Here is a 144,179-nt window from a genome sequence, read left to right as displayed (position 1 = left end):
ACCCCATCTGTATGTCACCATCATCAAGGACCAAAGGAAGATAAAACCACAGAGATGGGAAAAAACAGAGCAGAAAAACTGTAAACTCTAAAAATCAGAGTGCCTCTCCTCCTGCAAAGGAATGCAGCTCCTCACCAGCAATGGAACAAAGCTGGACGGAGTATGACTTTGACAAGTTGAGAGAGAAAGTCTTCAGAAGATCAAAGTACTCCGAGCTAAAGGAGGAAGTTCGAACCAGTGGCAAAGAAGTTAAAAGCTTTGAAAAAAAATTAGACGAATGGATAACTAGAATAACAAATGCAGAGAAGTCCTTAAAGGACCTGATGGAGCTGAAAACCATGGCACAAGAACTACATGACAAATGCATAAGCCTCAGTAACTGACGTGATCAACTGGAAGAAAGAGTATCAGCGATGGAAAACAAAATGAATGAAATAAAGCATGAAGAGAAGTTTAGAGAAAAAGGAATAGAAGAAATGAACAAAGCCTCCAAGAAATATGGGACTATGTGAAAAGACCAAATGTATGTCTAATTGGTGTACCTGAAAGTGACGGGGAGAATGGAACCAAGTTGGAAAACACTCTGCAGGGTATTATCCAGGAGAACTTCCCCAATCTAGTAAGGCAGGCCAACATACAAATTCAGGAAATACAGAGAATACCACAAAGATACTCCTCGAGAAGAGCAACTCCAAGACACATAATTGCCAGATTCACCAAAGTTGAAATGATTGAAAAAATTTTAAAGGCAGCCAAGAGAAAGGTCAGGTTACACACAAAAGGAAGCCCATCAGACAATCTGCTGATCTGTCCTCAGAAACTCTACAAGCCAGAAGAGAGTGGGGGCCAATATTCAACATTCTTAAAGAAAAAAATTTTCAACCCAGAATTTCATATTCAGCTAAACTAAGCTTCATAAGTGAAGGAGAAATAATATACTCCACAGACAAGCAAATGCTGAGAGATTCTGTCACCACAAGGCCTGCCCTGAAAGAGCTCCTGAAGGAAACACTAAACATGGAAAGGAACAACTGGTACAAGCCACTGCAAAAACATGTCAAATTGTAAAGACCATCAAGGCTAGGAAGAAACTGCATCAACTAACGAGGAAAATAACCAGCTAACATCATAATGGCAGGATCAAATTCACACATAACAATACTAACCTTAAATGTAAATGGGTTAAATGCTCCAATTAAAAGGCAAAGACTGGCAAATTGGATAAAGAGTCAAGACCCATCAGTGTGCTGTATTCAGGAAACCCTTCTCACCTGCAGAGACACACATAGGCTCAAAATAAAGGGATGGAGGAAGATCTACCAAGCAAATGGAAAACAAAAAAAGGCAGGGGTTGCAATCCTAGTCTCTGATAAAACAGACTTTAAACCACCAAAGATCAAAAGAGACAAATAAGGCCATCACATAATGGTAAAGGGATCAATTCAACAAGAACTAACTATCCTAAATATATATGCACACAATACAGAAGCACTCAGATTCATAAAGCAAGTCCTTAGTGATCTACAAAGTGACTTAGACGCCCACAAAATAATAATGGGAGACTTTAACACCACACTGTCAACATTAGACAGATCAACGAGACAGAAAGTTAACAAGGATATACAGGAATTGAACTCAGCTCTGCACCAAGCAGACCTAATAGACATCTACAGAACTCTCTATCCCAAATCAATGGAATATGTATTCTTTTCAGCACCACACCACACCTATTCCAAAATTGACCACATAGTTGGAAGTAAAGCACTCCTCAGCAAATGTAAAAGAACAGAAAGTATAACAAACTGTCTCTCAGACCACAGTGCAATTAAACTACAACTCAGGATTAAGAAACTCACTCGAAACTACTCAACTACATGGAAACTGAACAACCTGCTCCTGAATGACTACTGGGTACATAAGGAAATGAAGGCAGGAATAAAGATGTTCTTCGAAACCAACAAGAACAAAGACACAACATACCGGAATCTCTGGGACACATTCAAAGCAGTGTGAAGAGGGAAATTTACAGCACTAAATGCCCACAAGAGAAAGCAGGAAAGAAATAAAATTGACATCTTAACATCACAATTAAAAGAATTAGAGAAGCAAGTGCAAACACATTCAAAAGCTAGCAGAAGACAAGAAGTAACTAAGATCAGAGCAGAACTGAAGGAAATAGAGACACAAAAAACCCTTCAAAAAATCAATGAATACAGAAGCTGTTTTTTGAAAAGATCAACAAAATCGACAGACCACTAGCAAGACCAATAAAGAAGAAAAGAGAGAAGAATCAAATAGATGCAATAAAAATTGACAAAGGGGATATCACCACCGATCCCACAGAAATACAAACTACAATCAGAGAATACTATAAACACCTCTACACAAATAAACTAGAAAATCTAGAAGAAATGGATAAATTCCTTGACACATATACTCTCCCAAGACTAAACCAGGAAGAAGTTGAACCTCTGAATAGACAAATAACACGCTCCAAAATTGAGGCAATAATTAATAGCTTACCAACCAAAAAAAGTCCTGGACCAGATGGATTCACAGCCGAATTCTACCAGTGGTACAAGCAGGAACTGGTACCATTCGTTCTGAAACTATTCCAATCAATAGAAAAAGAGGGAATCCTCCCTAACTCATTTTATGAGGACAGCATCATCCTGATACCAAAGCCTGGCAGAGACAAAACAAAAAAAAGAGAATTTTAGACCAATATCCTTGATGAACATTGATGAAAAATCCTCAATAAAATACTGGCAAACCGAATCCAGCAACACATAAAAAAGCTTATCCACCATGATCAAGCGGGTTTCATCCCTGGGATGCAAGGCTGGTTCAACATATGAAAATCAATAAACGTAATCCAGTGTATAAACAGGACCAAAGACAAAAACCACATGATTATCTCAATAGATGCAGAAAAGGCCTTTGACAAAATTCAGCAAACCTTCATGCTAAAAACTTTCAATAAATTAGGGATTGATAGGACGTATCTCAAAATAACAAGAGCTATCTATGACAAATCCACAGCCAATATCATGCTGAATGGACAAAAACTGGAAGCATTCCCTTTGAAAACTGGCACAAGACAGGGATGCCCTCTCTCACCACTCCTATTCAACATAGTGTTGGAAGTTCTGGCCAGGGCAATCAGGAAGGAGAAGGAAATAAAGGGCATTCAATTAGGAAAAGAGGAAGTCAAATTGTCCCTGTTTGCAGATGACATGACTGTGTATGTGGAAAACCCCACTGTCTCAGCCCAAAATCTCCTTAAGCTAATAAGCAACTTCAGCAAAGTCTCAGGATACAAAATCAATGTGCAAAAATCACAAGCATTCTTATACACCAATAACAGACAAACAGAGAGCCAAATCATGAGTGAACTCACATTCACAATTGCTTCAAAGAAAATAAAATACCTAGGAATACCACTTACAAGGGAAGTGAAGGACCTCTTCAAGGAGAACTACAAACTACTGCTCAATGAAATAAAAAAGGATACAAACAAATGGAAGAACATGCCATGCTCATGGGTAGGAAGAATCAATATCGTGAAAATGGCCATACTGCCCAAGGTAATTTATAGATTCAATTCCATCTCCATCAAGCTACCAATGACTTTCTTCACAGAATTGGAAAAAACTACTTTAAAGTTCATATGGAACCAAAAAAGAGCCCACATTGCCAAGTCAATCCTAAGCAAAAGAACAAAGGTGGAGGCATCATGCTACCTGACTTCAAACTATACTACAAGGCTACAGTAACCAAAACAGCATAGTACTAGTACCAAAACAGAGATATAGACCAATGGAACAGGGCAGAGCCCTCAGAAATAATGCCACATATCTACAACTATCTGATCTTTGACAAACCTGACAAAAACAAGAACTAGGGAAAGGATACCCTATTTAATAAATGGTGCTGGGAAAACTGGCTAGCCATAGGTAGAAAGCTGAAACTGGATCCCTTCCTTACACCTTACACAGAAATTAATTCACGATGGATTAAAGACTTACATGTTAGACCTAAAACCATAAAAACCCTAGAAGAAAAACCAGGCAATACCATTCAGGACATAGGCATGGACAGAGACTTCATGTCTAAAACACCAAAAGCAATGGCAACAAAAGCCAAAATTGACAAATGGGATCTAATTAAACTAAGGAGGTTCTGCACAGCAAAAGAAACCACTATCAGAGTGAACAGGCATCCTACAGTATGGGAGAAAAGTTTTGCGACCTCCTCATCTGACAAAGGGCTAATATCCAGAATCTACAATGAACTCAAACAAATTCACAAGATAAAAACAAACAACCCCATCAAAATGTGGGCAAAGGAAATGAACAGACACTTCTCAAAAGAAGACATTTTGCAGCCAAAAGACACATGAAAAAATGCTCATCATCACTGGCCATCAGAGAAATGCATATCAAAACCACAATGAGATACCATCTCACACCAGTTAGAATGGCGATCTTTAAAAAGTCAGGAAACAACAGGTGCTGGAGAGGATGTGGAGAAATAGGAACACTTTTACACTGTTGGTGGGACTGTAAACTAGTTCAACCATTGTGGAACTCGGTGTGTTGATTCCTCAGGGATCTAGAACTAGAAATACCGTTTGACCCAGCCATCCCAATGCTGGGTATATACCCAAAGGATTATAAATCATGCTGCTATAAAGACACAAGCACATGTATGTTTATCGTGGCACTATTCACAATAGCAAAGACTTGGAGCCAACACAAATGTCCAACAATGATAGACTGGATGAAGAAAACGTGGCACATATACACCATGGAATACCATGCAGCCATAAAAAATGTTGAGTTCATGTCCTTTGTAGGGACATGGATGAAGCTAGAAACCATCATTCTCAGCAAACTATTGCAAGGAAAAAAACCAAACACCACATGTTCTCACTCATAGGTGGGAATTCAACAATGAGAAAACATGGATGCAGGAAGGGGAACATCACACACTGGGGACAGCTGTGGGGTGGGGGGAGGGGGGAAGGATAGCATTAGGAGATATACCTAATGTTAAATGACGAGTTAATGGGTGCAGCACACCAACATGGCCCATGTATACATATCTAACAAACCTGCACGTTGTGCACATGTACCCTAAAACTTAAAATATAATAATAAAAAATAAATTAACAGGAGACTTTTATACAGATAAATTTGCTTTGCATCGTGATCAGCACTAAAGAGCATCATAGATTTAAACCATATTTACACAGTTAAAACAATGTAACCAAATATGCAATATATTATGTAACATTCTACAAGATGCTTTCAAACATGCAAACTGACCTTTAAAACAATTTTGCATAAAATAACATTTCTAGGTAAGAGAAAATACAGACATGTGGTTAGGGCAAAATATTTCTGTTCAAATTACAAAATACTGAATGACAAATCACAGGATAGAAAAGAATTATATTGTGCCTGGAATTTGAAATCTTCAAATTTATTTAGATGTATGTATCTATATGTATTAATAGAGACATATTTAACTGATTATAAGTTTAGAACATTTATATTTTAAAGATGTCATTCTTTAGAAATTATTAATATCTACAGGATTGCTGCAGATATTTTAATTTTAAACAAATATTTTTCACTAATGTGACCAGTATTTATGTCCTATTTCATTAAACAGACATTTCAAGATTTTTTAGAGTTAATTTTTAAAAATTAAGTATCGCAAATATTTCTGATAGTACCTAAATACTAGGCAGTATTTAAGTACTACCTTAAAAAATAAAACTCTTTCCTAGCTTTTCATATAGTTAAACATTTTCATAATGACTAAAAAGATAAAAATAAATTAACAACCATAATTAAATTAGAATTCTACTTTTTATATCAGATGAAATACTATATAAAATGTCCAGAAAATCTAGTGTTAATGAGGCTGTGCAGCCTGGACATTTGATGTCTCATCTGTGGGAATGTGAACTAACCCAACAATTCTGAATAATTATTGGCTCGGTGTGTTAACAGTCTAGAGTCCTGAAACAAGGATCTTAATTCTAAAATACAATCCTATTCTAAGAATATACCAAGGGTTGATAATCAAGGAAGTTTCAAAGTTATAGAGAAGAACCTTCATCTTAGCATTATATATGTAATCATCCATATAAACCAGATAGTGTTGAATGAAACTACAGAAAAACAAAGAGCCTACAGAATATGTTTCTCTTTGTGTACAACAGTAAATGTACACATCTATCCATGTAAAATTTTACATCTCAGGAGGATAGGTACCAACATGTTAACATGCTATATCTATAAGATAAGAAATTTTACTTTCCTACAATTTCACACACACACACACACACACACACACTCTTTCAAACACACATACACACACACCGAGGATATATACGCACACAAATATATATATAAACATACATGTTTATATAGGTACACACACACATACATATACACAGATGGTCAACAACTTATAATGGTTCAATTTATGATTTTTTTTACTTACTTTATCATGAAGCAAAAGTGATAGCTTTGAATAGAATATAACCATTCTGCTTTTCACTTTCAGTACAATATTCAACAAATTACATAAAATATCCAATACTTTATTATAAAGTGGGTTTTGTATTCAATGATTTTGCCCAATTGTCAGCTGATGTAAGTGTTCTGAGCACATTAAAGGTATGCCTGGATAAGCTGTGATATTCAGTAAGTTAGGTATTAAATACATTTTTAACTTACTGTATTTTCAATTTAAAATCAGCTTATCAAGACTTAACCCCATTGTACATTGAAAAGCATTTGTATTGCATTAAACATGTTATATAATATTTTTAATTGAAATTACTGGCAACTTTTGAAAAAATGTAATGAAATAATGTGCTTTGCTATTGGTTAAAATGTTTTTGGGCAGGGTCAGTGGCTTACACCTGTAATCCCAGCACTTTGGTAGGCTGAGGTGGGCAGATCGCTTGAGGTCAGGAGTTTGAGACCAGCCTGCAAACAGGGTGAAACCCCGTCTCTACTAAAAATACAAAAATCATCTGAGTGTGGTGGCATGTGCCTGTAATCCCAGCTACTAGGGAGGCTGAGGTGTGAGAATTGCTTGAACTAGGCAAGCAGAGGTTGCAGTGAGCCAAGATCATGCCACTGCACTGCAGCCTGGGCAACAGAGTAAGATTCTTTAAAAAAAAAAAAAGAAGGAAAGAAAAGAAAAAAAAGTTTTTAGCTTCAAGTAACAGAATAGTCAACTAATTGAAGAAAAAAACAAGGAGCAACTTTGACCAAATCGCACAACAAATAGATGGTATCAATGCTTAGTTAATTCAACATGATCCACTTCTTTGTGATTCCCTTATCTTTCTACCTATGTTTTCAAGATGGCTATGGCATTCCCAGCCTTACAACTTCATGTGACAAAATCCAATGGCAGGAAATAATAAGTGACGGTATTTTGGAACTTTAAGGAAAAACTTTAAGGATTGGAAAACAGGGATGCCATATGTCCAGTAACATGGGATAGCCGTTCCTAATTAAGGATTGCTGTATGTCCTGAATGACTTTCTAATGTAATGAAGGTGAATAACCTGCTTTGTTTAATTATACAATCCCAAATGTAACTGCCTAAGTGCCAAGTACTTTTGCATGGTTTTAATATGCCATGAATTTTGCAAGAATGAAACTACTATGTATATGAGAAAAGATGGTAGATTTTTTCATTTAGATACTCATTTCAGAGTCTCAATAGGAAAAACAGAACACACACAAACTAAGATAATTTAACATGGGTTTATTTCCAAAGAGACTACTTACGAAAATGTCAGGGGAGAAGGGTGAAGGAATCACAGAAATCACACCCCACAATAACTCTGGGTTAGTAGCAGCAGGCAGAGTTCTGGGGAGTAAACTGCCCTGATCACACAAGGAAACACTAATTTTCTTATGAAAAAGATTGGTCAAGGAGACCTAGCAGAGAGGGAGTTTAGGCAATAACCCCCAATCCCATTTCCTCCTTCCCTTTAATCTCTTGAACATGCATAGAAGGCAATGAACAAGGGAACAGATTGAGATATTCAATATGGACCATTCCACTTGGACAAAAGCCAGTAAATAGGGGAGTATAACAGGGGACAAGGGCCAAACAGAAAGTATCTATTACATTTACCAATGCAGATCAATCATGTCAAAAACAGAAATGGCAGTTTTGGCATTTGGTTATTCAATGAAACTATATTTGTAGCTTTTTATTTACAATGTTTCAAGGTATGGGCGAAGAGATGAAAATTTCATTAAGTTCTATTGTATTTGATATGTAAATGTTCTGGCACAATTATATACATTTTGGATCATATATTGACAGAAAATTATTTCTCCTTTGTTAGCTTCAGCATAACATTAATATTTTCAACAACTTGAATGCATACATTGTGTTCTCACTAATAGTTTAGAATAGTGAAGGGGTCTTTGAAGAATTTCTTATGAAGTAGAGGCCTTGGGTCAGACAGAGCCGAAAACCATTGGCTTAGATTAATCACTATTTATCCTAGGGCTGAAGAGGGCCAATTGAAGACACAAATGTCCAATCCCTCTATGACCTTGGAGTTCTATGAACCAGAGAAATAGAGACTGGTTCTTAAGGAGGTAATAAGTGTGCCTTCTATGGTTTATAATAATATGCATTGTCTTAACAATTGAATACTTAAAAGTTAATGCCCTTATAATATGCAAAATTTTTAATAAGCACATTGATCCCTGTGTTCAAGTAGTTGGTAATCAAATTAGCGAAGTATGGTAAGTCTTTTGAAGAGCATTAAACAGCAGAGAATGTAAGAAACTTGTCTCTATAATAGTGTGGGCCTTCTGTGTTTCCTAAGGGCACAGTCATATGATCTAATTACTGAGCAGAGACAAGCCTAAAGGATAGTTTATGGTTTCATTTGTTTGTTTTTACCAATTAACATACATTTCTAGATTAAAAGTCAACTATCTTTTCCTTGGGAGTCAACTATAGGAGAAGATAGTGAAGAGGCAAGGAAAATTACAGCAGCTCAACAGCTCTACCCTGGAAATATCTGTATTGTGTACCGCTATAGCCTACCTTTATCAGTCAGATAACAATGTCAAAGAGGCAAGCTTGGCACCATTGCTCTTAGTGAATCCCTGCTGCCAGCCTTTTATCCTAAGTGCTCTCCAAAGACCCATTTAATGGACCTTCCTGAAATTGTACTCAGGATCAATATGAGGCTCATTGATACAGCAATTTTGGAACTCACCATTTGCTTATTTGTTAAACCTGGGATAGTTGCCCGACTTCTATCATCTGAAATCCTCTCCATGACTTTCAAAATTACCAACATTGGTTCCAACATCATTCCTAGAAAACATTTCAGTGGAGCATATTTATCTGACATTTGACTGTATTTATAGCAGTAAGAATCTATGATGATTCCTCCCAAAATAATCCCACAATTACCCATTTTGGGTCACCTTTGAGGGTCTTACCCTTAATATCAGAGATCTGTTCTATACATTGGAGTCTTAGAAATAATTACTAGCTTCTCTCTGAATTTAACTGAAGTTCCTTACTTTTATTCAGCCTGTTACCCAAATTACATAATGTATTGAAGGCTAAAAACTGTCCAAATTTCTGATTACATTTAGTTAAAAATGGGAATATGACTTTCTTTTTCTAACTTGGCAAAGATTATGTTTTTTTCATGAAGAAATATAGGCATATTTAAACACTCAGGATTTGAGAATTTGAAATACATGAAACTTAGCAAGTGGTCTTTAAGTAGTTTTCATTTCTAAATTATAGTACATACCATTGAATGCTACAGAAGGAAAGACAATGAGGGATTACTCATAAACATTGCCTTTATGATATCCTTCCAAAGAAAACCAAGTGTCCCTGTGCTTGGACTCATAAAGCAGAAATGCTTACCTTGCTTTTATGTCACTAACAAACAATTGTGCCTAGTCATTTAATTCTAACGCATTTAAGCCATCTAGAGAGTGGAGCCCCTAGGGAAAACTACAAATGGAAAATTCGTTGATTTTTGATTTTGCTTTCCTATGGATTAAATTTAACACTTTCTTGTAAATCTCTCCCTTTACAGATCATATGTGATCAATAGTTATCCAACTTTCTAGATGTCCACCCAGAGCTGCTTCCATATGAAGAGGTGGAAACGGATTCTCTGCATGATACTGGTTAGGATCAGGAACTGTTTTTTTTAAAGGAGATTTTAAAAATTTGTTTTCCTTCTACACATAGCCTTAATATTGTGTTGCTAACTGCCCTCTGGGAACAAAGTCATACCAATCACAAATACATTGCCTAAAGCGGGAGGGTTATTACTCTGCTGTGAATTCCATCTCCTATTATGTTTTAAAGATGCTACAAACTTGAGACATTACTATGTAGATGACATTCCCAGCAAATCCCCAAACAACACTTAATGAGATTTCAAATACCAGGATCATGCAACAGTAAAAGATATAAGGAAATAAAGAAAAGCACAGTATATGTGTAGAAGGCATTAAAACACAAATTTTATAATTATGAATGCATATAATAAGGAACAAGTTTTATTCTAAATAGCAATTAAATCAGAACTACAATACAGGGAATAAAAGTGAATATTAAACCATTGTACCAACAATAACAGAGCCCTTTTTCTGCTGCGCGATGGAATTTAGTGTTTACTAAGGAAGAAAAAAATGCAAGATATCTTAAATTTGGTACTTTCCAACAAATTTAAGAAATGTGTACACACTTGAGGACACTTAAGAAGTCTCTGACTAAAACACTAGAAAAGAAAAGCAGTGAAAAGCCAAATAAGTATTACTCAACAATAACAACATTTGTTACTATTATATTAATATTAAACACACTATTAAGCAACAACATTTCAGTTACTCACTGAGCCCAGAGTCATTTTTCATGAACCATTCACAACACTGATAACCTATTGAAAAATGATTGAAAACAAAAAAGCTTATTGCTTTCCAAGTCCTTTTAAAGCCTTCTCATGTGTCATTTCATATAATCCTTATAACGAATCTATGGAGTATATACTGACTTTATCTCTGTACAGAAAAGAAAACTGAATCACATTCAGAATAAGTTGCAAAGTTCCCCAGATAATCAGTGTCATAGGTGAAATATGATGTCACAGTGTACTCAAGAGTAATTTACGGAAGCAGTAAAAATGATGGTTGAAAGCACAAGTTCTGGGGTAAATAGCCTGAAGTCAAAATCTAGTTCATATCCTCAGTGACTGTGTGATCTTGGGAAATTTCCCTTAACTCTCTGTGTCTTGATTTTATAGTTTCATCCATTTTTGCCTCTCATATGAGCTGGTGAGCATTACACTAGTTTATGCTTCTAGGACACTGAAAACAGTACCTGGCTCTTGATAAATATTAACAATTTTGTTTCATTTTCTTCACCTTGAGTATTTCATGGCCAGATGGAAATCAATGTCAATATGAAAAAATGTTCATAATTCAGCAGGAAGAAATAAAAAACCATATAAACAACTTTGTTTTACTGGCAAGTGTATTTGGAAGCTATGTTAAATTGAGAAGGGGAAGGGAAAGCCTCTAAGGATATCGATTAATCAATGACCGAAAGCTGATGAGACTTGTCTGGAATTTTTTTTGGAGACTCTGAGACTTAAAATTTTGACAAAATAAGGAGATGAATTGAGTAGTGTGGAAGAGACATTTTCTGAAGTCAGCAGAAAAAGGAGAGACAAATATGGTAAGGGGAAAATGGTATGAAGTAATAATATGAATGAAGTGCTTTCTAAAGTATAACATATGTAAGTTGTGTTAAATGTAAACTATCATGATTATATCATTACTGTCTGACTGATACAACTATATCCACCTCAGTTAGCCACATAAGATCAATTTTCCTATACCTTAGAGAATACCAGTAACCTCCAGTTCAGAAACAGCATAAATATCTATCCACAGCTGAGCAGACACATACAGCTAGCTACCAGATGAAATGGGCTATATCTTCAAATACTATTGTTTTCCGTTTTTTAACTGTGGCAAAACACACTCAACAATTTGCATCTTAACCACTGTTAAGTATACAATTCAGTGTCATTAAATGTATTCACAATGTTGTGCAAGCATCGCCACCACCCATCTCCATAATTCTTTTTGTCTTGTAAAATTGAAATCCTGTACCCATTAAAAAGTGACTCCCCATTCCCCGCCCTCCCAGGGCAACTACCGTTTTACTTTCTGTCTTGATGAATCATACAATATCAAATGGAATTTTTAAGATATTTAAAATCTTTTGTCTGGAAGCGAAGTGGAAGTTAATATCAATGGCTATGCCTTCAGTGAGTTCTCAGACCACATTGCAATGTAGTTAACTATTTATCTTTTATTACGTTCTAGACCTATTATTTCTTTCTGGCACAAAAATATCTTCTTTGTAGATTATGGCATTTACCTCTATCTCCACACCTTTCTGCATCTGTCATCCACAGATCATCCGCCTCTTGCTTAGTCTCCATTTAATGACAATTTCTATTTAGTATACAAGAGTCCTTCCCCCTGCAATGCAATTTCTTCACTCTGAAAAGCTCTGACTCTGGCTACTGGTCTCTGTTATGTACTCATCCCTAGAGCCATGTCTTCAAATATTTCTCAGAACTTCTTCACGTCTAAAAATCTAGGATTAATTTATTGCTCTCTGATTATATTCTTCTGGTATTTCAAGTATCCCCTATAACTTCTTCATCTGCCCTTGCTTTTCTTCTACATCAAGATGTCAAGTTCATGGACTTCCCAATTAATCATTTTAAAAATTTATTTCAAGCGTTTATGAGTCATTACAATGTACATATGTTCTCAGGAATTATGGCCCTACAATTTGTATATGAGAATAGTTCCTGTGTCAGGCATTATGGACATAAGAGTAAATAAATTCTAGCCCCTGCCAACAAGGAGCTAATTCCCAGCCTAAGACAGATTGCAAGCCAATAATATGAAGAATTGTAAGTCTAAGGAAACTGATTGGGATGTACCTAATTCAAGCTGGGAATATCAGAAGAAAAACTTTTTGAAAGTCATGAGACGTGAGCTGTGCCTAAAAGAATAAAAAATAGAGTGAGAAATAAGAATAAATAAATTAGGGAATGAGATGGGTATAATAGTAGAAAAAGGAAATCTCTTTAGATAAAACAGGTTATGAGAGTATATAGGAGGCTAATTAACTCAGTGTGGTTGGAGAAAACAGGTTGAAAGGAGAAATAGGGGAGAAAGTTACAAAGGGAATAAAATGTGTTAGTAGTTGAGGGAAAAGCAAATATTGAATACAACCCATAGATCTTGGATAACCCAGTGTTTGGTAGTAGCTTACATAAAATGTTGTGACAAAATAACCAGAGATATGCGGAGAAAATAATAACTCAGTGTTATATTTCCTCTCAGTAGAAACCTAAAAAAAAAAAATGTAATAACACCCTGATCTTTTAACTGACCTCCACTTATCTTGCTGCCTGGATTGGTATACATATTCCTCTGCCTGAAAAATTGCTCAACACTTTTGAAAGGTTGTTTCTCACTGTTACACCCAGGCATTTCTGCTAACACCAGCTGAGTTGTAAGGGGCCCCCCAGGAGGCCTAGGTTGTTCTCCTTATCACATATATTATTTTCATTTATCAATTTACCCAGAACATCTAATGAAATATTATGGGCACCAGTAACATGAATACAAATATAGCTATAGACCATAAAATGTAAATTGATGTTTCTTGAAAGGCTGTCATGTCTTAGATGATAAATTTGGAGTATGTGTTTCTAATAAATAAATAGCTTGCTTTAATGATTCTGATTTATGAATGTAATATAGGGGAGCAGCTTTTATTTCGCCCTTAATCTTAAAAAACATTTAGCCGGGTGTGGTGGCGGGCACCTGTAGTCCCAGCTACTCAGGAGGCTGAAGCAGAAGGATGGTGTGCACCTGGGAGGCGGAGCTTGCCGTAAGCCAAAATTGTGCCACTGCACTCCAGCCTGAGTGACAGTGTGAGACTCTGTCTCAAAAAAAAAAAAAAAAAGATCATACAAGGAGTAAATGATGATTTAGCATAAAACACAACTTTAGCCTAAAACACAGATCATAGGGCTCAAACTTTGTTATTTTATGGTATTATACTAACCAGCTAATATTCAAAATTTACCATTTCAAAAGAAGAAATATTGGTCTGGGAAAATTCCCATTGCTTATACAGAAGAATGGAGGAATCTTTTTGAGAACAACAATTCTAATGATCTTCCTCATCACTGGTTCCAAAACCAAGCCCATGGAAGGCCTGCATAGGGATAATGTGGAGAACATGCAAAAGAAATACACATCACCAGCTCCTCAACTCAGAGCTCCAAGGGAATGGCCAAGGAAGCTGTATTGTCCTAAGAAATTTGAGACTGTTTTGACTTACAATAAATCCTGCTCAATCATATGTATGTATACACACACACACCCACACCCACACACACAGACGGTGTTGTCAGTGAAGCCTCTAACATTGCATCTTGACTGGACAGATTTGACAATTAAAATGGTTGGAAGAAAATAGGCTTCATAAGTGTCACTTACTATTCACATTACACATTAAAAGGACATCTCCTAAATTAAATCTTGTCTATGATAAAAAGGCAGAAAATCATGACCCAAGGCTCATTTATAACTGCAGAAATGTTCAAGATAGACAAATGCTTGCTATGTTTAGGAACTGACAAGAAAGTACAGGTCTTTATAATCTACCATTTTGCCCCTTTTGATACCAGGTGACCTTCATAATGCAGGCTATAGAGAATTGCAAGATTTGTCAGAGATTTCAGGTCTTTGGAAAGCTATGCTCTTTCACAAGAACAGCCATGGAAACAGGAAGAAAGTCAATTCCCGCTTAAGGTAATCAGAATTTACAAATATTCCTTTCTTCATTGAAATCTCAATAGGCACTTCGATATTATATTTAATTAATTCTTTTGTTACAATCATGCATCACATAACAACATTTTGGTCAAGGATAGTGCACTTGTATGACAGTGGTGCAATAAAATCATAACACTGTATTTGTACTGTACCTCTTGTATGTTTAGACATGTATAGATACACTTACAGTATAGATATAAGTAAGTATAGATATACTTACCTGTTGTGTTACAATTGCCTACAGTATTCAGTACAGTAACATGCTGCACAGGTTTGTAGCCTAGGAGGAATAGGCTATACCACCTAACCTAGATATGTAATCAGCTATAGCATCTAGGTTTGTGTAAGTAAACTCTGTGACGTTCATACAATAATAAAATTGTCCAGCAATGCATTTCTCAGACACACCCCTGTCATTAAGTGACACATGACTGTATTAATTAACATTATGGGAACTTCATGGGAAATGGACACTCTAGCTCCACCATAAATAGAAACGGTTTATGTCAAAAAACACATAAAAGCATGGTTGCAAGATTACAATTCCTTCCAGATATTTCATTTAGTACCTCCACAGATCACTAACTTCCTGAATAGCATTCTTGTGTCTCCACTGCCTCACATTTGATTTCAGGTCATTCCATCAATTGTCAAAGACGCATCCAACATTAACTTTCCAACTACTGGTTTGGATTGTGTCAACATTGTCATTCTGGGCCACAACAACACAAAAGGCTAACTCAGTGAGGTAACATAGACACTGATCAGTGAGATTTTGCTGATGGGTGGTACCATTTTTTACCAAGATCAAGGGTATTCATACATTCAGGCATCTAGATAACATTGAAAAGGGCAGGTTCATAGATAAAAAGGGAAAGAGGAAGGGTTTTTGCAGTATACATGAGCTACTGTGTATCCTGTTTAACCTGAGTCTGAAGAGATTCAAAGTGCAGGTGCCATGAATGCCTCTTTAATAGCTCCATGTTGATTGATTTTCTGGGCTCCACTTCCCAGCATTCAAATTGCTAAATGCATATAAACTACTACTGAATATTTATTACCTGGATTTGTGCTTTTGAGTGACCTTATCTATAGTTATGTGCTTCAGTGATCCAACTTGGGGTGGACTCCAAACTTTGATAAATTAAAGACCCTGCTTATTCCTTCAGTATTGCTACACTGACAGCTGATTTAGTGAATGCCACTGTGAAAATAATAAACCTCTTGGTGAATATATTTAGACATGTCTTGTAACCTGTACACATCTTAACCAGAGATGTTACTTGGTCTTTTTATGTTCAGGAGTGTGTGGAGATAGAAAAACATACAGGATTGTAATTGTTGCCTGTGAGACTAACAGAAAATTCAAGCTAGTGAAGTATGCTTATGCATGGCACACTTCTCACCAGCAATTTTAGGAAGTTCTACCCACAACCCATATGTCTTTTGATATGTGGGTTACCTTGAAGAGAGAAAAAGAAACTCTGAACACAAGCATGAAATACTTTTGAATTTTATCTAGAGTTGGATTTGTCCAAAAACTTTTGTATAAATTTGCTTGATGAGCAACTGTTGTCCACTGGTACCTTCACTGTACAATCCACACACAACAAAACTTCACAACTGGACACCTAAATTTGCACTTTGTTTGGTAAAGTTGAATGAAAAATGTTGTCTTTTAAGCTTATGCTCTCTTATGAAAGCTGTTATTAGATTAATTTTACTCCAAGATATGCCAGTTAGGAAATAACTTCCCATTTAATTTCACCAGCTCCCTGTGGGTGGACTAATTACTCACACATCACACTTACTCTGGTGGTGAAATGCCTCAAGAGGAGGTCTCCAGAGTGTTGCTCTACCTAGAAGGACAACAATGAAGAGACATAAAAATCATTCATTAAGAAGGAAGAAGATTTTCCTTGCCTAGATTTTCACTTGTAGGATCCAATTAATTTTATCACTTAATATTTTGTCCTGGTGGGCATTCACTTTACAAATTTGTAAGGTCAGTAGAAATTGAAACTTTTGGAAATCAAACTGTAAATGTTCTGTAGACGTTGACAGAAATAGCTATTTGGAGCTGTGCTTTTGCCAACTAGACACTCTGAGAAAATCTGTGAGAGGATATTTTCAGGAAGTCATTGAACCCCCTAAAAATCAAGTTTGTTGCTTTTACCATAAATATAAATAATTTATTTATTATCAACCACTTTCAATATTCCAATAAGTAACTTTATTGTTTATTTCATTGACATGATCTACATAGACATGCAATTTATCTTCTTTTGCGATACATTCAGAAAATTTGCTGCCTGGAAAAGCCATGTTTTGAAATTACCACCTGTTTGATGATTTTTTTTTATACTTTAAGTTTTAGGGCACATGTGCACAACGTGCAGTTTAGTTACATATGTATACATGTGCCATGTTGGTGTGCTGCACCCATTAACTTGTCATTTAGCATTAGGTATATCTCCTAATGCTATCCCTACCACCTACCCCCACCCCACAACAGGCCCTGGTGTGTGATGTTCCCCTTCCTGTGTGCATGTGTTCTCATTGTTCAATTCCCAACTATGAGTGAGAACATGCAGTGTTTCATTTCCACTTAAGTATCTATCTCTATTTGTCCTTTATTTTCACTTCCATCCTAGCTCTATCCCTTGTCTCCTTCGTGTGTCTCAGGATAAGTGCCCTACAACATTTTATATTTCTGGAAACCCTTCAATATAAACTTATTACATGTAAAAATAAAAAGTCTGTTTTAGCAAACTCTTTCTTCACAAATTATCTTTTCCTAGTTCCCTATTAGACAATTTTTGTAGGCTCCATATGCTATTAATTTATATTCACTTTTAGAAGAATTTTCATCAAAAGCAAAAGTCTTATGTAAATTGTTTATATGCTATTTGTACTTCTATGTATATATACACGCATAGCCACATACATATATGTAACTCCGGAGGCCTGCCTGGACTGTTAAATAACTGTATTGAACAAGAGCAAGAAAAAGCTGTTCAAATTTCAAACAACAAGTTGAACTGAAGAGCTCACATCTTTGAATGAAATAGACACTAGTAGCCTTTAAAAATTAAACTTTTCTACTGTTTTAAAAAATTATAGCCATCATAGTATAAGGAAAAAATGTAATAATCCTTTTTAATTCTTGCCATTTTATTAACCACGGAGTCCTTATGCCCTGACTTCATTGGTACCCCGTTTGAGATTAAACAGAACAATTAATTTAAAATTCTGATAAATAAATTAATTACACCATTTACTTGAGGTACTCTTTCACCTTTCAAGAAATATTTTGAGAATTCATTAGCTAAATATTGCTATAATGCAGGCTAGTAATAAATGGAAATAATGATTTCATTGTAAAGTTTAAACTAATGATGGTATGATCTGGAATTTTTGTTAATCTAGAAGACGTAATTAGCTCTAGAGGTGAAATGAAAGACAAAATCACTTCACATATTAGTAAAAAACAAATAATATAACTTTATAAGCTACTGCTGTTCTTTTGCTGTTAAGAACCAATGACATCTGTAATTAGGGAAGATTATGGAAAGGTTAAAGGTGAGAATACCTGCAGTCTATATACAGGAAACCCAAACTGTTTGGGTTAAGGAAATGTCTGCAAAAGTCATATTAATTAGCATGTTCACAGGAAACTAACATTTATTGTATAAATTCCATAGTCAAATGTATTAGGGCTCCACGCACACAACTGTGCGCCATCTATGTTACCACACAGTGCTTACTTCTTTCAGTCTTTATTCATTTCTCTCCTAATGTTCTGTATGGTATTATTACATAGTTCTAAAAACCTTCCATGAGGCAGAAATTTCATTTAATGATACAGCTTCAAAAATAATGAAAACCAGTAGAAACTTTCTATTTTTTTATGAAGCAGAATTATTGAATTTTCAGTTTCATTTATTTAATGTTACAAGAGGACAAACATATTTAATTCTTTCTTGTTATTTTTGTCTGACATCAACCAAAGCCATTTCTTTTATTTGAAGGTGAAAACTGCTCATCAAAATTCAGTTTAAGCTGAGAAAGAAAGAACTAAATTTTGCATGAGACATTATACACTGCATAAATATAAAACAGTACCAGAAACAATGGTGGATTAGCAATTTTTAAAAAGACAAAAGCAGGTTATCATCAAATCAATTGTTACCAACACACCAATGCCACCTCTAGGCCAGAAAATTAGCCACTTACCCACGGGAAAACAATGATTGGAGACAAAGTTCACCAGTGAAAGTTGGTCATTTTTTTCCATCCTTGCATCAACTAAAATGATATCTACAGTTCCTCTTAACACTTTTCTTACTTTCAAATATGTGGGTATGCTTCATTAGCTGAGGCCATGTTCCATATGTACATCGGGCTACAAGGGAAACTGGGAATGTGAGCCCTGATCCTAATGTTTGTAGAGTATTTAGAAATTTGAGAATTCCCTCCAAATAAAGAGTTTTCTAAAACATTGTTAGACAAAAAGTTTGAATTACAAAATATGGTAGTAGCTCAGGTCTAACTCAAATGCAGGGAAAAAACTATTAACTCTAAAAAAATTAAATACACATTTGATGGTAATGAGAAACAGAAAACAGGCAGAAATAGTAGAATACTCCACTAATGATGAAGTATTTGACCATTGAATAAAGAAAATTGCAATGATTTAAATTTGCATCAATGCAACTTCACACCTGATGACGCTTCCCAGTCTGTGCAAAATTAGATGTCTACGAGTAAAGCGGTGAGTTTTACTAGCTTGAGGAATAAGAGCACAGAGTTCCAGGCTGACAGAAAAGAGGAAATGGGAAATTTGAATGACATGGGAGGAAATCTCACACAACTGAAAGTCACAGAGGAGAATATCACAGAGTAAAAATCTAAAATCAGCACTTCAACTTCATTCAGATATATGATGGCTGCTACATTTCACATTCATAAAAGGAGACTCCATAGAATCCAGCAGAAAACAACAGCTAAATTGCTAGTACAGAGCAGAGATTTCAACCATTGCATATAGCTCAGGAGTGAAAGTTTGGTGTTTGACTACGGAAAGAAGACTAATGTTAGAAAAGTCATTCTTCAAAGGAAAATAAACGAACCTATCTCTACAAAATATCATACACATAATCTAACATATAATTTAACCTGCCTAGACATAGAACCAGGAAAATATGACACATAACAAAAAAAGTAAACAATGGATTAAGACATTGAAATGGCCCACATGCTGGAATTAGAATGTAAGAAATTTAAAATAAGCTATTATAAGCATATTCAAGGATTTAAGGAATAGATGGTCATAAGAGGGAATATATGGAGAATCTCAACAGAGAAGTAAAAATGATAAAGAGATAATAGGACAAATTTTAGAACTGAGAGACAGAATATCTTGTATAAAAATGTCATTTTATGCACATACCAGTAAATTAAAGATGGCAGAAAATATTATCAGTGCACTTAAAAACAGATCAAGAACAATTTCCCAATACAGTTAATACAAACGAAGAAAAATAATAAAAATAGGGCCAGTCTAGCACTAATATAATTGGAGTCCTAGAAAGAGTAGAGAAGTACATGAGACAGAAAAAACTATTTGAAAAAGTAAAAACCAAAAGTTTTCCTAATTGTCAGCATATATCAACTTACACGTTTAAGAAACCCAAAGAACAGAATAAAAATAAAGAGAACCAAATGTAGACATACCATAGTCAAACCACTGGGCAAAAAAATAGAGTAAATCTTGAAAGTAGCTCAAGGGAGGGAGAAAATAATTTACATACGTGGAAACAAATAGACAGATGACCTGTCATCAGAAATGACACTTTAAAAAGCAATGAAACTACATCTTCAAAATAAAAGAAAACTGTCAACTCCAAATTCTATAACTAGATAAAGTAATTCTTGAGAAAAGAAAGATTTATTCAGATAAAAGAAAGCTTCAAACAATTGTCATTAGCAGACCTAGATACAAGAAATGCAAACGGAAATTTTTTAGGCTAAAGAAAGATAATAACAGATGGAAATTCTGACCTACAGGAAGCAAGGAGAAGCTCTAGGAATGGCATGTGCATAAACGTGAAAAACTAAGGCTTTTTTCTTTTAGTTTTATAACAAACAACTGATGCTTTGAATAAAAAATTAAGTGTACTATTGATAATGTGTGTAAAATATTCTAAATTAATAGCTCTGACAGGAGACTAAACGCAACAATTTTGCCGCAACTTTTCTTTATGTTACATGAAAACGCTGACTGTTAACACTAAGTGGACTGCGATAAGCCCAGGATGTTTATTATAATCCCTACAGAACCACCACATTATATGAAGATATTCTTCTAAAATGTCAATAAAGGAATTAAAATGGAACGCTGAATATTGTTCAGTTAATATAAAAAGGCATGAAAGAAAGAACAGAGGAGCAAAAAATGATGGAACAAATAGAACATAAGAGCAAAATAGGCTGGGCGCAGTGGCTCAGCCTGTAATCCCAGCACTTTGGGAGGCCGAGGCGGGTGGATCACGAGGTCAGGAGATCGAGACCATCCTGGCTAACACGGTGAAACGCCGTCTCTACTAAAAATACAAAAATTAGCCGGGCGTGGCGGCGGGCGCCTGTAGTACCAGCTACTCCGGATGCTGAGGCAGGAAAATGGCGTGAATCCGGGAGGCGGAGCTTGCAGTGAGGCGAGATCCCGCCACTGCACTCCAGCCTGGGTGACAGGACCAGACTCTGTCTCAAAAAAAAAAAAAAAAAAAAAAAAAGCAAAAATAGTAGGCTTAAATCCAAACTTTTCAATAATTATTTCAAATATAATTTAAATACTCCAAATAAAACACAGATTGTCCAGCTGGATAATAAAAGTACCTATAAGAGATGCATGCCAAATATTGTGGTATAGATAAGTTGAGAGTAAAATAATTTCCAAGTATACCAAGGAAACAACAAGCACAAGAAATCTTATGCGGCTATATTAATATAAGAAAAAGTAGACCTCCAAACAAGCAATATTACAACAGAAAGCTATTTCACAATGATAAAATGTCAAGTAATTATGAAGACATAATGCTGTATTGCTGACAGAAAAACTAAAGAAAATTAAGATAAAATAATTTTGACAACAGCTTGACCTAATCGATATTGACCAAGACAATAGAATATATGTTCTATTATGCTACACATGAAACATTTATCAATAGGCTATAGAACACAAAATATCTCTCAAGAAGTTTCAAAACACTGTAATCATAGAAAGTATTCTTTCTGACCATAATGAAAATGAATTGAAATGGGTAAAAACAAGCTACCCAGGAAAGTCTACACTATTGGAAGTTTTAAATACACCTTAAAATGCCCTTTAGCTCAATGAAGAAATCATAAGAAACACCTTTAAATACATTGAACTGAATACAAATAAAAATATACTATATCAAAATGTATGGGATAAAGTTAAGCAGACCCAGAGTAAATTTTTTTGTATAAATGCTTATTCTAGAAAAGAGAAGTTCAAAACAAGTGAACTAATTTTCTACCTTAAAAAGAAAATCTAAAACAAGAGAGCAAATTAAGTCCAAACAAGTAGAAGAAAGGAAATAAAACAGAAATTAGAAATCAATGAGACAGAAAACAGAAACAGGAGAAAATCAACATGGCCAAAAGTTAGTTCTGTGAGAAAGAAAGAAAACGCAAATTATAAATATCAGGGATTAATGAGATTGTACAGTTGTAGACACAAGAGACATTAACAAGATAATGGAATATTGTGAAACATTTTATACAAATTTTCATTACTTGGATGAAAGGGTGAATTCCTTGAAAAAACTTATTAAAAAATTCACAAGATTAAATGGAACATATGAAGTAATTGACATTTATTAAAGTAATTAAATTAATTGTAAAATACCTGCACATAAAAACATAAAATTAAAGAAATAAAAAAATAAGCAAACCCCAGATCCAAAGAATTTCACTGGTGAATTCTTTCAAACGTTTTTAAAAAATAAATTTTTAAAATTATTTCAGAAATAAAGAAGGGGGAAATTCCAAACTTGTTTTATGAGTCAGAATCCTGATACCAAAATTACAAAACCTAGGAATGCAAAATTGACTTCAACTTAAAGTGCTATCACCATTTTAATCTGTGATTCTAATGAATTTGGCTATCTTAGATATTTTATACAAGTGGAATCATACAGTTTGTCCTTCTGTGACTGATTTACTTTACTTAGCTTTAATGTCCTCTAGGTTCATCCATGTTGCATATTGACGGGCTTTCTTGTTTTAAAGCTGAATAATATTCCGTTGTATGAATATACCACATTTTCTTTATCTATTCATCTGCCAATAGACATTAACCTTATTTCCACATTTTGATTAATGTAAATAATGCTGCAATGAGCCTGAGAATCATCCCAATCTCAATTCTTTCAGATAAATAACCTGAAGTGAGACTACTAGATCATGTGGTAGTTCTACTTTCTTAATTTTTTTGAGGAACCACCGTACTGTTTTCCATAGAGGCTGCACAGTTTTACTTTCCCAGAAACACTGTAGAAGTGTTCCAATTTCTCCCCATTGTTAACACTCGTTATCTTTTTCTTTTAATAAGGCCATTCTAACGGGCTTGAGGCAGTATCTCTTTGTGGTTTTGATTTGCATTTCCCTGATTAGTGATGCTGAGCATTTTTTTCATGTATCTGTTGGTCATTTGGATATTTTCTTTGGAGAAATATCTACTGCTGATTTAAAAAAAAACTCTCAGCAAGCTAGAAAAAGAAATTTTCTCGAAGTGATAGAAAGCATCCACAACAAAACATATAAACAATACTATATTTAATGGTGAAAGCGTAAATGTTTAAACCACATAGATTAGGACAAGAAAGGGATGTGTGTGTTCATCACCTCTATTCAACATTGTACTGGTGATCCTAGATTTTGAGTATAAATATTTAGGGGACAACTATTGTCACTGAAGCCCAAATCTTGGTCATCCTCAGAAAAAAAAAAAAAGTTGATTAGGTTGTATATAATCTAATTCTACTTGCTAATTTAATTTCTCTAAAATTACAGCTTGTATCAACTCTAGAATTTATTGGGCACCTCCTAGGACATAAACACTGGAATTTGGTGAGAAACATCAAATAGGAAAGAACCTGGCTCTGACATAAACTCAACACACGGAGGGGGACACACGTTATGAGACTGACCTGGCCTCTTCATCTCATAAAAGGGGTTCTTGTTGCTGGTAACACAGATTAAAACTATTTCAATTACATTCAAGGTAAAAAGATTAGCAATGATATGTAAGATGAAAAAATCACCCCGCAGGAAGACAAAAGTCTCACAAAAGGGTATTTAAACTAGCCAACACTTTGAAATTCAGGCAGAGATCGTGCTTTCTGGGTGAACTAAAGTAGCAAGAACAAACTAGAGGCTCCAAATCTAGGAAAAATGGACCCTAATAAGGTTTACAATCCAGAAACTCAAGATATCCAGACAGAAGGATGCAGTCTCCGCTTTCAAGGCAGTAGCAGTACCTGGATTACTATGCCAATCCCCAACACAATCATAAACACAAATTTGATTGAGGAAGAAGCTTGCCCACCAGAAGATTTAGGTTATTACAAGGTAGAATGTGATAGAGAAAACGAGCATGGGACTGGAAACAAGAGGAGGTAGCCCCATGATTACAACTGGCATATATCTGTCAGAGATGGTGCAGAAATAAGACTGAAGAGAGAGATCCTTAAACCCCACATGCCTTATATCAGGACTAATCCTGGACACAGGCTGGAAAGCATAGCCTACAGGTGGTGAGGGAGGAGGAGTGGGCTCAGCTGTGAGAAGGAGAAGGAAATATGGCTGAAAACCAGATAGGGGTCTTGAAATCACACAGAGGATTTGGCCCTTTGCTGCTGTCTGCCAGCAGCTGCCAGTAGTTCTCACACTTTGGCTGGCGTCAAAATCACCTGGGGCAGTGGTGGGGAAGCGGGGGGAGTGTTGTAAAACCACAAGTGACCAGGCAAAAAACACCTGTATGTTTTCCAATTCAGTAAGTACAGAAATATTAATTGGAAAAAGGTGGACGTCAGACATTGACAGTGCTGTGGACTGCTCCAGGGACGTAAGCATGATCTTTAGAGAGGTGTCTCTCATCAGTTGAGGGCAACCACTGGACAGAAAGAGGTCCAGACCTACCGTAAACAGAGACATCATACAAATACACTTTAGCAACCTCTCCAAATAACATGTCTCTTAGTGAAACTTAGGAGGTTGAAAGTTAAAAACATAAAATCCAGTGGCATTTATGTATCCTAGGCACTTACATTTGTCTGATTCTTCCAACTTGCCTTTGCTTGGTTAGAGTTTTGGGTAGACAAGAGGTGGATTTACATGTGCCATTGTGAGAACTTTGATACACTCATTTAGACATTGACCTACTATCTTGATGTTTGAAAGCTAAAACCCAAAGAAATTTGTCTATTTACATAAAACAAATTCAGCCCTTACCTTCCTTGTCGATTACATCTTCCACTAGCAGTAATAAAAAAGTAACAATATGCATAAGTCAAAGTATCTTCTTAGATCCTCTGTAGTGTTTTATTATTTTGTTGTGTTAATTAAAGTAACTGTCTCAAAATTTCAAGGAATGCCTGAGAAGCAATTCATGTTCAAAGGCTGCCCTCTTGTGACAATGTGTTGTATGTTTTACTGTAAAAGTAATCTTATTTTACCTTATAACCTCTACAATCCAATTCATAACAACATAAAAAGGAAATAAAACCTTACATAATTTTGAATTTTAAAAAGTACCTTGTTTATATGGCTCCTTTAGCTAATGAATACTCAATTTGGTAAATATTACAGTGAGTTGAAGGTTTGAATCCATCTCACTTAACTAGCTTGATGGATGTATTTCTAAACCTATACAACCCACTCCTCTGCTTTTAAAAAATTAAAGTTAGCTGTAGATTGAGATGTCAGTGACACAGTTTATAGAACATAACTTAGATTGTCATCTACATTACTGTAACTACAAATACCACCCTCAGATGGAAGAATCAGTTTTATCAGTGAACATCTCTAATTGAACTATAAATGGTGTATGTCTTCTGGCTTTTACAAGCTCTTGGTCTAACACAGGGGATATATGATGTAAAAATTACAAAGCAGGGTCACTCACAGTGGCTCATGCCTGTAATCCCAGCACTTTGGGAGGCCAAGGCAGGCGGATCACAGATTCAGGAGATCGAGATCATCCTGGCTAACACGGTGAAACCCCATCTCTACTAAAAATACAAAAATTAGCTGGGTGTGGTGGCACACGCCTGTAGTCCCAGCTACTCAGTAGGCTGAGGCAGGAGAATCACTTGAACCCAGGACGCGGAGGTTGCAGTGAGCCGAGATCGCACCACTGCACTCCAGCCTGGTGGCAGAACAAGACTCCAAATCAAAAGTAAATGAATAAATAAATAAATAAATAATAAAATAGCAGTGACTATAATGTTTTGTGATGTTAAACTTTGGGAGCCTGTTTTTTTCTTTCTTTTCCCAAGTCCCTTTCCCAGTTCCAGGAGCAGAGTTATTCTAAGCTCACTGATGTAAAGGAATAGAAAGAAAAGGTTTGGTGGAAAACCTAATAACCTGCTATCTTTCTGTCTTTTGTTTTTTAAAAGCTTGAGCATTTGGGAGAATTTGGAAAGATTGTGGAGTAAGTGCAAAGAAGGAATTTGCTAACAAAAATTATATAGGGTAAAATGAGTTTTTTCCAGGTTAGAAAATATCCACTCCCTACACTCCTACATTCCTTTCCCATGGTTAAGAAGAGGAAAAAACAAAGGCCTCTTGGTGAGCAGTGGTGACTTAGGCAGTTTCTTAGAAATATTCTAGAAGGCATAGTCATCTTTAAAAAAAAATAGCTACAAGGATATGTCTAAGCAGAAGGGTCCACGGGCCAAATTACGTGTAGATTTTTGCATTCCAAATATGGTAAAGAAGAAGCAGGAAGCTGGGGGGCCTAAACAGGCCACACAGAAATGGACAAGGAAGAGGCCAGCAGCAGCTTGTGGGGACAAGATGTCAAGCCCCAAATGTAAAACCCACCAACCATCCTCCAAATTCTGGCTCTGTTTAACAAGGCTGTGGTCTGACACTAGATGCCGCCTCAGTGACTAAAGCATAATTTCCCGTCTCCTGGGAGTGTTGACAGCTGACTCCTGGCAACAATACTCACAGCACAAAAATGTTCCTTCATCCAAATTCATGTCCCTTCTCAAGGCATCCCACATCCGAGAACTGCTTGGTACAGAAATATAATGGCCTGGTTTTCTTGCTCCAATTCGAGGTCATTAGGTAAACTCACCAAGATCCCTGTAGAGTGCACTGCGGCCATGATAGTGATTGCATTCCAGCCGACTTCCTGCTCCTCCCAATCCTATTGCTTTCACTCTTCCACAGGTGTTGGGAATATCATTTCAACCTCCTTGCATGCAAATCTCCAACTCGGAGTCGGCTTCCTAGGACACCTGACTGGTGACTTCTCTATCACTATCACAATACTTAGAGGGGAGATCTTAAAATGATTGAAGGCTAACTGCCCTAACTGCACAGACAGATGGTGGCTTAAAATAGAATTTAAGTGGATTTAAAAAAACATGAAAAAAGTTGACATTGCACGCTCATATGAGCTTATGGATCAAACCATGCATATGATTTCTAAGATCCCTCGTGCAGGATTTATTTGCACTGTTTATAAGTGACATCCCCTTGAATTGAATTCAGTGCAACTCAAAGCAGTAATTTGTGGGAAAAATTAGATATGCAGGTATCCTGGACTCTAGAGAGGCACACATCATTTGGAGAATAATAGTGAACCGGCTGGTCTATGAGGGAAGAAAACAGAGTGAATATAGACTATTAGTGAACAAGGATATTTTCCCATGTATATTCAAATTAAGGTGAACTTCTTTACAGAATTGTGCCTTAGAAAGAAAAAGAATTTCCCTATATTTGAGTCCTCACAAGTTTTCCTACGATGAGTGATTTTGTGATTATTTTGAGTAACAAAGTAACATTTAAAGAAACCCTCTTGCCCTGAATGTACTTTATGTGAATTGATATTGCATATAGAGATCATCAGAGTCAAGCCACATGAAAAGGAGGAACATAACTTAGCAAAGACTTAGAGGATTAGTCCTAATAGTGTGAAATCAAAAGTTCAAGTGAGGGAATAAATGCAGCTTTTAATGATTACTTAAATGAAGTTTAACTCTAGCAGGATCTACAAGAAATTGGCAACCTTTGGCTTCAGTAACAGAAACTCAGGATATATGCCCTTCAGTGCTTTTGGATTCTGCATCATATTGAGAGAGACTCCTTTAAACAAGCAATAAGAAACTTCCTGTGACAACATAATAAATTCAAAAGTTTCTGTAACTCAGACAATTTAGATAGATGTGAGGACTTTGGCCTAGACAGCCCTGTTCACTCTAAAGGTGGATTAAACAAGGAAAAAGATATTGATATCAAAAATTCAATCAGGAATTTGATTAAAACATTTCATTAAATGTGATAATTTCTTAGTATATTATCTTACATATGCAATATTCATGTGTAACAAATTAAATACCAGTAAACATTTGACCATATTATCTGCAGCATAATTTACATATCAATTTACATATTCAGTTTTCCTCACATGAAAACTTTGATCTTCTCAATAAGAAAATTTGTGAAATCTTTAATTCCTCATCCCCAGGAATGTAAATAAATAAATATAAATACTGTAAGTCAGTGATTTTTTCCTAGGAAGACAGTAAAAATACTTCACACGCCTTCTCATTGTAAACCTCAATAACAAACAGAGAAAGGCTCTCTAAAGGAAGAAGACACATCTTAGGGAGGAGGGCACTGCAATGGGAATATGCATGACAAAGCAAACTGTGTAGATTCAAATGGTAAAGGAAGACAAGGTCTTTAAAAGAAAAGCGATCAACCTGGAAGTATGGGGGAGTAGAAAAAAATAAATAAAGGAAAAATGAAGAGGCTTATATAATTGTTTTGTTATAGTTATCTTTGACTATAAAGAGCAACAACAAGGTCGATGTCAGTTGAAGTTTGGGCAGGTGGTTGCTGGATAGATGTCCTCACAGAAGTGTATTTTGTGTAAGGTTGCTATGGCCTTTGTGCAAGGTTGTGGATTTTGTGGTATTTTGTGATAGTTTTTATCAGGCCTAGAAGCATGAGAACCCTCTCTTCAAGGCCTTCTCTGAATCTATTTGTCCAGGTTTTTTCTTTTCTTTTTAAACATTAGTGACAGTTTTGATTCTGATAACTTTTATATAATGATCCTTAATTTCAAAAAAAATTAAACGTGTAACTTATTTATGATGTATTTGATAGGCTTGGATTTATGAATCACCTCTACTATCTATAGTGGTAGATATATCTGAGCCTACGTACACAGCACTTCCATCAGATTTTCTCTTCAGTGGAATTGGAAGAGGGGGGTTTTGGAGAAGGGGATGAAGGAATTGTGCTGCATCAGAGGTCCCCACCTAACAGCACAGGGACTTTTTCTGTGCTCTTGCCAGGCCGTTGTATTAGTCTGATACAAAAGTAATTTTGGTTTTGTCATTGAAAGTAATGAGACCATCTGACTTACAATGTCTGTGCCGTAACCAGCTCCTAATAGCCTCCTAGGACAGCTTTGCCCTGACATACACTGTCCTGGAACCACGTCTGCTTTGTAACTCCTGAGGTAGCTGCCACCATGACCAATGCCTTCTCATCTTTACTCTACATGCAGGTAACAGTTATAATTATATCTCTGTGTATTCACAGAACATTTAGTACATCTGGGACTTCTACAAAATTTCCCTAGCTGATTTTGGTGTTCTGGTGTCCTAGCAGCTCTAGCCATGAAGGGATGATGCTTTATTAGCATTTCTGTTGAGTTTTTTGCTTTTTCTCACAAACTGATTCCACTTTTCCCACATACATTTGACAATTCATTTGAACTCATTTATTCTAAACCCATTATTTTTTGTCTATTATTTAATAGGGAGGGGGGTGAGGGATAAAAGATAACAAATAAGGTGCAGTGTACACTGTTCGGGTGATGGGTGCACCCAAATCTCACAAATAACCAGTAAAGAAGTTATTCATGGAACCACATACCACCCTACCCCAATAACCTATGGGAAAAAAATAAAAAATAAAGTAAAAAAGAGTCAGAAAAAAAGAAAATAATCACTGTACTTACCATGACACTTAGAAATGGTGGCTAGCATTATTTGTGTTACCTAATAATATTATTATTTTTTCTTTATGCTACAAACTAGCTCTGCTATTACAATCACTACTATTTGAAGTGTTACTAAATTAAATTAAATTTATGGTATCCTTCTGGACTCAGAAATGGGGGTAAATGCTAAGACAATTTCAGAATATTATCACATATTAAAAGCATATTATATGGGGAAAATGTGATTTTTAAAAAATAGAAATTGGTAGAGAAACAGTTTTTGGGTCTCTTTAATTTCCGCACATTTTGCAAGTATGGACGCTGACTTTCTTGTTCCAAATGATTGTTTTCAAGCATGTTTGTATAGAAAACAGCCTTGGAATAGAAAACCAGTACCTCCTTCTGGAACAAAGGAAAAGTTTATTTACTGTCTAGTATAATGCAGATAATTTCTCCCTCTTGGGAAGGGTGCAGCCAAGTGAACTTCCCATAATACAAGTTGGGGTTTCTTGAGCTTGAGTTTTTCTTCCACAGTGTAATGTGCAGGTGTCACTTGGCTCTCTTTGTGTTATCCTGGGAAAGCTGATGGCTGTAGGTGCATGTTTATTTTGGGGTTCTCTATTCTGTTTCATTGGCCTTTGTGTCTGTTTTCATATCGCTACCATGCTATTTTGTCTATTGTGGCCTTAGGGTATAGTATGAAGTCAAGTAATGTGATGTCTCCAGCTTTGTTCTTCTTGCTTAGGTTTCCTTTGGTTGTCTGGGCTCTTTAAAAATCCATATGAAATTTAGAATATTTTTTTTTCTAATTCTGTGAAAAACGACATTGGTTGTTTCATAGGAATAGTGTTGAATGTGTAGACTGCTTTTGGCAGTATAGCCATTTTAACAATATTGATCTTTCTAATCCATGAGCATGGAATAGTTTTCCATTTGCTTTGTCATCTATGATTTCTTTCTGCAGTGTTTTGTAGTTCTCCTTTTAGGTATCTTTACCTCCTTGCTTTGACATATTCTTATTTTATTTTATTTTATTTTGGGGGTTGCTGTTGTAAACAGGATTGCACTCTTGATTTACCTCTCAGTTTAAACATTTTTGGTGTACAGAAATGCTACTTCTTTCTATATGTTGATTTTTTTATCCTGAAAGTTTGCTGAAGTCTTTTTTTTATCAGTTCTAGGAGCCTTTTGGCACAGTCTTTAGGGATTTCTAGGTGTAGAATCATATCATCAGTGAAGAGAGATAATTTGACTTCATTTCCTATTTGGATGCCTTTTATCGCTTTCTCTTGCCTGATTCCTCTGGCTAGGACTTGTTAAACAGGAGTGGTAACAGGCATCCCTATTTTATTCCTGTTCATAAGGGGAATGTGTTGGGAGAAAAGCTGAGTGTTGTAAGAGAAGCTGAGTCAGGGCCATATGTTTCTCATTCACTTGATACACCGTTTCCTTTCAACCTCTAAATCCTCACCACCTGTTTGTTTGAGCACCAACAAATAGCGTGGGCTCCCAGAGCTTGGGGACTTTGCAGACTCCACACTCGTGATGGTCTCCTGGTCCCACTTTCTCTCTCAAACTGTCTTTTTCTCATTCCTTTGACTCTGCCGGACTTCATCACCCCCATGACCTAGTGTTGGGCCTGATCACCCCAACATTCCTGGCGCCCAACATGGGGTGACAAAGACCCGGTGAAGGAAGGCTGGAGCGTGTGAAAGCAGAGGACACAACATCAAAAGACACCCGAGGACATACAAAGATGGGGAATGAAATTTAGTACTTAGAATTTATTATCACTCTTTAGTACAGTAAAGCAGTTTTGTCCATGGTTTCCAGAACAAAGGACTATGAAGTTGGATGAATGGGAGAGAATTGGAAGAGATTTTTTAAAAGGCATATAAAGATGGAGCAGAAATTCCAGTCTCTATATGGTCAGTGTGGGCACTAATAAAGGCAGCCCTTGAGCCATTTCAAACAGATGATGAGGCAGACTCAGATGAGGAAGAGGAGGATGAGTGTAAAAAACTAACTTCAAATTCTGAGTGTGGGGAGCAGCTACCAGAGGAGATTAAAGAAAAGAAAGAAAAACTTTAAAAAGTATGTTTTACTAGCCCGTTGGCTCCACCTGCTGAATTAAGTGAATGGCCACCTCCTCTCTCTCCTCTAAATGGGCGAAAAAATAAATTAGCTGAAAAACTTACTGCTCCTGTAGTTACAACATTAAAATCTGGAGCAATTGGTGGTGGTAGACAAAATTCTATTCAAAAAGCTAAAGCCAAGGGAGACCCTGAAGCATGGCAATTTCCCGTTACTATAATCCAGCAAGTAGGACAGAATATAGCTAATTAGGCTGCTTTCTCTTTTAAGTTACTAAAGAATTTAAGCAAGCCATTAGTCAATATGGACTGAACTCTCTTTTTGTGCAAACTTTATTTAAAAATATGGCTCTTGATAATAGATTACTACCATATAATTAGGATACTTTGACAAAACCTGTTCTCACTCCATCTCAGTCCTTGCAGTTTAAAACTTGGTAGGTTGGTGAAGCTCAAACTCAGGCAAAAGAAAACACACAAGTGCAGCCACCTGTGCCTGTTTTCTTTGATCAGTTAATATGAGTTGGCCCTAACTGGGGTTGATTAGAGAATCAAGCACTAATGGAAGATGTTGCCATTGTTCAGCTGTGCTTCATGTGCTTACATGCATAGAAAAGGATAAATGTTACAGGGGAAAAGTATCCTTATTTCAGTTCTGTCTGACAAGGACCTAAAGAATCATATATTAATTTTATTGCTCAGCTCCAAGAGGCTGTGTATAAAGCTGTAAATGATCAAAACAGCTCAGGATGTTGTAATACAGCTTCTTGCATACAATAATGCTAATGCAGAGTGTCAAACTGCTATTAGATCCCAGACAGAGAGGGCCCATTTAACTAAATATATTAAGGCTTGCGATGGCATTGGAGATAACTTACATAAGGTTATTCTTTTAGCTCAGGCTGTGGCTAGATTAAGAGTAAGAAAAAATATGCTTCATTTCTCAGGCTCTTGCCTTAATTGTGGGCAAATTGGACACAAGAAAGGAATGTAGAAAGGAATTCAAAAGACGAAAACTACTACCATCAATCAACAGAAAAGTCCCAATGTACGTCCCTGGTGTAAGAAGGGCAATCACTAGGCAAGTCCGTGTCATTCTAAATTTAGCAAAGATGGACAACCTCTTTCAGGAAATAGGAAGAGGGACCCGCCTCAAGCCCCTCAACAAACTGAGGCATACCCAGCACAGCCATTGCCCTTACAAATGTACAGCAATTGTCCCCCGCCTCAGCAAGCAGTGCTGCTGTAGACCTCTACAGCACAATTCCCATCTCCTTACTTCCTGGGGAGCCACCAAAGAAGGTCCCCACAGGAGTTAGGGCACCCTTACCCTGAGGAACTATTGGGAACAAGCCTCCCCAAATCCGGCCATAAATTGGCCCCCAAACTGGCCATAAACAAAATCTCTGCAGCACTGTGACATGTTCATGATGGCCATAACACCCACGCTGGAAGATTGTGGGTTTACTGGAATGAGGACAAGGAATACCTGGCCCGTCCAGGGTGGAAAACCACTTAAAGTCATTCTTAAGCCACAAACAATAGCATGAGTGATCTGTGCCTTAAGAATAAGGGATACTTTTAGTTAATCTAATATCTATAGAAACAATGCTAATGACTGGCTTGCTGTTAATAAATACGTGGGTAAATCTCTGTTCAGGGCTCTGCTCTGAAGGCTGTAAGACGCCCCCCCCCCCGATTTCCCACTTCACATCTCTATATTTCTCTGTGTGTGTCTTTAATTCCTCTAGTGCTGCTGGGTTAGGGTCTCTCCCACCGACCTGGTCTCAGCAAGTGGTGCCCATTCATGGGGGCTCAAATACAGGTCAAAGGATCGCTGGAGCAACGATTGGAGAATGTGGAACTAGCTGGAGGACACCCGAGTACTCTTAAAGCAATCCCCGTGTTGAGTAAGAAGGGGAGCTCGGAAGCATCAGGGTAGCAATAGGACAAGTGTGGGCTGTGGTTCGTTCTACCTTGGAACTTTTCCACACTGATGATGAGGAGGAAGGAGAGTATAACAAAGTAAGAGTAGAGGTTACAGACCAGGTTTATTTGTCACCTAAAACTAAAGCAGAAAAGGAGGGAGAGGTTCATCCCTATCCTTCTGCACACCCTCATTATTATTTTGAAGAAAATAACCCTCCAGATCTTTCTTTTCTGGAGGACACTGGGTAAAAAGTAGTTGCCCTGGTGACTGTTCGAGCAGCGCCTTGAGCGACTGCTCTTAGTTCAATTCAGGCAGGAATACAGCAAGCTAGACAAAAGTGGGATTTAGAGGCTTGGCAGTTCCCTGCTTGAATACACCCCCCAGATCAACAGGGAAATATGATAGCTACATTTGAGCCTTTTTCTTTTAAATTACTCAAAAAAATTAAACAAGCTATAAATCAGTATGGACCAGGTTCTTCTTTTGAAATGGGACTGTTAAAGAATGTTGCTGTTTCCAGTCGGATGATTCCTACTGACTGGGACACTTTTACTCTAGCTTGTCTAACTCCTGCTCAGTTCTTACAATTTAAAACTTAGTGGGCAGATGAAGCTTCCATTCAGGCTGCTCGCAATGCCTGGGCCCAACCTCAAATTAATATAACTGCAGACCAACTTTTGGGGGTTGGTGGCTGGGCTGGTTTACATGCACAAGTGGTCATGCAGGATGATGCCATAGAGCAGCTTAGAGGAGTGTGCATTAGAGCTTGGAAAAAATCACTTCATGTGGAGAACAATACCCTTCCTTTAGTGCTATAAAACAGGGACCAAGAGAACCATATGTGGATTTTATAGCTTGGTTACAGGAGTCTCTTAAAAAGATGATTGCAGATTTGGCTGCTTAGGATATAGTGTTGCAGTTACTGGTTTTGACAATGCTAATCCTTATTGCCAGGCTGCTCTGCGACCTATCAGACGGAAAGCACATTTAGTTGATTATAACAAGGCCTGTGATGATATCAGAGATAATCTACATAAAGCTACTTTGTTGGTACTGGCGATGGCAGGACTGAGAGTGGATAAAGGAAATACTCTATTTCCTGGAGCTTGTTTCAACTGTGGGAAACATGGTCATACTAAAAAGAATGTAAAAAAAAAATCACCGAGTCAGGCCACCAGATAGGGGAAAAAACAAAACTGCTGATCCTGAAATATGTCCCAAATGTAAAAAAGGAAAACTTTGGGCTAATCAGTGTCACTCTAAGTTTGATAAAGAAGGGAACCCGATTTTGGGAAACTCCCTGAGGGGCCCATCCCAGGCCCTGTTCTAAACCAGGGCATTTCCAGCTCAGGCCATTCCCTCACCCCCATACGTTATCTGTCCCCCACCACAGCCCATAGTGCTGCAGTAGATTTATGCTGCACAAAAGCTGTGAGCCTTCTGCCTGGGGAACCCCCGCAAAAGGTCCCAACAGGAGTCTGTGGACCGTTGCCAGCAGGGACAATGGGATTACTTTTAGGAACGTCTAGTTTAAGTTTAAAAGGGGTACAAATACACACTGGAGTCATTGATTCAGATTACAATGAGGAAATTCAAATTGTGATATTTAGTTCCGTTCCCTGGAAAGCACAGCCAGGAGTGCGCATAGCACAGCTCCTGAGTGAGCCGTATGTGGGAACGGGAAAAAGTGAAATTAAATGAACTGGAGGATTTGGAAGCACAAATAAAAAAGGCAAGGCAGCTTATTGGGTAAATCAAATTACTGATAAACATCCTACCTGTGAAATAACTATCCAGGGAAAGAACTTTAAAGGTTTGGTAGATACTATTTTTTTTTTTTTTTTTTTTTGGTAGGAGTGGACATTTCAATTATTTCTCTACAGCACTGGCCGTCCATGTGGCCAATTCAGCTCACTCAATTTAACACGGTGGAAACTGCTAAAGCTCCAGAAGTGTATCAAAGTAGCTATACTTTGCATTGTGAAGGGCCCGATGGACAACCTGGGACTCTTCAACCAATTGCAACTTCTGTACCTATAAATTTATGGGGGAGAGATTTATTATGACAATGGGGAGCACAAGTTCTAATTCCACAACAATTATACAGCCCTCAAAGTCAACATATGATGCACGAAATGGGGCATGTCCCTGGTATAGGAGTAGAAAAAAAATTGCAAGATTTGAAAGAACTGCTTCAAACGGAAAGACAAAGTTCCTGCCAAAGATAAGGATACCATTTTTGATGGTGGCCATAGTTAAGCCTCCAGAACATATACCTTTAAAATGGTTAACAGATAAGCCAATTTGGATAGAATAATGGCTGTTAAGCAAAGAGAAACTGAATGCTTTAGAGAAATTAGTTACTGAACAATTAGAAAATGGGCACATAGCTCCAAGATTTTCCCCTTGGAATTCTCCAGTTTTCATAATTAAGAAAAAATCAGGTAAATGGAGAATGTTAACTGACTTAAGAGCCATCAATTCAGTTATACAACCAATGGAAATATAACAGCCAGGATTGCCTTCTCCTACTATAATTCCAAAAAATTGGCCTTTAATAGTCACAGATTTAAAAGACTGTTTCTTTACTACCCTTTTAGCTGAGCAAGACTGTGAACGGTTTGCATTTACAATTCCTGCAGTAAACAACCTGCAGCCTGCTAAGCGTTTTCATTGTTTCACAGATGGGTCTAGTAATGGTAAAGCTTCTTATTCTGGATCAAAAGGTAAAGTTTTCCAGACACCCTATACTTCAGCTCAAAAGGCGGAGATTGTAGCTGTAACTGAGGTGTTGACTGCTTTTGATATGCCTGTTAATGTGATTTCTGATTCTTCATACATGGGTCATTCCACACAGTTAATTGAAAATGCTCAGTTAAGATTTCATACAGATGAACAACTGATAATAAAAACAAAAAAGGGGGAGAAACAGGGATTATGGGATAGCCCATACACAATTGAATCTTGCATTATTAACTTTCAAATTTTTGAGCCTGCCCAAAGGCCAGATGTTACCAGCAGCTGAACAGCATCTACAGAAACCAGCTGCAAAGACAGAAGCAGAACAACTGGTTTGGTGGAGAGATCCAATAACAAAAACTTGGGAAATAGGTAAAATTATAACTTGGCATAGAGGTTATGCTTGTGTTTCTCCAGGACCGAATCAACAACTGATTTAGATACCATCAAGACACCTGAAATTTTATCATGAGCCAGATGCTGAGGAAGAGATAAAAAGCACAACCATCATTGAAATTAGAGCTTCTGGCTGGGCGCGGTGGCTCACGCCTGTAACCCCAGCACTCTGGGATGCTGAGGTGGGCGCATCACAAGGTCAGGAGATCGAGACCATCCTGGCTAACACGGTGAAACCCCGTCTCTACTAAAAATACAAAAAATTAGCTGGGTGAGTTGGCGGGCGCCTATAGTCCCAGCTACTCAGAAGGCTGAGGCAGGAGAATGGCATGAACCCGGGAGGCAAAACTTCAGGTTTTGCCAAGAATGACACTGTAAATGTAACAAAGCTTCTGTGCTTGTTAGTGAACACCAAATCAGCTACTCTCCTGTATTCGGAGATCAGGATGAAATGAAAAGAACAAGCAGGCCGGGCGCAGTGGCTCATGACTGTAATGCCAACACTTTGAGAGGCTTAGGTGTGCGGATCACCCGAGGTTGGGAGTTCAAGAGCAGCCTGACCAACATGGAGAAACCCCGTCTCTACTAAAAGTGCAAAATGAGCTGGGCGTGGTGGCACAAGCCTGTAATCCCAACTTGGAAGGCTGAGGCAGGATAAGTGCTTAAACCTGAGAGGCGGAGGTTGTGGTGAGGCAATATTGCACCACTGCACTCCAGCCTGGGCAACAAGAGTGAAACCCCATCTCAAAAAAATAAAAAATAAAAAATAAAAAATGACCCCCAACCTTGTCTAGACTGTGGGGTTTCAGTTTCACCCCAGGGGGGTCCTGGTTGGGGTTAGAACCCTGAATCTGGTTTGAGTTCATATCCTAAAGAATAAAGGGAATAAAGGCTGTAGCCACTGAGCTACTCAATCTGGTCTGGTTCTGGCTTTTGTGTGTCTGTCTGTATTTTTGGTCTAAATATTTGGCCCAACAGAGGTTAAAGGCTTTGATGTTCTCAGCAAAAGCCTTGTGAGATCTCTAGTTTATCTGTGTGCTCAACTGGAACAAACAGACTCCATAAACTAGAAAAACCTAAAGAAAATGGCACGCGTGAAAAAATGAGAGCCAACTCCTGTTTCTTGTTCTGTCCACCTCCCTCTCTCACTCCTCCTTCTGCCTTTGCTGTGGTCCCTTGGTGTTTCTGTCTTTCTGGGGACCTGATATTCAGTGTAGGAGTGAAGTCCATGATTTTAAAGCCTTCATGTCTCTGCTTTTTAACTCTGCCTGCTTTGCTGAGCTCTTATAATGAGAAATAAACCATTCACAACAGAAACAACAAGGCATCAGAAAACCAACTTCAGGCAGCGCTCCGGCAAGTACCTCCCTAGAGGAGAAGGGCCTACTAAAGGAGATTTCATCTTGAAAAGGCCAAAATGAGAAGTTTTAACCTTAAGCTTGCTAGGTTTTCTGGGACTCGAGCTGGCTATATATTATGGACCATTCTAGCCACACACACACACACACACACACACACACACACACACACACACACACACACTTTTTTGAGACAGAGTCTTGCTCTGTTGCCCATGCTGGAGTGCAGTGGTGTGATCTTGGCTCACTGCAACTTCCACTTCCCAGGTTCGAGCAATTCTCCTGTCTCAGCCTCCTGAGTAGCTGCGATTACAGGTGTGCGCCACCATACCCGGCTAATTTTTGTGGTTTTAGTAGAGATGAGGTTTCACCATGTTGGCCAGGCTGGTCTCAAACTCCTGATCTCAAGTGATCCACTGGCCTTGGTCTCCTAAACTGCTGGGATTACAGGCATGAGCCACTCTGCCCAGCCTACACACACACACACACACACACACACACACACACACACACATATATATATACTTTTTTTCTTTTTCTTTTTGACACAGTGTCTTGCTCTGTTGCCCAGGATGGAGTATGGTGGTACAATCGTGGCTCACTGCAACCTCCGCCTCCCAGGTTTGAGCAATTATCCTGCCTCAGCCTCCTGAATAGTTGGGACTGCAGGTGCACACCACCACACCCAGTTAATTTTTGTATTTTCAGTAGAGATGGGGTTTTGTCACGTTGGCCAGGCTGGTCTCAAACTCCTGGCCTCAAGTGATCCACCTGCCTCAGCCTCCCATAGTGTTGGGATTACACGCACACTTTAAACCTGATGGCCAAATTACATGAAAGAAAATTCAGAACTCAAATAGTTACTATTTTTAAAAACCCTAAAACGAAAAATTCTCAGTTCTTTTGCCTATCTATTTTTTTTCCCTGCCTACTTTGAATCTGCTGATTTGTCTACTGGTGTTGAGATAAGGCTTACTGTCTGTGGTGTTACCAATTCAAGGTTACTTGGCTGAAGAAAAACAAAAGAATGAAACAATTCTTTATTTTTTTTCTCTTTTTGAGACAAGGTCTCACTCTAAGGTCTCACTCTGTTCCCCAGACTGGAGTGCAGTAGTGGGATCATAGCTCACTGTTATCTCAACCTCCCAGGCTCAAGCAATCCTCCTGCTTCATCCTCTCTAGTAGCTGGGACAATAGGCATGCACTACCATGCCTGGCAATTTTTTATCTTATTCTTAGTAGAGATTGGGTCTCACTATGTTGCCCAGGCTGGTCTCAAACTCCTGAGCTCAAGTGATCCTCTTGCCTCAGCCTCTCAAAGTGCTGGGATACAGGCACGAACCACTGTGCCCAGATAAAAGAGAGTTCTTTTATAAATACAAATAATTTAAAAAGTATTGATAAAATAAAAATAGAAATGTCTTCAGAATTGTCAGCATACATTTTTGACTGTGTTTTATATTTACATTTGCTAGATATTTTAAGGTGCTAGGGTTTGGCATGAAGGTTATAAAACTATAAGCACAGGAAAAAAAGAATATTTGTTTATGTGATTTTTTAAATACATAAGACCAATTTAATACGGTTTGTTGAACAAAAATAATGGAATTTTCTGTGTTATTGGTAAAATACCCATGTATTTAATTTTGAAGTCCTCACTTACGTGATCACCTGATACTCACAGGCTATAACATGGTTAACAAGAAGAAAACCTAGAAATGATGACTAGCTTTGTCTAATACCTCAGTTCTCACAAATACTCTAGATAAACTGTCAAAAATAAGTAAATGTAAATGGATAAATGTCTATACAAGACATCTTAATGTATTTTTGAAACTTTTTTGAGACAGTGTCTCTGTCTGTCACCCAGGCTGAAGTGCAGTGGCATGATCACAGCTCACTGCAATCTTGAACTCCTGCGCTCAAGGGATCCTCCCAACTCAGCCTCCCAAGTAGCTGTTAATTACAGGTATGCACCACCATGGTCAGCTAACTTTTTTTTTTTTTTTTTGTAGAGTCAGCATCTCACTATTTTGCTCAGGCTGGTCTCATGATACTCCTGCCTTGGCCTCCTAAAGTGTTGGGATTACAGGTATGAGCCACCATGCCCAGCCTATTTTTGAAATTTTAGTTATGTTAAATTAAATAATAGGTATTCATTAAATATCTGGGTTATTTCCAATTTAAAACTTATGTTTTAGCCCAGGCACTGTGGCTCATGCCTGTAATCCCTGCACTTTGGGAGGCCAAGGCGGGCGGCTCACCCGAGGTCAGGAGCTCAATAGTGAAACCCCATCTCTACTAAAAAATACAAAAAATTAGCCAGGTGTAGTGATGGGTTCCTGTAATCCCAGCTACTTGGGAGGCTGAGGCAGGAGAATTGCCTGAACCTGGGGGACGGAGGTTGCAGTGAGATGAGATCACACCATTGCACTCCAGCCTGGGCAACAAGAGTGAAAATCCATCTTAAAAAATATGTTTTAGGAACACATAATTCTAAATTATAAAATTATTCTCATATGTAAGATACTGCTATATGACAATTCAAGATTTCTTGCTTCCTAGGTTTTTTATTAAAATAAGGGTTACTAAGTGTTAATATCTTGGTAGATATATGTGATTAAGACTACTAGATACAAGAGAAACAATTCTGTATGCAAAATATATACCGGTTTTTGTTTCAGAAAAAGTAAATTCGCTTAGAGATTTTTAAGGATTATTTTAAATTGAAGGAATAAAAAAGATAGATTAAATGTGTATAAAAAGTTGGGAAAGATGAAAAATTATACAAGGTTATTAAAAGTTTATGTAAATCTTACATCGAGGTCAAAACTGATTGAGATCAGATAGATTGTTTATAAAGTTTATTTAAATTAGCTGTAATATTAAAAACATAGTGATAAAAAACTAAAAATTTTGGTTAAAACAACAAGATTTTCTTAAGGTATTTATTTGCTCATAATAAGAGGTAAAAAATATTGACTTTAAATCCTGAAATCTGTTACTATAAAAACTTTTCAGATTTGTATATCAGAAGTTCAACTTTTCCTGTACTTTCATGTTACACATGACTCACAGATCACGTCATTGTCTCCTGTTCCTTCTTAAGAAGGAATAAAAGGCTTTGGTTTCCTGCTTGGCTGTGATGATAACTCCTTCAGGTTTTTCATCAGGTCTAATTTTGTACTCTTGGCTTTTAAATATGTCTTAATTACTTCATGTAACCAGGAAACTTCCATGCCATCATTGTGAGCTATGGATCCCCACTGCTCTATGCTCTGGTTTTCCTGTTTACATTCCTTTGTAATATTATGCTCACTCATGACCCTGGACACACTCTTTCTATGTCGAATTAAATTCAAGTCTCCTTATCATCGGAATTGACTTCCAAGTGATTTAAATTAGCTCCCTGTAAGAAGACACAGTTATGCCACAGGAGTTTTACCCTTTAAATGACTGGCCTGTAATAAAGATTTTAGGTTTTATCAAGATAATCCATGTGTTGCCTTTATTTTTTTTTAATTACTTGGGAAAACTGAGGGTTTTCAGTTTTCACGTCCATGTAACCTTCTATGTTGCTTTTGATGTCTTTTGGTTGTCATGCTAATTAAATGAGTGACTGTTACTTAAAAATGACATGTGGCTGTGTGCAGCGGCTCATGTCTGTAATTCCAGCCCTTTGGGAGGCCAAGGTGGGTGGATCACTTGAGCCCAGGAGTTCAAGTCCAGCCTGGGCAAAATGGCAAAACCCCATCTCTACTAAAAATACAAAAGCTAGCTAGGTGTGGTAGCACGTGCTCATAGTCCTGGCTACTTGGGAGACTAAGGTGGAGGATCACCTGAGCCTGGGAGGTTGAGGCTGCATTGAGCCATGATTTCACCACTGCACTCCAGCCTGGGCAACAGGGTGAGACCCTGTCTCAAAAAAATAATAAAATAAAAAACAATAAACTGTCATTCTGTTTTGGTCAAATGTTTTCAATTTTTTTACATCTTTGCTAAAACTTAGTTGATAACATTGTATGGGAAGCATTGCCAAAAGATAAGTCTAAATCTTCTTTTTTTTTTCTCTGAGACAGAATCTTGCTTTGTCACCCAGGCTGGAGTGCAGTGGCGTGATCTAGGTTCACTGGAACTCTGCCCCAAGGTTCAAGCGATTCTCCTGCCTCAACCTCCCAAGTAGCTGGGACTACAGACACATGCCACCATGCCCAGCTAATTTTGTATTTTTAGTAGAGACAAGATTTCTCCATGTTGGCCAGGCTGGTGTCGAAGTCCTGACCTCTGATGATCTGTCGAACTTGGCCCCCCAAAGTGTTGGGATTACAGGCATGAGCCACTGTGCCTGGTCTAAATCTTCTTTTGGTTACATTTATAGGTATATTATTAATATAAATATTTTAAATGTTATATAAATTATAAAAATCTAATATGGTATCAGTCATAATTTTGATGATGTTAAATATTCTCTAAAGTTGTATATGTATAGATATATTATTAATATAAATATTCTAAAGATTATATAAAATTTGTGGAAGTCTGATGGATCTGATGTGTTGCCATCAGTCATGATTCTGGCTGTTATCTTAAAATGCTACATATAATAGAAATAACTAAATTTTCTCTCCAGTTGAGAACTTCCACTGGATTTTAACCAAAGGATATTCTAAGTTTTTGTCATCCACGGTGATTGTTTAAAGTTCTTCTCTAAAACCCTTTACAGGCCGGGCACGCTGCTGGAGGCTGTGCAGGGCACGGTGCTGGGCATGGTGCAGGGCATGGTGGCTCACGCGTGTAAAAATCCCAGCACTTTGCAAGGCCGAGGTGGGTGAATTGCTTGAACTCAGAAGTTTGAAAGCATCCTGGGCAACATGGTAAAACCCTGTCTCTACAAAAATACAGAAATTAGCCAGCATGATGGTGCATGCCTATGGTCCCAGCTACTTTGGAGGCTGAGGTAGGAGGATGGCTTGAGTTTAGGAGGGAGAGATTGCGGTGAGCCAAGATCATGCCACTGCACTCCATCCTGAGTGATAGAGCCAGACAATGTCTCAAAAAAAAAAAAAAAAGCCTTTACAATCAGCTATCATCTAAATTACTTTTAATGGAAAGGACTCTGACAGGTTCTCTTAAATATGGTTTCAGATAACTTTGGGGATCATACTGTTGGACTAGGAAAATCTTCCAGGACTCTAAAAAGCTGAATGAGAATTTCCAATTGAAATCAAGCAAAACACAAAAAACTGAATGAGAATTGCTATTTGAAATCAAGCAGAACAAGATTTAGTTACATGGGACTGAACTTATAAAAGAAGGAAAAGATTTTATTCATGGCCCTTCCATTGGAAACATTGTTGATTCTCTTTATGTTTTGTTTTCCAAAGTCAAGAATTTTTTCTTTTCAGCTATTTTTAACTTACCATACATTAGATAAACTACATTGTGAACAAAAATTTGAGCCATTTATCTGTCTCTCTAACTGATTTCTCCAGAATTCAGAAGCCATTCGTGAGCATTCCTAAATTATGGCAATATAATTATTTGCATAATTTCAATAAGAATCTATTTTTGGTAACAGGATTCAATTGGAGACACTGTTTGTTTTATCAAGGCTTTAACTCGAACGGCAGATACAACCAGACCACTTTAAGGAATTGAGGTTGACTTTATAGCACCAATACAAAGCCCCTTAGAATGACTGGCTTGGTGTCCTGTCTACAAGGGTCCTTTAGAAAGTTGCTGTCCTTGTGGTAAGAAGCAAAGAATGTCACTTTCTGATGGGCCCAGGAACCTCAAGTTATTTGGGGACCTTGAGAAGAGAGGACTACACCCATTCATAAAAGTATTACAGGAGAGCTGGCAAGATGTCTGAATAGGAACAGCTCCGGCCTGCAGCACCCAATGAGATCAACACAGAAGGCAGGTGGTTCATGCATTTCCAACAGCTTCCACTGGTGATACCCATGCAAACAGGGTCTGGAGGGGACCTCCAGCAAACTCGAGCAAACCTGCAGCAGAGGGACCTGACTGTTACAAGGAAAACTAACATACAGAAAGGAATAGTATCAACATCACCAACATCAAAGAGCAAAGGTAGATAAATCCACAAAGATGGGGAGAAACCAGTGCAAAAAGGCTGAAAACTCCAAAACCCAGAATGCCTCTTCTCCTCCAGAAGATCACAACTCCCCACCAGCAAGGGAACAAAACTGGACAGACAATGAGTTTGATGAATTGACAGAAGTAGGCTTCAGAAGGCGGGTAATAACAAACTCCTCCAAGCTAAAGGAGCATGTTCTAACCCAATGCAAGGAAGCTAAGAGCCTGAAAAAAAAGGTAGGACGAATTGTTAACTAGAATAACCGGTTTAGAGGAGAATATAAATGACCTGATGGAGCTGAAAAACCCAGCACAAGAACTTCATGAAGCATACCCAAGTATCAATAGCTGAATCAATCAAGCAGGAGAAAGGATATCAGAGATTGAAGATCAACTCAATGAAATAAAGCAAGAAGACAAGATTAGAGGAAAAAGAGTGAAAGAAATGAACAAAGCCTCCAAGAAATAGAGGACTATGTTAAAAGATTGAATCTATGTTTGATTCGTGTACCTGAAAGTGACAGAGAGAATGGAATCAAGTTGGAAAACACTCTCAAGTATATTATCCAGGAGAACTTCCCCAACCTAGCAAGACAGGCCAACATTCAAATTCAGGAAATACAGAGAACACCACTAAGATACTCCTCAAGAAGAGCAACCCCAAGACACAAAATCATAAGATTCAGCAAGGTTGAAATGAAGGAAAAAAATATAAAGGGCAGCCAGAGAGAAAGGTTGAGTTACCCACAAAGGGAAGCCCATCAGACTAACAGTGGATCTCTTCGCAGAAAGCCTACAAGCCAGAAGACAGTGGGAGCCAATATACAACATTCCTAAAGAAAAGAATTTTCAAGCCAGGATTTCATATCCAGCCAAACTAAGCTTCATAATTGAAGGAGAGATAAAATCCTTTACAAGCAAATGCTGAGAGATATTGTCACCACCAGGCCTGCCTTACAAGAGCTTCTGAAGGAAGCACTAAACACGGAAAGGAACAACTGGTAACAGCCACTGCAAAAACATACCAAATTATAAAGACCATTGACACTATGAAAAAATTGCATCAACTAATGAGCAAAATAACCAGCTAGTATCATAATGACAGGATCAAATTCATACATAACAATATAAACCTTAAATGTAAATGAGCTAAATGCCCCCAGTTGAAAGACACAGACTGGCAAATTGGATAAAGAGTCAAGACCCATCAATGTGCTGTACTCAGGAGACCCATCTCATACACATAGGCTCAAAATAAAGGGATGGAGGAACATTTACCAAGCAAGTGGAAAGCAACAAAAGGCAGGGGTTGCAATCCTAGCTTCTGATAAAACAGATCTTAAGCCAGCAAAGATCAAAAGAGACAAAGAAGGGCGTTACATAATGGTAAAGGGATCAATGCAACAAGAAGAGCTAACTATCCTAGACATATATGCACCCAATACAGGAGCACTCAGATTCATAAAGCAAGTTCTTAAAAACCTACAAAGAGACTTAGACTCCCACACAATAATAGTGGGAGACTTTAACACTCCACTGTCAATATTAGATCAATGAGACAGAAAATTAACAATAATATCCAGGACTTGAACTCAGTTCTGGACCAAGTGGACCTAAAAGATATCTACAGAGCTCTCCACCCCAAATCAACAGAATATACCTTATTCTCAGCACCACATTGCACTTATTCTAAAATTGACCACCTAATTGGAAGTAAAACTCTCCTCAGGAAATGCAAAAGAAATGAAATCATAACAAACAGTCTCTCAGACCACAATGCATTCAAATTAGTATGCAGGATTAAGAAAGTCACTCAAAACCTCACAACTACATGGAAACTGGGTGACCTGCTCCTGAATGACTACTGGGTAAATAACGAAATAAAGGCAGAAATAAAGATGTTCTTCAAAACCAATGAAAACAAAGACACAACGTCCCAGAATCTCTGGGACACATTTAAAGCAGTGTGTAGAGGGAAATTTATAGCACTAAATGTCCACAAGAGAAAGCAGGAAAGATCTAAAATTGACACCTTAACATCAAAATTAAAAGAACTAGAGAAGCAAGAACAAACAAATTCAAAAGCTAACAGGAGACAAGACACAAATAAGATCAGAGCAGAATTGAAGGAGATAGAGACACGAAAAACCCTTCAAAAAATCAATGAATCCAGGAGCTGGTTTTTTGAAAAGATCAACAAAACAGACCACTAGCCAGACTAATAAAGAAGAAAAGAGAGAAGAATCAAATAGATGCAATAAAACATGATTAAGGGGATATCACCACTGATCCCACAGAAATACAAATTATCATCAGAGAATACTACCAAGACTAAACCAGGAAGAAGTGAAATTCCTGAATAGACCAATAACAAGTTCTGAAATTGAGGCATTAATTATAGCCTACCAACCAAAAAAATTCCAGGACAAGACGGATTCACAGCCGAATTCTATGAGAGGTACAAAGAGGAGCTGGTACCATTCCTTCTGAAACTATTCCAAACAATAGAAAAAGAGAGAATCCTCCCTAACTCATTTTATGAGGTCAGCATCACCTTGATACCAAAACCTCACAGGGACACAACAAAAAAAGAAAATTTTAGGCCAATATCCCTGATGAACATCGATGCAGAAATCCTGGATAAAATACTGGAAAACTGAATCCAGCAGCACATCAAAAAGCTTGTCCACCATGATCAAGTCGGCTTCACCCCTGGGATGCGAGGATGGTTCAACATATGCAAATCAATAAATGTAATCCATCACATAATGGGAACCAATGACAAAAACTGCATGATTAGCTCAATAGATGCAGAAAGGGCCTTTGACAAAATTCAACAGCCCTTCATGCTAAAAACTCTCAATAAACTGGTATTGATGGAACATATCTCAAAATAGTAAGTGCTATTTATGACAAGCCCACAGCCAATAACATACTGAATGTGCAAAAACTGGAAGCATTCCCTTTGAAAATCAGCACAAGACAAGGATACCCTCTCTCACTACTCCTATTCAACATAGTATTGGAAGTTCTGGCCAGGACAATCAGGCAAGAGAAAGAAATAAAGGGTATTCAATTAGGAAAAGAGGAAGTCAAATGGTCTCTGTTTGCAGATGACATGATTGTATATTTAGAAAACCCCATCATCTCAGCCCAATATCTCCTTAAGCTGATAAGCAACTTCAGCAAAGTTTCAGGATACAAAATCAATGTGCAAAAATCAGAAGCATTCCTATACAGCAATAACAGACAAACAGAGAGCCAAACTGTGAGTGAACTCCCATTCACCATTGCTAAAAAAAGAATGAAATACCTAGGAATACAACTTACAAGGATGTGAAGGACCTCTTCAAGGAGAACTACAAACCACTCCTCAAGGAAATAAGAGAGGACACAAACAAATGGAAAATCATTCCATGCTCATAGATAGGAAGAATCAGTATCGTGAAAGGGGCCGTACTGCCCAAAGTAATTTATAGATTCACTGCTATCCCCATTAAACTGCCAATGACTTTCTCCACGGAATTGGAAAAATATACTTTAAATTTCATATGGAATCAAAAAAGAGCCCGAATAGCCAAGACAATCCTAACCAAAAAGAACAAAGCTGGAAGCATCATGGTACCTGACTTCAAAGTATACTACAAGCTATGGTAACCAAAACAGCATGGTACTGGTACCAAAACAAATATATAGATCAAAGGAACAGAACAGAGGCCTCAGAAATAACACCACACATCTACAACCATCTGATCTTTGACAAACCTCAGAAAAACAATCACTGGGGAAAGGATTCCCTATTTAATAAATGGTGTTGGGAAAACTGGCTAGCCATAGGCAGAAAGCTGAAACTGGATCCCTTCATTACACCTTATACAAAAATTAACTCAAGATGGGTTAAAGACTTAAACATAAGACCTAAAGCCATAAAAACCATAGAGGAAAACCTAGGCAATACCATTCCGGACATAGGCATGGGCAAAGACTTCATGACTAAAACACCAAAAACAAAGGCAACAAAAGCCAAAATTGACAAATGGGACCTAATTAAACTAAAGAGCTTCTGGACAGAAAAAGAAACTATCAGAGTGAACGGGCAACCTACAAAATGGCAGAAAACTTTTGCAATCTATCTATCCATCTGAAAAAGGGCTAATATCCAGAATCTACAAAGAACTTAAACAAATTTACAAGATAAAACAACCCCATTGAAAAGTGGGTGAAGGATGTGAACAGACACTTCTCAAAAGAGGACAATTATGCAACCAACAAACTTATGAAAAAAAAAGCTCATCATTACTAGTCATTAGAGAAATGCAAATCAAAACCACAATGAGATACCATCTCATGCCAGTTAGAATGGCGATCATTAAAGAGACAGGAAACAACAAATACTGGAGAGGGTGTGGAGAAATAGGAATGCTTTTACACTGTTGGTGGGAGTGTAAATTAGTTCAACCATTGTGGAAGACAGTGTGGCTATTCCTCAAGGATCTAGAACTAGAAATACCATTTGGTCCAGCAATCCCATTACTGGGTATATACCCAAAGGATTATAAATCATTCTACTATAAAGACACATGCACACGTATGTTTATTGCAGGACTGTTCACAATAACAAAGACTTGGAACCAACCCAAATGCCCATCAATGATAGACTGAATAAAGAAAATGTGGTACATATACACCATGGAATACTATGCAGCCATAAAAAAGGATGAGTTCATGTCCTTTGCAGGGACATGGAAGAAGCTGGAAACCATCATTCTCGGCAAACTAACACAAGAACAGAAAACCAAACACCACATGTTCTCACTCATAAGTGGGAGTTGAACAATGAGAACACATGGACACAGGGAGGGGAACATCACACACTGGGGCCTGTTGGGGGGTGGGGGAAGGGGGAGGAATAGCATTAGGAGAAATGCCTAATATACGTAATGGGTTGATGGGTGCAGCAAACCACCACAGAATATATATACCTATGTAACAAACCTGCATTTTCTGCACATGTACCCCAGAACTTAAAGTATAATTTTAAAAAGTAGGTTAAAAAAGTATTACAGACACAGTCTGATGCAAATCTTTGACTTGGCTAGCTTCAAGGCTCTTAAAAGTCTAAGATTCCTTATTAAAAATTTCCAACAAAGCCAATTTTAAGAAGCCTATATTGCCAATAAATATTCTTGCTGCCCTTTATGGAAATAATCAGGCCTGGTATGATAAGACTAAAACTTATTTTGCATACAAAATTGGTCCTACTATGATTTGTCTTTGATAAAATGATGGACTAGAGAGAAAATTTATGTTCCAAAAGAAAACTATGACATATGCTATTAGATTCCAACCCTGATCATTGTTTTAGAGTTTTTAATATTTGTCTATAATTTGGGCTGAATCCTGAATTACTTCCTGGCTCCAAGTGTTCCCTAGTGAATCTGAATATAATATATTTTTAAAAACTTGTTTTATCCTGTCAGGAATGAGATGTATTTTTGAAGGACTACTTAAACTAGCAATTACAATTCGATTATTATGATTATAGAATCTCGGGATTTCTCTTCCTTCTTGTCAAGGTCTTTACCTGATGTTTGTCTCATTAAAAAAAATGAGACAGATTACACTCTACTCAAGACTGAAGACATGTACTTTAACCTGTCTCAGTTACCAGTAAACCAAAGCCTTAATTTTCAGAGTCTGTCAGGGACCCTGTGTGGTCCCTGGATCAACCACCCATAGGCTTATGAATGTGTTGACCGCTGGCATATGAGAAGTAATTGTCTATTAGGTTATGTGACTCTTCCTCTTTCTATTTATAACTCCAATGTTTCTGAACACTGAAGTAGTTCATGGAAATTACTTTCCAGGATTAGACAAACCATACCTGCAAACCAAGGATGTGAATTTTGGCCAATGTTTGGCAGAAGTCACTTGCAATGGTGGGGAGTAACCTCTCATGAACGTATAATTAGAAATCTGTCAACCACTCTAGGTAAATTAGCGAATGAACTAGCTGAAGCCATAGCTACCAAACAAAGATCTTTAGACTCTTTAGCCAGGATAGTCATGGATGACGGAATAACTTTAGGCTGCATAGTGGTGAAACACGGAGAAATTCATATGGCAGCTAGCTAACACATTATGTTGTGTTTAGATCCATGCATCTTCTGAAGTTGAAACAAATGTAAAAAAATAAGACAATATGAGAATTAATTATGACAAATCCCAGGGAAGAGGCTGAAAGAGCTGTAACACAAACAGGGCTGAGTCATGCCCCTTGCTTGCCACATTGTGGGCAAAGAGAAGGAAACAAGAGCTGTGACCCTTTGGGAAGCCCAGACCTGGGAGCTCCCCGAGCCAGGGCTGTGATTCCCTCTTTGGGGCCCTGTGGTTCCTGGTATCTCCAAGCTTCCGGGTGCCACTGTGTTCCCAGTGTGCCAGCTGTGGAAGCTGCTTGCGGTGCCCGTGGTCCAGCCACAGACTTGTGGAGAGCTGGCACCCATGTTGGCACCTGGAGCTACCTGCCCCACTGCAGCAGCCAGGAAGTCTGACTGCACAGTGACCAGACCCCAAGCTCGCTCACACACCCCTTGCCACTCCGCGCAGTCTCCCTTGGCAAACATGGGATCCAACCTGGTAGCATGAGCTGAGCACAGCCTGCCAGGCTGAGTGGGCGGGGCCCAAGCAAAACTCAGGTAAAGGTGCCACCAGCCATAGAGGTTTCTGTCCAGAAAAGTGACACTCCAAAGATCCCGTAACACCGCTACTCTTCCCAGCCTCTGGAAACTCTCAGTCTACCCTCCATCTTGATGAGTTCAATTGTTTTAATTTTTAGCTCGCACAAATGTGTGAGAACATGCAAAGTCTTTCTGTGCCTGGCTCATTGTACTTAACATAATGTTCCCTAGTTCCATCCACGTTGTTGCAAGTGACAGAATCTTATTCTTTTTCATGGCCGAAGAGTACTCCATTGTGTACATGTACTACATTTTCTTTATCCCTTCATCTGTTGATGCACACTTAGGTTGCTTCCAAATCTTGGCTATTATGAATAGTGCTGAAATAAATATGGGAATGCAGATATCTCTTTCATATACTAATTTTCCCTCCCTTGGGTATATACCCAGCAGTGGGATTGCTGGATCATATGATAGTTCTATTTTTAATTTTTTGAGGGACCTCCATATTTTTCTCCATAGTGAATGTACTAATTTACATTCCCACCAACAGAGTAAGAGGGTTCTCTTTTCCCTACATTCTTGCAAGCATTTGTTATTGCCTGTCTTTGCATAAAAGCCATTTTAATGGGGGTAAGATGATATCTTATTGAAGTTTTGATTTGAATTTCTCTGATGATCTGTGATATTGAGCATCTTTTCATATACCTATTTGACATTTATATATCTTCTTTTTTGTTTTTGCTCATTTTTTGAGACAGGGTCTCACTCTGTCACCCAGGCTGGAGTGCAGTGGTATAATGATGGCTTACTGTAGTTATGACTACCAGGGTTCAAGCAGTCCCCCCACCTCAGCCTCCTGAGTAGCTGGGACCAAAGGCATGCATCACCATGCCCAGGTAGGTTTTAAAATTATTTGCTATGTTTTTCAGGTTGGTCTTGAACTCCTGGGCTCAAGTGGTCCAACTGTCTTGGCTCCCCAAAATGCTGGAATTACAGGTGTGAGCCACTGCGCCTGACCTGCGTGCCTTCTTTTGAGAAATGTCTGTTCAGATTTTTTGCCCATTTAAATAATTGGATTATTAGTTTTTTTCTTATAGAGTTGTTTGAACTGCTTATATATTCTGCTTGTTAATCCCTTGTCAGATATATAGTTTGCAAATATTTTCTTCCATTCTGTGGATTGTCTTTTCACTTTGTCCATTGTTTTCTTTACTATGCAGAAACTTTTGAACTTCATGTGATACCATTTGTTCATTTTTGCTTTAGTTGCCTGAGCTTTTGGAGTATTACTGAAGAAATCTGTGCCCACGACAATTTCCTGGAGAGTTTCCCTAATGTTTTCTTTCAGTAGTTTCTTGTCCTTGATTTAAGTCTTTAACCCATTTGGATTTGATTTTTGTATATAGCACAAGAGAGGGTTCTAGTTTAATTATTCTGCCAATGACTTTGGGAGGCTGAGGTGGGCAGATCATGAGGGCAGGATATCAAGAACATCCTGGCTAACACGGTGAAACTCCGTCTCTACTAAAAATGCAAAAAAAAAAAAATAGCTGGGCGTGGTGGGGGCACTTGTACTCCCAGCTACTTGGGAGGCTGAGGAGGAGAATGGTGTGAACCCGGAAGGTGGAGCTTGCAGTGAGCCCAGATCGCGCCACTGCACTGCAGCCTGAGCAACAGAGCTAGACTCCATCTCAAAAAAAAAAAAAAAATTCTGCCAATGAATATCTAGTTTTCCCAGCACAATTTGGTGAAGAGACTGTCCTCTCCCCCATGTATATTCTTGGCACCTTCATTGAAAATGAGTTAGTTGTAAATGTAAGGATTTATTTCTGGGTTCTCTATTCTGTTCCATTGGTCTATGTGTCTGTTTTATGCCAGTACCATGCTGTTTAGCTTACAATTGCTCTGTAGTATAATTTAACGTCAGGTGATGTGATTCTTCCAGTTTTGTTCTTTTTGCTACGGATGGCTTTGGGTATTCTGGGTCTTTTATGATTTCATATAAATTTTAGGATTTCTTTTCTGTTTCTGGGAAGAATGTTATTAGTATTTCAATAGGGATTGCATTGGATCTGTAGATTGCTTTGTGAAGTATGTGTATTTTAACAATATTTACTCTTCCAATCAATGAACATGGACTATCTTTCCATTTTTTTGGTGTCTTCTTTAATTTTTTTGCATTTGTGTTCTATAGTTTTCATCGTAGAGATCTTTCACTTCTTTTGTTACATTTATTCCTAGATATTTTATTTTATTTGTAGCTATTGTAAATGGGATTACGTTCTTGATTTTCTTCTTTAGATTGTTCAGTTTTGGAATTTAGAAATGTTACTGATTTTTGTATTTTGATTTTGTATCGTGTGACTCTGAATTTGTTGATCAATTCTGATAGTTTTTTGGTGGAGTTCTTAGGTTTTTCCAAATATAAGATCAAATCACCTGCAAACAAGAAAACAATAATAATTTTACTTCTTTCAATTTGGATGCCCTTTACTGTTTTTCAATTTTCTTGATTGCTCTAGCTAGGACTTCCAGTACTATGTTGAGTAAGATTGTTGGAAGTGGACATTCTTGCCTTGTTCCAGATCTTAGAAGAAAGGATTTCAGGTTATCTCTGTTCAGGATGATACTGGCTGAGGGTCTGTTGTGTATGGTTTTTATTGTGTTGTGGTATGTTCCTTCTAAATCTAGTTTTTTTGGGGGTTTCTTTTTATCACAGGGATGTTGGATTTTATTAAATGCTTTTCAGCATCAATTGAAATTACCATATGGTTTTTGTCCTTCATTCTGTTGATATGATGTGTCACATTGATTGATTTGCATATGTTGAACCATGTTGGTATCCTTGGGATGAATCCCACTTAGACATGATGAATGGTCTTTTTCATAGAATGATTTTGGAAATACTACAGACTTCTCTGTTTTTTGGAATAGTTTGAGTAGGATTGATAGTAATTCTTCCTTCAATGTTTGGTAAAATTAATCAGTGAAGCCATTGGATCCAGGCTTTTCTTTGCTAGGAGATGTTTTATTATGGGTTCAATCTCATTTATCCAGTTCTTCTAGGTTTGTGGTTTGGTTGCGTTTTTTTGTTTTTTTTTTTTTTTTTTTGTTTTTTTGTTTTTTTGTTTTTGTTTTTGTTTTTTTGAGATGGAGTCTTGTTCTGTCACCCAGGATGGAGCTTGGTACAATCTAAGCTCACTGCAACTTCTGCCTCCCAGGTTCAAGCGATTCTCCTGCCTCAGCCTCTGGAGTAGCTGGGAGTACAGGTGCACGCCACCATGCCTGGCTAATTTTTGTATTTTTAGTAGAGATTGGGTTTCACCATGTTGGCCAGGCTGTTCTTGAACTCCTGATCTCAGGTGATCGCCTGCTTTGGCTTCCCAAAGTGTTGGGATTACAGGCATGAGCCACGGTGCCTGGCCATTACTTGCAGGTTTTTCAATTTATTGGAATACAGTTGATCATAATAGTTTCTAATGATTACTTGAATTTCTGCAGTATCAGTTGCAGTGTCTCCTTTTTAATCTCTGGTTTTATGTATTTGAGTCTTCTCTCTTTTCTCTTAGTCTGGCTAAATGTTTGTTGATTTTGTTGATCTTTTAAAAAAATATTAACTTTTCATTTCATTGATATTTTATATTTTTAAATTTCAATTTCATTTATTTCTGCTCTGATATATGTTATGTTTCCTTCTACTAATTTTGGTTTTGGTTTGCTCTTGCTTTTCTAACTATTTAAGATGCATTATTAGGTTGTTTATTTGAAGTTTTTCTACTTTTTTTGATGTAGGTGCTTTTTGCTATAAACTTACTCCTTAGTACTGTTTTTACTGTATCCCATAGGTTTGTTTTTTGTTTTTTTGTTTTTGTTTTTTTTTGGAGACGGAGTCTCTCTCTGTTGCCCAGGCTGGAGTGCAGTGGTGCAATCTTGGCTTACTACAAGCTCTGCCTTCTGGGTTCATGCCATTCTCCCGCCTCAGCCGAGTAGCTGGGACTACAGGTGCCCGCCACCATGCCTGGCTAATTTTTGTTTTTTGTATTTTTAGTAGAGACGGGGTTTCACCGTGTTAGCCAGGATGGTCTTGATCTCCTGACCTCGTGATCCACCCGACTCAGCCTCCCAAAGTGCTGGGATTACAGGCATGAGCCACTGCGCCTGGCCTGTATCCCATAGGTTTTGGTTTGACTTTAAAGTTTTTCTCTTCTCAAAAACTCAGTGTCATGGTACTGGCTTCTAGTGCTTTGGGCAGTGAGACCCTTTTACTTGATAACAGTGGTGGCTGGGACAACTTGGCAACGTAAATAAATAAACGGCATCTAGATTGGAAAGGAAGAAGTACATTTATCTTTATGTACAGATGACATGATCTTGCATTTAGAAAATCATAAGAAATTTACTAAAAAGTGTTAGGACTCATGAACAAATTTAGGAATGTAACACTATATAAGATTGGTATACAAAAATAACTGTATTTCTTTACCAAGAAATCAAGAATCCAAAAATGGAATTACAGAAATAAATCTTGTTACAATAGAATTAAAGCTGGGGTAACTTTAACATAAGAAGCTTAAACTTGAACACTAAAAACTACAATGCATGGTTAGTGTTGGAAACACCCAGGTACCATCCCTGAGCCTTCTCTCCTTGGCTCTGAGGACTTTACCTTCACGGGGTGAGGAAAGGGTTTGCATTCTTGGCTTTTACTTTATAGTAGGTGGGTTCGGGGTGAGGTATCTGCAAGTCAAATGAGTATTACAATCTCTACTTTTATGTATACGAGACTGGGGCCGACAAAGAGAGGGAATGACAATCCATATCCTGGAAGGCGAATTGTCAGGCACTGATTTCCCCTATGTAACCCCTGCCAATCATCGTGTATTTAAAGGATCCCCAGATACCTTACCAATAGATGTTCAAGAGAGAGGCCTGTAATCTAGGCGTCTGAGAAAGCAAGGCTAGAGATTCCAATATTGGAGACAACAGGGCTCTGGGAAGATTAAGGTTGTGTTTTCTGGATCTGCAGAATAGAGTCACTGAGGAGCAATTGCAAGTTCAGAGGAGATGAAAGAACAAGTCAGGGCATGCTTAGGAAAAGAGAAAACCAGGGATAGGTTTTAAGCAAGAGTCACACTGAGGAAGGGCAGGTTCTTGGCGTCGCTCAGGATGGAATCCAAAAGCAAGCCTGTGGTGGAATAAAGCAGCTCTATGGAGGCATTGGCGGTGTTACAGCCCTGCGTCCGCTCCTGCAGGGCAGGGAGCCCTCCGTGGGTTGTGCTCCCAGAGTAGCAGCCTAGGGGTGGCTTGTAGTCATTTTTATAATTCACTTTTAATGACATGCTAATTAAGGGGCGGGTTACTCAGAAATAGCTAGAAATGGGCAGTAACTTCCAGCTGTTTCCATGGCAAGGGGTGGGGACTTCCTGTGCTGCTATGGCACTGGCAAACTGTCACGGCTCTGGTGGGAGCATCTTCTGGTGATCTGAGGCATGAAGTGCTTTCGCTGCCTCTCCCAGTTTCCTCTGTGCCTCTTACCTGAAAGCCCTTCACACCCCCATCTACCCACCTACAAAGTTCACTGCCCTTTCACCCCACACCCGTTTCACACGCACTCCCACATCAATTCCCAGCATTCAAGCTGGCAATTTCCCTGTTAGGAACCTCGGTGGTAGCCGGAGCTCTGAAAAACCCCTAGGCAGAACTCCTTGCCTAGTTTGTGGCAGAAGTCAGGGAAGGAAAGGCAAAGTTCAGGTATTTCGCACAATAAATAAAGATAGGTAGATTTGATTGATGGATGGATGGATGAAACGTGGGAGTTTATGGGCAAATGTTCATCAGACACTGGAAGTGTAAGTTGTCACAAAGATTATGGAGTGCACTTGTCTTATGACCCTGTTATTTTATCCTAGTATATACACTAGAGCATTTTTTTCTAACTGTGTAAATTGAAAGCTCACAAATTAGTTTAGTGAGAGAAAAGATAACAGATTGGAAGAGAATTACCATATTCATTAGTGGTGTTTTTAAAAATTTAAAGTAAAATAGAGACACGAGTTTTTTCATGCTTTCGAATGCATCTATAAAAAATAGACTTGAGGGCTGGGTACGGTGGCTCAAGCCTGTAATCCCAGCACTTTGGGAGGCCGAGGAGGGCAGATCACGAGGTCAGGAGTTCGAGACCAGCCTGACCAACATGGAGAAAACCCGTCTCTACTAAAAATACAAAAATTAGGCGAGTGTGGTGGCGCCCGCCTGTAATCCCAGATACTCAGGAGGCTGAGGCAGGAGAATCTCTTGAACCTGGGAGGCAGAGTTTGCAGTGAGCCAAGATCGCACCATTGCATTCCAGCCTGGGTGACAGAGCGAGACTCCATCTCAAAAAAAAAAAGTTACTCATTAACAGCATAGACCAATTGGTTTCTATTGGAATTTCTCCATTATTTTCACAATGTCCCAGGCTGTGAAACCAGGATTTAATAACGAACCAGAATGCCACATCTGTGTCACGTGGGTAGGGACCAGTCCTGGTCCATTAAGTCCAGGTCTCCAGGTAACTGGACTCACTGCTGGGCAAAACAGAATGTCCGGCGTGCGTTCCTAACAGGGGACAGCAGAGCCTCATAGGAAATGTAGTGTCACCTTCCAATGATGTTACCATCAAGGACCTTGGGAACCAGCTTTTCTCTCTGCGCATGCGCCGCCCCGCCCACTTCGCCATTTTCCTCCGGAAGTGCGGATCCCAGCGGCGGTCCTGTAGCTGAGCAGGCCTGGGTCTTGGTTCTATGTCCCTGTGGGTAGGTGCGAGGGCGAAGAGGAACCTGTGGGCCTCGGGGGATCCCAGGGGGCCAGACCAGTGTTCCCCATTTGTGGGGGCAGACGCGTGGGCGCATCGCGGGCAGGAGGGGCCTGACATGCATTTGCGGGCCGTGGACCCTGGCGGGGGCTGGGAGGACAGGCGTGGGGTCCCAGCAGTGAAGCGGGTTCCAGAGGCGCAGGAGTGGGTAGGCGAGGCTGGTGGCCCTGGGCCCGGAGTCTGCAGGCCGCGCTCCTGTCCTGCCGCTGAGGGACCCGGTTACCAACCCTCATGTAGCTCAGTTTGCCCGTGTGTCCCGGTGCTAACACACAGTTCTCGGGAGACGTTCCCCATTCCCAGAGGAGTAGTGCGAAACGCGTGTGCCTCTAGTCTTAAGCTGGGCGTTTGTATTAGTTGAGTTTCCCGGTGTCTATTTAGCAAGTGAAGTTTCTGGTTCCCTCCTTCACTGTGTGACCTGCCTAGTCCTCCTGGATTGCATTTATGGAAGTTTATACAAGACCTAGTTTCCATGGAGGAACTCACTGCTTCCGCGAGGGAGATGGGGTACTGGATGATGGTCTTCAGCCTTAAGGGTACTTAGTCTTAACTGTGTGTTATAAAGTTTGAAAGGGAGGGTTCCCTATGAATAAGAAGCGCACTTGAAAGAACAGCCCTCTGGTCTAACCTCTCACTGGTGCTTCAGAGGAGGATAAAAGGTCACAGGTGAAGATCCCAGTTTTCCTCGCTCAGGAAATATTAATTCTACTCCCTAGAATGCACAAGATTTGCAAAGACTAGGTGATAGTGGAAGATTTGGAAGAACTTTCAGAAGGTTGAGGTGCATTCGGCTGAGAAGAACAGGCAAGGACCTAGGAAATATTCCCTATTTGAAGGGGCCTGAAAGTGTGGCCTGGGGTGCAGGAGTGACCTGTCATACTTGAAAAGATTGAAATAATCTCCAAATACAGTCCATTTCCTTCAACCTTAGCTTGTTGTTTCCAGTGTCTGAGATATATTAAACCTAGTCCATCACCAAATTTAGGATAGATTGTGAAGTTCTATTGATTGCATTTCATTTGTAATTTAAGACTTTCTCCCCCTACATAATTTCGTTAAAAACATATTGAATTCTATTCACTTAGGTGTAACAGTTAATATTTGCTGTTTAAGGAACTAATTAAACCTTACTGGCTTATAAAAAACAACCACCATTTTATTTGTTTGAAGTTCTGTGGATCTGCATTTTGGTGTGGTGGGTTCAGCTGGGTAGTTGATATGTTTGTGTTGCCTGGATCACAAAACAGGCCTTAGTCACCTGGTGCCTTGACTGAGCCTGGTTGGTTTAAGATGGTTTCCTTCACAATCTGGCGGTTTGTGGTGACTCTTGGCTAGGCCCTGTGTCTCCAACAGGGTAGTTCCAGACCTCTTCACAATATGACTGTGTCCAAAAAGGCAAGAACCAATGGATATTTGCATGACATTTTCCATTGTCCATTCACTGGACAAGTCAGATGGAAAAGCCCAATTTATTGTCAGAGCATAATATGAGGGCTTGGATACAGGGAAAGGTGTTATTGGGAAACATGAGTAGAATGGTGTACTGCAGGAAATACATATTATGTACATTTTAAAAAACGTAGGCCAAAATTGCTGGGTTGCAAGATGCACTTTCCATGATGTTCAGGTATAGAAAAGCAAGATGTACTGTCATGGGAATACTCATATGAAGTTATTTGTGGAATCCACATATTAATAGGAAAATAGTTAATACAGCCCAGTATATTTCTATAACATTTATTTTAGTGAACTTATAATGTTTCTTTGTATTAAATTATTAGATTATATCTTTAGATAATATTGTTACTAAATTAGTAGGTAATACATATTTTTATTCAAAAATAAATTGTGCATCTAATGTCTACCAATTAATGTACTTGCAGATGTATCTTATCTTAACTTGAGTCTTTGCTGCCCCTAATGAGGTGTGAAGGACTCTTCTCCCATGGGGAAGTTTTTCTTTTTCAGGAGGGAGGAGGGCTTTTCCAGGTAATGTGTCTAGAGTGTTGGGCAGAAGAATCTGGGACCACACCTCACCAGTTCTCTCCTTAATCGACGTCATTTGCCTTCTCTTCCAGCTATGTTTCCAGTGTCCTCTGGGTGTTTCCAAGAGCAACAAGAAACGAATAAATCTCTGGTGAGTTGTTTATTTGTTCTTCAGTTTGTTTTACACTGTATTTTCTGAGTTTATGGGTGTCTGTGAATTAAAAAGGAAAAGTAGAAATAAGTAAAACTCAGGTTGAAGGATATATACATAAATAAGATAAAGCTGACCTGTAGATATAGACAGGTTATAAAAGCTTAGAGTTGTCTAAGTTGAGTGCAAAGTTTCCTCTGATCTTTCTGATGCCGAAACAAAAAAGGCAGTCATGTCTGTTACGTGATTGGAATGGAACCCGAAAAGAGAGCATGCTGTGTTCTTGTGGGACAGGAAAGCTTGTGTGCACCAAGTCTTAACCACCACCTTCATTGGTGACATAGATTATGTGCTGGAACATATTTCACACCGGTCTGGCAGTAAGCACTTGTAGTGTTGTGCAGTGGAAACAGTCATCTTCCGCTAAGGCATGGCGTGTGGTGCAGTGGAAATGGTCATCTTCCGCTAAAGCACAGCTTCCATCGTAAGGTATCCTCCTTGCTCAAAGAGTGTGGTCCCAAACAGCTTTTGGGAGGTCCTCCTTGATTCATGGATGAAACCTGGAACATCTTGAGGACTGAGTTAACCATAGGTCCTTAAATAACTCTCCACACCTTTTTCTTAGTTTATCTCTACATGCAGGGTGTGCAGCAGCCTGTTCAAAGTCATATTTTCTGGGAAATATTTTCAGTGTTTATTTGCAATTTAGCCCACTCTGTGTAGTCTTAACTTATTTCTTCTAAACTCACCATTAACCTAAATAATAGTCAAATTTAGGGGGGCTGTATTTGTCTTACTCGAGTCTTCTACCATAGTTGAAACTGTTGTACCCAAGCGAGTTATAGAGAAATGCCACATTTTGAGACGAATTCAGGAGTCCTTTATTAGCTGGTGACTGAGAGATGGCTAACACAGGAAATACTCTCGGCCCTAAAGAACGGCTAGATTTTCTTTTATACATTGGTTTAGAGAGGGGAGGGGGGATTCCAGCTGCAATAAACTTACAGAAGAAAAAACAGACAAAAAACTTAAAAAGACAGATGGTTACAGGAAAACAAACTGTTCCAGGTGCAGAGGCTTTAAATTCACCACAAAGTGATGAGTGAGGGGGCTCTGGGCATTATCTGCCAGACAAATGTGGGGGCTTTATGATATTATCTCTGAGTAATTTGCTGGGAACTGCGGACATCACTTGCCTCAGCACTTTATCAGTTAATTGCACTCTTTGGTATGTTGAAAATCAGCTTGCACAAGTTAAAGTCCTTGAGGAAAGGGGATGGGTAAGGAGCCCTTGATGTCTTGTAAATGAAGGAGCCAAATGGAGTTTGTCTGGTTTGCTCAGCTAAGGGAGAGTGTATTCACATTAAAAACAAGGTTAGCTATCTAAGGAAGAGTCTATTCATGTTAATACAACGTTGGGTATTACAAAACGTCTGTTCATGATCTGGAAATTCTTCTGTGTTAGTTCTGTTAAAAGAAAAACTTTAAAGGAGTTTAATTGAGCAATAAACGATTCACAAATTGGAAAGTCCCCAGAATCACAGCAGATTCACAGAGACTCCAGCACAGTCATGTGGTGGAAGAAGATTTATAGACAAAAGGCAAGCGGCATACCAAAATCGGAAGTGAGGTACAGAAACAACTCAGCGTTTGCCTTGTTTGAGCACAGTTTGAACATTTGGCAGTGCCTGAGTGGTTGAAGTTTGGCCACTGGGATTGGCCAAGATGTAGCTGTTGTTTGAGGTGCATACACTCAAGTTAGGTTTTCATTCTTGTTTACCTATTAAGGTAGGTTGCAGGTCATCCACAAGGACTCATATATATAATTATGGAGTCCTTCTCAGGACATACTTAGTTCACTTTAACAATGCCTTCCCTTTGGTTATTTTCTCAATTTTGAGAGATTGGCCAAAACTTCAGTCACTGGTGTCACTATTACCGTTGCAAATGTACTTATTTGGTTTAGAAACCCACTGGGAAATAGAACAGTGAGATTTGAAAAGGTGGAACAAGGACTTAAGTAGAAGGTGTCTTCTTATGCTGGAACATCCTGTTTACAGGAGAAAAATAAAACCTGGTTTGTTCTAGGATTTATGCGTTTCCTTAAAGTCTTAGTTTGATTATGTTCCATTTAGTATGAGTGACTCCATTTTGGTTTGGTTTGTTCTGTTGGGACCCATTGCATGAGCTTAGTTCAAAACAATGGCCTCCCATAATTTTGCTTAAAAAATTCCTCCTTTTGGCTGGGCATGGTGGCTCATGCCTGTAATCCCAGCACTTTGGGAGGCCAAAGTGGGCAGATCACGAGATCAGAAGATTGAGACCATCCTTTCTAATACGGTGAAACCTCATCTCTACTAAATACACAAAAAAATAGCCAAGCATGCTGGCGGGTGCCTGTAGTCCCAGCTACTCAGGAGGCTGAGGCAGGAGAATGGCCTGAACCCGGGAGCCAGAGCTTGCAGTGAGCTGAGATCATGCCACTGCACTCCACTCTGGGGGACAGAGCAAGACTCTGTCTCAGAAAAAAAAAAAAAAAATCCTCCTTTTCAGTCAAGTTCTCACTTAGTTGAGAGTGTGACCAAAATGTAGGGCCTTAGCCTCACTGTTAGTTACCATTGTTTTGGGTTTCCGGTTTAGCACATCACTCCCATTGTTTTGGGTAATGGTTTTAGCACGTCACTCCCATTGTTTTGGGTTCTGGTTTCAGCATGTTACTCCCATTGTTTTGGGTTTCTGGTTAGCACGTCACTCCCATTGTTTTGGGTTCTGGTTTTAGTACATCAGTCCCATTGTTTTGGGTTTCTGGTTTAGCATGTCACTCCCATTGTTTTGGGTTTCCAGTTTAGCATGTCACTCATAGGTTACGGTGTCCTTATGGTTGCACATTTTTAAAAATCTGTTGTCATTCCAGTTGAAGAGATACCATTTGACATTTTAGAGATGGCTGCATGCAAACTCTTAAAGCATTTGAGTAAGTTCAGTGCACCAGGGAGACTCTTATGACTATTGGGATAACACCAAGAATTTGGTATATGCTCCTTACTCAGGGTCCCCATAAATCAAACCACCTAAAATCAAATAGATTAAAGAATGAATTAGATAAAGAATTTACTTGCTTAACTAAGTGGGTTTTTTTGTTAATTCCCTACAATCAAATCTTTATAATACCCAATGTTTTCTCCATATGCCATGTTAGCAGCTGCACAGATACTTAAGATAAGAGTCTCATGATAGTAGAGAAGTCTTGATCTGTGATCTTGGGAAAACTGTTCACATTAAGGATGCCATCTTCTTCTGTGGGGGAACTGTCCTTGTTAGCTTTACCTTAAGGGTTCCAAGGGGTGTATGGTTCCGAGTGTGGAGGGACCCCTCTGAGTTGTAAGACTATGAACCCAAAGTTTAAGGTTTTAAAGTTTTGCTGTCATGTGAATGGCAAGGGCAGTCCTCTGATGTTCTCAGAAGATCCAGTCATCAGATTCTAGATTGTGAAGGGGTTGGCTGTCCTCTGTGAACTATAAAAGGCTTTCTTTAGCTGGTGAAAATACACTTCAGCATAATAATCTACTGTTTTAACATCAACCCTCTTGCGTGGAAGAGCTTTTATACAATCAGAAAACATGCACTGAAAATGACAACTGAATGAAATCCCTTTATAAAATGTTTAAATGGCCCATCAGGGAACCAAATGTACCTGAAGTTTTGATTGTTTTCCTAGGAATATAGGTTTGACAAACCAAACATTGATTATAAACTATTTTAGCAATTTAGAGATCACCACAGCAATATATTTAATTTGGATCAATTTCTCTTTCCATGATGAGTTATGGAATGCAGAACTTTTAATAACAAAAGTTTTAAGGACTTAAGACGGACAAGGTGGCCATCCTGGTTCTTCATAAGTCTGTGCTTAATTAACATTAGACTTACATCCTCTTGAATACCAGCTGTTTCTTCAAATTAGATGCATGGCACTGGTAACTGATGAGTTATAGGTAATTTGGCTTAGACCATGGAGTTTATTTAAATTATATATCTAAACAATTTCAATATTGGTGATTTAGCAGGCAAATCTGGCAAAATATTTCCTTGATATTCAATTTTTGTTTTACTTGGGTTAGCAGTTTTATAAACCAGTTGGTCTTCTTATTAAACTTTAGGATTTTTTTTTTTTTTTTTTGAGACAGAGTCTCACTCTGTTACCTAGGTTGGAGTGCAGTGGCACAATCTTGGCTCACTGCAGCCTCCGCCTCCTGGGTTCAAGTGATTCTCCTGCCTCAGCCTCCCGAGTAGCTGGGATTACAGATGCATACCACCACACCGGGCTAATTTTTATAGTTTTAGTAGAGGCGGGGTTTCACCATTGGCCAGGCTGGTCTCAAACTCCTGACCTCAAGTGATCCACCGGCCTCAGCCTCCCAAAGTGCTGGGATTGCCAACATGAGCCACTGCACCCAGCCTAACTTTTGAGAATTCTTAACCAGTCCAATTATTGGGGGATCGGGGAACTTATAGGCAATTTTTACCCATGATATTAAAGTTATTAGAAACCTGTGTTCCCGAGTGTTTTTCATGGTCCTTTTCATTCTTTCATGAATCTTCTATTCTAGAATTTTGCATGCTTGTGAAGTTTTTAGAAACTGCATCACCATTAAGCAATTAACTGTGGAAATGACTTTAAATAGTTATAGTTAAAGACAACTGATAAGGAAATTTGGTTATTTCTGTGGTCTACAATAGCTTAATAACCATAATTAGGGTGGATGTGGTGGCTCATTCCTGTAATCCCAGCTCTTTGAGAGGCCAAGTTAGGTGGATCACCTGAGGTCAGGAGTTTGAGACCAGCCTGGCCAAGATGGTAAAACCCTGTCTCTACTAAAAATAAAAAAATTAGCCGGATGTGGTGGCAGTTGTCTGTAATCCCAGCTACTTGGGAGGCTGAGGCAGGAGAATCGCTTGAACCCAGGAGGTGGAGGCTTCAGTGAGCCTAGATCACACCATTGCACTCCAGCCTAGGTGACAAGAGCGAAACTCTGTCTCAAAACAAACAAGACAGGTAATTATGATAGCTAGTATATAGGCATATTAGAATTTTAGAATCCTGGCCAGGTGCAGTGGCTCACGCCTGTAATCCCAGCACTTTGGGAGGCCAAGGTGGAAGGATCACGAGGTCAGGAGATGAGAACATCCTGGCTAACATGGTGAAACCCCATCTCTACTAAAAATACAAAAATTAGCTTGGCATGGCGGTGGATGCCTGTAGTCCCAGCTACTCGGGAGGCTGAAGCAGGAGAATGGCATGAACCCAGGAGGCGGAGGTTGCAGTGAGCCGAGATTGTACCACTGTACTCCAGCCTGGGTGACAGAGCAAGACTCCGTCTCGGGGGGAAAAAAAAAAGAATTTTAGAAATCCTATACAATTTTAGAACGGGTTGATGACATAAACTAAATATAACCTGAAGAAGGTTCAACATTATGTTTTATTTTGACAGTGCTACCCATGTGACTTAACATGTTAAATAGTCCTGTTTACCTCTCTTTTGGGTGCTTCAAGGGCCTCTGTAGTATCCCAAAGTTAGAGGTCAGAAAAGACAATTTTGAAGTTGAAATTTGATTTTGGGAAGCCTATTAAATATATTAAAAGTTTAAACACTTGATGTTATGAAATAGAATTCCAGGTCACCATAAGTCATTCATTTACTTAAAATCATGACTTAAAAAAGTTTTAAAGGGCAAAAATCTTTACTCATTGATAGAGGGAAGACTTATCTCCACAAACGATCTGCCTCTTGTTTTTCCTTTTTTTTTTTTTGGTAGTTTATTTAAAAGGCAAACAAATTTTTCATTATTTTTTAATATTACCTGAACATCTTCTTTAAAGAGAGAAAGCCAAATGTCACCCACTTTTTCATAAAACCTTATCGACAAACCTATTATTCTTTCTTTTTTTTTTTTGAGATGGATTTTCCCTCTTGTTGCCCAGGCTGGAGTGCAATGGTGTGATCTCGGTTCACTGCAACCCCCTGCCTCCCGGGTTCAAGCGATTCTCCTGCACCAGCCTCCTGAGTAGCTGGGATTAGAGGCATGTGCCACCATGCCCAGCTAATTTTGTGTTTTTAGTAGAGACGCGGTTTTTCCTTGTTGGTCAGGCTGGCCCTGAACTCCTGACCTCAGGTGATCCACCTGCCTCAGCCTCCCCAAGTGTTGGGACTACAGGCATGAGCCACTGCACCTGGCCATTTTTTTTTTTAAAGATTGCATCTTGCTCTGTCACCCTCTTCACCACATTATAGCTCTGGGGGCCAAGCTGCATCACAATGGAAAATCATGGAATCACAGGAAGAATCCACTCAGCTTTGCAAGATGCTGCCCAAGGGGTTGCTTGGAGTAACCAAATTAACATTTTTCATTCTGCCCAGAGCAAAATACATGTGACAAAACATAGACACGTGCCACTTTGCTCAGCACCCAGTATCAAACTGGTAAGACTCAAACTTGCCCCCAGATGGGCCGTGCCATCTCTAAATCTTTTTAGAAGCTTCTGCATATTAATAGGCATCCCTAGATGAGACTAATTTGGGAGCCCTCATTTTTAAATGCACTTCAGGGCATTATTCATTTGGAATGTTCCACTGTAAGTTATCTTAATAAGATTTTGCCATTTCTGTAAGACTTTGCTGCTTCCCAGGCCTAGTGTATTAGCCAGAAGGAGCTTAGTTTTCCAGAAATTAAGGATCCTATTTTTACCTAAAATATTGGCTTTACTCCCAGGTTCCCTTCATTAACTTAGCCAATGATTTTTTTTTCCTGCCTAAGCATGTGAGAAAAATGAAACAAAGGGGTAGAACACACAAATCCCTGTGAATTTTCAAAAGCCAAATGTTACAACCTTCCAATATTATCATTTACTACCACTTTCCTTCTGACCCAGTCAGATGTAGGAGGCCTCTAACTGGAACTGGATTCAAGCCAGTTAACTACTGGATCAAATCTCATCGTGGACCCGGTCCCTTTTCTGTCATAACTTCTAAAACATCCAGCCAGTCATGGCTGGATAGCAGTTTGGAACAGAAATTTGCTCAAAGAAACTCAGAGCTCAAAACACAAATCCATGGAGCTCTGAAATCCGAGAGAAAATTTACCATGATCCCCAGCTGCTCCGAGAAATCAAAGGACACTAGTGTTACAGAATCCTGAGGTGTCACTTTTCTGCCTGAAACCTCTGGCTGGTGGAGCGTTTACCTGTGTTTTGCTCGGGCCCACTGGGTTAGTTCTGTCCACTCAGCTCATGCTAGTGGTCTGGATCCCACACCTGCCAAGGGCGAGCTGGGTACAGAGCAGTGAGGGGTGTGTGAGCAAGCGAGCATGGGATCTGGCCACTGCACACAGCCAAGCATGCCAGCTGCAGTGGGGTGGGCAGCTCCAGGCACAGGTGCCAGCTCCCTGTGAGGCTGCAGCTGGACCAGGCCGACTGCAAACAGCTTCCACTGTGGGTATCAGGGAATGCAGTGGCACCCAGAAGCTTGGAGATGCAGGACCTGCAGAGCCCCAAAGAAGGTGTCACAGCCCTGGCTGGGGGAGCTCCTAGGTCTGTGTTCCCTGAAGGGACACAGCTCTTCTCTCCTTCTCTCTTCTCTTCTTCTTGCCTGCAATTTGGCAAGCAAGGAGCGCGTTTCAGCCCTGTTTATGTTACACCTCTTTCAGCCCTGCTAGTTGGCAGGTCCCGAGTTCTTGTCCTGAGTCCAGGAAAAATGAGGTATGTGGACAGGTAGAAGGTGAGCAAGGTGAAGAGGTGCTTTATTGAGCCACAGGACAGCTCAGAGGAGATCTGCAGTGGTAGCTCCTTTCTGCAGGCAGGTCATCCCAACGTCTGTTCAGCTCTCATCAGCTGAGAGGAGACGCACGGTGGGTAGCTGTGTCCATAGTGCCCAGGCCGTTCGAGCTGAGGAGGGCCTTCCGGCCACTGCTGAGCCACTCTTAGCCCCACCTCAGCCTCCCTCCTGTGCTTGCCAGTGCCCAAAGTCTGGAGGGGGCCGAGGTGGCAGGGGGCTGGCATGTCAGCACTGCCCTGAGCTTGCACAAACTGGGCCGGGTTGTGACTGTGCCCGGGTTTGGCCTCAACTTGGATCCGAATTTGGAGTGGGCTCTGGAAGCAGAGAGACGCCAGGTGGCAGGACCAGGTACAACTGAGCCTGCAGGGCAGGGGGGCTTGCTGGGCCTCTGAGAGAGCGGAGATGCCCGGGTTTGCAGTCATGGCTGGATGGCTGCAGCTGTGCCTGGGAGGGTGGGGCTCCTGCCTGATAATTTAGAAGGGGCAGGTCTCCCACCCATTCCTGGCTCCCACCAGCTTTGAGGAGCGCACAGTCCCAGCCACTCCTCCCCACTGCAGCCAGTGTCTCCATAGCAACTGCTCCACGTGGGCCATTGCTGCCATCACAAACGGGTCCTTTCAGGTTCCTTCCTTATACCTCAGCACTCTGGGGGTCATTAGAAGCCTTAGCAACACTGCTCACCACAGTATAGCTCCAGAGGCCCTAGCAGTCCTGCTCCCACAGATCCCACTTCTGACACCATCTATTAAAAGAAAATCTCAGCTGAATTAAATTTAAAGGAACTTAATTGAGCAATGAATGATTCACGAATAGGGCAGCCCCCAGAATCACAGCAGATTCAGTGAGACTCCAGCACAGACACATGGTGGAAGATTTATAGACAATAAAGGGAACATGATGTACAGAAATCTGAAGTGAGGAGTGACGTCTAGAAGCAACTGGGTCCATTACAGTTCTCAGCAGTGAGGTCCAGAAACAACTGGACTGGTTACAGTGCTCAGCATTTGCCTTATTTGAACACAGCTGAACACTCAGCAGTGTGTGAGTGGCAGAAGTTTGGCTGTTGGGATTGGCCAGGACTCAGCTACTGCTTTAGGCACATACTCCTAAGTTAGGTTTTCAGTCTTTCTACCTATTAAGTTAGGTTGCAGTTTGTCCACAGGGACTCAAATCTAGAAGTACAGAGTCCTTCCCAGGCCATATTTAGTTCACTGTAACAGTTCCTATTATGACCTCACTGACAGTTCTTTTTCTCTGAATTCTCCTTTCTTCTCAACAGCTTATCCAAATGTTCCACTGGTCCCTGTTCATCTTGCCCTGCAGTTCTCCTTGACTGATTCAGCCCTTTGTGGTTTGCAGTCCTATTTCTCTACAGCTTGGACCTCTTCAGTCTTTCCATCAGAGGTTTAACTCTCTGTTGAATGCTTCTTTGTAGCTATCCAAATTTACCTTAAGCTCAAAAAATTCGAAGTGAAAGCCACATCCTCTTCTCTTCCCTTATGTGTATGGCATTACTACCATGCAGCCAGTGACCCAAAATGGGATTTCTTCTGGCCTTTTCTTGCTTAGATTCAGGCTCATCTGGTGTCAAGCCTTGTTACTTTTGTTTCCGTGTTCTTTTATTTTTATTTTTTTTCTTTTGAGACAGAGTTTCGCTCTTGTTGCCCAGGCTAGAGTGCAGTGGTGTGATCTCAGCTCACTGCAGCCTCCACCTCCTGGGTTCAAGCAATTCTCCTGCCTCAGCTCCTGAGTAGCTGGTATTACAGGCATGTGCCACCACGCCTGGCTAATTTTGTATTTTTAGTAGAGATGGGGTTTCTCTGTTTTGATCAGGGTGGTCTCGAACTCCCGACCTCAGGTGATCCACGTGCCTCGGCCTCCCAAAGTGCTGGGATTACAGGCATGAGCCACCGTGCCTGGCCTGCTTGTTGTTTTCATCTCATCCTGATTTCCGAATACAGGAGAGAAGCTGAGTTGGTGTTCACTAACAAGCACAGAAGCTTTGTTATATTTACAGTGTCATTCTTGGCAAAACCTGAAGGGTGTGTTTGTGGGGTGATGAGGTTCAGTCACCTGTGACCTGTGCATCTGGCCAGCACTGTGGTGACATCCTTAGGAATCCATGGGGAGAGAGAAAGCATTCAGGAGTTAGTGGGTCACGTTTGACAAGGGCCAATAAAGAAATATGCAAAGACAAAAAACAAGAAGAACACTGTCATATTTTCTACCTTTTGTTTATATAAATTTATGTCAATGATTTTAGCTTATGTTAATATGCAATGTATACAATATGCTAACATTTACAATATATGTTTATAGTTTAAACATTTCTGTCATATTTTCAGATTCTTTAAAGATTATATTACGCTTCCTATTTCAGATAGCTGCTTAAAATAAGTAAGGAAAAACGGATGTGTGCATCAGTTTCAACTGTTTATGGACTAAAACTAGTTGATTTCTTGGTTAAGAACAAAAAGTGACAACCTAATTAACTGAAAATTTTAAGTGGGCAGTTATAGTTTTAGCTTTAACGTAAAATATTAACTATGTTCCATTCTTGCATTTTTAACCTAATACTCAATATAAATCGCCACATGCCATGTTTCAGATCAAGGTTTTACTTGTGATCTCTCATGAGTTTTTCAAGGTTTTAATTATCTGCAATGTAACAATGTACCAGTAACCTTACTGGCTTAAACCAGGAATTTATTCTTTTTACATGTCACAATTTTCTGGGTCAAGACACTGGACAGGGCAGTGTGGGTTGGCTGCTTCATGATGTCCCTGGTCTCATCTGGAAGGACTCTAGTGGCTGGGGACGTGAAGCAGACACCCCGAAGGACTCTAGTGGCTGGGGACATGGAGCGGGCACCGAGCCCTCTCTTTGTGGCCAGCACGGACTTCCTCCCAGTCTGGCAGTGTCAGGTAGTCAGGTTTGTCTGGCTTCTCCCAGGGTGTGTGTCCAAGAGGCCCAGGCAGAAGCTGTAAGGTCTCTCATGATCATCCCTCAGAAGTTCCAGAGCATCTCTCCTGCCACACTGTCCAGTCGTACTCATCACTGAGACCAGCCATGATTCAAGGGGGGAGGGTGATTAGATTCCACCTCTTGATGAGAAGCATAGTAGGAACCTGCAGCAGTCTTTACTACACCACAGTTTGTCCTCTGGCCACAAACTATCAACGTTTCTCCCACATGCAAATTATGCTTTGCCCCTCTCAAGAGTCCCAGAATGGTTTTCCTTATGGCACTGGCTGGTAGCCCAACTGAATCCTGAATCAGGTTGTGGTGGCCTGTCACCTGCACCCACACACACTCAGCCGCAGTGAGGACTGAATCAGGTTGTGGTGGCCTGTCGTCTGCCCCTGATGCACTCAGCCACAGTGAGGACTGAATCAGGTTGTTGTGACCTATCATCTGTGCCCACACACTCAGCCGCAGTGAGGGGACTGGTGTGAAAACAGTCGGCATTTCCCTTTAGAAGCTGTTGGTGGGAGGCAGGAGGGAGGTGCTGCCCTGCAGGCCCCGTCTAACAGTTGGTCATTCCCATAGGGTGCCTGTTACAGTTCTGTGATTAGTGCCCAGTCCGGGTCCCTGAGCACGGCGCCCAGTCCTAGTCCCTGAGAACGGCGTTTGTGTCCTTTTACTCCTCCCTCTGGGCTTTTGTCATTCTTCATGTTCTTTTTCCTTCAGTGCCTGGGTTGCCGTTGACCAACTTTCTCTGCCTTTTTCTTATGGTCAATAGGGTATTCAATGGCTTCTTTTTAATTTTTTTTCCTTTTCTTTATTTTTTTCTTTGGCCTTTTGAGACAAGAAATTATTTCTTTATATTTTCTCTAAATTTTGTTTGAAAACTGAACTTCCTTCTTTAGATCATGTCCCTCTCCTGTCATATTTATTCAGTGACAGTTAGGGTAGGCTGGTAGCACTTTCCATGTTCTTCCCAGATGTCTCCTTAGGCAGATCTCTGAGATGGTGCAGTGCCCTTTCAGTTTCCATGTTGTGGCCGTAGTTTTCTCACAGTCCCTCAGCACATAACTCTCAGGCCTTTTCCCCAGTTTCCAATGACATTTTCTCACCGTCCTTCAGGCCCTGACCAAGAGTCTTGATGCCCTTCCAGGTTGCATGAATGGTCTCCTTGAGGCCCAGTTACAGGTCAGCCTCACAGTCGTGGCACATATTGTAGCTTCTGATTACCACAGCAGCTCATTTCCAGCTACCATATTCTGTTCCAGTTATCTATTCTGAAGAAACCATCCCGAAAACTTGGCAGCTTAAAACAACTCATTATTACTTGTTTTTTGGCTTAGAGAGTCTTAGTGGCCAGCTCATCTCACTCACAGTTGCAGCCAAGCTGGATTGTGTGAAAGCACAGCGGGGTGGTGTGCAGGGTGGCTCACTAGTGGTTGGGAGTGGATGTTGCTGAAGGCTCACTAGTGGTTGGGAGTCGGTGCTGCTGGAGGGTCAGTGGGGGATGTCAACGCGTGTAGCTAGTCATGGACTGGCCGTGTGGTTTCCATCATGAGGTCTCAGGGGAGTGGGATTTCCTGCCTGGTGACTGGCTTTCTCCTGGATAAGTGTTCTGTTTTCTCAGCCTGGCTTCTGAAGTCCCCAAATACCACCTTTGTCACCTTCTTTTGGCCAAACAAGTCAGTAGTCTGGGCAAGGTTTAAGGGGAATTGGTTCTCACAGAGAGAGGAGCAGGAAAGAAGTTGTCACCTTTAGTCTACCAGAAATATGATTTTTATAACAAGTTTGTTCCAAATACATTCCAGTTCCCCTTGTGAATACTTTTTTGACTCACAGGGTATTTCAAAGTTTATTACTTGGTTTTCAGACATTTGAGGCTTTTCTGGATATCAATTTGTTGTTGGTTTCTAATTTAATTTCAGGTGTTCGGGCAACATACTTTGTATACTATTTCATGCTTGAACATTTTCTCAATTGATCGACATACAGTCTATCTTGGTACTGCCAAGTACCATTTGGGTCAAGATTTTGTCATTTAGATCCGTATTTTTCCTATATTTTTATCTGGTTGTTCCGTCAGTTACTGAGAGAGCAGTATTAATTCACCAGCTATAATTTTGGATTGTCAATTTCCTTCTTTTGTTCTGTTGTTTTTGATTCACATAATTTGAGGCTCTGTGTGTGTGTGTACTTTGTGTGCACTTTGAGGCACAATTTATAATTGTAACATCATCCTCTCTGATTCTTTTATTTTTATGAAATTACCTTGTTTATTTCTGTTGTTATATTTTGTTCTGGAGCCTCTTTCATCTAGTGTTAACATCTCCGTTGAAGCTTTTTATGATTAGTGTCTGGATAGCATATTTTTATGATTAGTGTCTGCATAGCATATTTTTTCTCATACTTTGTGTCTTTGTATTTAAATTGTGTCTCTGTGGATGCCATATTGTTGGGTCTTGCTTTCCTCTCAGGTCTGGCAGTCTCTGTCTTAAGTAGAGTATTTGTCCAGTTACATTGTAACTAATAATTGCTAAGGTTGGATTTAGGTCTGCCATTTTTCTACTTATTTTCTATTTGTTTGTTTATTTTTTTTTAAGACAGGGTCTTGCTCTGTCACCGAGACTGTAGTGCAATGGTGCAATGTTGGCTCACTGCAACCTCTGCCTCCCAGGCCCAACCAATCCTCACTGGATCCCACTGAGTAGCTGGGACTACAGGCGCATGGAAACACACTTGGCTAATTTTTATATTTTTTGTAGAGATAGGGTTTTGCCATGTTGCACAGGCTGGTCTTGAACTCCTGAGCTCAAGCAATCTATCCACCTTGGACTCCCAAAGTGTTCGGATTACAGGCATGAGCCACCATGTCTGGCCTTCGTCTGTGTTTTGATCTTCTATATATTCTTTCCTAACTTCTTTTGGGTTAAATATTTCTAAATATTCCAGTTTGATGAATATTTTGGCTTTTTGAAATAATTTTTTATAGGCTGGGCATGGTGGCTTATGCTTGTAATCTCAGCTCTGTGGGAGGCCAAGGGAGGTGGATTGCTTGAGCCCAGGAGGTTGAGACCAGCCTGGGCATCATGGTAAAACCCTCTCTACAAAAAAACCAAACCAAAATTTAGCCTGACATCTTGGTGTGCACCTGTAGTCCCAACTCTTCGGGAGGCTGAGGTGGGAGGGTTGCTTGAGCCTGGGAGGTTGAGGCTGCAATGAGCTGTGATCATGCCATTGCACTCCTGCCAGGGCAACAGAATAAGACCCTGTGTCAAAAAAGATCATTTTTTATAAATAATTTATTATTTAGAATTTTGGTAACAAACACATACCTTAAAATTTACCGTCATAACCAGTTGTAAGTATACAGTTTTGTAGAGTTAAGAATATTTACGGTGTTGTGTAGCAGATTTATAGATTTTTTTTTTATCTTGGAAAACTCTATACCCATTCAACAACTATTAATTTCCCCCTCCTTCCACCTCCTGGCAAGTACTATTCTACTTTGTGTTTCTAAAAATTTGGCTTATATACCTAGGGTTATATAATATTTGTTGTTTTGTAAGTAGGTTCCATGTTATGTGTCAGATGTGTCACGATTTTCTTCCTTTCTATGGCTGAATAATATTTCTTCATATATATTATATATATTACATATATATTATATACATACATTATATATATGATATATATATATATCATATATATCATATATATATATGCTTTTGTTTATCCACCTATTCCTGGAAGGACGTTTTGGTTTCTTCCACCTTGTGGCTGTGTAATGCTGCTGTGAACATAGGGGTGCACATATCTGTTTGAGGTCCTGCTACTAGTTATTCTGTCTCTGTAGTAGTTGGATGGCTGGATCATATGGTCATTTTATTTTATTTTTTTTGAGGAGCCAGTTCATATTTCCACCAACAGTGTTCAAGGGTTTCAGTTTCACCGGCGCTTGTTACTTTCTGTTGGGTTTGAAGTGATGTCCCATTGTGGTTTCTTTTTGCATTTCTCTAATGACTAGTGATGTTACACATCTTCTCATATATCTCATGTATCTGTTGGCTATTTGTATATCATCTTTGCATCTTTGGATAAATGTTCTTTGTCCATTTTTTAATCACTTTATTTTGTTGTTGGGTTGTAGCGGGGTTTTTTGTCATGATCATTCATTTATCTCACAGTTCATTCTCATTACTTGGGCCAGGGTCATGATGATTCATTATCTCTCAGTTCATCCTCATTACGTTGGGCAAACAGTCATGCTGCAGGGTATAGATTATGTTATTCTGTTACTTTCAGGTAGAATTGGGGTCTAGGTTATAATTGTTTCTAAGTTTAGATTCTGAATGAGAATCAGCAGAGGTAGACCACCGCTGCTGGGGCCTGGGGATTGCTGGGAAAAAGGCAGGAAACAAATACAGACCTGACCATGGAGGGTTTGTGTTTCATGGCTCCCATCTGGGTACCCAAGGAACCTACATGTAGCTCGTGTATGGAAAGCCTACACTGCCCACTCAAAGCAATTGAGGATGGAACAGTCTTGGGGCTGGAGCTCATTATTTGGAATGATAACCACATCTGCACAGAGAGGACCTGATAAGATGTTGTCCTTCCATGTATATCTGGGAATCCTGTGTAGGATCTCTCTGTAAGGACAGGGGCAGTGTTGGCTCCTTGGCCTCTAGTTAGCCTCACGAGTAGTCTAGTAAAGGCTTTGCCAACTTGTCACCATCTGTGGATATTCTGGCCAGCTCTTGTTTTCACCCTACTGACTTCTTCAGACACTAGGCTTTTGCTTTAGACCATTCATGGTTTTTCTTCCTCTTCAAATCAGTAATCAATAAATCCTCTTCAAATCAATAAATTTCCACTCCTTTAGGAAACGCTGATCTTCTGGTCATGCCAAGGTTTAATTAACTGGTTTAATTGTTTTTCTGTTTTCTTGGTTTCTTTTTCCTTCTTCCTGGGGGTTTCTAGTAATTTTAGTTTGATGTCTCACTTTCTCCATTTTTTATTTCTTAGTTTTCTTCTGTGATTATTTTCACTGCAGCTGCAGGGCCTAATCCTGGGTTGGCAGAGAACTAGCACTTACTCTGCCCTAATTGGAATCCGGGAGAGATAGGAGGTACCCTTGTGTGAAAATGTGTTTGCTCCTCTCTGCTTCTGGTAGTCTCTCTGTAGGAGTACTTTACGTATTCTGAATGTTCACTTCTTATGAGATACATGATGTGCAACTATAGGTTGAATGTCTCTGATCCAAAAATCTGAAATCCCAAATGCTCCAAAGTCTGAAACTTTTTGAGTGCCAACATGACACTCAAAGGAAATGCTTATTGGAGCATCGCAGACTCAGGTGTTTGAATTCGAGATGCTCAACCAGTAAGAATAATGCAAATATTACAAAATCTGAAACACATCCCAAGCATTTCAAATAAGGGACACTCAACTGGTATTTTCTTTTATTCTACAGTTTGCCTTTTACCCTGTTGGTTGTGACCTTTGTGGTACAGAAGTTTTTAGGTTTGATATATTTTTGCTTTTACTGCCTGAGCTTTTAATGTCATATCCTAAAAATTATTGACAAATTCATCGTCATAAAGCATTTTCCAAATTTGTTTTCCCTAGGAGTTTGATAGTTCTAGTTTTACATTTAGGTTTATAATTCACTTTGAATTAATTTTAACGTGGTGTAAGGTAAGAGTCCAACTTCATTGTTTTGCATGTGGATATACAATTTTCCCAACACCATTTGTTGAAGAAACTGTCCTTCGCCATTGAGTGGTCTTGGCATCCTTGTGGAAGATCATCAGACCATATATGCCAGGGTTGGTTTCTGAGGTCTCTGTTGTGTTGGTCCATAAGTGTGTCAGTATGTCTTTATGCCATGACCACATTTTTTTTTTTTTGGCTTATTGCAGTTTTGTAATTGTTTTGAGACCTTTAATTTTGTCCTGTTTCAAGATTGATTTGCCTATTCATGGGCCCTGGAGATTCCATATGAATTTTAGGATAGGTTTTTCTGTTTATCAAAAATGTCATTGGAATCTTTATAAGGATTGTATTGAATCTAGGTCACTTCGAGTAGTGTTGACATCATTCCAAGATGAAATCAGCTAATCTGCAAACCCAGCCTTTCTTTTCATTTATTTGTGTTTAATTTCTTTCAACAGTGTTTTGTAGTTTTCTGTGTTCAAATCTTTTGCCCTTTTGGTTAAGCTTATTTTTAATTTTTATAATGCTGTTGTAAATGTAATACTTTTTTTTTTTTTTTTTTGAGATGGAGTCTTGCTCTGTCTCCCAGGCTGGAGTGCAGTGGCACTATCTCAGCTCACTGCAACCTGCGCCTTCTTTATTCAAGCAATTCTCCAACCTCAGCCTCTCAACTACCTGGGATCACAGGTGCGCGCCAGCACGCCCAGCTAATTTTTTGGTATTTTTAGTAGAGACAGGGTGTCTCCATGTGGACCAGGCAAGTCTTGAACTTGTGACCTCAGGTGATCTGCCCGCCTCGGCCTCCCAAACTGCTGGGATTGCAGGCATGAACCACTGCACCCGGCCAAATGTCATTCTTTTTAAAAATTTCTTTTCTTTTGTTTTATCTTTCTTTTCTTTCTCTCTCTTTCTTTCCTTTCTTTCTTTTCTTTGAGATGGCATCTCACTCAGTTTCCTAAGCTGGAGCGCAGTGGCACAATCTCAGCTGACTGCAACCTCCACCTTCCAAGTTCAAGCAATTCTCCTGCCTCCGCCTCCCAAGTAGCTGGGACTACAGGTGTCTGCCACTATGCCCAGCTAATTTTTGTATTTTTAATAGAGACAGAGTTTTACTATTTATTTAGAGATGGGTTTGGTCCAGCTGGTCACGAACTCCTGACCTCAGGTGGTCTACCCGCCTTGGCCTCCCAAAGTGCTGGGATTATAAGTGTGAGCCACTGCACCTGGCCTCTCTTTTTAAAATTTTATTTGCAGATTGTTCATTGTTAGTTTATGGAAATGCAACTGACTTGTGTGTGTTACTGTATCCTGAAACTTTGTTGAATTTCATTATTTTACCAGTATTTTGGGAATTTCAGGATTTTTACCCATTACATCCTGTTGTCTGTGAACAAAATTTTGTACTTTTTCCTTTCCAATTTGCATCCTTTTTATTACTTTCTCTTGACTAATTATTCTGAGTAGAAATTCCAGTACTGTGATGAATAGAAGTGGCAGGAAGAGATGTTGCTATCTTAGTCCTGATCCTAGAGGAAAAGATTTTAGTTTTTCACCATTGAGTATGATGTTAGCTGTGAGCTCTTCATGTATAATCTTTATTTACTGAGGAGTTTCCATATATTACTAATTCTTTGAGTGTTTTTATTACAAAAGGTGTTCATCTGGCTCTGGAACCAGATAAATGTTGACCTGATAGAATGGATTGGAATGTCCCCTTCTGGTTTTTGAACACTTTTGGAATATTTTGCAGAGGATTGGCATTAATTCTTCTTGAAATGTTTGGTAAAATTTTCCAGTGAAGTTATGTGGACCTGGAATTTTCTTTTTGGTGGGGTTTTTGATTACTGGTTGAATCTTCTTACTAGTTACAGGTCTCTTTGGATTTTTTATTTCTCCATGATGCAGTATGGTGTTTTGTGTTTCTAGGAATTTATAAATTTATTCTAGGTTGCACAGTTTTGTGGCATATGCTTGCTCACATTAGTCTCTTGTAATCTTTTTCATTTCTGTGGCATCTGTTGTACTGTCACCTCTTTTATTTATGATTTTAGTATTTGAGATTTCTCTTTTTTTCTTAATATAGCTGTGAGTTTTAAAATTTTTATTGATCTTTAAAAAAACAAACTCAGTGTTTTTTTTCCTTTTTTTCTGGTCTTATTCTGCTTATCTCTGCTCTAATCTGTTATTTTCTTCCTTTTGCTTGGTTTGTCATAAGTTTTTTTTTCCCCCTTTAGGTGTAATGTTAGGTTATTGATTTGAGATCTTTCTTCTTTTTAATTTAAGCACCTGCAGCTATAAGCTTCCCTTTAGCAAGGGTTTGAGATCTTTCTTCTTTTTAATTTAAGCATCTGCAGCTGTAAGCTTCCCTTTAGCATGGGTTTGAGATCTTTCTTCTTTTTAATTTAAGCATCTGCAGCTGTAAGCTTCCCTTTAGCACTGCCTTTGTTGCCTCCTCCTGAGTTTGGGTATGTCATGGTTTCGTTTTCATTTGCTTAAACATTTTTTGTCCTATTGTAATATAATTGTGTTGTTTTTAATAAAGGTAATTAATGAAACACATAATGAATTGTGCTTCTGTTTTTATAATATTTTAAGCATTCTTAACTAAGAAATGTAAATTTTAGAAAAAAATTCCAGGCCAGGCACAGTGGCTCACACCTGTAATCCCAGCACTTGAGGAGGCCGAGGCAGGAGGATCATCTGAGGTCAGGAGTTGGAGACCACCCTGGCCAACATGGTGAAACCCTGTCTTTAATAAAAATAGAAAAAAATATATAAAAGTTAGCTGGGTGTCATGGCGGTGGCCTGTAATCCCAGCTACTCTGGAGGCTGAGGCAGGAGAATCACTTGAATCTGGGAGGCGGAGGTTGCAGTGAGCTGAGATTGCACCACTGCACTCCAGCCTGGGTGACAGAATGAGAGTCCATCTCAAAAAAAAAAGAAAAAAGAAAAAATTTCAGACATATTTATTTGTATTTCAATTTAGAAACTATGATCTCCTAAGTGTATTGACACAGCAACCTGACATAAAGATAAAGAATAATAAGCATATAACAAAACGGAAACTTGCAAATACCTGTTTTTTATTAATTTTTAATTATATATATTTAAGAATTGCCAGGTGCAGTGGCTTACACCTGTAATCCCAGCACTTTGGGAGGCTGAGGTGGGCAGATCACATGAGGTCAGGAGTTTGAGACCAGCCTGGCCAACATGGTGAAACCTCATCTCTATTAAAAATCAAAAAATTAGCCAGGCGTGATAGCATTCATCTGTAGTCCCAGCTACTCGGGAGACTGAGGCAGGAGAATTGCTTGAACATGGGAGGCAGAGGTTGCAGTGAGCCAAGATTGCACCACTGGACTCCAGCCTGGGTGACAGAGCGAGACTCTGTCTCAAAAAAATAAAATAAAATAAAACTAAGGTGTGGTTGACATACAAAAATTACACATATTTAATATATACCTTGTGTGTGTGTGTGTGTGTGTGTGTGTGTGTGTGTGTGTGTGTGTTATGGAGGTTTTACTCTTGTTGCCCAGGCTGGAGTGCAGTGACACGATCTCAGCTAACTGCAACCTCCGCCTCCCAGGTTCAAGCAATTCTCCTGCCTCAGCCTCCTGAGTAGCTGGGATCACAGGCGTGCGCCCCCACGCCCGGCTAATTTTTGTATTTTTTTAGTAGAGACAGGGTTTCACCATGTTGGCCAGGCTGGTCTCGAACGCCTGACCTCAGATGATCTACCTGCCTTGGCCTCCCAAAGTGCTGGGATTACAGGCGTGTGACACCGAATATATACATCTTAATGAGTACAGAGATAAATATTCGCCCCAGGACTCATCACAACAAATAATGCCATAAACTTGACCATCACCCCCCATATATTTCTCATTCTCACCCTTTTTAAAAAATGAGACCGGGAGTGGTGGCTCACGCCTGTAATCCCAGCACTTTGGGAGGCCAAGGCAGGTGGATCACGAGGTCAGGAGATCAAGACCATCCTGGCTAACACAGTGAAAACCCGTTTCTACTAAAAATACAGAAAATTAGCCAGGCGTGATGGCGGGCACCTGTAGTCCCAGCTACTCGGGAGACTGAGGCAGGATAATGGTGTGAACTCGGGAGGCAGAGCTTGCAGTGAGCCGAGATCGTGCCACTGCACTCCAGCCTGGGCAACAGAGTGTGACTCCGTCTCAAAAAAAAAAAAAAATGAGATGACCATTTCACCTAAAATATACCCTCTTAAGTATTTTTTTAAGTGTACAATACAGGACGGCCATGCATCAGAGATATATGTGGGTTTGGTTCCAGACCACTGCAATAAAGTGTTATACAATTTCTTTTGGTTTCCCAGTGCATGTAAAAGTATGTTTATACTGTGCTGTATAAAGTGTGCAATAGCATATGTCTACAAAGTATGCACACTTTAATTTACAAATACTTTATTGTTAACCACTGCTAACAGTTATCTGAGCCTTCAGAAAGCTGCAGTCTTTTTGTGTGTGTGTGACAGGGTTTTACTCTGTGGCTCAGGCTGGAGTAATTGCAGCCTCAACCTCATGCTCAATCAAACCCCCACCTCAGACTCCTGACTAGCTGGGACTACAGGTGCATGCCACCATGTCCAGCTAATTTTTGTATTTTTTTTTTTTTTTTGTAGAGATGGGGTTTTGCCATGTTGCCTTGACGTCCTGGGCTCAAGCAATCCACCCACCTTGGCCTCCCAAGTTGTTGGGATGACAGGTGTGAGCCACTGCACCTGGCCAAGTTTCAGTCTTCTTGCTGATGGAGGGTCTTACCTTAATGTAAGGTGGTAGTTGCTGAGCGTTGGGGTGGCTGTGGCAATTTCTTAAAATAAGACAACATTGAAGTTTGTTGTGTCAATTGACTCTCCCTTTCACAAAAGAATTAACTGTAGCATACGATGATAGCTTTTTACCCACAGTAGAACTTTCAAAATTGGATTCAATCCTGTCAAACCTTCGTACTGCTGTACCAACAAAGTTTATGTATTATTGTAAATCATTGGGTTCAATCCTGTCAAGCCTTCCTTCTGCCGTACCAAGTTTATTCTAAATCTGTTGTCATCTCAACATTGTTTACACTGTCTTCACCACGAGTAGATTTCATCTCAAGAAACCACTTTCTTTGCTCATCCGTGGGAGCAACTCATCCTCTCACGTTTTCTCCAGAGACTGCTGCAGTCTCACCAGATCTTCAGGCCCTTTCTCTGATTCTAGTGCTCTTGTTATTTCCACCATATCTGCAGTTACTTCCTCCACAGAAGTCGTGAACCCCTGTGTCATCTGTGAGGGTTGGAATAATCTTCCCAACTTCTCTCTCTCTTTTTTTTTTTTTTTGAGATGAAGTCTTGCCTGGGCTGGAGTGCAGTGATGCGATCTCAGCTCACTGCAACCTCCACCTCCCGTGTTCAAGCAATTCTCCTGCCTCAGCCTCCCAAGTGTTTGGGATTACAGTCACCCCCGACCAGGCCCAGCTAATTTTTTGTGTGTTTTTAGTACAGACAGGATTTCACTATGTTGGCCAGGCTGGTCTCAAATTCCTGACCTCGTGATCCACGTGCCTTGGCCTCCCAAAGTGCTGGGATTACAGGCGTGAGCCACCAAGCCCGGTCCCAACTTCTCCTAATGTTGCTATTTTGATCTTCTTTTTAAAATGATTAATGTTCTCAATGGCATCTAGAATGGTGAATCCTTTCCAGTAGGTTTTCAATTATTTTGCCCAGATCCATCAAAGGAATCACTTTCTAGAAAAGCTATAGCTTTATGAAATATATTTTTTAAGTGATAAGACTTGAAAGTTGAAATTATTCTTTGATCCAAGGGCACCAGAATGAATGTTGGGTTAGTAGGCATGAAAACAATATTCAGCTCTTTATACATCTCTGTAAAAGCCCTTGAGTACCAGCGGCATTGTCAGTGAGCGGTAATACTTTGAAAGGAATCTTATTTCTTGAGCAGTAGTTGTCGACAGTGGGCTTAAGATATTCAGTAAACCATATTTGTAAACCGATAGTCTGTCATCCAGGCTTTGTTCCCATTTGTAGAGTACAGGCAGAGCTGTGTTTTATCATAATTCTTCAGGGCCCTTGGATTTTCAGAATAGTAAATCATCATTGGTTTCAAGTTAACATGACCAACTGCATTAGGCCTTAACAGAAGAGTCAGCATGTCCTTTGAAGCCTTAAAGCCAGGCATCAACTCCTCTCTAGCTGGGAACATCCTGGATGGCATCTCCTTCTAGTAGAAGGCTGTTTTGTCTCCATTGCAAATCTGTTTAGTGTAGCCATGTTAATCAATTATCTTCTACATAGCTTTCTGCAGCTTTTCCATCAGTACTTGCTGCTTTATCTTGCGCTTTTATGTTATGGAGATGACTTCTTTCCTTAAACCTCAAGAAACAAGCTCTTCTAGCTTCAGACTTTTCTTCTGCAGCTGCCTCATCTCTCTAAGTCTTCATAGAATTGAAGGGAGGCCGGGTGCGGTGGCTGTCACACCTGTAATCCTAGCACTTTGGGGGGCCAAGGCGGGCAGATCACCTGAGGTCGGGAGTTCGACACCAGTCTGACCAACGTGGAGAAACCCCGTCTCTACTAAAAATACAAAAAATTAGCCAGGCGTGGTGGTGCATGCCTGTAATCCCAGCTACTCGGGATGCTGAGGCAGGAGAATGGCTTGAACTTGGGAGGCAGAGGTTGCGATGAGCCAAGATCACACCATTGTACTCCAGCTTGGGCAAGAAGAATGAAACTCTGTCTCAAAAACAAAGAAAAAAAAGGAAACAGAGAGTTAGGCTTAGGCTTAATGGAATTTTTTTTTTATCTTCTATCTAGACCAATTAAACTTTCTTCATAACAGCAGCAAGATTGTTTAGTTTTTATCATTCATGTATTCACTGGAGCAGTACTTTAAATTTCTTTCCAGAACACTTCCTTTGCATTCACAACTTGGCTAAGTGTTTGTTGCATGAGGTCTAGCTACTGGCCTGTCTTGCTTACAGCATGCCTTCCTCACTAAGCTTAATTATTTCTTCCTTTTGGTTTAAAGTGACAGACATGCAACTCTTCTTTCACTTGAACATATAGAGGCTATTGTAGGGTTATTAATTGGCCACATTTTAATATTAATAAAAAGAAGCCTGAGAAAAAGAGAGAGAAAGAGAAATGGCCCATTGGTGGGGCAGTCGGAACAAACGCATTTGTCAATTGTTTGCTGTCTTATCCTGGTGTGATTTGTGGTTCCCAAAACAATGACAACAGTAGCATTAAAGATCACTGATTACAGATCACTATAACAGATTCAATAATAAAAAGCTTAAAATACTGTGAGAATGACCGAAATGTGACACAGAGACGTGAAGTGAGCACGTGCTGTAGGAACAATGGTGCCAGTGAGACCTGCTTATTGCAGGGTGGCCACAAACCTTCAATATGTAAAACACATGGTCACAAAACACAATAAAGCAAAGTGCAGTGAAACAAGATGTGTCTGTCTTTTGATAGACTCTGACAATCTCTATCTTTGAATTGGTACATTCATACCATTAGCATTCAAAGTGATTATTGATATCATTGGATTAATATCTACTATATTTGTTACTGTTTTCTATTCATTCTCCTCAGTCTCCATTCTTTTGTCTACCACTCTTTTTCTGCCTTTTGCAGTTTTCATTGATGATTTTAGATGACTACATTTTCCCTGTATTTCTTAGCATGTGCTTCTCTTTTTAAAACTTTTTTTTAACTAGTTGCCACAGAATTTGCAATATACATTTACAACCAATTCAAGTCCACTTTCAAATAACACTATCCCACTATCCCACAAATAAGACTACCTGCTTAACAAACAAAACACCTAATTCCTCAGTAACATTTACAACAAATTCAAGTCCACTTTCAAATAACACTATCCCACTATCCCAACAAATAAGACTACCTGCTTAACAAAGAACACACCTAATTCCTCAATATACATTTACAACCAATTCAAGTCCACTTTCAGATAACACTATCCCACTTCACGGGTGACTACCTGCTTAACAAAGAAAACACCTGATTCCTCACTCCCATCCTTCCATTCCATTCCTTGTATTAGTGTTACTCATTTCACTTGTGTATAAGCATACATAATCTATCTGTGTGTATTTGTTATTGTCTATGAACTTCTTGGTCAGATCAATTAAGAATAAATACATAGGTTTTTATTGTACCACAATTCTTTAATGCTCTTTTTTAAAAAATGTTGATCCAGGTTTCAGTTATATATCTTTTGTTTCCCTCTAAAGAATTTCATTTAACATTTCTTGCAAGACAGGTCTCCTGGCAACAAGTTTCTTGAATTTTTATTTTTCTGAGGAAGGCCTTAATTCTCCTTCACTTTTGAAGGGTGGTTTCAGTGGGTACAGAAACTTAGGTTGGTGGGTTTTTTTCTGTCAACATTTTGAATTTTTCATTTCACTGTCTTCTTGCTTTCACTCTTTCTGCAATGTTGAATGCAGTTCTTATCTTTGTGTCTCTGTAGGTAAGGTGTTTTCTGCCCCACCTCTGGTTTCTTTCAGAGTTTTCCTTTATCTTTTATTTCATATAGTTTGAAAATTATATGTCCAAGTGTAGGTTTTTGGCATTTATTCTGCCTGGTGTTCTCGGAGCTTCCTAGATCTTTGGTTTGGTGTCTGACATTAATACTGGAAGTTCTCAGACATGGTTGTTGTAGAACTTTCTTCTATTTCTTCTCCTCCTGGTATTCTCATTACTCTGTTTCACCTTTTGTAGTTGTCCCACAGCCTTGGATATCATCTTCTGTTATTTTCAGTGTTTCTTTTCTTTAGTTTTTGAAGTTTCTGATGATAAATCCTCAAGCTCAGAGATTCTTTACTCAGCTGAGTCCAGTCTACTAATAAGCCATCAGAGGTATTCTTCAGTTATTTACCACATTTTTTACCACTACATTATGTTGAAGGTTCTTACGATGTCTGTCTTTCTGATTACATTACCCATCTACACTTGAATGCTGTCTACTTCATTCATTAGGCCCTTAGCATATTCTCCAGAGGTTTAAAAAAAATTCCAAAATCATATCTTTGTCTGCTTCTGAAGCTTGCTCTGTTGACACAAATTGTATTTTTTTTTTTTTGGATTTTAGTATGCCTTGCAATTTTTTCCCTTTATTCTCATGCATGAAGCACCCACTAAAGGTGACTGCTGTTAGTATAGATTTAGTAATGCGGTGATGAGGTGACAGGGCAGGTGATGCTCTCTTAGTATCTTTAGGCTACTATAACAAAATACTTTAGACTGAGTAATTCATAAACAACAGAGATTATTGCTCACAGATCTGGAGGCTGGAAAGTCCAAGACTAAAGGGGCAGGATATTTAGTGTTTGGTGAAGGTCAACCATTCAGACACTCGCAACGACTATAGTGACAGCAGCAGTCTTCAGGAATCATATGTGAGGGAAAAACATTCAGACCACAGCAGGAGTGTTGTGGAATCCTATGTGAGGGAAAAACTTTCAAACCCTTGTAGCAGTGTTCTGCAATCCTATGTGAGGGACAAAAATTCAGAACCTCGTAGCAGTGTTCTGGAATCCTATGTGAGGAACAATCAGACCACAGCAGGAATGTTCTGGAATCCTATGTGAGGGGCAAACATTCAGACCACAGCAGGAGTGTTCTGGAATCCTATGTGAGGGACAAACATTCAGACCACAGCAGGAGTGCTCTGTAATCCTATGTGAGGGACAAACATTTCAAAACCTCGTAGCAGTGTGCTGGAATGTTATGTCAGGGGCAGACATTTAGGCCCTCTCAACAGCGTTCTAGAGTCCCATCTGCGGGACAAACATTCAGACACTCGCAGCAGTGTTCTGGAATTCTATGTGAGGGACAGACATTCAAACCCCAACAGCAGTGTTCTAGAATCCTATGTGAGGGACAGACGTTCAGACCCCAGCAGCAGTGTTCTGGAATCCTATGTGAGGTACAAACATTCAGACACCAGCAGAAGTGTTCTGGAATCCTATGTGAGGGACAAACATTCAGACCCTCGTAGCACTGTTCTGGAATCCCATGTGAGTGACAAACATTCAGACCACGGCAACAATGCTCAGGAATCCTATGTGAGGGACAAACATTCAGACCCTCGTAGCAGTGTTCTGGAATCTTATGTGAGGGACAAACATTCAAACCACAGCAGCAGTGTTCTGGAATCCTACGTGAAGGACAAACTTTCAGACCACAGCAGGAGAGTTCTGGAATCCTATGTGAGGGACAGACTTTCAGACACTCATAGCAGTGTTCTGGAATCCTATGTGAGGTACAAACATTCAGACCCTCATAGCAGTGTTCTGGAATACTATGTGAGGGACAACCATTCAGACCATGGCAGTTCTGAAATGCTATGTGAAGGACAAACATTCAGACCCTCGTAACAGTGTTCTGGAATCCTATGTGAAGGATGGACATTTAGACCCTCAAAGCAGTGTTCTGCAGTCGTAAGTGAGGAACAAAAATTCAGACCCTCGTAACAGTGTTCTGGAATCCTTTTTTGAGAGACAGACATTGAGACCCCAGCAGCAGTGGTCTGGAATCCCATGTGAGGGACAAACATTCACACCCCAGCAACAGTGTTCTGTAATCGTATGTGAGGGGCAAGCATTCAGACCCCAGCAGCAGTGTTCTGGAATCTTATGTGAGGGACAAACATTAAGACCCTCGTAGCAGTGTTCTGGAATCCTACGTGAGACACAAACATTCGTACCACAGCAGAAGTGTTCCGGAATCTTATGTGAGGGACAACCATTCAGATCATAGCAGGAGTGTTCTGGAATCCTTTGTGAGGGACAACCATTCAGACCACAGCAGGAGTGTTCTGGAATCCTATGTGAGGGACAAATATTCAGACCCTCATAGCAGTGTTCTGGAACCCTTTGTGAGGGACAAACATTCAGACCCCAGCAGGAGGGTTCTGGAATCCTGTGTGAGGGACCAACATTCAGACCCTCGTAGCAGTGTTCTGGAATGCTATGTGAAAGACAACCATTCAGACTCTCATAGCAATGTTCTGGAATCCTATGTCAGGGACATTCAGACCCCAGCCGCAGTGTTCTGGAATCCTATGTGACAGACAAACATTCAGACCACAGCAGGAGCGTTCTGGAATCCTATGTGACGGACAAACGTTCAGACCATAGCAGTACTGTTCTGCAATGCAATGTGAGGGACAAACATTCAGAGCCCAGCAGCAGTGTTCAGGAATCCTATGTGAGGGACCAACAATCAGACCCTCGTAGCAGTGTTCTGAGATCCTATGTGAGGGACAAACATTCAGAACCCAGCTGCAGTGTTCTGGAATCCTGTGTGACAGAAAAACATTCCGACCACAGCAGCAGTGTTCTGGAATCCTATGTGCAGTACAAACTTTCAGACCACAGCAGGAGAGTTCTGGAATCCTATGTGAGGGACAAACTTTCAGACCCCAGGAGCAGTGTTCTGAAATCCTATGTTAAGGGCAAGCATTTACATCCCAGCATGAATGTTCTCGAATCCTAGGTAAGGGACAAACATTCAGACCACAGCAGGAGTGTTCTCGAATCCTATGTGAGGAACAAACATTCAGACCACAGAAGCAGTGTTCTGGAATACAATGTGAGGGATGTTCAGACCCTCTTAGCAGTGTTCTGGAGTCCTACGTGATGAACAAACTTTCAGACCACAGCAGGAGTGTTCTGGAATCCTATGTGAGGGTCAAACATTCAGACCACAGCAGGAGTGTTCTGGAATCCTATGTGAGGGTCAAACATTCAGACCCCAGCAGTAGTGTTCCGGAATCCTATGTGAGGGCAAACATTCAGACCCATCTGGCAGTGTTCTGGAATCCTATGTGAGGGACAAATATTCAGACCACAGCAGGAGTGCTCTGGAATCCTATGTGAGGGACAAACATTCAGAACCTCGTAGCAGTGTCCTGAAATCTTATGTGAGGGAGAGACATTTAGACCCTCGCAGCAGTGTTCTGGTATCCCATGTGAGGGACAAACATTCAGACCCTCCCAGCCATGTTCTGGAATTCTATGTGAGGGAAAGACATTCAAACCCCAGCAGCAGTGTTCTGGAATCTGATTTGAGGGGCAGACATTCAGACCCCAGCAGCAGTGTTCCGGAATGCTATGTGAAGGACAAACATTCAGACCACGGGAGCAGTGTTCTAGAATCCTATGTGAAGGACAAACATTAAGACTCTCGTAGCAGTGTCCTGGAATCATATGTGAGGAACAACCATTCAGACACCAGCAGAAGTGTTCTGGAATCCTAGGTGTGGGAAAAACATTCAGAACCTAGTAGCAGTGTTCGGGAATCCTATGTGAGGGACAAACATTCAGACCACAGCAGCAGTGTTATGGAATCCTATATGATGGACCAAAATTCAGACCCTTGCAACAGTGTTCTGGAATACTAGGTGAGGGAAAAATATTCACACCCTCGTAGCAGTGTTCTGGAATTCTATGTGACTGACAAACATTCAGACTCCAGCAGCAGTGTTCTGTAATCCTATGTGAGTGACAAACATTCAGACCCCAAGAGCAGTGTTCTGAAATCCTATGTTAAGGGAAACATTGAGACCCCAGCATGAATGTTCTGGAATCCTAGGTGAGGGACAAACATTCAGACCACGGCAGGAGTATTCTGGAATCCTATGTGAGGAACAAACATTCAGAACACAGCAGGAGTGTTCTGGAATCCTATATGAGGGATAAGCATTCAGACCCTTGTAGCAGTGTTCTGGAATCCTATGTGAGGGAGAAGCATTCAGAGCACAGCAGGAGTGCTCTGGAATCCTCTGTTAGGGACAAACATTCAGAACCTCGTAACATTGTTCGGGAAACCTATGTGAGGGACAGACATTTAGACCCTCGCAGCAGTGTTCTGGAATCCCATGTGAGGGTCAAACATTCAGATCCTCACAGCAGTGTTCTGGAATTCTATGTGAGTGACAAACTTTCAGACTCCAGCAGCAGTGTTCTGTATTCCTATGTGAAGGACAAACATTCAGAATCCAGGAGCAGTGTTTTGAAATCATATGTTAAGGGCAAACATACAGACCCTAGCATCAATGTTCTAGAATCATATGTGAGGGACAGACATTCAGACCCTCGCAGCAGTGTTCTGGAATCCTAGATGGAGGACAAACATTCAGACCCCAGGAGCAGGCTTCTGGAATCCTATGTGGGGGACAAACTTTCAGACAATGGCAGCAGTGTTCTGGAATCCTATGTGAGGGACAAACACTCAGAGCCTTGTAGCAGTGTTCTGGAATCCTATGTGAGTGAGAGTGCCTGGAGCCTACCCAACCTGACGCCCCCAAAGCCCTCACAGGGTCTGACCTCCCAGCATGCACCTGCCTCTCCCTGAACCCCAACTGCCCACCCTGCCTATTCCCTGGCCTCCTTCATCCTGTGCAGCCCATAGACTGTGACCATCTCTGCAGCCACTCTGGCCCTTCCTTTACCTTTGTCCTGTCAGAATCTCTGAGCAGGATCTCCCAGGTCCATCCAAACACGTACTTTGTCCACTTTTGACTAGGCCCTTGGGCATCACTGGGCTATCCCAGCTGTCCACAGGGCCTTCAATAATGCACATTGCACCTGGCTTATCCAAGCAGTGCTCAGCAGCCCACATTGACCAGGTCCCTGCTGACCAGACCCCACACATCAGGTCCTCCCTGATGACACCCTCACTGATTAGACCCTCATGACCAGGCCCCACTAACAAGACCCCCACTGCCAGGCACACAATGACAAGGACTCCACTGACCAGGACCTTACTGACAAGGCCTCACTGACAAGGCCTCATGGACCAAGTCCTTACTGACAAGTCCTCACTGACTAGGTCATTATTGACAAGGCCTCACTGATCAGGTTCCACTGATCATGACCTCATTCCCTTGCCCCCAAGATGAGGCCCACTGACCAGGCCTCCAGGGAACAGGTTGACACTAATCAGGCCCCTAATAACCAGGCCTAAGGTCACCAGATGCCCCTGACTGGGACCCTAGTGAGTAGACCCCACTGAACTGGCACCAAATGCTGAGATCCCCGCTGACCAGGTCACCCTGTAGACCAGTGCTACAAAAGTCACCACTGACCAAGTCCTCTCTGACCAGGACACTACAGATTAGGTCCCGCTGACAAGGCTGCCCTGACCAGGGCCCCACTGACAAGGGCCTCACTGATGAGGACACGCCCACCAGGGTCTGCTGACTAGGTCCCATGTGCCCAGTCCTCCACTGAATAGCACCCCTTGACCTGGTCACCAGTGCCCCAGCCCATGCTGACCAGGCCAGCACTAAGCCCCAGCTGACCAGGTCTCCACTGATCAAGCCCCACAGCCCAGGTTTGCACTGACCAGACACCAAACAACTGGCAGCCAATAGGTCCCCACTCACCAAAACCCCCACTACTAGACCCCACTAATGAGACCCTCTCTAAGCAGACCCCTGCTGACCACGATCCCACTAAATAGTCCTCACTGACCTAGGTCCACTGACCAGGCCCACACTGATCAGGCCCCTCCTAACCACACCGGAAATCCAAGCAGCAATGACATGTTTCATATGCCAGAAGTTGGAACAAGACAGAGAGAGGAAAGAGGTTCCACAGCCTTTTAAACTACTAGATCTCATGAGAACTCACTCACTCTCAGGAGGATGGCATTAAGGGCTTGGTGCTTTGCCATTTGTGAAGGATCCACTCCAACCCCTTTATGATTAAAGCTTTTTCCACCTAGGCCCCGACTCTAACATTAGGGAGTGTACTTTCACATGAGTTTTGGAAGGGGCATAGAGAAAAACCGTATTATTCTGTCCCTGACCCCACGAATCTCATGTCCTTCTCACATTGCAAAATACAGTCATGCCTTGCCAGCAGTCTCCCAAAGTCTTAACTCATTTCAGCATTAACTCAAAATTACAAAGTCCAAAGTCTCATCTGGGTCAAGGCTACATTCTCTTTTGCCTACGAGTCTCTGAAATAAAAGGCAAGTTCACTGCGTCTAAGGTACAGTGATGGTACAGGCATCGTGTAAGCTTTCCATATCCAAAAGGGAGACATTTTCCAGAAACCTTATTTTTATCTGAGGCCCCCTCAGCCTGGCCTTCACTGTCCATGTTTTTGTCAGCATTCTTGTCACAGCCATTTAACCAGTCTCTAAGATGGTCCAAAAATGTTCTCATCTGTCTGTCTTCTTTGGAGCCCTCCAAACCCTTTCAACCTCTACCCATTACCCAGTTCCGAAGTTGCTTCCACATTTTCAGGTATCTTTATAGCAATGCTCCAGTCCTCATTTGCCATTTTTGGTAAGGTTTATTTTGAAAAAGAGGTTTAATTGGCTCATGGTTCTGCAGAGTGGAAAGGAAGCTTAGTGCTTCTGCTTCTGGGGGGCCTCAGAAATCTTTCAATCATTGTGCAAGGTAATGAAAGAGTGAATTGTCTCATATGGCAAGAGGAAATCACGGAGAGTAGGGAGTGACATAGAGTTTTCAGTGGCCAGATCTCACGAGAATTCACTCATGATTGTGAGGACAGTACCAAGGGGATAGTGCTGAACCACTCATGAGAAATTTGCCTTCATGATTCAATCACCTTATACCAGGATCCACCTCCAACATTAGGAAGCATAACTCAACATGAGATTTGGTGGGGACACATATTCGAATTGCCTCATCAGTCTTTGAGTATAAAGACATCCATAGCAGGCTTTATCCAGCCAGCTTCTTTGGGATTCTTTATAGGGTTTCAGGTCTATAGCATATCCACTAAAATATTCCTACTTCAAAAGGCAATAAAGTAAGTGGTATTATCATTCTTCAAAAAGTTATAATGGTAGTGTAGGCATTCATAGTATGATTTAGTTCATTTGCTACTGTTTCTATTCTATCATCATATTAACACTTTCCTACACAATTCTATATTCATCTGGGTTTCAGTTGAGCACAAAGTCATCCTTGTACTACCACCGATAGCTGGCACTAGCTCTTTGATACTGTTATCATTCTGCTGTAGAAAGTACCCGTGAACAGGAAAAAGTCCACAATAGAATAGCTAGTCATTCAACACTATCAAATTTTAGGTGACTTTTTGAAAAAATAGTATCTCTTGTTGCAAGAAATGGTCCATCTGTGATTTCAAGTCTCTCGCTTGAGTGAATTGGATGGAAGTGGTGAATTTCAGCCAAAGTGGCCAAAGAAATCCTGTTCCTGTGATAATGACGCCATCAGCCTCTGCACCTCTGTCTTCCCTTCTGCCACATGTTGCCTGTTCTCCGTGACTTTGGTAAGAGCTTCCTTGTGTATGAGGATGATGTCCAGGATGTTGGTCTGGTGTCCCTGAGACAGCACTAACAGGTCCATGGCTGGGTCCACGTCCTTCCTGGACTCATTGGCAAGGAGCTTACTGATGTTCTTGAAGGCATCTCTGGTGAAGTGGATGGCCTAGTCAAGTTCCAAGGCCTGGCTGAGGCTGAAGAAAAACTGGCCACCTTCTGATGCTCTTTCTAAAAGCCTGTCACTGTCATCTGCTTGCTTGTCAACTCATTGGCTGTGAGGATGAGCTGAGTGGCCTGTGTCCATCTTCTTGGGGAAGCATTTGAAGCCATCAGTCTTGCTCTCCCACCCCTAAAGGTTGATGGTCACCACCTGGGGGTGTGCTGAGGGTCAGAAAGAAGCCAGCACTCACTATCTCATCCTTCTCAGCCTTCCTCTTGCACTCTGTCCAGGCTGTCTCTTCAGTGTTGGTCGGGTATGTCAGAAAGCGATGGAAGATGTGGCACTGGGCCCACACCCAGAAGCTGGCCATGTGGTTGGCTCATCCACCAGAATGGATGCTCTGGGTGCTCTTTAAGCCAGCTTGGCCTTGCCTGGCATGCACAGGCCCCAGGTTCCGACATGTTGCTCCGAGTGAGCTTGTCCTGCCTTGGGCCAAATTCTCTCAGGCCAGGGCCACAAAAGGCTGAGTCCCACGGGTGGTAATCCTGGCTGCTTTCTGCACTTCCACATAAAGACCTCCTGAAGATGGCCTGTGATCTACCTCTTTGCAACCAAGAAGCCCACAGTGCCATATGAACCCTTAGGCATGGACTGGAGCCCCTGAGGAAGCACACACCCTGCTCCTGAGCCTGCTGCCCATTTTCTCTGTGTGGCTCCATTTGTGTCACAGTTGTTGCACAGACTTGTGCATGCCAGGCAAGGCCAAGCTGGCTCAAAAAGAAACCGGCCACCTCTGCAAGGTTTTGCCAGGAGCCGGTGGACCGGCCACAAACCTCACTTGCTGCCGGTCAGGTTACATCAGTTCTTCTACCCTAGAGGTAGGGCCCCAGTGCCATATGCTTTTCCTCAGGCCTCTGCTCTATCAGTCATCAGGTGGCAACCACTCAGGCTGTGGGAACCTGGCCATCCCTCCTTCCTTGAGTAGCTGAGGATGCTGGCTTGTCTGCCTGCTACAGGTGCAGCCTTGCAGATGTGGCTAGTTGCTCTGAGCCAGCTTGGCCTTGCCTGGCATGCATAGGCCCCAGGTACTGACACTCTGCTCCGAGTCAGCTTGTCCTGCCTTGGGTCAAATTCTAAGTCTGGCCAGGGCCACAGAAGGCCCAGTCCCCTGGGTGCTAATCTTGGCTGCTTTCTGCACTTGATCATAAAGTCCTCCTCAAGAAAGCCTGTGGTCTGCCTGTTGGCGACCAAGAAACCTACAGTGTCATACGAGCCCTGAGGCATGGACTGGAGCCACAAAGGCAGTGCACGGCCCGTTCCTGAGCCTGCTGATCATTTCCTCTATATGGCTCCATTTGTAGCACACTTGTTGCAGCGAGGCTTGTGTATGCCAGGCAAGGCCAAGCTGGCTCAAAGAGCAAGCAGCCACCTCTGCAAGGGTGTGCCAGGAGCAAATGGACCAGCTGCCAACCTCACTCACTGCCAGATGTGGTACATCAGTTCTTCTACCCTAAAGGTGGGGCCAAGAGGCAGACCACAGGCCGTCTTGAGGAGGACTTTATGTTCAAGTGCAGAAAGCAGGCAGGATTACCACCCTGGGGACTCACCCTTCTGTGGCCCACAGTGCCATATGAGCCCTGAGGCATGGACTGGTGCCATCTGCTTTATACAAAAATTAACTTAAGATGGATTAAAGAGTTAAATATGCCACCTGCTTTTCCTCAGGGCTCTGCTCCATCAGCCATCAGGAGGCAGCCACTCAGGCTGTGGAAACCTGGCCATCCTGGCTTCCTTCTGTGGGTGAGGTTGGTGGCTGGTCCACCTGCTCCAGGCACACCCTTGCAGAGGTGGCTGCTTGCTCTTTGAGCCAGCTTGGCCTTGCCTCGCATGCACAGGCCCCACCTACTGACACACTGCTCTGAGTGAGCTTGTCCTGCCTTGGGCTAAATTCTCTCAGGCCAGGGCCACAGAAGGCCGAGTCCCCTGGGTGGTAATCCTGGCTGCTTTCTGCACTTGTACATAAAGTCTTCCTCAAGACGGCCTGTGGTCTGCCTCTTGGCAACAAAGAAGACTGCAGTGCCATAGGAGCCCTGAGGCATGCACTGGATCCCCAAAGGCAGTGCACACCCTGCTCCTGAGCCTCCTGCTCCTTTCCTATATATGGCTCCATTTGTAGCACCGTTGTTACACCGAGGCTTGTGCATGCCAGGCAAGCCCAAGCTGGCTCAAAGAGCAACCAGCCACCTCTGCAAGGGTGTGCCAGGAACAGGTGGGCCAATCACCAACCTCACATGCTGCCAGTCACAATACATCAGTTCTTCTGCCCTAGAGTTAGGGCCCCAGTGCCATCTGCTTTTCCTCAGGACTCTGCTCCATCAGCCATCAGGTGGCAGCTACTCATGCTGTTGGAACCTGGCCATCTGGGCTTCCTTGAGTGGGTGAGGTTGCTGGCTTGTCCGCCTGCTTAAAGGTACTATGAGGATAGAACACTGAAATAATAATAATGCATTTTTCAAACAAATTAATTCCTCAATTTTCAAACAAATTGAAGACAAAGGAAACTCATGATTCAAATGAATACATATGGCTCATTTTATTCAATATTTATGCTTACAGAATATATGCAAATAAGACATTCCCATGATTAATATTAGTATTTAAGACTGATAAACTTTTGAGTGGGCAGTTAAAGCTTATCTTGTACTATTTTCTAACTTCAGATATGCTTTTGTTTGAAAGTTGGGTGACAAAGTTTCAAAGAGATTAAGTCCCAATATTCCTATTTTAAATCTCTCAGCTTGTGCAGGCAGGGCAGGTAAATATGAAGTTTTTAAGGATAGAAGGATCCTGAGAGATAGCAGAATATGTCTGCTACATAACAGGTACTCAGGTTATGTTTGATGAATAAATGGAATGAAAGAATGGATAAATACAGTTGGGGAGTTCAATATTTTTAAATAAACTCCTATAAAGCAATATTTTTGCAATAGTAATATTTATATGTTATTTTTATTTAAGAATACAATTAAAATGAAATGATTAATCTATCATTGTTTGCATAAATTGAATGAGTACATAAGCAAAACATATGTACATAATAAAATATATAGATAATAAAATCTGGAAACAGATAAAAATATTCCCTTTTTACTTCTGAAGAGGCTAAAAGTTCAAAGATGATAACAATACACTCAATAATGATAAAAATAGAAAGTGAGAAATTATTTTTAATATTGTAAGATTCATATTCCTGTCTTCCCAAGGATTATTCCTTTATTAATAAACTTTACTAGAAGTTTTGTACATGCTCACTGCAGCAATCACAGATAAGAAAAAGGAAAAGAACTTTACTTAAAATACAAATGCTCAGAAATTACAAATTTTATATTTTGTACATATTTTTGATAAAACAAGACCATAGTATGTTTGTATGTATAACTTAATTGATTTTTTTCTCACTAGCTATAACAAAATACATCTTCGCACATCAATATACTTCTGTATCTATTGCCACCTTCAGTGGTCACATATTATTCCATCCTGTGGATGCAACTGAAATTTATTCATAGGATCCATTCTTTGGGTTCTTTTTAAAATAAGTGCTGTGAAAAATAAAGTGCATGTATCTTTATTTCCTAAGGATGTTTTAGTATAATGGAATTGATGGGTAAAGGGCATACATATTTTTTAAATGTAGTACTTACCACCAAATTGTCTATTTGAAAAGTAATCAGCAACTTAAACTTTAAGCAGGAGTATAAAACATCCTCACAAATATTGTGGATAGAAAACTGTTTCATTCCTCTTTTAATTTAAATTCTTATACCAGAAATGCGAAGGACTTTTTCCTATGTACACAAGTAACTTGCAGATCTGGAAAAAAGTACTTTGCCCAATTTTATAGTGTTTGATGATTTGATTTGAAAGAATTCCCTGTCAAATGAAAATGTACTTTTCATCTAATGTGTATATATATCTGATATATATGACATATTATATCTGGTATATATGTATACGTATCAGTAATATATATATATATATATATATATCTTATGATATATAATAAACAACATAGGCTGGGCGCGGTGGCTCACACCTGTAATCCCAGCACTTTGGGAGGCGGAGGCGGGCAGATCACTTGAGGTCAGGAGTTCGAGACGAGAGTGGCCAACGTGGTGAAACCCCCTCTCTACTAAATATACAAAAGTTAGCCAGGCACACTGGCACCTGCCTGTAATCCCAGCTACTTGGGAGGCTGAGGTAGGAGAATTGCTTGAACCCAGCAGGCAGAGGTTGCAGTGAGCCAAGATTTTGCCATTGGACACCAGCCTGGGCAAAGAAGCGAGACTCCGACTCAAAAAAAAAAAAAAAAAGAATATAATGAATTCCCTATAAAATAAAAACATACTTTTCATCTGAAAAAATATATATATAGTATAGTAAATATTTTTCAAGTAAGCTCTCTTATCTGAGAACTTTTCACCTACTGAAATAACTCACGGTATTTTTGATAGGAGAATGAGTTCTCTCATTAGGCACCTCCTATAATGTACATAAACCATGTTTTAAACGTTTATGTTAAAAATAACAACACTGTGTATGCTTAACTTTGTGAATTAAATCACTCAAATTCTCCAACTGCTCCAGCCAGGGAATTATGAGGGATGGAAAACAGCTGAGGGTCCGTTTGGCTCCGCCACTCTGAGGGTGCCCGGAGCCCTGAAAGGCCCCGTCCCAGGGGCTGCGGGGAAGCCGGGCCTGGGGACCCCCTCCCACCCCAGGCTGAGCCCCCGCTACCTGTGCTGCTTGTCCAGGGCGTCCAGGTCTCCGCTCCTGCGCGCCAGGCAGCGCTCCACCCCCGCGGCGTCGCCCTTGACAGCTGCCCTGTGGATCTTCTGCAGTTCGGAGTCCCGGATTCGGTATCCGGAACCCGTGTAGACATGTTCTATGGAGCCCTGGGCTGTCTGGCCCCTGTGGCTCCCGAAGCCGAATAACTTTATAGTGGTGACTTCTCAGGACCCCAACCTCTGGCTCTTGAGCGGGGGCAGCTCCCCGTCACTTTTCACCACCCCCCTCCCCCGACCCCGGCCGACCTCCCTGTCACCTTTTCACCAACCCCCTCCCCCGACCCCGCCGACCCAGCCCCAAATCCCCTATCCAACCCCAAATCCCTGATCCAGCCCCAAATCCGCGATTCAACCCCCAATCCGCGATCCCAAATCTGTGATCTACTCCACAGTCCGTGATCCAGCCGGGTCCACCACAGCCTTCAGCAGCGACACTCGCAGCCTCCGACCTCTCAGGCCGAGTGAGCCTCGCAAAGCCGTTGGGCGCGCGCCTGCACTGCGGTTGCTGCCCGGCTCCCGGAAGCCGCTCCCTGGCGGTGCGCGCCGGCAGGTGGGGCTGCAGCTCTGGGCGGGCGCCGATGGGCTCGCAGGTCCTCTTGGGATCGCCCGGGCGGCCCCAGGATCGCAGGAGCACCGCCAGCCCAGCCTGAGAAGGAGAGCCTGTCTGGCCTTGCAGCCCGCCCCGCTCCTCCTCGGAAGGGAGATAAGGTGCTGGCAAGTGGACTCCGCGGCCACCTGGGTGGCTTCGCAGATGGCCCGGCTTCAGGCTGAGGCTCTGGCCCTGGAGTCTGTGTGGCTAGGGTCAGGTAGCTGGAGAGGCATGGAGGGAGAGTCAGGGGCTGCTCCTTCCCCCACCAGCCCTCACTGCTGCTAGTGCCCCACGCACGGTTTGCAGCTGCACATCTGGCACTGGCGTGGGATGCCGGAACTTCCCTTGGATGGCCTCAGGGTCGCAGAGCACACAGCCCACCTGGCCTCAAGTTCCGCTCCTCTTGGGCATCTCTCTGGATCCTGGGCCCTGGCGCTGGTCACTCTGTATCCACACGGATGAAACTGAGCGGCTGCTGGCGGAGCCCGTCGCCTGATTTTGCCGCCTGGGGGTCTGGCCTCAGGATCCACGCTACTGGGGGGCGGGCCTGGTCTGGGGTGTCCAGTCACTTACTGCCGGTGCACCACGTCTAGACTGCAGCTGCAGCTCCGATGCCGGCGTGAGCTGGCGGGCCTGGTACCTGATGTCCTCAGGGTCAAGTGCATCACCTGCCCACTTGAGGGGTTGGTGTGACTTGGCCTCCTCCAAGAACTCAGGGGCTGCCGGGGCTGGCTCCTCGTGGTAACTGGGATGGTATTGAGCAGCAGGTTTTCACCCTGGTGCCACTGCTGTGCGGACTGCCTGACTTGGGCGCCCAGGCACCGGCCTCAGGGTCCGCGTGGCAGGTCTGCGTGCGGGTAGGGTGAGTGGCACGGAGGGTCAGGGGTTGCTCCGTCATCTCTGCCTGTGTGCAACTTGCAGTTTTGCAGTTTTCTGCAGCAGCTGAGGCGCTGGCACGGGAAGGTGGAGCTCCCCTGGATGGCGTCAGGTTTGCAGGCACAGAGCACAGCCCACCAGGCCTGAGGGTCCGCTCAGGGGCCATGGTGGTTGAGTGCTCCATGGAAACCGGGATGGGGTGAACGGCCAGTTCCCGTCCTTTGGCCGCCTGGCCAACTGCCAGACTTAGCCGCTGCTGCCCAGACCTCTGTCTCTAGGGTTGCCGCTAGTTGGGTAGAAGTGGGGGTCGGGGTGGGGCATGGAGCGTCACCGGTTGCCAGGCCAGCACTGTCTTTGCAACATATTCAGATGGCGGCGGGCAGCTCGGGCACCGGCATGGGCTGGCGGGCTCCCCTGGAAGGCCTTCAGATCACTGACAGCATTGTCCCAGGGCTTCCTTGGCCTGTGCCAGGTGAGCAAGGTAGGGGGGAGCTTCCAAGGCTTCTATCCCAACTCTACCTATTTCTAGCTATTTTCTCTTGAGTTATTTTGCGTCTCAGTTTTATTTGCAAAAATAGTATATGCAAAATACATTGAGTGAATGTACATCAGGCATATAGAAGATCTGGCAGAAACACGTTTTCTCATGCCCTTTTCCAGTCAGTATTTGAACACAGAGGCTTCCATGGTTTTGATTCTTTCCACAAAAGGATAGTTTTGTCTGTTTTCACCATTTACGTAAGTGAAACTATAAATTATATAATTTTTATGTTCATTCACTAAACATGCTTGTGACACATCATTTTGCTCCTATTGATTATTCATTAATTTTATTTTGTAATACTCAATATTATGACTATACCACAGGTTTGAGGCCTTTGCTTGTTTTGTTTATAATCCATTCCACTATCGATAGACACAAAAGCAGTTTCTGATTTGAGGCTATCATGAATAAACCTGCTACGAACAAATCAGATATACACGTTTTTCTGTAATAATATTTTCACTTTTCTTGAGTTTAAGTACGTAAGAGTGGATTTTCTGGGTTATAAAATAAGTATATATTTGGCATTGTATGAAATGGGGAGACATTTTCCTAAGCGGTTGTGCCATCTTAAACTACAATGAAAATGTTTGAGAGAATCAGTTCCACTTTCTAACCAACACTTGATGCTGTCAGTTGTTTTAGTGTTATCCATTCTTATGGGATATAACTGCTGAGTAGCTGCCTGCCTTCCCAATAACATAGAAAATTGAGGGCCCAGAGGACAGTTTTATTTTCATATTTGACATCTTCTTTTATTTTTTATAGAAGGGTGATTTGGGTAGTAAAATTGTCTTTCAATTTTCTAGGTTGTCTCTGAATCTTACTGGGGTTCCTTGTCCTAAACCACATTCAGAAATTTTCACGACCAACTTCTTTTTATCTTAGTCATACCAGGCCAATGAGGGACTGCATTCCTGAGACTTTTTAAGTACTTTTTGTTTGTATGATGGTCTAATAATCATAGCCTTAAAACTTTCTGGCTGGACATGGTGGCTCATGGCTGTAATCCCAGCACTTCGAGAGGCCGAGGCAGGTGGATCACCTGAGGTCAGGAGTTCGAGACTAGCCTGACCAACGTGGAGAAACCCCAACTCTACTAAAAATGAAAAATTAGCTGCACATTGTGGCACATGCCTGTAATCCCTGCTACTTGGGAGGCAGGAGCTACTTGGGCTGAGGCAGGAGAATCGCTTGAACCCACGAAGTGGGGGTTGTAGTTAGCCGAGATCACACCATTGCACTCCAGCCTGGGCAACAAGAGTGAAATTCTGTCTCAAAAAAAAAAAAGAAAGAAAGAAAGAAAGAAAAAAAGAATCTCAGACTTCTGGGAGACACTGAATTTGTGAATGTGCACAGCATGTGTACAGCATGTCACAATAACTTTTTTTTTTTTGAGACCAAGTCTCACTCTGCTGCCCAAGCTGGAGTGCAGTGGCCCTTCTCAGCTCACTGCAACTTCTGTCTCCTGAATTCAAGCAATTCTCCTGTCTTGGCCTCCCGAGTAGTTGGGATTACAGGTGCTGCAACCATGCCTGGCTAATTTTTGTATGTTTAGTAGAGACAGAGTTTCACATATTGGCCAGGCTGGTCTCGAACTCTTCACCTCAGATGATCCACCTGCCTCAGCCAATGGGTGGATTGTTAACTCGAAATACGCACCATTGAATACTGAGGAAAATGTATAGCCATCATCACCAGCAGCTGAGATGCCAGTTGAGATACCAGAAATGCCCCAGCATGTAACTCCTCTTTTAATTCACACACACACACACACACACACACACACACACACACACACACACACTCATGGTAACCAGTTCAGGATGGACACAGAAACAGTCACAGTCTTTTTTGGGAGCACACTCCCCTGTGACACTTAGATCCTAATGCTGACTCCAATTCCCTCCCGGGACCTCCTCTCTCCTTGCAGCATGCTGGGCTTTCCCTTAGAAAACCCCATATCATTTCCTTCAATGGAACATCAATCAGCTTCACCCACAGATGTCTCTGTCCATAGCAAAAGTTTTTATTACCTTAAAATATAGATTTTTACCTTAACTAGCCAAGACTTAGGACCCTTTTTCCAAGCTCTTGTAGATGAAGTAATAAATGCAAATATTAGAGACGTGTATATGTGTATAAATATATGGAGAAAAGATGTTGCCTAGGTGTACAAATTAGCTTTAACAAAACTCTTGATTTAAATTATTTAATTGTGAGAAGGGCGATTCTAACTCAACACACCAACGAAATAAAAGCCTTATCCCTCTGCTCCACCAAAATATCCCATTTAGAGCCTGCGTGTGTGTGTACACACACGTGTGCACTCATCCCCACCTGACCGTATCAAATTATTATTTAAACTAGATTTTTTACTTTGTTGCATAGTAGTAATGGTTTCTGGAATGAAAAAAAAAACAGGAGAATAAAACTGTTTAAATGTATCTCCGGGTGAACGCTGTGGCCACTGCACGGACCCCGCTGATGGCGTCTCAGGAAGAGGTTCTGGCGGGTCCTCCGCCTGAGGCCGCGCCCCTGGGACCTGTCCCCCGTCCACGTGAACGCGGAGCGCAGCATTCACCATCCCCTCCCTGAAACAGCGGTCCCCGAGGTGCTCCACAGGCAGGGCCGAGCTGGGCGACGGGGAGCCCAGACCCTGCACGGGTCGCCCTGAGCGGCGGGGACGCAGGAAGAGCTCACCGGCTCCACCAGCCCCTACCCCAGATGCGGGACCCGGGACCAGAGAGGGCCTGGAGCCCCCGCCCCATGGCTGCCAGGAGGCGGACACGGGCAGCTCCTGGGGGGCTACCGCCCCGAGGCCGTTACGCCAGAACTTGAGCGATCTGGGAAGGGGCAGCGCCCCGCCCTTGAAGAGGAACCTGTGTCCTAGAGGCAGCAGCCTGGGATCTCCTCCTCCGAGGACACCGCAGAGGCGAGTGACTCTGGCGGCGCAGCGCTGGCTTTCCCGTCCGCGGAGGAGGAGAGCTGCGGGGCTGGATGAGCTGGACCAGGGAGGACGGCTGGCTGCTTTCGGCCTCCGATGGGGAGTGGACAGCTTAGGGGGTTGTCCCCGTGCCAGCCGGCCTGCTGGCCACTCTGGGCTTCATCACAGCCTCACCTGCCTGCACAGGCACCTAGCACTGCAGGCTGGAGCTTCTGGCCATGCTGGTCAACTTCCCCAACGAGCCTCTGCTGCCTGGGAACAGCAAGGCCAGAGCTACACCGCCCTGCACTTGGCAGCCATGTACCTTGGAGATGGTGAAGCTGCTAGTGGGGACATAGGACGCCAATGTGGACATCAGGGACTACATTGGGAAAAGGGCCTCCCAGCATGTGAGTCAGAGCATCACAGAAGAGATTGAGACCCTGATGGGAGTCCTGGACAAGGACGATGGGGAGAGCACCGCCAGCAGCGGGGATGGGTACTGGAAGATTTAAAAGCTGCCCCCTCCATCTCACCACCTACAAACTGTCACATGTCCTGGAAGATGGGGGGACCCTCTCCACCATCACCACTTGGCTGAAGATGGTCCAGAGGTGAAGCCAAGGATTCCAGGGTGCACAGCCTCAGGCAGGACTAATGGACTTAAAAAACACAGGCTCAACAAAATCCACTTCACAACCCAGATGGTTCACATCACACCCTCTTTCAGGGACCCAGAGCAGCCACTGGAAGAGGAGGAGTAGGAACGCTCTCTTAAAGTCCACTTATCCTATTCCTTCAAATTAAGCCCAAAGTCCAATGTATTTAGGTAAAAAATAATTTCTTTTAGAAAATGCCAAGGTTTGTCTTCTGAAATTTAATAACAGAAACAAAAAAACAACACTAGATGTAAAGAAGTGAGACCAGAAAAGACAAACTAAACTATCCTTACTAGGTTGGAATGGATGGGGTGGAGTTCCCATCGGGCTAGCATTCTGGGGAAAGTGTTTTTTTTTTTTTTTTTTTTTTTTTTTTTTGGCGGTGGGGGGAAGGAGTCTCGCTCTGTCGCCCAGGCTGGAATGCAGTGGCGCCATCTCCGCTCACTGCAAGCTCCGCCCTACGGGTTTATGCCATTCTCCAGCCCCAGCCTCCCAGTAGCTGGGACTACAGGCGTCCGCCACCACATACGGCTAATTTTTTTGTATTATTTTTAGTAGAGACGGGGTTTCACCGTGTTCTCCAGGATGGTCTCGATTCCTGACCTCGTGATCCGCCCACCTCGGCCTCCCAAAGTGCTGGGATTACAGGCGTGAGCCACTGCACCGGGCCGGATTTCTTTTTAAGAGATTCATCATACCTTGACCTGTGCCCCATTTCCCTCCTCCACCTGTCTGACCTGGCATTCCTATTTCGGGAGACCAGAAGTGGGGGGAAGAGAAGGGATGACTGTTTCTTTGCTTTCACCATTCCTGCATGCCATGCAAAGGAAGGAATACTGCGTTTTTAAATATCTGTTTTATTAAGTGGTTACTCTTTCAAGGACAAAAAAAATGCAAATTGTTACAAAACTGGTAGTATTTGTAAGTGCAAGTACTACATGCTGCCTTATTCTTTTACCAATTGCATTTGCATTTTAAGGTACTACTGGTACAGCCACGGTGGAGAACAGTTTGGATGTTCCTCTAAACACTGAAAATAGAGGTGCCACATGATCCAGCAATCCCACTGTTGGATATATACCCCCAAAATAAGAAATGAGCATATCGAAGAAATTATCTGCACTCCCATGTTGGTTGCACCACTGTTGACAATACCTAAGATTTGGAAGCAACCTAAGTGTCCATCAACAGATTAATGTATTAAAGAAAATGTGGTAGATACACACAGTGGAGTATTATTCAGCCCTAAAAAGAATGAGATTCAGTCATTTGCAACAACATGGAAGGAACTGGATATCATTATGTTAAGGGAAATAAGCCAAGCATGGAAAGGCAGACATTGCATGTTCTCACTTATTTGTGGGATCTAAAAATCAAAACAATTGAACCCATGGACATAGTAAGTACAAGGGGGCTGGGTGGGGGGAGACAGGGCACGGGTAATGGGTACAAAAATAGGGAGAAGGAATGAATAAGACATACTATTTGATAGCACAACAGGGGGACTCTAGTCAATAATTGTACATTTAAAAATAACTAAAAGAATCTAATTGGATTGTAACACAAAGGATACATGCTTAAAGGGATGGATACCCACTCTCCATGATGTGATTAGTTCATGCTGCATGCCTGTATCAAAACATCTCATGCACCCCATAAATATATGTGCCTATTATATACTCACAAAAATGCTTGAAAATAAAAATAAAGGAACTACTGAAGGTCAGGTCAGAGTGGAAATGCAAAAATACTAATTAGAGAATAATGTGAATACAACAGGAATCCTGTTGGTATTCTATTTATATTGTAAGCAGCAGTTCAATTGTTTTGTAAAAGCGATTCAATTTTAATCACTGAACTAAAGAAATGGGCAACGCTGACTTCCGTAATATAGGTTCTACCTAACCATCTCTAACACCGCTGTCAAGGAGGACCAGTGTTAAGGTACATTACTAACAACCACACAAATTTTTAAAAGAAAAGAACACTCTTAGCAGCCTATGGTACTTTGAAATGAAATATTGCCTCTCATTCTCATTTGTGTTGCCATTCTAAAAGTTTGAATTTGCTGAGGTTTATATTCTGGGTATTATATAACCATTGGTTCTGTTTTTCATAACCCTATTAAATGGTTGCTCAGAGCTGAATTACCTACAGAAACTTTCTGGTTTAATTAGCATAAATTGGTATAAATATTAGTGAGCCCATACTTCTGTGATATAATTAAACCAACTTAATGATTCTCACATAAGGTGTCAATTTATTTTACTAATGCATTCATAATCTATGCTTTGTAGCAACATTTTTCAAATGTTTAAAATGCTAAATCTTCTCAATTTTCCAATCTTTTCTTGAATCTATTAGATACCTATAGTGTATTTACTGAATAGCTGGGAAACAAATACACCTAGTTAGAAATGGCACTGCTTTATAAAAGGCACTAGAGAAAAGACGAGACTATTTCTATATTTAAATGCTGCTGGCAAGTGAATTCCTTTGTAAATAAATGAAAGATACCATTCATTAAAATGAAAGACTTGTTTTAAGTGTGATTCTTACATTTCATTCATTTATGATAGAGTAAATGGCTTTATAATTACTTTAAAATTTAACTCACTAGTACATTAAATCTGTTCATTGCAAGATTAGAATCAACTGTGAGGGGAACTAATTTAAACAAGCCCTTCCTTAGTCTTATTGAGTCTCATATTTGCTGAAAGTACCTACAGCTTGCAGGATAAGGGAGTTCATGGACCATAGGGTGAGTGAACCCATGCACAGATTGCAAACTGCCCAGAGCTACAACATTTAGGATTTTTAAACCTTTAATTTTCCAAGTCATAGAAATTTGTTACAGGTTCATCACCTCTTTGTCTAAATGGCAATTGAATTTCTTTAAAGATAGGTTAAAAAAGGCATAAAACTATGAATTATTATCCATTTATGTGCCTCTATTTTTGCTTTAGAATTATGGAAGTGGACCCTGTGAATTTGGGAAACAGTGTTATGTATACACATGGGTGAAAAACAGTCTAACATTGTGTAAATTAAAATACTTTTTTTGAAGTTGAAAAACATCCATTTGTTCTAAATCTATATATATTATGTGTATCTAGTACAGAATAAGCTGTAACTTCTCATTGAGTAATCTTAGGTTTTACAGATATGTAAAGCTGAAGCAAGTCTAAAGAGTAGACACTTCAGAACAGGAAGGTTCTGGTCAATGTTGAGAGTAGACACTTTCACTGAATGTTCTGGTGAAATGTGGGTAACTAATTGCTTGAAATCTATAATTTGCTATATAGTTAACTATTAAGTTAAAATGTCATTTACCATGCTTTTTACACTAAAAGCTTTAACTTTTCTGATAAAATAATATTTTAAATGTTCAATTATTACTTCTGAGGAAAGCTACTTCTAGCATTCTTTGTCATGATATGCTTGTGTGCAGTAAGCGGAGCATTTTCAGCCACTTACCTCTACATTCTTCTTGTTTTTCAGTTTCTGATTTAGATTATAAAAGGAAAATGATTAATTTAATTTGATACTCAGAGTTGTGTTTACCTTTAATGGACAAATATATGTCAGATACTTTGATGTTTATTGATATGACACCGTGTGGTTAAACAACGCAAGTATGTCCATGTGTTTCTTATAGGGTACACTTGAAACTAGTGGTGTTTATGCAGTTCACTTACGCAACTTGAAAATCTGGTACTATTGCATTCAGGACTGAAATCTTGGAGTTTAGGTGTCTTGTCTCTCATTTTGAAAATAAGTGAAAGTTGAGAATGTAAAATCTATAAAGTTCATTTTTTTAACTAGGAAAAAACACAAATTAATGACAGACAACAAATTATAAATCCAAAAAGCTCAGAGAACACCAAGCAGGATGAATATTTTAAAAATATACCTAGGAATATCATATTCAAACTGTAGAAAACCTGTAACAAAGATAAAAGATTAAAATAAGGCAGAGGAAGAAACACATTGTCTACAGAGAAACAGACATAAGAATTACATTGGACTTCTGTTTAGAATCCATGCAAGTAAGAAGTGTTGAAAAAATTAGAATACAGTGGGTATTTATTATCCAAGTATTCATTATCTAAAACTGCAAAGTAAAAATAATTGTAACAAGAACATATTCACTAGCAATCTGAGCACTCATGATATTAGTGTCTGTTCTGGAGAGAATTATGTCCCCCCAGAACTCCTAACCTGAAGCCCTATCTCCCAGTGTGAGTGTATTTGGAGAAGGAGCTTTTAAGAAGGTAAAGTTAAATAGGGGCAAAAGGGTAAGGCCCTAATCTGTTAGGACTGGGGTCATCATCCAAAAAGGAAGAGACACCAGAGATATCTCTCTCTCTCTCTCTTCTCTCTCTCTCTGCCTCCCTCCTTCTCTCTCCCTCCCTCTCTCCCTCTCTCTCTGCCTCTCCCCACATACATTTGTTAAATTGAGATTTTTTGTTAGAACATATATAGTGGCATTTTAATATAGTGTTACTCTACTTAAAACACACACACACACACACACACATACAATTTTGATAAGTTCTTTTTTGAGGATAAGGCCAGGCATGGTGGCTCACACCTGTAATCCAAGCACTTGGCAGGATTATCATCTGAGGTGGGTGGATCATCTGAGGTCAGGGGTTCAAGACCAGCCTGGCCAACATGGTGAAACCCGTCTCTATTAAAAATACAAAAAATTAGCTGGGCGTGGTGGTGGGCACCTGTAATTAATTCCAGTTACTCACAATGCTGAAACAGGAGAGTCCCTTGAACCCAGGAGGCAGAGGTTGTGGTGAGCCGAGATTGCACCATTGCACTCCAGCCTGGGCCACAAGAGCAAAACTCCGTCTCAAGAAAAATACAATAAAATAAAAATAAAAAAAACACAAAACTGGGATGTGTCCCTGTCTTTTAGGCAGATATACTTTACCATTACTAAAATTGAGCTTCAGAAACATTAAGCATGCTACACAAACTTAGCTGGAAATGAATACTGAAATGGAAGTTTGAATCCAAGATGATTTCTTTTCAATCCCATGCTAATGCCGTTAACTCCTATAGACCCTTCTCAGGGGCAGCCAGAGAGACACTAGCCCACTGATGGACGGACAGACGTGGGCAGGGTCCGTGTCACTAAACCACCCACCACTGCCACAGCTGCCTACAACAGACACATCAGATGACACTCCAGGCAAATAAATGATTTTCACTGAGGACTTACTGGTTTTAATAATAGGTCCTGGTGTAGAGAAGTCCCTCAACCTATTGTGCAATGAGTTTTGAGAAGCGGGTAAGCTGTATGTTTTGTGGTTTTGTTTCATAAATGCATCTACAGGAAGACCAATATTGACTGAATGAAGCTTTCATTTAAAGGGCTAAAATATGCTTTGTGTTCTTATATGCGGATACTACTTTAAACTTAATGACTATTTATTGTATCATAGCTTGTGATGTATTCTGCTCATGGCTTTTAAGGTAAATTGTGCCATGATCCACTGCCATTCTAATTGCTTTAACAAGTCATTACCACACTACTGTTACATCTAAATTATGCATACAGACAGGTAGACTTATTTTACATATGTGAACTAACTAGTTGTCAAAGCAAATGCAGATTGTATTCTGCAAGTAAAGTCTTTTTCTCTCTGAAATTTCTAGGGATGTTCTTTAAGTGAAATTCATATTCAAACTGAAGATTTTAGTTGCAAGAACTGAGTGCAGATTAAAGTCTTTTTGTGATTCAAACATAGTCAAGAGTACAACTGTGATATTTCATGGAAGTTATGCAATAAAATGTCTCTAACCTGCGAACAAATCTATCAAGCAGACGGCACAGTACTGAATTTGAAACCAGAAATACTGGGTTTTTATATAAATGCTTCATAGATTTGTTTTATGATAAAGGGCACATAACTCTACTAAACCTCACACCACCTCTTGAATAGGGACAATAAGTCCACATCAATGCTGATGCCTTAGCTATTATTAAACTCTTACAGTATGATGTAAAGTGAAAGTACAATGTAAGATCATTCCTAGGCCAACTTTGACCAGTTTTATATAGAAACATGTGCCAACTTTTCTGTTTGCAAGGATAATATCAAACCAAACACCAGAAAGTTATATCTTTGATGCAGTTTTTCAAAATCATACACATAATACACAAACCAAAGACAAATGATGAATATTATGTCAGAAAATATAAAGTCTTCCCCTTTCTTCTTTTGCCAAGAAAGTCCAATATTTTTACCATTTTTATGCACACAATCAACTTTATTCAAGCTGGAAGTTAATGTCTCATTGTTTTCATTGTTCTAAATAAACACCTTTTCCCTTGAGTATTGTTCTAAAAATTTTGAAGTTGTGTGAAAAATTTTGTTCTGATTTTTCACATTTGTGCTAATGATATGTGAAAAGGAATACAGATGGTATTTAATTATGAACAGGAAAAGATGTTAAATATCATTAGTCATTACAAATTTGCAAATTAAGACCACAATGACTAACACATATATATCAGAATAGCTAAAATAAAAATAAATCATCAAACGCTGGGAAGCATGAGTAAAAACTGGAGCTTTCACACATGACTGGTGGGAATGTAAAATCGTACAGCTATGCCAAAAAGGAGTATAGTAGTTTCTTGAGAAATTAAAGGAATCTGAGTCCCCAGGCCTGCAGTCTGGGCCAAGGTCACTGGCCCTGGATCAATCAGGATGGGGTTCAGGGGCCTTCCTGGGGCCATCCAGTGTCCAAGGTGCCCTTTGGTGGTCTCTTCTGCCCCTCAGCCCCTGAGCACGTCCCTCTCTCCCTCCAGTCCTCCCTGTCACGGGACATCTGTCACAGAGCCATGCCCTACCTCCTGCTTTCTGGAGATGCCAACTGCCTGGGGTGCTCTTAGCCCTGCCCTCCCCATCTCTGGGTCCTGACCAAGGTGCTCTAATGGACACCCCCGACCCAGGTCTCAGAGAGCTGCCAGCACCCTGGGTCCCTGAAGCTGAGATCCAGCAAGACACATGTGGCCTGAGAGTCCCACTCTCTGGCTGGCAGAACCCAGAGGTGGGAGCACACTGGAGTGTCCTTCAGGGTGTCTTCACCCCATGAGAGGGCTGGGGGCTTTGGGGGTTTGCAGCTGGCAGGAGTCAGGGCCCAGTCCCCTAACTCTGATGCGTCCTTGGTCAAATCCTGTGCCTCAGCCTGCAGGGCCTATTGCGGTCACCAGGTGAATGTGTTCCCTTAGTCTGGGAGCCCCAAGTAGGCAGCACCCCCTGCCAACGACTTCAGGGCACCTGGAAGTGGAGGCTGAGAGGTCTCCCACTTCGCAGAGCTGGGCTCTGGCCCAGAGGCCTTCTCCTTGGCTTAGGTGGTCTCTCGGGCTCCTGGGGCTGCAGATCAGGGACAGAAACAGGCAGCTCTGCTCTGCTATGCCTACAGAGAGGTGCCCAGTGAATGCAGGTTCCAGACAAAAGGTGGAGCCTGGCATCCTGCCCTGCGTGGGCTCCAGCCTGCTGCCATCTGGGGAAACTGAGTCATGGCGAGGCTCAAGGATGTTTCTCAGACCACACCAGTCCCTGAAGGTCCCCTGACCTCCCAATCTTGACGGACAGTGAGAAGAGGTTCCCAGGCCACCTGCAATAGGTTCTGGCTCGGCCTGGGTTGGGGTAAGTCTCCCGGCTGCTGTCCTCAAAGCCCCATCAGGAGGCTGTGTCAGACCAGGCACACCGTGGTGACAGCAGCATGGACTGAGGGTTCTGGCCATGGGAGAGGTCAGGACCAGGGGAGGTCAGGTCCAGGAGGAGGGCACTGGCCGGCAAATGGTGGTGCTGGAGAGACCTGGGCGGGGTGGTGGGAATGGCCCAGGAGGAGCCTCGGCTCCTTTGGCTGGAGTGAGGGTGCGGGCTGTGGTGGGAGAGGAGGTGAAGGTGGAAGGAACAGGGGCCCAGTGGCCTGTGCTGTAGGAAGGGCATGGACTTCCTAGCGAGGACTTTCTGGTGCGGGGTTCTCAGGGAAGAGGAGGCTGGAGGGGCTGGGGTCCCCATGAGTGCATGCGCCAGGCAGGCGGAGGGGAGGCCGAGTCAGGAGCCGCAGGCTTCTCACCGCCAGACCAAAGCCGCCCTCCGCTGGCTGCGTGGGGAATCGCGCCTAGGCTGGGGCTCCCCTGGCCCCAGGTGTGGGGGACGCCGATGTGTCCTGGGGCGCTTACTGCCCATCCAGCCTACACCAGGCAGCATAGCCCTGGGTGCCTTTCAGGGCAGCCTCCACAGCACAGGACCTGCCTCCGCCCTGTGGGGCAGATTTGGGCATCTGACTCTGGACACTTACCCAGAGGCTGAATTCAACTCCCCAGGGAAAAGCACACTCAGACTCCCTCCCTCCCCGCTGTGCCCAGCCTGAGGGGACCCTGGATGGGACTTGGGAGGAGAAGGCCAGAGGCCAGGGCATGGCTCTCAGGCACTAGGTCCAGGAGAAAAGGGAGTGGAGTCCCTGCAGGAACTGCCTCAGACTGCCCCTGAGGGGGCCTGGCCTGGGACCCTCCCTGTGCTACCAGGCTGCTGTTGGGGCCAGGAGGGCAGGGAGAGCAGCCACCTGTACGGCATCAAGTAACACTATCACTCAGCACACCCAACACCCACACAACAGCCACAGCCCTCTGCCCTGAGGGGGCAGGTGGGCAGAGCCTCCTCTGTCTTGTTCACCCTGAGCGCGGAGCTCCGCACAGGACAGGATCAGAGAGCAAACCAGGAACAAATGGATGAATCAACGAAGGGGCCAGGGCAGGAGGTCCCCACCCACACCCTGAACCCTAAGGGTGGGACACAGAGGCTGGAGATGGGCTGGCCCTGGGATCCTCTAAGTGACAGGAACCCTTGGCCACTGTTGATTGCCCTGAGGTGGGGCTGGGGCTGCCTGGCCCTTTAAGAGGGCAATTCTGCCCGCCGCCCTGAATGCCCCCTCCCCTAGCCACTGGAGAAGAGACCCCGTTTCTTGGCAACAGGAAGCTCTTGGTTTACTGTGTCACCCAAGCGACTGGGAGCCACGTCCTGCTCTGGGACTGAGCCCTTGGAGCTGCCCCGCTGACTGCACTGGGCTGACCGCAGCAAGCTGACCACACACACTCCTCACTCCCCTGGCCCTGGTGGGTGGCAGACACCATGGTGCACACGGATGTGCTCCTACCAGAGCCGGCCCCGCAGACAGTGCCGCCCTGCGAGCTGCCCTGCAAAGAGTACGATGTGGTCTGCAAAACGGGCGCCTACACGTCCTCCGGCCTGGCCACCGCCAGCTGGAGGTGGGGTTCCAGAACTGCTATGCTCGCTACCACCAGGCCTTCGCCGACTGCAACCAGTCGGAGCGGGAGCTGCAGGGGCACGAGAGCCAGCAGCTGGCCGCAGAGACCCAGGCGCTGGCGCAGCGGACGCAGCAAGTCTCCACGCGCAGTGTGGGCGAGCGACTGCAGGACATGCACAGCTGGAAGTCAGAGCTGCAGCGCGAGGTGGAGGCGCTGGCTGCGGAGACCGATCTGCTGCTGGCCCAGAAGCAACACCTGGAGCACGCCCTGGATGCCACGGAGGCGCCCTTCTCCATCACCACTGACAACCTGCAGTGCAGCCAGGGCCGCCAGCATGCCAACCTCATGCGCGACCATGTGGAGACAGAGCTGCTGAAGGTGTCAGCAGACTTGGGTGGCCAGGACTTGTGGGCGCAGAGAGGAGGAGCCCCCGGCAGTTCATGTGGACAAGCCACGTGGCTGCTGCAAGCACACGGGAGACCAGCCCTCTGTGCGTGAGACCCCTGAGTCCCGAAATCTGGCCCCTTAGTGACAGGAGGCAGTTTTGCCCCAGAAGGCCCCTGACTTCTAAGCAGCTGTTTCTCCTCTCCTCCTCCAATCCCTTTGAGTCCTGGCACAGTCATCCTGACCCTGGGCTCCCCAGAGATGCTCCCTGGTTGGGACAGTTGCTCCCGAGGTGGAAACCCAGGTCTGGGCCAGCACTGCGGGTGTGGACAGGTAGGGTGGGGTGGGCTGGGAGCCACTGCTCCCATTCATCCTATACAGAGCCAGGGACACGAAGATCTGCACCCACAGGTCCCCTTCTCCATGTCGCCTGTAACTCCCCAATCCAGCCCAGCTTGTCTATGGGGCAACCCCATAGGGTGAGAGAGTAACTCAGTCCTGGCCCTGATGCTGGCTCTGGAGAATTCCCTGAGCTCTCAGGGCCTGGGACCTCCGTGAGAACCACTACAGGCCTGTAGACATTTGTGAAAGATGTGGGGTGGGAGCAGCTGGTCTGCCATACCCCCAAGCTCAGGCAAGAAAACTTGAGTCCCTCCCTCCCCTCATGCTTTCCCTCCTCCCTCCCTTCCCCTTCTGCAGGCCCAACCCCCTGCACCCTCTCAGTGCCTCAAGAACTGCTGCAGCTCTCGCAAACCCTCTGCCCGCAACAAGGGCGCCTGCCAAGTGATGGAGACACTGACAGTGCTGGAAGAGGCAAACCCAGGGACAGAGGGGTGCAGGACTCGGGCCCTGGCACACAAGGAGGTAGCTGGTGGTCGAGGCAAAGACCCCAATCACATGGAAAAAAGGCTTGTTCCTACACACAGAAAATTAAACGGGCCAGGCAGTAAGAAGAAACACAGGGTCTTCCTCCTGTTCTTGGTGTGAGGATGGCCTTTCCCAACACAGAGCCCTGAGGGGCAGCCTGGGCGGGCATCTGGGCCCCCAGAGTTTGGGTCCTCAGGGGCTGTCCAGAGGCCAGGGGCAGGCCAACGTTCCTGGGTGCACTGAGTGAGCAGCAGTGATGACTCTTGAAGCCTGGGGCGTGGGAACTGCCACTGAGGGACCTTCCCAGCAGCCCATAGAAGGCCCTGGAGGAAAACACCCCACTTACAACGCACCAAGGAGAATGCCCAAAAGCCCAAGATAAACCCAGTGAGACAGCAGAACTTGCACAGTCAGAGCTCAGGCCCGGCATTCAACTCCTTCTGGTTGCTCAGGTGTTGACCAAGGCCTGCAGCAGCTGGGCCTCCTGGGATCCTCACCAAGGACAGGCTCAGGTGCTCAGGGCGTCTCCTCCCTCAGTAAGCTGAGCTCATCCGGAACATTCAGCAGCTGCTGAAGAGAGCCATAGTGCAAGCAGTGAGCCAGATCCGGTGGGTCGAGGGCTGCCCAAGGGATGACTCCTGACCCCACCCACGGCTGGTCTTGGGGCAAGGCATTGAACGACAGAACCCTGAAGCTCAGAGCCGGCAGGGGATGCCCCAGGTCACAGTGGGAGCACAGGGCTGGGTGGGGGAGGTTCCGGCCCAGCCTGAGTTTGAGTGGCCAAAGCCCAGTGCCACAACTGATCTGCAGCCTCCCAGCATGGGCGGCAGCCCTTGGTCACTGCTGAGCACGAGGACAGCCGGCCCAGAGCTCCCTCCTGAAGCGGGCATGAAGGCCTAGCCTGCAGCATGGAGGGTCCCCAGCGGGGCCCTCCCTGGCCACACACCAAAGCCCTGCCCCACCCCGCCCCAGACTGAACCGGGAGCACACGGAGATCTGCAAGATGGACTGGTCGGACAAGGTGGAGGCCTACAACCTCGACGAGACCTGCGGGCGCCACCACAGCCAGAGCACCGAGGTGCAGGCTCATCTGGCACTCCACCACCTTCCAAGAGAGGGGGGCCCCAGCTCTGCCCCCGCGCTTGCCCTGGCTGTGGTCTCGCCTCCCTCTGCCTGGGGGCCCCAGCGGCGCTGCTTCCCCTAGCCTGGCCCGGAGGCCCTCGCCCCCGAGGGCACTTGGGCAACTGTCTGCCCCTGGCATGAGTAAGCGAGCAAGACCTCCTCAAGTGCCCAGCGCGTGCACAGCCTGGTTGCCCGTAGACAGGACAGGGTGGGGTGGGGTCAGCCCCAGGCGCCGGCAGGATTGCATTTCCACCCAAGGCCAGCAGAGGGAGCGCGACCACCGCCCACTTGAGCATGGCAAACTCCTGGGTGCGAGAAGCGGACGTGGGCGCTGGGTACTAGGGAAGGGGGGCTGCGGGGGACGGAGGTGCTGCAGAGGGGGCCTCGGGGGCAGTGGTGCTGGGAATGGGGTTGCGGGGGCAGGAGGGGACTAAGTGCCCGGGGTGGGTAGGGTGTGGGAGGACTCAGGGGAGTTGTGGGAGGGGGGCACTCGGAGGCAGGGAGCTTGGGGGACTGGGCTTCGTGGGTCTGCACGGGGTGCATTGGAGTCCATGCAGTTCCTCCAGGAGCATGGGGCACAGACAGGGAATGGGGGCGTGGCAGGGCCCCCAGCCTTTGGCAGAGACTCCCCGACCCTCCCCTGGCTGTCTCCCACCCCGCAGCGCTTCCACCCCTGAGACCTGGACCAAGTTCACGCAGGACAATCTGTGCCGCGCCCAGCGCGAGCGCCTGGACTCGGCCAACCTGTGGGTGCTGGTGGACTGCAGCCTTCGCGACACCTCCGAGGACATGGGACTCCAGTGTGACGCCGTGAACCTGGTCTTCGGGCGCCGCTGTGAGGAGCTGGAGGACGCGCGGCACAAGCTGCAGCACCACCTGCACAAAATGGGGTACCCTCAACCCCGAAGACGGCTCCCGCTCCTGCCCACCACTGTGCCCCCTCTCATCACCTGGCATGGGCCCTCAACACCTTTCTCCTCTGTCCCACTTATCCCGAAGGACCCCAGAAGCAAGTGTCACCTCTCCGAAAACCTATGTAAAACCTGCTGACACTGGGTATGATCGCAGGGTGTTGCAAACCCCATGACTGAGCAGGAGGAGCTGTGGGAAGGATGGAGGCGGGAGGTGGTCTGGGGAGCATTGACCGCCCGGGAGGTCCCCAAGAGTCCTGGCCTGGCAGGCAGGGCTCTGACTCTAGGGCCTCAGCGTGGCCTTTACCACCTCTGAGTCCCCAGTCCTTGAGCAGGATTTAGGTCCTGGTGACCACCAAGGATGGGGGTTCTTGGAAGAGAGCTAAGAAAAAACAGGCTGCCTGACTCTCCAGAGCCCGCTGGGGGCCCCGGTCTCTCTCCTGTCTTCACCCTCAGCCCTCAGGGACTCTCCTGTGTGTCCCAGCTACTCTCCAACCATGCCCAGATTTCAGCCAGAGTCAGTTCCAGGCACCCAGGTATCACCACCAAACTCAGCAGTTTCGCTGAGTTACTCCCCAGTCTCTCTCATGTCTTCACCCCCAGTCCCCTGGGACTCTCCTGTCTGTCCCAGCTACTCTCCCACCACGCCCAGATTTCAGCGGGAGTCAGCCTCCCACACTCCGGAATCACCTACAGACTCACAGACTTCACTGAGGTCCTCCCTGGTCTCTCTCAGGTCTTTGCCCTCAGCCCACAGGGACTCTTGTGTCTCTTTCAGCTACTCTCAAAACTTCGCTAGATTCCAGCTGGAGTCAGTTCCAGGCACCCACGATACACCACCGAACTCACGAATTTCACTGACTTACTCCCCAGTCTCCCTCATGTTCTCACCCCCAGCCCTCAGGGACTCTTCTGTCTCTCTCAGCTACTCTCCGACCATCTCCAGATTTCACCTGGAGTCAGCTTCCCGCACCCAGGAATCACCTACAAACTCACGGACCTTACTGCAACCCTCCCCCATTTCTTTCACCTCTTCACCCCCTGCCTTCAGGGACTCTCCTGTGTCTCCCAGCTTCTCTCCAGCCTTCCCCAGATTTCTGCCACAGTCAGCCCCAGGCACCCAGGACAACCCTAGACACTCACAGGCCTCACGAGACTATCTCCCTATGACCTGTACCTACACAGCAATGGCTCCCACGCATCCCTCAGTGACCCCAAACCCATCTCCACTTACACTCAGACACTCCCAGGGCCTGACAGCTACTCCCCGTTATTGTCCTTCAGTTCGAAGCCCTGGCCAATCTACTAGCCCACATGACGCAGTTACCTGGCCATTTCTCCACGGTTCCCGTGAGGGCCCCACACCCAGCCGCACAAGAGCCCCTCCTGCATTCCGTCCTCACACGCAGGCCTGTCCATCTACTTGCTACTGTCACACTCTTGCCAGCAGAAGAGGCCCCTGTAATGGCCGATATCACCACCCAGTCTATCCTCACCCCATAGCTGTGCAGCGGGACCCTCCTGCTGGCCCACGTGGCTGCCAGAGCCCATGCTGGCAAGACGCTCCAGCAGGTCGGCGTCCCTGCGGGCCACACTACCGGTGACATGGCTAGCATGACCCTCCTTCCTGGCAGTGACACTGTTGATGTGAACCCCAGTTTCACATCTGTCATTTGTAAATAGGACCATTTTCCCTTTTCGCTCTCCCTTCCATTCACAGGGCTTTTCATTCTCTCTGTTTCTGCCTGCGTTTCAGATATTTACTCACCTTTTTCTCTCTCACTATGTCTGCCGTGGTCTCCATGAGAGTGCGCCACATAAGATTCCGCCATTAAAAGTCATGAATTGAATGGCTTTTAGTATACCTGTGGTTGTGCACATTCAATTTTAATTCGCAATCCGTTGTAGAACGTCTTATCACCCCTGACCAGAGAAAAACCCTATAGACAGTCACTCCTCATTCTGTCTCAAACCCTCTCCCTGACCCTCAGCCCTAGGTAGCAACTACCTAGTGCGATCAATCCCATATGCATAGATTTCCATATTGTGGACATTTCCTATAAAAGGAATTGCACAATAGGTGAGCTGTTAGGACTGACATAACACGTAGCACAATATTTTCAAGATTCATCCACATTGTAGGCTTACCCACAGGGGGAAACCATTTTTTGGGGGGGTTTTAGTAACACCGGTGTTTTCTCCTTCCTTTCGTCCTTCTTTCCTTCCTTCCTTCCTCTTATTTCTCTCTTACTCCTTCTGCCCTCTCTCTTTCATATGCCTTAGGTGCATCCCACATTCTGCGTTTCTTTGGGGAAATCCTCGACAGGTGCAGGAAAATTGTGTTATTGTAACTATTTACCGCTATCTCTCTTTCACGGCTCTCCATCAGTTGTGAACATCTATTGGTTTATCCCAAGTCACTAAGCATATTTTTATTAGGTACACCTGTTTTTCCTTATACAGCTGTTTCTGGAGTATAAGGTCGCATACTCATAAACCCAGTGTAACTCAGAAACGCATCTAATATTCCAATAAAACCGTCATAACGTTGAAAAATCATAAATCAAACCATCATAAGTCACAGTTTTTCCGTGGATATGGGCGCATCAATTCCAATTTATTCAGTAATGCTGTACACCATTAACAATGGCAGACTGATTGGGAGTGGATATTGATAGCATTATAAAAGTCAGTCATTAGAGGGCTACTTCTTTAACCTGACTGAAGAACTGATCTAATGACTTTAGTACAGTGCATGATTATGTGAGATGTTTTGAGACAGAATAGTACATTTGTGAATGAAATTTTATGGCTTTTTTTCAATTAGTAGGAACCATTGTGTGTGGAAAAGTGAGAAAATTGCTTTCTGCTGTAGAGTCTGGCATTCATTGTAGATTTAAGCTTATTTTTCTGTGAGCAAATCTTATTCAATAAAATACTACTCTTTATACTAAAAAACAAAAACAGTGGTGATGTGTGGTCATTATCCTCAGCAAACTAATCCAGGGAAAGAAAACCAAATGCCACATTCTCACTTATAATGGGAGCTGAAAAACGAGATCACATGGACACAGGAAGGGGAACAACACACACTGGGGCCTTTCGGGAGGCAGAGCGTTAAGAAAAACAGCTAGTGCATGCTGGGCTTAATACCTAGGTGATGGTTTGACAGGTGCAGCAAACCACCATGGCACATGTTTACCTTAGTAACAAATCTGCACATCCTGCACATATACCCCAGAACTTAGAAACGAAACGAAACAAAAGAAAACGAAAAAGCAATAGCAAAACCCTAAAGGCAAACTAAAGTTTCAAACTCAGAACGTGACAGACCAATGTTTGGTTCAAATCTTGGTTCTCAACCCAGGTGCCATAAGGTCAGGATAAAGAATTTGATTACATATTGTAAATAAGACATGCAGCAAATGACCAGAAAGATTATTCTCAACATATGTGTGTCTTCTAATTCAATGGTGACGCTATCTACCGAGATATAGCATTAGATTTCAAAGGGCCGAGTCCCGCCAGAGATGCCTCCCACACTAACAACAATGGGAGGCCCTACGTTGTTTTACCTGTGCTTCTCAGCAACTGGCTATAAATCAGGTTGCCACCACTCCCAGATTTAGTTGATATTTCACATTGATATTTCACGTACAGTATATAATATACAATTGGTGTACTTTGATATTTTATGTACAGCATATAATATATATTTGTTGTACTTTGGTATTTTATGTACAGTATATAATATACATTTGGTGTACTTTGATATATTATGTACAGTATATAATATGTATTTGGTGTACTTTAATATTTTATCTACAGTATATAATATATAGATTGTGTAGTTTGATATTTTATGTACGCTATATAATACATGTTTGGTGTACTTTGATATTTTATGTACAGTATATAATATATATTTAGAGTACTTGGATATATTATGTACAGTATATAATATACATTTGGTGAACTTTGCTATTTTATATGCAGTATATAATATATATTTGGTGTACTTTGATATTTTATGTACAGTATATAATACATATTTGCTATACTTTGGTATACTATATACAGTATATAATATACATTTGGTGTACTTTATTTTATGTACAGTATGTAATATATATTTCGTGTGCTTTGATAGTTTAGGTACAGTATGTAATATATATTTGGTGTACTTTGATATTTTATGTACAGTATATAACATATATTTTGTGTAGTTTGATATTTTATGTAGAGTATACAATACATATTTGCTGTACTTTGATATTTTATGTACAGTAAGTAATATATATTTGATGTACTTTGGTATTTTATGTACAGTATATAATATATATTTGGTGTAATTTGATATTTTATGTACATTATATAAGATACATTTGGTGTAATTTGATATTTTATGTACAGCATATAACATATATTTGGTGTACTTTGATATTTTATGTGCAGTATATAATATATATTTGGTATACTTTTGTATTTTATGTAAAGTATATTATAAATATTTGGTGTAGTTTGATATCTTAATGTACAGTATATAATATATATTTGGTGTACCTTGATATTTTATATACGGTATAAAATATAAATTTGTTGTACTTTGATACTTTATTTACAGTATGTAATATATATTCGGTGTACTTTGATATTTTATGTGCACTGTATAATATATATTTGGTGTACTTTGATATTTTATGTGCTGTATATAAAATATATTTGCTGTACAGTGATATTTTATGTACAGAATATAATATATATTTGGTGTAGTTTAATATCGTATGTACAGAATATAATATTCATTTGGTGTATTTTGATATTTTATGTACACTATATAATATTTAGTTCATATACTTTGGTATTTTATGTACAGTATATAATATATATGGTGTACTTTGATATTTTATATACTGTATATAATATATATTGGTTTTACTTTGATATTTTATGTACAGTATTTAATATATATTTGCTGTAGTTTGATATTTTATGTGCCTTATATAATATATATTTGGTGTACTTTCATATTTTATGTTCAGTTTATAATATATAATTGGTGTACTTTGATATTTTATGTACAGTATATAATATAAATTTTGTGTACTTTGAAAATTTATCTAAATTATATAATATATATTTGGTGCACTTTGATATTTTATATACAGTATATAATATATATTTGGTGAACTTTGATATTTTATGTACAGTATATAATAAATATTTTGTGCACTTTGATAATTTATATAAGGTATATAATATATATTTCGTGTACTTTTATATTTTATATACAGTATATAATATATATTTTGTGTACTTTGATATTTTATGTATAGTACATAATATATATTTGGTGTGCTTTGATATTTAATGTACACTATATAATATATATTTGGTGTAGTTTGATATCTTATGTACAGTATACAGTAAATATTTTTTTACTTTGATAATTTTTATAAATTTTATAATATATATTTTGTGTACATTGATATTTTATGTACAGTATATAATGCATATTTTGGGTACTTTGATATTTTATATACAGTATATAATATATATTTGGTGTACTTTGATATTTTTTTACAGTACATTATATATATTTGGTGTAATATGATATTTTATGTACAGTGTATTATATGTGGTGTACTTTGATATTTTATATACAGTATATAATATATATTTGGTGTACTATGATATTTAATGAAGAGTATATAATATATATTTGGTGTACTTTCATATTTTAGGTACATTATATAATATATATTTGGTGTACTTTGATACTTTATGTACTGTATATTATATATTAGGTACACTTTGATATTTTATGTACAGTATATATTTTTGGTTTACTTTGATATGTTATGTACAGTATATAATATACATTTGGTGTAATTTGATATTTTATGTACAGTATATAATATATATCTGGTGTACTTTGGTATATTATGTACAGTATGTAATACACATTTGGTGTATTTTGATATTTTATGTACAGTATATAATATATATTTTGTGAAATTTGATATTCTAGGTAGAGTATATAATATATATTTGGGGTACTTTGATAATTTAGATTCAGTATATAATATATATTAGGTATATTTTGATATTCTATGTACAGTATGTGATATGTTTTTGGTGTCCCTTGATATTTCATGTACAATATGTAATATATGGTGTACTTTGATATTTTATATACAGTATATAATATATATTTTTCACACTTTGATATTTAATGTACAGTATATAATATATATTTCCTGTATTTTAATATTTTATGAACAGTATATAATATATATTTGGTGTACTTTGATATTATATGTACAGTATATAGTATATATTTGGTGTAATTGATATTTTATGTACAGTGTATAATATATATTTGGTGTGCTTTGATATTTCATGTAGAGTACATAATATATATTTGGTGTATATTGATACTTTATGTACAGCAAATAATACATATTCTGTCTACTTTGATAATTTATTAAAGTATATAATATATATTTGGTGTAATTTGATATTTTATGTACAGTGTATAATATATATTTGGTGTAATTTGATATTTTAGGTACAGTATATAATATACATTTGGTGTACTTTGATACTTTATGTACAGTATATAATATATATTATATAGTCTTTGATATTTAATGTACATTATATATTGTATTTTTGGTGTATTTTGATATTTTATGTACAATATATAATATATATTTGGTGTATTTGATGTTTTATGTAGAGTATATAATGTATATTTGCTGTACTTTGATATATTTTTTACATTAGATAGTATACATTTGGTGTATATTGGCATTTTATGTACAGAATATAATATATATTTGGTGTACTTTGATATTTTAGGTAGAGTATATAATATATATTTGGTGTACTTTGATACTTTATATACTATATATTATATATTAGGTATAATTTGATACTATATGTACAGAATTTATCATATTTTTGGTGTAATTTGATATGTTATGTACAGTATATAATATAGTTTTGGTGCCCTTTGATATTTTATGTACAGAATATATTATATATCTGGTGTACTTTGGTATTTAATGTACAGTGTACAATATATATTTGGTGTACTTTGATATTTTTTGTAAAGTTCATAACATATATTTGGTGTACTTTGATATTTTTTGTACAGTATATATTAAATATGTCGTGTACTTTTATATTTTTTGTACAGTACATAATATATATTTGGTGTACTTTGATATTTTATGTACAGAATATAATATATATTTGGTGTAACTTGATATTTTATGTACAGTATACAACGTATATTTGCTGTACTTTGTTATGTTATGTACAGTATATAATATGCATATGGTGTATTTTGAAATTTTATGAACAGTATATAATATATATTTCGTGTACTTTGATATTTTAGGTACAGTATATAGTATATATTTGGTCTACTTTGATATTTTATGTACAGAAAATAATATATATTAGGTATACTTAGATATTTTATGTACAGTATATAATATATATTTTGTGTACTTTGATAATTTATCTAAAGTATATAGTATATATTTGGTGTACTTTGATATTTTATGCACAGTATATAATATATATTTGGTGTACTTTGATATTTTTTGTACAGTATATATTAAATATGTGGTGTACTTTTATATTTTCTGTACAGTACATAATATATATTTGGTGAACTTTGATATTTTATGTACAGAATATAATATATATTTGATGTACCTTGATATTTTACGTACAGTATACAACGTATATTTGCTGTACTTTGATATGTTATGTACAGTATATAATATGCATATGGTGTATTTTGAAATTTTATGTACAGAATATAATATATATGTCGTGTACTTTGATATTTTAGGTACAGTATATAATATATATTTGGTGTACTTTGATATTTCATGTACAGAAAATAATATATATTAGGTATACTTAGATATTTTATTTACAGTATATAATATATATTTTGTGTGCTTTGATAATTTAACTAAAGTATATGGTATATATTTGGTCTACTTTGATATTTTATGCACAGTATATAATATATAATTGTTGTACTTTGATATTTTATATACAGTATATTATATATTTGGTGTACTTGGATATTAAATGTACAATATATAACATATATTTGGTGTACTTTGATATCTTAGGTACATTTTATAATATATATTTTGTGTACTTTGATACTTTATGTACAGTATATAATATATATTAGCTATACTTTGATATTTTATGTACGGTATATATTATATTTTTGGTGTACTTTGATATTTTATGTATAGTATATAATATATATTTGGTGTAGTTTGATATTTTATGTACAGTATATAATATATATGGTGTGCTTTGATATTTTATGTACAGTATATAATATATATTTGGCATTCTTTGATATTTTATGAAGAGTATGAAATATATTTTTGGTGTACTTTGTTATTTTATGTACAGTATATAATACTCAGTAGGTGTACTTTGATATTTTATGTATAGTATATAATAAATATTTGGTGTACTTTGATATTTTATGTACAGTATATAATATATATTTGGTGTACTTTGATATTTTGTGTACGTATACAACATATATGGTGTACTTTGATATTTTATGTACAGTATATCATATATATTGTGTACTTTCATATTTTATGAATAGTAGAAAACATATATTTTGTGTATATTGATATTTTATGTACAGTACATAATATATATTTAGTGGACTTTGATATTTTATGTGGAGTATGTAATATATAACTGGTTTACTTTGATATTTTATGTAGAGTATATAATATATATTTGGGGTACTTTGATATTTTATATACAGTATATAATACACATTGGGTGTACTTTGATATTTTACATACATTATACAATATATATTTGATGTAGGTTGATATTTTATGTACAGTATATAATATATATTTGATTTACATTGATATTTTATGTACAGTATAAAGTATACATTTGGTGTATTTGATAGATTCTATACAGTACATAATATATATTTGGTGTACTTTTATATTATATGTAAAATGTATAATATATATTAGGTGTACTTTGACATATTATGAACAGTATATAATATTCATTTTGAGATCTTTGATATTTTATGTACAGTATATAATATATATTTGATGTACTTTGATATTTTAAGTCAGTATATAATATATATTTGTGTAATGTTTATGCAGATATCTGTATAAAAATGTAAATATTGATACAGATATCTGTATAAACATCTAAACATTATTTATACAAATGTCTGTATAAACAGGTACATATTATTTATACAGATATCTTTATAAACAAGAAAATATAATTTTTACAGATATCAGTATAAACCTATAAATATTATTTATACAGATATCAGTATAAACCTATAAATAATATTTATACAGATATCAGTATATACACATAAATATTCTCTATTCAGATATCTGTATAAACACATAAATATTATTTATACAGATATCTGTATAAACATATAAAGATTATTTATACAGGTAACTGTATAAACATATAAATATTATTTATACAGATATCTGTATAAACATATAAATATTATTTGTACAGATATCTGTATAAACATATAAATATTATTAATACAGACATCTGTGTTAACTTATAAATATTATGTATACAGCCATGTGTATGAACATACAAATATTATTTATACAGATATCTTTATAAACATATAAATATTATTTATAGATATATCTGTATAAACATATAAATATTTATGCAGATATCTGTATAAGCATATAATTATTTATACAGATATCAGTATAAACATATAATTATTTGTACAGATATCTGTATAAACATATAAATATTATATATACAGATATCTGTATAAACATATAAATACTATTTATTCAGATATCTGTATAAACATATAAATATTATTTACAGTTATTTGTATAAACATAAAAATATTGTTTATACAGATATCTGTATAAACATATAAATATTTTTACAGATATATGTATAAACATATAAATATTTATAGGGGTATCTCTATAAACATATAAATTTTATTTATGCAGATATCTTTACAAACATATAAATATTAATTAAAGAGATATCTGTATAAACATATAATTATTTATACAGATATCTGTATAAACCTATAAATATTATTTACAGAGATATCTGTATAAACCCAGAAATCTTTATAAATATTTACATGTTTATACAGATATCTGTATAAATATTTACATGTTTATACAGACATCTGAATAAATATTTACATGTTTATACAGACAACTGTGTAAATATTTACATGTTTATACAGACATCTGTGAAAATATTTACATGTTTATACACACATCTGTGTAAATATTTACATGTTTATACAGACATCTTTGTAAATATTTACATATTTATACACACATATGTGTAGATATTTACAGGTTTATACAGACATCTGTGTAAATATTTACATGTTTATACAGACATGTGTGCAGATATTTACATGATTACACAGACATCTACGTAGATATTTCCATGATTATACAGACACCATTGTAAATATTTACATGTTTATACAGACATCTGGGTAAATATTTACACGTTTATACAGACATCTGCGTAAATATTTGCACGTTTATACAGACGTCCGCGTAAATATTTACAGGTTTATACAGACATCTGCGTAAATATTTACATGTTTATACAGACATCTGTGTAAATATTTACAGGTTTATACAGACATCTGTGTAAATATTTACATGTTTATACAGACATCTGTGTAAATATTTTCGTTTATACAGACATCTGTGTAAATATTTACATGTTTATACAGACATCTGTGTAAATATTTTCGTTTATACAGACATCTGTGTAAATATTTACTTGTTTATACAGACATCTGTGTAAATATTCATATGTTTATACAGATATCTGCATATTTATATGTTTACAGACATCTGTATAAATACTTTTATGTTTATGCACATATCTGTACAAATATTTATATGTTTTTACACATATGTGTATAAATAATATTTATATGTTTCTACAGATATCAGTATAAATAACATTCACATGTTTATACAGATATCTGTATAAATAATATTTATATGTTTATACAGTTATCTGTATAAATAATATTTATGTGTTTATAATGAAGTCTGTGTAGATAATATATATATGTTTGTAGAGGTATCTGTATAAATAATATTTATATGTTTATACAGATATCTCTACAAATAATAGTTATATGTTTATACAGATATCTGTATAAATAATATTTGTATGGTATCTGTATAAATAATATTTATAAGTTTATACAGATGTCTGTATAAATAATATTTATAAGTTTAATCAGATATCTGTATAAATAATATTGATATGTTTATACAGATATCTGCATAAATAATATTTATATGTTTATAAATTTATCTGTATAAACACATAAATAATTATATAGATATCTGTATAAATAATATTTACATGTGTATAGAGATAACTCTATCAATATTTACAAATTGATTCAGATATCTGTATGAATATTTACATGTTTATACAGATATTTTATAAATATTTACATGTTTATACAATTATCTGTATAAATATATACATGTTGATACTGATATCTGTATAAATATTTACGTTTATACAGATATCTGTATCAATATTTACATGCATAAACATAAATCTGTGTAAATATTTACATGTTTGTATATACAGGTATATTTATAAATATTTGTATGTATATACAGATATCTGTATAAATAATATTTACACATTTATACAGATATCTGTATCAATAATATTTATACGTTTATACAGATATCTGTATAAATAATATTTAAGTGTTTATACAGATATCTCTATAACTAATATTTATATGTTCATAGAGATATCTGTATAAATAATATTTACATGTCTATACATATATCTGTATAACTAATATTTACATGTTTATGCAGATATCTGTATGAATAATATTAATAAGATTCTACAGACATCTGTATAAATAATATTTATGTGTTTATACAGATATCTGTATAAATATTTATAGGTTTATACAGATATCTCTTAAAATATTTATATATTTATAGAGATATCTGTATAAATATTTATGTATTTATGCAGATGTCTGCATACATATTTATATGTTTATACAGATATATATAAATAATATTTTTATATTTATACAGATATCTGTATATATAATATTTATGTTTAGACAGATATCTGTATAAATAATATTTATATGTTTATACAACTATCTGTATAAATAATATTTATTTGTTTATACAGATATCTGTATAAATAGTATTTATAGCTTTATACAGGTATCTGTATAAATAATATTTACAGGTTTATAAAGATATCTGTATAAAGAATATTTACATGTTTATACAGATAGCTGTATAAATATTTACATGTTTATACAGATAGCTGTATAAATATTTACATGTTTACACAGATATATGTATAAATATTATTTACGTTTTTACAGATAACTGTATAAATAATATTTATATGTTTATACAGATATCTGCATAAATATTTATATGTTTATACAGATATATGTATAAATAATATTTCTATGTTTATAAAGGTATCAGGCTATATAATATTTAAGTTTATACAGATATCTGTGTAAATAATATTTATATGTTTATACAGATATCTGTATACATAATAGTTATATGTTTATAGAGATATCTGTATACATAATATTTCTATGTTTATCCAGATATCTGTATACATAATATTTATATGTTTATACAGATATCTGTATACATAATATTTATATATTTATACAGTTATCTGTATGAATAATATTTATATGTTTAAACAGATATCTGTATAAATAATATTTATATGTTCATACAGATATCTGTGTAAATAATATTTATATGTTTATACAGATATGTGTATAAATAATATTTATATGTTTATACAGATATCTATATAAATGTTATTTTCCTGTTTATACAGATATCTGTATAAATAATATTTACAGGTTCATACAGTTATATGTATAAGGATTATTTACATGTTTATACTGATATCTGCATAAATATTTACATGTTTATACAGATATCTGTATAAATATTATTTACATGTGTATACAGATATCTGTAAATAATATTTAAATGTTTATACAGTTGTCGTATAAATAATATTTATATGTTCATACCGATATCTGCGTAAATAAAATTTATATTTCATACAGATATCTGTGTAAATAGTATTTATAGGTTTATGCAAATATCCGTATAACTAATATTTATATGTTAATACAGATGTCTGTATAAATAATATTTAAATGTTTATAGAGATATCTGAATAAATAATATTTATGTGTTTATACAGATATCTGTATAAATATTCACGTGTTTACACAGATATCTGTATATATATTTACATCTTTATACAGATATCTGTATAAATATTTACATGTTTGTTTATACAGATATCTGTATAAATATTTACACGTTTATACAGACATCTGTGGAAATATTTACATGTTTATACAGACATCTGTGTAAATATTTACATGATTATACAGACATCTGTGTAAATATTTTCATGTTAATACAGACATCTTTGTACATATTTGCGTGTTTATACAGACTCCTTTGTAAATATTTACATGTTTATACAGATACGTGTATAAATATTTAAATGTTTATACACATACCTGTGCAAATATTTACATGTTTATACAGATATCTCTATAAATATTTCCATGATTATACACATATCTGGATAAATATTTACATGCTTATACAGATATCTGTGTAAATACCTGCATGTTTGTTTATACAGGTATCTGTACAAATAATATTTATATGTTTATGCAGATATCTGTATATATAATAGTTATATGCTTATAGAGATATCTGCATAAATAATATTTGTATGGTATCTGTAAAAATTATAAGTTTATACAGTTATCTGTATAAATAATATTTATCAGTTTAAACAGATATCTGTATAAATAATACTTACATGTTCAAACAGATATCTGTATAAATAATATTTACATGTTTATACAGATATCTGTATCAATATTTACATGTTTATACAGATATCTGCATAAAAATTTACATGTTTATACAGATATCTCCATAAATATTTACATCTTTATACAAATAACTTTATAAATATTTGCATGATTGTTTATACAGATATATGTATAAAGATTTACACGTCTATACAGACATCTATATAAATATTTACATGTTTATACAGACATCTGTGAAAATATTTACATGTTTATACAGACATCTGTGTAAATATTTACATGTTTATACAGATAACTGTGTAAATATTTACATGTTTGTACAGACAACTGTGTAAATATTTACATGTTTATACAGACAACTGTGTAAATATTTACATGTTTATACAGACATCTGTGAAAATATTTACATGTTTATACACACATCTGTGTAAATATTTACATGTTTATACAGACATCTTTGTAAATATTTACATATTTATACACACATATGTGTAGATATTTACAGGTTTATACAGACATCTGTGTAAATATTTACATGTTTATACAGACATGTGTGCAGATATTTACATGATTACACAGACATCTACGTAGATATTTCCATGATTATACAGACACCATTGTAAATATTTACATGTTTATACAGACATCTGGGTAAACATTTACACGTTTATACAGACATCTGCGTAAATATTTGCACGTTTATACAGACGTCCGCGTAAATATTTACAGGTTTATACAGACATCTGTGTAAATATTTACATGTTTATACAGACACCTGTGTAAATATTTTCGTTTATACAGACATCTGTGTAAATATTTACATGTTTATACAGACATCTGTGTAAATATTTTCGTTTATACAGACATCTGTGTAAATATTTACTTGTTTATACAGACATCTGTGTAAATATTCATATGTTTATGCAGATATCTGCATATTTATATGTTTACAGACATCTGTATAAATACTTTTATGTTTATGCACATATCTGTATAAATATTTATATGTTTTTACACATATGTGTATAAATAATATTTATATGTTTCTACAGATATCAGTATAAATAACATTCACATGTTTATACAGATATCTGTATAAATAATATTTATATGTTTATACAGTTATCTGTATAAATAATATTTATGTGTTTATAATGAAGTCTGTGTAGATAATATATATATGTTTGTAGAGGTATCTGTATAAATAATATTTATATGTTTATACAGATATCTCTACAAATAATAGTTATATGTTTATACAGATATCTGTATAAATAATATTTGTATGGTATCTGTATAAATAATATTTATAAGTTTATACAGATGTCTGTATAAATAATATTTATAAGTTTAATCAGATATCTGTATAAATAATATTGATATGTTTATACAGATATCTGCATAAATAATATTTATATGTTTATAAATTTATCTGTATAAACACATAAATAATTATATAGATATCTGTATAAATAATATTTACATGTGTATAGAGATAACTCTATCAATATTTACAAATTGATTCAGATATCTGTATGAATATTTACATGTTTATACAGATATTTTATAAATATTTACATGTTTATACAATTATCTGTATAAATATATACATGTTGATACTGATATCTGTATAAATATTTACGTTTATACAGATATCTGTATCAATATTTACATGCATAAACATAAATCTGTGTAAATATTTACATGTTTGTATATACAGGTATATTTATAAATATTTGTATGTATATACAGATATCTGTATAAATAATATTTATACATTTATACAGATATCTGTATCAATAATATTTATACGTTTATACAGATATCTGTATAAATAATATTTAAGTGTTTATACAGATATCTCTATAACTAATATTTATATGTTCATAGAGATATCTGTATAAATAATATTTACATGTCTATACATATATCTGTATAACTAATATTTACATGTTTATGCAGATATCTGTATGAATAATATTAATAAGATTCTACAGACATCGGTATAAATAATATTTATGTGTTTATACAGATATCTGTATAAATATTTATAGGTTTATACAGATATCTCTTAAAAAAGTTATATATTTATAGAGATATCTGTATAAATATTTATGTATTTATGCAGATGTCTGCATACATATTTATATGTTTATACAGATATATATAAATAATATTTTTATATTTATACAGATATCTGTATATATAATATTTATGTTTAGACAGATATCTGTATAAATAATATTTATATGTTTATACAACTATCTGTATAAATAATATTTATTTGTTTATACAGATATCTGTATAAATAGTATTTATAGCTTTATACAGGTATCTGTATAAATAATATTTACAGGTTTATAAAGATATCTGTATAAAGAATATTTACATGTTTATACAGATAGCTGTATAAATATTTACATGTTTATACAGATAGCTGTATAAATATTTACATGTTTATACAGATATATGTATAAATATTATTTACGTTTTTACAGATAACTGTATAAATAATATTTATATGTTTATACAGATATCTGCATAAATATTTATATGTTTATACAGATATATGTATAAATAATATTTCTATGTTTATAAAGGTATCAGCCTATATAATATTTAAGTTTATACAGATATCTGTGTAAATAATATTTATATGTTTATACAGATATCTGTATACATAATAGTTATATGTTTATAGAGATATCTGTATACATAATATTTCTATGTTTATCCAGATATCTGTATACATAATATTTATATGTTTATACAGATACCTGTATACATAATATTTATATATTTATACAGTTATCTGTATGAATAATATTTATATGTTTAAACAGATATCTGTATAAATAATATTTATATGTTCATACAGATATCTGTGTAAATAATATTTATATGTTTATACAGATATGTGTATAAATAATATTTATATGTTTATACAGATATCTATATAAATGTTATTTTCCTGTTTATACAGATATCTGTATAAATAATATTTACAGGTTCATACAGTTATATGTATAAGGATTATTTACATGTTTATACTGATATCTGCATAAATATTTACATGTTTATACAGATATCTGTATAAATATTATTTACATGTGTATACAGATATCTGTAAATAATATTTAAATGTTTATACAGTTGTCGTATAAATAATATTTATATGTTCATACCGATATCTGCGTAAATAAAATTTATATTTCATACAGATATCTGTGTAAATAGTATTTATAGGTTTATGCAAATATCCGTATAACTAATATTTATATGTTAATACAGATGTCTGTAGAAATAATATTTAAATGTTTATAGAGCTATCTGAATAAATAATATTTATGTGTTTATACATATATCTGTATAAATATTCACGTGTTTACACAGATATCTGTATATATATTTACATCTTTATACAGATATCTGTATAAATATTTACATGTTTGTTTATACAGATATCTGTATAAATATTCACGTGTTTACACAGATATCTGTATATATATTTACATCTTTATACAGATATCTGTATAAATATTTACATGTTTGTTTATGCAGATATCTGTATAAATATTTACACGTTTATACAGACATCTGTATACACATTTACATGTTTATACAGACATCTGTATAAATATTTACATGTTTATACAGACATCTGTGGAAATATTTACATGTTTATACAGACATCTGTGTAAATATTTACATGATTATACAGACATCTGTGTAAATATTTTCATGTTAATACAGACATCTTTGTACATATTTGCGTGTTTATACAGACTCCTTTGTAAATATTTACATGTTTATACAGATACGTGTATAAATATTTAAATGTTTATACACATACCTGTGCAAATATTTACATGTTTATACAGATATCTCTATAAATATTTCCATGATTATACACATATCTGGATAAATATTTACATGCTTATACAGATATCTGTGTAAATACCTGCATGTTTGTTTATACAGGTATCTGTACAAATAATATTTATATGTTTATGCAGATATCTGTATATATAATAGTTATATGCTTATAGAGATATCTGCATAAATAATATTTGTATGGTATCTGTAAAAATTATAAGTTTATACAGTTATCTGTATAAATAATATTTATCAGTTTAAACAGATATCTGTATAAATAATACTTACATGTTCAAACAGATATCTGTATAAATAATATTTACATGTTTATACAGATATCTGTATCAATATTTACATGTTTTTACAGATATCTGCATAAAAATTTACATGTTTATACAGATATCTCCATAAATATTTACATCTTTATACAAATAACTTTATAAATATTTGCATGATTGTTTATACAGATATATGTATAAAGATTTACACGTCTATACAGACATCTATATAAATATTTACATGTTTATACAGACATCTGTGAAAATATTTACATGTTTATACAGACATCTGTGTAAATATTTACATGTTTATACAGATAACTGTGTAAATATTTACATGTTTGTACAGACAACTGTGTAAATATTTACATGTTTATACAGACAACTGTGTAAATATTTACATGTTTATACAGACATCTGTGAAAATATTTACATGTTTATACACACATCTGTGTAAATATTTACATGTTTATACAGACATCTTTGTAAATATTTACATATTTATACACACATATGTGTAGATATTTACAGGTTTATACAGACATCTGTGTAAATATTTACATGTTTATACAGACATGTGTGCAGATATTTACATGATTACACAGACATCTACGTAGATATTTCCATGATTATACAGACACCATTGTAAATATTTACATGTTTATACAGACATCTGGGTAAACATTTACACGTTTATACAGACATCTGCGTAAATATTTGCACGTTTATACAGACGTCCGCGTAAATATTTACAGGTTTATACAGACATCTGTGTAAATATTTACATGTTTATACAGACACCTGTGTAAATATTTTCGTTTATACAGACATCTGTGTAAATATTTACATGTTTATACAGACATCTGTGTAAATATTTTCGTTTATACAGACATCTGTGTAAATATTTACTTGTTTATACAGACATCTGTGTAAATATTCATATGTTTATGCAGATATCTGCATATTTATATGTTTACAGACATCTGTATAAATACTTTTATGTTTATGCACATATCTGTATAAATATTTATATGTTTTTACACATATGTGTATAAATAATATTTATATGTTTCTACAGATATCAGTATAAATAACATTCACATGTTTATACAGATATCTGTATAAATAATATTTATATGTTTATACAGTTATCTGTATAAATAATATTTATGTGTTTATAATGAAGTCTGTGTAGATAATATATATATGTTTGTAGAGGTATCTGTATAAATAATATTTATATGTTTATACAGATATCTCTACAAATAATAGTTATATGTTTATACAGATATCTGTATAAATAATATTTGTATGGTATCTGTATAAATAATATTTATAAGTTTATACAGATGTCTGTATAAATAATATTTATAAGTTTAATCAGATATCTGTATAAATAATATTGATATGTTTATACAGATATCTGCATAAATAATATTTATATGTTTATAAATTTATCTGTATAAACACATAAATAATTATATAGATATCTGTATAAATAATATTTACATGTGTATAGAGATAACTCTATCAATATTTACAAATTGATTCAGATATCTGTATGAATATTTACATGTTTATACAGATATTTTATAAATATTTACATGTTTATACAATTATCTGTATAAATATATACATGTTGATACTGATATCTGTATAAATATTTACGTTTATACAGATATCTGTATCAATATTTACATGCATAAACATAAATCTGTGTAAATATTTACATGTTTGTATATACAGGTATATTTATAAATATTTGTATGTATATACAGATATCTGTATAAATAATATTTACACATTTATACAGATATCTGTATCAATAATATTTATACGTTTATACAGATATCTGTATAAATAATATTTAAGTGTTTATACAGATATCTCTATAACTAATATTTATATGTTCATAGAGATATCTGTATAAATAATATTTACATGTCTATACATATATCTGTATAACTAATATTTACATGTTTATGCAGATATCTGTATGAATAATATTAATAAGATTCTACAGACATCTGTATAAATAATATTTATGTGTTTATACAGATATCTGTATAAATATTTATAGGTTTATACAGATATCTCTTAAAATATTTATATATTTATAGAGATATCTGTATAAATATTTATGTATTTATGCAGATGTCTGCATACATATTTATATGTTTATACAGATATATATAAATAATATTTTTATATTTATACAGATATCTGTATATATAATATTTATGTTTAGACAGATATCTGTATAAATAATATTTATATGTTTATACAACTATCTGTATAAATAATATTTATTTGTTTATACAGATATCTGTATAAATAGTATTTATAGCTTTATACAGGTATCTGTATAAATAATATTTACAGGTTTATAAAGATATCTGTATAAAGAATATTTACATGTTTATACAGATAGCTGTATAAATATTTACATGTTTATACAGATAGCTGTATAAATATTTACATGTTTACACAGATATATGTATAAATATTATTTACGTTTTTACAGATAACTGTATAAATAATATTTATATGTTTATACAGATATCTGCATAAATATTTATATGTTTATACAGATATATGTATAAATAATATTTCTATGTTTATAAAGGTATCAGCCTATATAATATTTAAGTTTATACAGATATCTGTGTAAATAATATTTATATGTTTATACAGATATCTGTATACATAATAGTTATATGTTTATAGAGATATCTGTATACATAATATTTCTATGTTTATCCAGATATCTGTATACATAATATTTATATGTTTATACAGATATCTGTATACATAATATTTATATATTTATACAGTTATCTGTATGAATAATATTTATATGTTTAAACAGATATCTGTATAAATAATATTTATATGTTCATACAGATATCTGTGTAAATAATATTTATATGTTTATACAGATATGTGTATAAATAATATTTATATGTTTATACAGATATCTATATAAATGTTATTTTCCTGTTTATACAGATATCTGTATAAATAATATTTACAGGTTCATACAGTTATATGTATAAGGATTATTTACATGTTTATACTGATATCTGCATAAATATTTACATGTTTATACAGATATCTGTATAAATATTATTTACATGTGTATACAGATATCTGTAAATAATATTTAAATGTTTATACAGTTGTCGTATAAATAATATTTATATGTTCATACCGATATCTGCGTAAATAAAATTTATATTTCATACAGATATCTGTGTAAATAGTATTTATAGGTTTATGCAAATATCCGTATAACTAATATTTATATGTTAATACAGATGTCTGTATAAATAATATTTAAATGTTTATAGAGATATCTGAATAAATAATATTTATGTGTTTATACAGATATCTGTATAAATATTCACGTGTTTACACAGATATCTGTATATATATTTACATCTTTATACAGATATCTGTATAAATATTTACATGTTTGTTTATACAGATATCTGTATAAATATTCACGTGTTTACACAGATATCTGTATATATATTTACATCTTTATACAGATATCTGTATAAATATTTACATGTTTGTTTATACAGATATCTGTATAAATATTTACACGTTTATACAGACATCTGTATAAACATTTACATGTTTATACAGACATCTGTATAAATATTTACATGTTTATACAGACATCTGTGGAAATATTTACATGTTTATACAGACATCTGTGTAAATATTTACATGATTATACAGACATCTGTGTAAATATTTACATGTTAATACAGACATCTTTGTACATATTTGCGTGTTTATACAGACTCCTTTGTAAATATTTACATGTTTATACAGATACGTGTATAAATATTTAAATGTTTATACACATACCTGTGCAAATATTTACATGTTTATACAGATATCTCTATAAATATTTCCATGATTATACACATATCTGGATAAATATTTACATGCTTATACAGATATCTGTGTAAATACCTGCATGTTTGTTTATACAGGTATCTGTACAAATAATATTTATATGTTTATGCAGATATCTGTATATATAATAGTTATATGCTTATAGAGATATCTGCATAAATAATGTTTGTATGGTATCTGTAAAAATTATAAGTTTATACAGTTATCTGTATAAATAATATTTATCAGTTTAAACAGATATCTGTATAAATAATACTTACATGTTCAAACAGATATCTGTATAAATAATATTTACATGTTTATACAGATATCTGTATCAATATTTACATGTTTATACAGATATCTGCATAAAAATTTACATGTTTATACAGATATCTCCATAAATATTTACATCTTTATACAAATAACTTTATAAATATTTGCATGATTGTTTATACAGATATATGTATAAAGATTTACACGTCTATACAGACATCTATATAAATATTTACATGTTTATACAGACATCTGTGAAAATATTTACATGTTTATACAGACATCTGTGTAAATATTTACATGTTTATACAGATAACTGTGTAAATATTTACATGTTTGTACAGACAACTGTGTAAATATTTACATGTTTATACAGACAACTGTGTAAATATTTACATGTTTATACAGACATCTGTGAAAATATTTACATGTTTATACACACATCTGTGTAAATATTTACATGTTTATACAGACATCTTTGTAAATATTTACATATTTATACACACATATGTGTAGATATTTACAGGTTTATACAGACATCTGTGTAAATATTTACATGTTTATACAGACATGTGTGCAGATATTTACATGATTACACAGACATCTACGTAGATATTTCCATGATTATACAGACACCATTGTAAATATTTACATGTTTATACAGACATCTGGGTAAACATTTACACGTTTATACAGACATCTGCGTAAATATTTGCACGTTTATACAGACGTCCGCGTAAATATTTACAGGTTTATACAGACATCTGTGTAAATATTTACATGTTTATACAGACACCTGTGTAAATATTTTCGTTTATACAGACATCTGTGTAAATATTTACATGTTTATACAGACATCTGTGTAAATATTTTCGTTTATACAGACATCTGTGTAAATATTTACTTGTTTATACAGACATCTGTGTAAATATTCATATGTTTATGCAGATATCTGCATATTTATATGTTTACAGACATCTGTATAAATACTTTTATGTTTATGCACATATCTGTATAAATATTTATATGTTTTTACACATATGTGTATAAATAATATTTATATGTTTCTACAGATATCAGTATAAATAACATTCACATGTTTATACAGATATCTGTATAAATAATATTTATATGTTTATACAGTTATCTGTATAAATAATATTTATGTGTTTATAATGAAGTCTGTGTAGATAATATATATATGTTTGTAGAGGTATCTGTATAAATAATATTTATATGTTTATACAGATATCTCTACAAATAATAGTTATATGTTTATACAGATATCTGTATAAATAATATTTGTATGGTATCTGTATAAATAATATTTATAAGTTTATACAGATGTCTGTATAAATAATATTTATAAGTTTAATCAGATATCTGTATAAATAATATTGATATGTTTATACAGATATCTGCATAAATAATATTTATATGTTTATAAATTTATCTGTATAAACACATAAATAATTATATAGATATCTGTATAAATAATATTTACATGTGTATAGAGATAACTCTATCAATATTTACAAATTGATTCAGATATCTGTATGAATATTTACATGTTTATACAGATATTTTATAAATATTTACATGTTTATACAATTATCTGTATAAATATATACATGTTGATACTGATATCTGTATAAATATTTACGTTTATACAGATATCTGTATCAATATTTACATGCATAAACATAAATCTGTGTAAATATTTACATGTTTGTATATACAGGTATATTTATAAATATTTGTATGTATATACAGATATCTGTATAAATAATATTTACACATTTATACAGATATCTGTATCAATAATATTTATACGTTTATACAGATATCTGTATAAATAATATTTAAGTGTTTATACAGATATCTCTATAACTAATATTTATATGTTCATAGAGATATCTGTATAAATAATATTTACATGTCTATACATATATCTGTATAACTAATATTTACATGTTTATGCAGATATCTGTATGAATAATATTAATAAGATTCTACAGACATCTGTATAAATAATATTTATGTGTTTATACAGATATCTGTATAAATATTTATAGGTTTATACAGATATCTCTTAAAATATTTATATATTTATAGAGATATCTGTATAAATATTTATGTATTTATGCAGATGTCTGCATACATATTTATATGTTTATACAGATATATATAAATAATATTTTTATATTTATACAGATATCTGTATATATAATATTTATGTTTAGACAGATATCTGTATAAATAATATTTATATGTTTATACAACTATCTGTATAAATAATATTTATTTGTTTATACAGATATCTGTATAAATAGTATTTATAGCTTTATACAGGTATCTGTATAAATAATATTTACAGGTTTATAAAGATATCTGTATAAAGAATATTTACATGTTTATACAGATAGCTGTATAAATATTTACATGTTTATACAGATAGCTGTATAAATATTTACATGTTTACACAGATATATGTATAAATATTATTTACGTTTTTACAGATAACTGTATAAATAATATTTATATGTTTATACAGATATCTGCATAAATATTTATATGTTTATACAGATATATGTATAAATAATATTTCTATGTTTATAAAGGTATCAGCCTATATAATATTTAAGTTTATACAGATATCTGTGTAAATAATATTTATATGTTTATACAGATATCTGTATACATAATAGTTATATGTTTATAGAGATATCTGTATACATAATATTTCTATGTTTATCCAGATATCTGTATACATAATATTTATATGTTTATACAGATATCTGTATACATAATATTTATATATTTATACAGTTATCTGTATGAATAATATTTATATGTTTAAACAGATATCTGTATAAATAATATTTATATGTTCATACAGATATCTGTGTAAATAATATTTATATGTTTATACAGATATGTGTATAAATAATATTTATATGTTTATACAGATATCTATATAAATGTTATTTTCCTGTTTATACAGATATCTGTATAAATAATATTTACAGGTTCATACAGTTATATGTATAAGGATTATTTACATGTTTATACTGATATCTGCATAAATATTTACATGTTTATACAGATATCTGTATAAATATTATTTACATGTGTATACAGATATCTGTAAATAATATTTAAATGTTTATACAGTTGTCGTATAAATAATATTTATATGTTCATACCGATATCTGCGTAAATAAAATTTATATTTCATACAGATATCTGTGTAAATAGTATTTATAGGTTTATGCAAATATCCGTATAACTAATATTTATATGTTAATACAGATGTCTGTATAAATAATATTTAAATGTTTATAGAGATATCTGAATAAATAATATTTATGTGTTTATACAGATATCTGTATAAATATTCACGTGTTTACACAGATATCTGTATATATATTTACATCTTTATACAGATATCTGTATAAATATTTACATGTTTGTTTATACAGATATCTGTATAAATATTCACGTGTTTACACAGATATCTGTATATATATTTACATCTTTATACAGATATCTGTATAAATATTTACATGTTTGTTTATACAGATATCTGTATAAATATTTACACGTTTATACAGACATCTGTATAAACATTTACATGTTTATACAGACATCTGTATAAATATTTACATGTTTATACAGACATCTGTGGAAATATTTACATGTTTATACAGACATCTGTGTAAATATTTACATGATTATACAGACATCTGTGTAAATATTTACATGTTAATACAGACATCTTTGTACATATTTGCGTGTTTATACAGACTCCTTTGTAAATATTTACATGTTTATACAGATACGTGTATAAATATTTAAATGTTTATACACATACCTGTGCAAATATTTACATGTTTATACAGATATCTCTATAAATATTTCCATGATTATACACATATCTGGATAAATATTTACATGCTTATACAGATATCTGTGTAAATACCTGCATGTTTGTTTATACAGGTATCTGTACAAATAATATTTATATGTTTATGCAGATATCTGTATATATAATAGTTATATGCTTATAGAGATATCTGCATAAATAATGTTTGTATGGTATCTGTAAAAATTATAAGTTTATACAGTTATCTGTATAAATAATATTTATCAGTTTAAACAGATATCTGTATAAATAATACTTACATGTTCAAACAGATATCTGTATAAATAATATTTACATGTTTATACAGATATCTGTATCAATATTTACATGTTTATACAGATATCTGCATAAAAATTTACATGTTTATACAGATATCTCCATAAATATTTACATCTTTATACAAATAACTTTATAAATATTTGCATGATTGTTTATACAGATATATGTATAAAGATTTACACGTCTATACAGACATCTATATAAATATTTACATGTTTATACAGACATCTGTGAAAATATTTACATGTTTATACAGACATCTGTGTAAATATTTACATGTTTATACAGATAACTGTGTAAATATTTACATGTTTGTACAGACAACTGTGTAAATATTTACATGTTTATACAGACAACTGTGTAAATATTTACATGTTTATACAGACATCTGTGAAAATATTTACATGTTTATACACACATCTGTGTAAATATTTACATGTTTATACAGACATCTTTGTAAATATTTACATATTTATACACACATATGTGTAGATATTTACAGGTTTATACAGACATCTGTGTAAATATTTACATGTTTATACAGACATGTGTGCAGATATTTACATGATTACACAGACATCTACGTAGATATTTCCATGATTATACAGACACCATTGTAAATATTTACATGTTTATACAGACATCTGGGTAAATATTTACACGTTTATACAGACATCTGCGTAAATATTTGCACGTTTATACAGACGTCCGCGTAAATATTTACAGGTTTATACAGACATCTGTGTAAATATTTACATGTTTATACAGACACCTGTGTAAATATTTTCGTTTATACAGACATCTGTGTAAATATTTACATGTTTATACAGACATCTGTGTAAATATTTTCGTTTATACAGACATCTGTGTAAATATTTACTTGTTTATACAGACATCTGTGTAAATATTCATATGTTTATACAGATATCTGCATATTTATATGTTTCCAGACATCTGTATAAATACTTTTATGTTTATGCACATATCTGTATAAATATTTATATGTTTTTACACATATGTGTATAAATAATATTTATATGTTTCTACAGATATCAGTATAAATAAC

The 144,179-nt window shown here is 38.4% G+C and overlaps 2 protein-coding genes and 1 pseudogene across 2 annotated transcripts; all 3 read left to right on the top strand.

Annotated features, from left to right (window-relative positions):
- The first annotated feature begins 58,138 nt into the window (after window positions 1-58,138).
- LOC129139011 (tektin-1-like) lies at window positions 58,139-119,538 on the top strand. The gene is made up of 3 exons (XM_063792762.1): window positions 58,139-58,344; window positions 60,479-60,537; window positions 116,326-119,538. Exons 1-3 carry the CDS (start codon window positions 58,333-58,335, stop codon window positions 116,711-116,713), a joined length of 459 nt encoding a protein of 152 aa, XP_063648832.1. The 5' UTR covers window positions 58,139-58,332; the 3' UTR covers window positions 116,714-119,538.
- LOC129139045 (tektin-4-like) lies at window positions 89,494-115,990 on the top strand (annotated as a pseudogene).
- On the top strand, window positions 100,227-106,520 carry LOC129139008 (ankyrin repeat domain-containing protein SOWAHC-like). The gene is made up of 2 exons (XM_054677344.2): window positions 100,227-100,329; window positions 102,964-106,520. Exons 1-2 carry the CDS (start codon window positions 100,227-100,229, stop codon window positions 103,764-103,766), a joined length of 906 nt encoding a protein of 301 aa, XP_054533319.1. The 3' UTR covers window positions 103,767-106,520.
- Window positions 119,539-144,179: the final 24,641 nt, after the last annotated feature.

Source organism: Pan troglodytes, chromosome 15, assembly GCF_028858775.2.
Source record: "Pan troglodytes isolate AG18354 chromosome 15, NHGRI_mPanTro3-v2.0_pri, whole genome shotgun sequence".
NCBI classification, from domain to species: domain Eukaryota; kingdom Metazoa; phylum Chordata; class Mammalia; order Primates; family Hominidae; genus Pan; species Pan troglodytes.
Note: the sequence above shows the minus strand (reverse complement) of the source record. Positions and strands in the feature narration are given on the sequence as shown.

What these genes read in the sequence shown, in the direction of transcription:
- LOC129139011 (XM_063792762.1), top strand. An exon ending in AAGAAACGAATAAATCTCTG is followed by an intron (nt 60,538 to 116,325) that starts GTGAGTTGTTTA and finishes CCCACCCCGCAG; the next exon opens with CGCTTCCACCCCTGAGACCT.
- LOC129139008 (XM_054677344.2), top strand. Translation starts at nt 100,227, where the DNA reads ATGGCGGCGGGCAGCTCGGGCACCGGCATGGGCTGGCGGGCTCCCCTG. An exon ending in GCTTCCTTGGCCTGTGCCAG is followed by an intron (nt 100,330 to 102,963) that starts GTGAGCAAGGTA and finishes CCCCGTCCACGT; the next exon opens with GAACGCGGAGCGCAGCATTC.